The sequence below is a fragment of the Lutra lutra genome, chromosome 1, assembly GCF_902655055.1.
Source record: "Lutra lutra chromosome 1, mLutLut1.2, whole genome shotgun sequence".
NCBI lineage: Eukaryota > Metazoa > Chordata > Mammalia > Carnivora > Mustelidae > Lutra > Lutra lutra.
Window position 1 is genome coordinate 210475250 of NC_062278.1, and position 135650 is coordinate 210610899.

General features: G+C 54.4%; 3 protein-coding genes across 3 annotated transcripts; 1 reads left to right on the forward strand and 2 right to left on the reverse strand.

The window, feature by feature from the left end:
* Nucleotides 1–22039: 22039 nt before the first annotated feature.
* CPAMD8 (C3 and PZP like alpha-2-macroglobulin domain containing 8) lies at nt 22040–93014 on the forward strand. The gene is given in 51 exon segments (XM_047698661.1): nt 22040–22302; nt 26657–26808; nt 28134–28156; nt 30257–30422; nt 30504–30556; nt 30860–30877; nt 31285–31339; nt 33161–33274; nt 34607–34691; nt 35886–35994; nt 38233–38460; nt 41409–41579; nt 44108–44236; nt 47598–47746; nt 47748–47786; nt 48228–48360; nt 48362–48400; nt 48977–49126; nt 49515–49580; nt 49583–49615; nt 49617–49679; nt 51104–51136; nt 51138–51250; nt 55156–55218; nt 60449–60680; nt 61602–61755; nt 62135–62265; nt 63753–63804; nt 69750–69871; nt 69873–70049; nt 70639–70683; nt 70686–70866; nt 72431–72607; nt 76882–76963; nt 79366–79522; nt 79646–79720; nt 82201–82366; nt 83485–83571; nt 83656–83792; nt 84207–84362; nt 84459–84521; nt 85188–85372; nt 87029–87134; nt 88013–88072; nt 88688–88703; nt 88706–88792; nt 88882–88929; nt 88932–88991; nt 89979–90188; nt 90820–90943; nt 92003–93014. Coding segments are annotated over 51 exon segments (5526 nt in total). The 5' UTR covers nt 22040–22072; the 3' UTR covers nt 92025–93014.
* Nucleotides 93015–94117: 1103 nt separating this feature from the next.
* Nucleotides 94118–96180, reverse strand: F2RL3 (F2R like thrombin or trypsin receptor 3). The gene is given in 4 exon segments (XM_047714838.1): nt 94118–95604; nt 95871–96054; nt 96056–96126; nt 96129–96180. Coding segments are annotated over 4 exon segments (1371 nt in total). The 3' UTR covers nt 94118–94540.
* A 4167-nt stretch (nt 96181–100347) lies between these two features.
* SIN3B (SIN3 transcription regulator family member B) lies at nt 100348–135330 on the reverse strand. The gene is made up of 19 exons (XM_047698670.1): nt 135180–135330; nt 134830–134936; nt 133423–133576; nt 126751–126951; nt 124499–124642; nt 118865–118987; nt 117448–117537; nt 116858–116976; nt 112638–112845; nt 111694–111810; nt 110517–110755; nt 109614–109797; nt 107030–107639; nt 106665–106834; nt 104322–104495; nt 104004–104096; nt 102895–102989; nt 102427–102631; nt 100348–102250 (listed from the first exon to the last, which is right to left on the reverse strand). The coding sequence occupies exons 1-19, from the start codon at nt 135309–135311 to the stop codon at nt 102020–102022; spliced, it is 3396 nt and encodes a 1131-aa protein (XP_047554626.1). The 5' UTR covers nt 135312–135330; the 3' UTR covers nt 100348–102019.
* Between the last annotated feature and the right edge of the window lie 320 nt (nt 135331–135650).

Genomic DNA, 135650 nt, shown 5'->3' on the forward strand with positions numbered 1-135650 from the left:
CGGATTCCTCCGTTGCCTCCCATCATGATTACCGGGCTCCAGCTTGGGCTTCCGAGGCACGGACTCAAAGAAAAGGCTGCCGCCTATACCAGAGCCTGGGGGTGTTTCTGGGAGGGGCAGTACGGAGGGGGGCAGTGCTCTGCTCTCTGCACAGCCTCTGTTCATTTCAGGCCGTGGTCCTCAACCAGAATGGTTCTCCACCATAACCCCAGGGGGATATGGGTGGCGTGCAGGGAATTTTGGGTCGTCGTAGCTCTGGGATAGGGGAGGCTGCTGGCACTCAATGGGTCAGCCCAGAGGTACCTCCCAACATCCTGTAATGCACAGGACGGCCCCCAGCCACCACCTGCAAAGAATGATCCCGGATGTCCATAGTACCCAGCTTGGGAACTGCTGATTTAAGCTAATTCTGGCCGAGCGAAGCCCAGTTATTCGTGGGTATCAGGAGTCATGATGAAGGCTGTAATTGGAACCTCTAGTCAGCATAGCGGGGACTGAAGCAGGTGGAGGAGATGAGACCCAAGGGAAGAAGACACAAAGGTGCAGCCTTGAGATCACTTGGGCCTCAGATTGTCCCAGGTACCCAGGCTGGGAGGTGAGACAGAATCTCCGTTCCCTGCAAAGTCCTTCTCGGCTGGGTGACTGGCAGTTAGGAGATGAACAGGGGGCCCAGCGGGAGGGGAGCACAGCACCCCCGAGGGGCCACTGCCCAGCCAAGTCTTCATAGCAATAAAATCAGGGCACTGTACAGAGGGGTCTTCCACAGCCTTGGCCTCTAGCTCCCGGGAGCCTTCCATCATTCGGTCCCATTCTCTGCTGGAGATTCTCCTGGAGGACTCTAGGGGGCAGCAAGTCCCCAGCTTGCAGGCGTCCACGGTTATTGGCCATCTGGCCAGTTCATCACCCATCAATTCAGATGAAATGGTTAGTGTCTTTGCATGCTTTGGGAAAAAAAATCAATGCTTACAGATTATATTAATATGTCTTAGATCTTAGTGGGCTTCTTTGGACAGACCTATTGCAGAAAATTGAGATAATCAAGGGAAGAGTTCTCAGTCATCCAGAACTGTCCCAGTCAGATCGGCACGATGCACATTTTGGAGCATATAATTCCGATTGAATTTCAGACAAAAACAGAGTGGAAGTGGAAATATTTGTACCCGCCTCTCCTCTCAAAAAAAAGACTCCTTTTGTCTGTAATATCATGGGCATCTTTTTGTATCAATACCCTTGAACGACCTCACTCTTAAAGGCATAGTGTGCCTTATTTTGCATTTTGGGGCTGCACGGTGTCGTCCGGGGTAAGATGTGAGCCCCAGCCCTCTCTTGGAGCCCGTCAGCTGAGCGTTCTTGTTGGTCTCCTGGCCCTGCCTGGTCTGTCCAGCTCTGTAATGTGGAACATTCGAGAGCACTGGTTCACTGCAGTGGAGTTCTGATACCGGGGTTGTAAATCTTCATGGAAAACTCCCCATTGTGATACTAGGTCTGTTTGGAGCACCACCAGGAAGGGAGATAAAAACCAAGATTTGTCTAAAGAATGGATAAGGCTCAGGCACCCAGTCTTCAGGAAGAATGTGCTTGGGGCCTATGTGGGGTGAACGGCAGCCCCCCCCCCAAAGTTACATCCACACCCTGACACCTGGAACCTGTGACTGTGACCTGATCTGGAAAAGGGTCTCTGTGGATATAGTTAGGTGAGGGATCTCGAGATGAGATCATCCCGGGTTATCTGCGTGCACCCTAAATCTGATGCCAGGGGTCCCTGAAGGAGAGGCAGAGAGATTTGAGATGGAGAGAAGTCTACATGGAGGCGGAGGTGGAGAACAGGGTGTTAGGGTCCCAAGCCAAGGATGCCGGGAGCCCCTTGAGCTGGGAGAGGCCAGGAAGGACCCTTCCCTAGAGTCTTCCGGGGCAGCATAGCCCTGCTGACACCTTGCTTTCACACTTGTTGATGTCTAGAACTGTGAGAGAGTAAGTTTTATTGTGTTAAGTTGTCAATCTGTGGTTATTTGTTGCAACGGTCCTCAGAATCCACTACAGGATCCAGTTGGAGACACAGAGGGACTTCCGTGGGAAAGGGAGGGTGCCGTGACCTTGGCCATGCTGCTCAGCCACCTCCTAGGGACTCCGCTGACCCCGTTGTGGAGGGGGTCAGATTTGCGGGGAGGGGCGGCAGCGAATCCTCTGGCTTAAGATTGTTCAGTGAATTTGAACAGGAAGCAGTTTTCAACCCCCTCCCCAGGCTGCCTCGATTCAGGGACAGGAGCTGTGGCCATCATTGCGGGCCTTGGGATGAAGCAGGAGCTACGGGGAAGAAATAGACCCCACCTGTAAGAATGCCCCAACCTGACCAGTTGGAGTTGGAGGCAGGTTGTTATCGGGACAGGGTGGAGTGACAGATGTCATTGCTCTCTGGATCTGCCGGTCTCACCTCCCATAACTCAGATTCAGACACTCCTTCCTGAGCACTTGCCTTGGGGTGGGGGAGCAAGGGGGGGTGGAATCGGCTGCAGCAGGCAAATGGCAGGCCCCACTTGACCCCGAGGAAGGGCAGTGGACGTGGCCCGTGGTCAGGGACCGTGGAGCCGACGCTTGGCCGTGACCATGGGATAAATGTTGCCGTCCCCCTGGACCACACATTCGTCCCGGACACACAGGACGTCAAGAAGCCGGCTTCTCTGCACAAGCATCCGGTCTGGTTTTTGTTTTGTTTTCCTTTACTGAATGCAGCGTGATGGACTTTACACATAACATTTTATTTTATTATTATTTGTTTTAAATATTTTATTTATTTACTTGACAGACAGAGATCACAAGCAGGCAGAGAGGCAGGCAGAGAGAGAGAGGAGGAAGCAGGCTCCCCGCTGAGCAGAGAGCCCGATGCGGGGCTCGATCCCAGGACCCTGGGATCATGACCTGAGCCAAAGGCAGAGACTTTAACCCACTGAGCCACCCAGGTACCCCCATTTTATTTATCATTTTTACCGTTTAAGCTCACGGTTAGATGGCATGGATGCATTCGCAAGATTGTGTAACCATCACTACGATCTGCGCCCTCAATTTTTCATCATTCCCGCTATAAACTCCCTGCTCAGTAAACAATAGCCCCCCTTCCCCTCTTCTCCCAAACCCCGGTAGCCTCTCTTCTACCTTCTCTCTGACTCTATGCATCTGCCTGTTCCAGGGAATGTGCATTAAGTAGAATCAGGCAGTGTGGTCCTTCTCTGGTTGACTGAAACGTAGCTTATGAGCGAACAAATGAACCGTAAACGGTGGAGTTGCTAAGTCACATGGGAGCCCCCACTGCCCGCAAGGCCTGGGTTCCCTCCCTTCCTCCCCGTGCCTGTTTCCATGGTGCAGTCCCCTCTGTCCCCCACCCCGCCCCCCACTCCACGGCCCCCAGGCTGGGCCTCATCTCCTGTGAAGAAGCCCTTCCAGCCCTACTGTGTCTCCGGCCCACATTCCTGGCTTCACTGGCTAATTGGAACTGATTGGGTTCCAGAGAGTTCCGGAAGCCCCCCTCAGTGATCGGAGAGACCCCCCAGGGTCCCAAGGATTTGCTCAGTGAACTGCTGACCCTGAACAATTAAGAGCATTTGCTGGGATTGTGAGCAGACGCTGCAGACCAGACCTCAGGCCCGGCACCCTCTCTATGGACCCAGACTGCCTTTGGCTTTGTGAACCCAGCATCCAGCTCATCCCCCTTCCCAAAGGACCCAGGCCCTTGTCTATCTTTTGTTGTTGTTGTTGTTGTTTTGTTTTTTTGGTTTTGTTTTGTTTTTTAAGATTTTTATTTATTTTTGCGAGAGAGTGCATGAGCAAGGGGGAGGGGCACAGAGAGAAGCAGACTCCCTGCTGAGCAAGGAGCCCAATGTGGGACTCGATCCCAGGACCCTGAATCATGACCTGAGCCAAAAGCAGACACTTAACCGACTGAACCCCCGGGGTTGGCCCCCCTGAGCCAACCAGGAACACTTCTGTTCCTGGTTGAACTGTGTTTCCCCTCCATCTTTTGTCTTTCTCTGTGTTTTTTTTCCTCCTCCCTGTCCTGAATCACTAGGTTCCGGTTCACAGCTGCCTGAAAGATCCATTTAATTTTCCTTTCACCATTGAACATTTTAGCAAAATCAGACTTCCCGAGAGTACCGTATTCTCCCAGCCTTGGGTCTCCCTCTAGCTCCTGGGTGCACCCTGCTGCTAAGTACATGGCCAGCTGGGACCCTGGGGAAACTGTGTTTGCAACCGAAGCCTGTTCTGTATCCTGAGTCAGGCAGGTTAACTCACCTGACAGGGGGTGGCTGGGAGGTACAGAAGAGACATCAGCTGGGGCAGGATGAGTGGGTATGGTGGCCTGGCACACACAGTCCTCAGCTGTCCCCACAGGCAGGCCAGCGCCTTTCCTCTCTTGCTGCCCTTTGAGGAGGCCACGCTTCTGTTCCTGGTTGAACTGTGCTTCCCCCCGACACACATACCCCAACCGAAAGACATGTGGGAATTCTAACCCCCAATACCTCCCAGTGCGACCTCATTTGGGAAGAGGGTCTTTCGGATTTCACCAGGTTAAAATGAGGTCATTAGGGTGGGCCTTAATCCAGTATGACCAGTGTCCTTATAAAAAGGGGAGATTTGATGGGATATCTGGGTGGCTCAGTTGGTTAAGCGTCTGCCTTCTGCTGGGATCATGATCCCAGGGTCCTGGGATCAAGCCCTGTTTTCTCTCTCTCTCTCTCTGACAAATCAATAAAATCTTTTAAAGTGGGGGGGAGTATGAACACAGAGATATGCACAGAGGGAAGACAGTGTGAAGGGATGGAGAGAGAAGAAGACGGAGGCAGAGATTGGGGTCATGTGGCACAAGCTGGGGAACGCTGGAGCCCCCAGGAGCTGCAGGAATGCCAGGAAGAACCCTCCCCTAGATCTTTAGAAGGAGCACGGCCCTGCCAACACCTTGATTCTGGACTTCTGGCCTCCAGAACTGCAGGACAATGAATTCTTATTGTTTTATTTATTTATTTTTAAAGATTTAATTTTTTTTTTTTTTAATTTGAGAAAGAAAGAGAGAGAGCATGTATGAGCAGGGGGAGCAGCAGAGGGAGAGGGAGAAACAGGGTCCCCGCTGAGCAGGGAGCCTGCGATGGAGCTCGATGCCAGGACCCCGGGATCATGACCTGATCAGAAGGCAGACGCTTAACCCGTTGAGCCACCCAGGCACACTGAATTCTTACTGTTTTATGCTCCCCAGTGTGTGGTAATTTATGCAGCGGCCCCAGGATGCTCAAAGAATAGGTAAAAGCCAAATGCATCCGAAGTAGCTGACCTGGAATGTCTCACTAAGAAGGTGGTGAGGAGGTTTGCCATGAGGGTATCCAGCTGAAGTGTGTTCCAGGCAGAGGAAACAGCCAGTGCAAAGGCCCTGAGGCAAGAGTGCCTGGGTGGGATGGGGAACTTCCGGGAGTTCTGGAGAAGAGGAGTGAGTTCTCTGTCATCTGTTTGACAGGCCAGGGGCTGGAAGTCCTCTGGGGGCTGTGTCATCTAGGCAGTGATGTTGGGGTTCACCTGAGCAGGACAGCGGAGGTGGAGAGAAATGGGCACATTCTAGAAACTTCTTTTCAGACAGAGGCAGCACGACTACAGCTTTTGTCCAGCTCTTCGGTTTCCATACAAAAATAGAATTATCATCTTCAGATTGTGTGGTGTGACCAGGAGATGGCAAACTATAGCTTCCAGGCTAAATCCCACCTGCAGGCTGTTTGTGTAAAGTTTTATTGGCACACAGCTACACTCATTCACTGATGCACTGCGGCCGCTATCGTTCTCCAGTGGCAGCATTGAGTCGTGAATTTCCTGTGCAGGCAGACCTCATCGTGCTTCACTCATGGAGCTCTGCAGATCTTGTGTTTTTTACAGATTGAAGGTTGGTGGCATCAAGAAAGTCGTCAGAGCTCTTTCTCCAAAAGTATTCACTCATTTTCTATCTGGCTGTCACATTTTGGTAATTCTCACAATATTTCAAACTTTTTCATTATTATTATTATTGGTTGTGGTAATCTGTGATTGGTGATTGCGACTCACTGAGAGCTCAGGTACGGTTAACATTTTTTAGCAGAAAGTGTTTTTAAACTTAGGTATGTGCATTGTTTTTTAGACGTAATGGTGTTACACACTTGACAGATTACAGTATGGCATAAATATAACTTTTATATCCCCCAGGAAACCAAAAAATTAGTTTGCAGGTGGGCACGGAACCCGTAGTATTTCTGAGTGTACCCGTATCTTTCTGTTTAAGGACCTCAAAACCTCTCACCTTGATCCCTGACACACTATACATGATACATAGTACATTTCGATACATTCCATAAAACAAAACAGGATTTCAGTCACCCTAACTGCTGACCATCACCCCCAGCCCATAGTCAAAAGTCTACTGATAAAATTTGTTTTCCCAAAGACTTAACTGCAGGTAGCTTCCTTATGACCAAAAGCCTTACCGATAACATACACAGCCAATTAACTCATATTTTGAATGTTATATGTATCATATTCTGTATTTTTTAAAAGACTTTATTTATTTATTTGACAGAGATCACAAGTAGGCAGAGAGGTGGGCAGAGAGAGAGGGGGAAGCAGGCTCCCTGCTGAGCAGAAAGCCCGATATGGGGCTCGACCCCAGGACCCTAGGATCATGACTTGAGCCTAAGGCAGAGGCTGTAACCCACTGAGCCACCCAGGTGCGCTATACTCTGTATTTTTTTTTAAAGATTTTATTTATTTATTTGACAGAGATCACAAGTAGGCAGAAGGGCAGGCAGAGAGAGAGGAGGAAGCAGGCTCCCTGATGAGCAGAGAACCGGATGCGGGGCTCGATCCCAGGACCCTGAGACCATGACCTGAGCTGAAGGCAGAGGCATTAACCCACTGAGCCACCCAGGTGCCCCCCTACTCTGTATTTTTTAAAAAAAGATTTTATTTATTTATTTTAGAGAGGGAGAGAGAGTGAGAATGCGAGCAGGGGGGTGGTACAGAGGGAGAGGGAGAGAGAGACCCTCAAGCAGACCCCACTCTGAACCACAGAGCCTGACCTGGGGCTTGATCTCACGACCCTGAGATCCAGTGGTCAGATGCTCAACCGACTGAACCACCCAGGCATTCCTGTAGTTATTCTGTATTCTTACAATGAAGTCAGCAACAAAAAAAGAAAATGTTTTTAAGAAAATCATAAAGAGGGGAAAATACATTTACGGGCCTATACTGTATGGGTTGACCCACCCATTTGAAATACACATTGTTCAAGGTCAACCATACAGATTGTTCTGCACGTTGTTCTTTCATTTAACAATCTGTCCGATGTCTTTCCTTGTCAGCATATCTGACCCCCGTTTGTTCTTTTTATCAACTACCTGCTGTCTCATCCTGTGGACATCCTGTGGACCTTGTTGACTTAGTCCTTCTGCCTTCCTGGTGAATATTTAAGGTCCCTCCAAGATTTTGCGGTCGTCCCCATCCCATTGCAGCGTGGTATGCGGGCGTTCATTAAGTGCATTTGGTCTTTTCCCCTTTTTTTGACTGATTAAAAGTGACTCATGTGTGTTCCTGATGAAAAGGGCCCTGGGGCTCATCCGCCCCCCTCCCCCAACGCCTGGCTTTGCTCCCTCCACGACCGGCCTGGGACCCGTTCCCAAACAGCTCACTCAGCAGATGTTTGATGATTTCAGAAAGCGAGAGGGTCGCAGGTCACGTCCGTCAGTTCCGTGCAGAACGCCCCCCAGGACTGCACCCGCCTTGTGGCCTGGCCCAGCTGAGGCGGGAGCCTTGCCAACATCGTGACCACACGGGTATCTATCTTAATTGTCTCTTCAATCACTTCCATAGCGGGTTAGCTCAACTTACAAACTCAATAAATATGTTCCTGTCGGCACCATGCTTTTCCCGGGAGAACTGAAAGCTGCTGGCCGCTGGGTCCGGGGCCTGCCCTGGCTACGGGCCAGCAATCCTGAGGTCACACGGCAGCATCCGATCCACAGCAGCCTCCCTGAGCTCCTGGGAGAAGAGCAGGGACCCCAGGCCTTTGGGATCCACGTCCTAGTCTGTCCCATCTGCAGATAGGGTGTCGGGGCTGAACAGGGAGGGTGGAGATGTGGAGTTCCAAGGGGACCGGAGCAGTGGCCGAGCCAAAGTGCTTTGCCATTACTCTTCAATTATGAAGCGGAATCAGACATTTCTTGGAGAGCTTTGAAGACATTTTAGACAAAAAGGCGTGTGAAATGACACGGTATCCCTTGTATAGAAAGACAGACCTTTCTATGCTCTCCTTTCTAAACGCCCATGACCACCTAGCTGGAGGGAAGACACATGGTGGGGGGAAGATAGGTGGAATGCAGCCTGGTCTCCTGATCGCTTTCCTGTAATTTTCCTTCACCCCCATGAACGTCTCGGCATCTCAGGTCTCCGTGGGTCTCCCTGATAACGAGGCAGGCAGATGAGATGTGAGTGCTGGAGCCTGAAGGCCCTATTTCCAAATAAGGTCACGTTCGCCCGTTCTGGCGCAGAGATTAGGACCTGGACATAGTATTTTTGGAGGGACACCCTTCAACTCACTACAGAGGCCGAGCTCTTTCTTCCCTGATCTTAACAGCGCTCAACTTTTTACTGACAAAACTTACGTAACGGCAAGTGAAACCATTGTGATATTATAAAACAGACCGTTTTTGGATTATTAATGGTAAATGGTTTTTTTCTTGGAGATTTGATTCTTAGAGGAAGTGTCGTAGATTTAAATTGGGAACTCAGGGGTCCCCTGGCTGGCTCCTTCAGATGAGCATGCGACTCTTGATCTCGGGGTTGTGAGTTCAAGCCCCACATCAGGTTCAGAGATGACTGAAAGAAATAAACTTCATAAAAAAATAAATTAGAGGGGCACCTGGGTGGCTCAGCGGGTTAAGCCACTGCCTTCGGCTCAGGTCATGATCTCAGGGTCCTGGGATCGAGCCCCACATCGGGCTCTCTGCTCAGCAGGGAGCCTGCTTCCTCCTCTCTCTCTGCCTGCCTCTCTGCCTACTTGTGATCTCTCTCTGTCAAATAAATAAATAAAATCTTTAAAAAAAAATAAATTAGATTGGGAACCCAGTTATACTCTCCCAGTAAACAATTGGTGGATGACTTAAATTGTTTATGAGATGTAAAATGTAGCCAGAGCGCTAATACCAATAGAGGTTTAACATTTTTTAAAAGAATTTATTTATTTATTTGAGAGAGAGAGAGAAAGAGAGAAAGAGAGGCCACAGAGGAGAGTGAGAGGGAGAAGCAGACTCCCTGCTGAGAAGGGAGCCCTACGTGGGGCTTGATCCCATGACCCTGAGATCATGACCTGAGCTAAACACAGATGCTTAACCGCCCCAATTTTTTTGAGATCCAGGCAACCCCCAATTTTTTTGAGATCCTCATAGATTAGTGCATTAAAAAGCAGCTTTTTTTCTTTTCTTCTTTCTTTCTCTATTCCTTCCTTCCTTTCTTTGTTGAGAAGATTTAAGTTGGGGCCAAGTTCTTTGCCTGGTGCAGTGCCAAGGCTGCCATGTTGGGGAACCCCAGAGGTGCAGGGCAGCTGACAGCCCCCTGTCCCCCTGTCCAGGAGAGAACCAGCCACGCAAAGGCTGCTGGGAGCAGTGTTCCAGGCTGAGAGAGCAAGGCCAGGGCCAGAAGAGCAGAGTGTGGCTGGAGGACGTGGGCAAAGGGGGGGCTGTGGTGGGATCCCGGCTCTGTCCCTGGGCAGCCAGTGTCTCTGGGATGCAGCCTCCTTGGCTGAGGACTGGAGACAACAGCCCTCCTTGCAGAAGGTGGTTCGGAGGGGAAAAAAGGCCATCGTTCACTCCTAGTGAGTGGTGCTCACGAGGCAAAGGCCAGCCACTGTTGTTACTGTGGTTTTATTGTTGGTCTGTTTCATGTCAGGGACTCAGGGACGCTTTCCTGTCCTCAGCAGAGCGACAGGTGGCTCTCTCCACCAGTTTGTCACGCTGCGAAGAGGGCCTCAGGAATGAGCCTTGAAACATCGTGCTGAGTGAGGGAAGCCAGTCCCCAAAGGCCACACAATCAGTGGGATCCCACTGACATGAGACGTCCAGAATAGAACAATCCAGAGAGACAGAAAGCAGATGGGCGGGGAAGGGAGTGGGTGGGAGGAGGTGCTTGCTCACAGGGACAGGGTCTCCTTTCGGAGTGATAGAAATATTCTAGAATTAGCTTACAGCTCTGTAAATACATTAAAGGTGGTTGAATTGTACATTTTAAATGGATAAAATTTACGGGAAGTAAATGATATCTTGATAAACTATAAAAAAAAAAAAGGAAAAAGGAAAGGAAAGAGTGCCACAGGAGAGGTGGAGGGTGGTGAGGCCTGGAGGCTAAAGCCCGTTGGAGACAAGATGATGAGAGATGGGCAGGGGAGGTGGGAATGACAGCCCCGGCTCCCCGGGCAGCAGAGGCTGAGCACCCAGGGTGGGCTGGGACGGAAGCCTGGGGAGCCGGCATGGCAAGGAAGCCTTGGAAGGTTTGCATGGCAACATCTCCTGCAACACCCCCACCCCCTCCTGGGAGCTGGTTCCTCCAGCTCCCAGGCTACCTGGCTCCTGGTGTCACACCTGGGGGGCCTTGTCCCCCCACCTTCCCCCACACTGAATACATCTTGGGTTTAGAGCTGACCTTGCATGTCCAGTTCTAGTCCCCATTGGTCCCCTTGAGGTGAGTTCTGCCATCACAGGTTCTAGAACTCTCCTGTTTACACTGATCTTCCTTAACGTCAGGAGGGCTGGGCCGGTGTGGTCCGTCTCTGAGCACCTGGTTCACTGGCCTAGTGGGTGGTGTCCGAGACAGCTGATGAGAGATGAAGAAGCAGTCACCTCAACTGAGGGCTGTCAGCACCTGCCCACCTGACCCAGGGAACCTTGTCCCTTGTCCACGCCAACTGGGTCAGAACCGCCATTGGCCAGGTGGCTGTCTTTGGGCTCTGTCCCCTGCAGAGGTAGTCTCCTGCGGGGCTGGGTGAGTCCACTTGCAGGGAGTCAAGGATGCCCAGAGCCGCTGGCAGCCTGAGTTTCCTCCTGGCCCAGGGTGTGTCCAGAACATTCCTGGCACTGAGCTGGCACATTTCCCAGGACAGAAGTGGCCAACGGAGCCGAGTCGGGCCAGGGCGTTTACTGTGGACCTTTAATTTCCAGCCTGTTTGCCCAGAAGGCAGAGCCAACCAGGGCGCCCATTTGGGGGTGAATTGTGTGGCCTTCAATTTTCTCCTCCACCCAACCCCAGAACTGACCTCAGTGCCACCAGAGGCTGGTCCCTGCTCTCCTCTCTCCGAAGCCTCAAAGAATGCATGTTCGGCACTCGTGGCAACTTAAGGGACACATGAAGGTGCCCGGAGGTTTCTGACTCCCAGCCGTGCCCTGGTGTTGGTGAGAAGGGCTGCTGCTGGGGACACCTCAGCTCAGGTCATGATGCCGGGGTCCTGGGATTGGGTCCCGCGCTGGGCTCCCTGCTCAGTGGGGAGCCTGCTTCTCCCTCTCCCTCTGCTGCTCTCCCTGCTTGTGCTCTCTCTCTCTCTCTCTCAAATAAATAAAATCTTTTTAAAAATTATGTTCTGTTTTTATAAACAGATTTATTGAGGCTAGCTAGCTTACAATAAATTGCACATATCTGTACCAAGTATTGGATTAGCTAGGTTTTAGCCTATGTTCTTGCCTGTGAAATCATCCCCACAGTGAGACCGTGAACACAGCTGACACCCTCAGAAAGTTTCCTGGGTCCGAAAAGAAAATGTCCGTTTCCCGTATTGCACTTTTTTTTTTTTTTTTTTTTTTAAAGATTTTATTATTCACTTGACAGAGAGAGAGATGACAAGTAGGCAGAGAGGCAGGCAGAGAGAGAGAGGGGGAAGCAGACTCCCCACCAAGCGGAGAGCCGGATGTGGGGCTCGATCCCAGGACCCTGGGATCATGACCTGAGCCGAAGGCAGAGGATTTAACCCACTGAGCCACCCAGGCGCCCCCCGTATTGCACTTTTGACACCAAAAGTGGGTTTTCCACCCCTGAGGAATTCTGACACCACCTGGAATTAGCACAGACCTCACAGGTGAGGGCCTTTGTCCCACGAGACTGCCTCCACTTCTGATGCAAGTCACAAGGCCGGGTCTCCAGGACTTCTGATAGACTGGCTACAAATAGGGGGGGTTCCTATGACGCCACCTTTGGATGCCATAATTTGCTAGAACTGCTCACAGAACTCAGGAAAGTGCTTTACTTCCTGTTACCACTTTGTGATCAAGGATCGCACTCAGGAACAGCCAGAGGAAAAGATGCATGGGGCATGTATGTGGGAAGGGACTTGGATCTCCATGTCCACCCCTCGCCTTCGCCAACCTTGGCATCTCCATGTCTTCAGCAAGCCGGAAGCTCTTTGAGCCCCCTACTTTGTGTTTGTTTTTTTTTTTATTTTTATTTTTATTTTTTTTTTAAAGTTTTTATTTATTTATTTGACAGAGAGAGATCACAAGTAGAAAGAGAGGCAGGCAGAGAGAGAGAGAGAGAGAGGGAGAGGGAAGCAGGCTCCCCGCCGAGCAGAGAGCCCGACGCGGGACTCGATCCCAGGACCCTGAGATCATGACCCGAGCCGAAGGCAGCGGCTTAACCCACTGAGCCACCCAGGCGCCCCCTACTTTGTGTTTTTTACAGAGGCTTCAAGCTGTAGTCACGACTGATGAAATCACTGGTCATCGGTGATTGAGTATCTGTCTTCAGCCCCTCTCCCGACTCTTCGGAATCACATCACATGGTGGCTTCCCCGACAAGCAGCCCCCATCCATAGTCACCCCGTTAACAGAAAGTCAGGTGTGGTTGGAAGGGGCCCGTTATGAATAACAAAAGATGCTCCTATTTCAGAAACCAGGGACAGAAAGTCGATACTACAGACAATGCTCCTATCACTCATCACATAGAAAATGACAAAGGTGTTCGGAGTCTGAGCCAGGAACCCAGAACAAAGACCAAGTATGGTTTCTTGTTATTTTACAATAACAAGAACAATAGCAGGACCCTTTCTCATCCCTTCTGCCTGCTCCTCACTCTCTTTCTCAAGCAGCCACTGATCTGCTTTGGGCCACTCTAGATTAATTTGTATTTTCTAGAATTTTCTGTAAGTGGAACAGTACAGTGAGTACTCTTTTTATCTTCTTTTGCTTCGCTTCATTGTTTTGAGATCCATCCTCGTTTCTGCCCCATCAATATTTCTTTCTTTTTCATTGCTTCGTGGTGGTATTTCATTGGGGGAACGTGATTCCTTTCTAGCAAATGCATTCTGCATATCAGACCCTGTCCCAGCGAGTTTAATCTCCAAAATCAGTTTTAATCCCCAAATTGGTCTGCAAGGAACTGTTGTGATCTCCACTTTGTAATTGGGACAGTGAAACAGCTCAGAGATGTCAAGCAACCTCTCACACGTCATACAGCTCGTAAATGTTAGAGTCAGAATTTGAACTTGCACATGGCTCCAAAATTAAGTTGCCCACTGGACCGCACTGCCCTGTGCAGTGGTCCTTCTGAGATCCGGGCCACTCTGGATGTCCTGGGCTCCTCAGCAGCAAGATGCGTTTTCCTTTCTTCTCTTTTTTTTTTCTTTTATTGAGGTGACATTCACATACCGTAAAGTTAACCATTGTAAAGGGGACAATTCAGTGGCATTTAGTATATTCAAGATGTTGGGCAACTATACCTGCATCTGGTTATGGAACATTTTTACCACCCCTAAAAGAAACCCCACCCCTGAGATGCCTGAGTGGCTCAGGTCATGATCCTGGGGTCCTGGGATTGAGCCCCACCTCAGGCTCCTTGCTCGGTGAGAAGCCTGCCTCTCCTCCCTCTGCCTGCTGCTCCCACTGCTCATTCTCTCTGTCTCTCTCTCTGGCAAATGAGTAAAAAAAAAAAGAAAGAAAAGAAAAAAAAAGATACCCCATACCCGTTAACAGTCACTCCTCATTCCTCCTTGAGTCCTGAAAGTAACCAGCAATTAGATTTCCAGTGTGACCCCCCCCCCCACTCTGATCTGTCCCTGTTGCATAGGCTAAGGGGTGGTGTGCCTGCCAGCCCTTCTCTGGCAGGGCGCCCAGTGTTGGAGGGCAGTGGAAGAAGGTTCTCAGGCTCTGTGCATCAGGTCTCAAAACCCCTGCCCCTCTCATGACGGGAGCTAGAGAGGAAATCCCAGGTCTTACCCTACAATTTCCACTTCCCAATGATTCCCCATGTCCGCAGTGGCACGCTGGCCAGGAGCCACGCTGCTGCTGGGCACACACCAGCACTGTCCCCCACGCCCTGTCCGGGTTCATATGATGCTGAACATCTCAGCGAGATGCTCCCCAAGGGGACAAGCAGAGCCTGTGACTCTGGCATTCAGGGGCCGGTGGGGGCCAGTGCGGGGGAGCAAGAGGCTGGGGATGTATATGGGGGGAGCTGCTCCAAGCACAGGGATCTGGAGCAGGATGGACTTGCCAGCTCCAAACTTCCAAAGCAAATTCAACAGCTCGCACTTGGCCTTCAAGTTGCTGCCCAAGAGGTACGTAGGGCCCGGGTGTGGCCACAGCGCCAGACTCTCCCAGCCAGCCACGCTCCTGCTGAAGAGTGCATGCCCGGGGCTTCTCTCTCTTGAGCAACAGCTTTAATGAGATATACTGCACCTATCCTATGATTCATCCTTTCAAAGGGTCCAATTCACTGGTTTTTTAAGTATATTCACAGAGTTGTGCAACCACCGTGACACCGTGTGTCACCACAGTCCTTTCTAGAACATTTCTATCACCCCCGCAGGAGACCCCGTCCCCATCAGAGTCACTCCTCACCTTCCGGCCCCAGCTCCTGGCAACCACTCATCTTCCTGTCGCTGTGGATGGGCCCTGTTCTTGATCCTTCATGTAAATGGAATCATCCACTGTTTATCTATCTGGATCTGGCTTCTTTCTCACAGCGTGATGATTTCGAGATTCAGGGCTCTGTTCCTCTTATGGCTAATATTACGTGGCACGGATGGACCACATTTTGTTTATTCATTCATGTGCTGATGGACATTTGCATTGCTTCTGCCTTTTGGCGATCGTGGCTAGTGCTGCTGTGAACATGTGTGTACAATCTGTCTGAACACCTGCTTTCAATCCTCTGGGTATAAGCCTAACACTGCAGTTGCTGGGTCTCCCGTGCAAAGTCTGAAGGAACTCGAAGCAACCGCTTTCTCCTTTTCTGAGGTTATTATAAAGGCAATAATGAAGATCTTACTCTCTGTCCAAAGCCAATTAGTGTTGTCACGTAAAGCACAGGGCATCCTGTCAAATGTGAATCCCGCATAAGGAACAAGTACATTTATATTTAGTGTCAGTATATCCCGAATATTGAATGGGATATACTTTTACTAAAAAAAAAAAAAAAAAATTTTTTTTTTTGGCCACTTATGTGAGATTCAAATGTAAGTATATTTTTATTTGCTAACTCTGGCAAACCTACACCTAATTTATGTCTTTTCTCTGCTGAAAACATTGTTATTTAGCCCCATGCTTACCTACCATCTTTCTGTCTTTTGTGTACATACCCCAAAATGGAGTTGCCAGGTCATATGGTAAGTCTAAGTTTAGCTTCTCAAGGAGCCACCAGACTGTTTTCCGTTTATATTTCCACCAATTTACATTTCCACCAGCAGAGCACACATTCTTCCACATTCTCACCAAAACTTGTGGCTGGTTGGTTAATTAGTTAATTAATTAATAGCTGCTTCAAGTTTATTTTCCACTTGGCGTGAGACACACGGTTCCAGGGCGTCAGGAAGGCTTGGGTGGGGCTTGGATAGTAAAATTCTTTTTTGGCGTTTGGCTATTTTGATATAAAAGAGCCCAACCTCTTCTTCGTGCTGCCGCCTGCCTTGTCTGGGGCGGGGGGTCTCTGAAGAGCCCAGTGCCTCCTGAAGCCTGGGGGTGGCCAATCAGGATGGGGGTCCCCGTGTTGGCTTTGCCAGGCTGGCCATCAGGCTGCTTCTTCATAGCTTCTAGAGAGGCAAGGCCCAGGGGATGGTGTTGCTGGAGGCCTGGGAGGATGCCCATCATTCTGGGGACTCTAACACTGCAGCCATGTATGGGAGAGTAGGTTTCCCGAAAAAGAAGCCCACCAGTGACCCGGGTGGGCCTTGGGGAGACCGGGGTGGTGAGGCATGGCTTCCCCAGGGTACTCTGCACTTCCGCTGGAGCTGTTCCTAGAAACAGATAATGGTAATGGCCATGGGTGGTCGTGAGCATGTGGCTGGAGGGGACTGCTGCCATGCCCTTGCTTGTTGGCTGCTGGAAATTTCCACGGCGACCCCTCGTGGGCCTCGGGGCATGATCACAGGTAGCGGGGACGGGATGTGAGGCCATGGGGTCCATTTGCAGGGGAAACCACCAAAGTCTGATCAGCGATGGAAGCAAGCACGGAGTGCTCAGACACGGAGACACCGGCTTGGCTGTTCACGGTCTATTTTAAAAAACAAGAAGAAACTGGTGTAATATGTATGAAGTGATACCTCATTATGGGGTAACGATTAGGGATGAGCATCTTTTGTGCGCTTGCTGGCCATCTGTGTGACTTCTTTGGAGAAACCTCTGTTCAGATCCTTGGCCCATTCTGGAGTTGGGTTGTTTGCTTTTTATTGTTGTTGGGCTCCGGGTACTCTTTACATATCGTGAGTCTCAATCTTTTATCAGATACATGATTTGCACATATGTTCTCCCGTTCTGTGGTTTGTCTATAATTCACCCGTTTATGCTAATTTGTTACAGCAGCCACAGGAAACTCATATGGTGCTCTTCATCCCCTGCCCCTGGCTGGCCCGGAACATACGTGTGATGCATGCATAGGCACACACGTGCACACACCCCACCCCAAGTGTTTTGGTTGTTGCTGGGGAGGGTGAATGCTCGATCTTCTCTGTGGGCAGCAGGGAGACAGCTGGGTGATCTCAGCCCGGATTCTTCCTGATCTGTGAGGGCGCCTTGGAAGGTGCTTTCCTGCTCCACAGACATTCCCAGCAGCCTTGGCACCTTGCTTCTGAGCAGCTTCTCCCACCCGCTCTCTGCGTGCATCTTTTCTAAACACCTGGGAGTCCTAGAGAAGATGCTGAGGTTGGGGCACGCAGCAAGGGGTGTGGGTGAACGCACCTGGGTTTATTGTCTCGACTCCTTCTTTGCTCTAGTGGTTCTGGTCACCCAGATCAAGGCATAGCCTCGTAGCCTCGCTGGAGGCCAGGGCTCCAGGGGATCAGGTGGTGCTGTGGGCAGGCACGCCCCTAGAGGCTGAGGCTCCCCTGGGTCAGTGTGGAGTGGAGGCTGTGACTGGTCTGCACGTAGCTGGCTGCAGGCTTGGAGGTAAAGCCCGTGGTTCCCTGGCCCATGGTGGGGCAGTAAGATGGTAGACTCCCAAGGTGGCCAAAGAGAAAAAGAAGACAGGCCAAGCAAAGAGCTGAAGGCAGAGCAACCAGTCAGTGTCATGACCCCTTTGGCAAGAAGAAGGGCCCCCATGCCAGCTCTTAAGTCTGCTGTAATCCTGACTCTCCCCAGTAAAACCACTTAGTCCAGCCAAAAAAGACGGTATTGAAGTGGGCTCCCTGCACCCCTCCCAGGTTTGGGGAAAACCAAGAAGACTTCCTGGCCATTTTCTTGAGTGAGAGCACGTAAGGCCGGCTGAGGAAGCTCCCCCACGCTTACTCTGAACCCCAAGCCTTGGGAGTGGGCTCACGGGGGCAGCCTGGAGAGACCTCTGGTCCTCTGCAGAGCCCCCAACCCCTGGTCCTCATATCTCCGGGCAGAGAGCACATGAGGTACAGGAATTCTCCCCACCTGGTCTGGAGCCCCCTTCCCCGGGCAGCAGGAAGTGAAAGTGCCCGGGTCTTGTCGAAATGGCCTTCCTGCACCCTTTCCCTGGCTGCGGTGCCCCATTTTCCCTGCTTTGGGGGGAATCGAACACGGCACCTCCTTCCTTCCTCAGTGTGTCCCTCATTCCCTGGATAAACACGGAGGCTGCTTCCTGGTTATTCACCACCCCTAACAAGGCTGCTGTCAAAGTTCTTCACCGGATGCCTTGGCATCTGTGTCCTTCCAGTAGGGTCAGAGATCACACGCAGTATGAGTGTGGGGAGTGTGGCCAGTGGCCCCCAGGTCAGATGTCACTGCGGTGCCCTCCTGGGCGGCCCCACAGGTGCTTCTGCTCACAGGAACACCCTGTTCCTGCTCTGGCTTCGGGGTCCCCGCTGTGCTGGACTGAAACCCTGTACCTTGTGGGTGATGTGTCTGCATGTCTGCCTTCCCGCGCCAAGTCCAGACTCTGACCCCTCAGTAGGTCTAGGAGCTGGCTGGCTCCGCGGGAGAACAAAATGCTTCTCAAGAATAGGACCATCTCCCTTGGCCGCCGACCCAGACCCGGCCGCTATGCAGCTCATCTCCAGCCTAGGAGACGTTTAATGGTCTCCTGGTGGGACACACCCGGCCAGCTCTACCTTAACAGGATGTTCCTAAAAATGACCACACTTGGCAAAGTGGCGCCATCCACAGGGCTTATGGGGAAAATGAGGTCAGGGCACAACTCACAAGCTGTCATTGACACATTAGAAAAAGAGGCACCTACTAAAAATAGAAGGACTGCTTGCTGTACATACGTTAAGTGGCTTCAAAGGACATGACTTCTACAGCAAATAATACAGCACTTGACCTTTGGAAGAGACTTGAGGTCCACAGGTGGACATGGAGTGGGGAGGTTGTAGCCAGGTTTCCAGATGAGGCCCGGCATGGTAGCTCCTAAGAGCTGAGGGAGCCCGGAGATGTTGGGGGTGGGGGGGTATGGTGGGAGGTGGGGGTTTGTGTATTCCCAGGCAACTCGGGTCAGCTGGGCACAGTTTTCTGCATTCATCCAGCATTGCCTCTGGGCAAAACCCTGCATAAGCAACATGACATTCAATCACATCATGCTCAAATCCATCTCAGACGTATCTATCACGTTGGAACAAATTTGCGCTTTCAAAGCAAATGAAAGCAGAATTAATGGGACTCCCCCTCCCACCTCCTGCCAGCTTGAAGCTACCAGCCGGAAGTCACTAAAGGTGATGGTGGGAGGGGTGTGGAGTATTAGAGTCTCTTCACCATCAGAGACGAGAGTCAGTGATATCCCCAGGAGCACAGAGAACAGTAAGACACAAGGAAGTGAGGAAGCAATCACTTTAGAGTACTTACACCTTTTATTTTATTTTTTAATACTTTATTTGTCAGAGAGAGCACAAGCAGGGGAAGAGGTGGGAAGAGGGAGAAGCAGACTCCCCGCTGAGCAGAGATTCCCAATGCGGGACTCGATCCCTGGACTCCAGGATCATGACCTGAGCTGAAGGCAGTCGCTTAACCAACTGAGCCACCCAGGCGTCCTTAATATCCTATACTTAATTGCAAGTTTGTACAACTCAGGGTTTAGCAATGGCCCTATGAGACAAGGGCTCACACGTTTCCTAGATATGGATCAACCATCTCTTCCCCAGTGCCCCAGGGCAGCTGGTATGGAGCACTTACTTAGAGCCAGGGATCTCGTGTCCAGCAGCAAATGGGGCTTACAACCCAAGGGAGACAGATGGGAAGCAAGTGCCCCTGGGATAATACAGCTGTGCCCCTGTGTTGAGCACCAGAGGGTCAGACTGGGTGATGAGGGCATGGCGATGTCTGGCTGCCTCCTACTCACCCCATTCGTGAAGGAGGGATCTCCTGCCCTGAACAGTTTGAGATGGCCGAACATTTGACACCCAACACCGGTCTGGTGAGGCAGACGGCAGCTAGTCCCGTATACTCACAGCCCTGGGCTGGGGGAGGACCCAGCTGGTCACCCAAGGCCACATGGGGGGGTTGCACTTGGGAGGGGAGTGAAACGCGGGAGGCTGTGGGAGGCAGACTTTGTAGTAAGGGGGCGGTGCCCCTGGTTCCCAAGGGAGGATGTGATCAGCTTATTTGAAAGAGAGGAGCTGAGATCTGCTAGGCCCAGGACTGGTGGGGCGTAACAGGTCAGGCCAACAGACTCTTGGTCAGATTCTTCTGCCAAGTGGAGGGCGTAGCTGGCGGGACAGGGGGAGCTCACAGTGAGGCCTCTGGGGACCTGGAAGGGCAGCGTGTCAAATCTGAGGTCTTATGACAGTGGCGGTCAGGGAAGGAAGGGCCGTGGGGCAGCCTTATGACTCCAGGAGGAAGACCATCCCAGGCAGAGGGGAGAGCTGGCATCTCGGTGGTGGTGGTGGAGGGTGGCTGTCTGTGGAGGCCAGCATGGCCAGAGCCCAGAGGAGCAGGGAGCAACTGGCTTCAAGGCTGGAGGACAGGACCCAGTTTATGGAAGGGCAAGGGTGGGGGTGGGGGGTGCTGGAGGCTGGGCAGGACAGACCGGTATTAGGGAGGTTATGCTAGAAGGCCCTGCCTGGTGGGGGAGCGGGCTGAGGTCAGAGGCCTGCACCTCTTCCTGGTCTCAGCACCCTGTTGCGCCTCTGCCCCTCCTTCCACCCAGGCTCCTGCAGGGCCCGGCCCACATCTGCTAGGCAAGCCCTGTCGGCCCTTGGGTCCCCACAGCTGGCCCAGAGCTTGGCCTAAAGCCACGAGAGGGCTGATGGAGAGGCCACCTAAATGACCCAGGGCGCCAGGGAGCAGGGAGGTTCAAAGGAAGCTTCTAGGAGTAGCAGGAATTAGCCAAAGGAAAAGGGCAGAAGAGCAGAGTTTGGCGGGTCAGTGCGCAGCCTTTAAGAAGCTGGGGTGAGACTGAGCCATCATGGCAGCTTCCGGGCAGCCTGGAATTTGGACTTGGTCCCAGTGAATAGGGATCCCCGAAGATTTGGGGCAGGAGGGAAGTGTTAGGAGGGCCCTGGTAGCTGGAATGGTCTTCCTAGAGGGCCCCCCCATGGTGCCAGTGGGGGGTGTGTGATGGTGGAAGGAGGGGGAGGAGAGGTGGATATGATATAGAAAGGAGGTGCACCCCCCTCCCCAGAGGGACCTATGACAAAGGGCCCATTGCTCAGTTGGGGACACTCTGAGAAGCCCAATCCTGCTGTGTGCAGGGGAAAGGGAGGCCTGGAGAGGGAAAGGCCTGGCCGAGGGCGTTTGTGGACAGTGGCAGGGGTGCGGAGAGGGTACTAGTGAGGACTGGCAGCCAGGGGCCCAGGGGCAGCCGTGCATCTGGAAGATTCACCCCTTGACCGGCCCGTCTACCCAGAGGGCTCCCCTCCTGACGCCATGTACACTGCACAGGTCGCCGGGCCCTGGCTGGGGTGGGCGCCCTGCCGGGTTGTGCGGGTAGAGGGGTGAAGGCAGCACAGATGCAGCAGCCACCGGGGCGGCGGGGGCGGGGCGAGTCCTCAGAGGGGGCCTTCCGGGGGCGACTGGGGAGGAGGCTGGAGAGGAGACAGGGGAGGGCCGGTGAGGCGGCAGCCCCGAGAAGAAGTGGGTCCCAGGAGGATGACGACCTGGGCAAAGAGGAGCGCGGAGGCTGGGGGCAGAAGGAAAGGACAGCTAGGGTCCGAGGAACGGGGAGAAACTGGGCCTGGTTTGGGGGTGGGTCCAGGGTGGGGTCAGGCCCGGGAAGGGGGCGGGGTGAGTCCGGAGAGAGTCCTTGGAGGCGCCGAGTCCCGAGAAGGGAACGGGGGTAGGTCGGGGTCCGGAAAGGGGGCGGGGCGGGCGGCCTGGTCCGGAGGATAGGAGGGGAGCAGTGCCGGGAGTGGGCGGGGGGAATAGGGGCCCGGCAGGGTCGGAGGAGCCGGGAGGGCGTGGGCAGGGTCTGGGGGTGATCCGCCCAGGGGTCCGGGAAGGGGGCGGGGCGGGCGGCCCGGCTGGGGTTGGGGGAAAGTGCTTGGAGGGGATGAGTCCGGGGAGAAGCGCGGGGCGGGGCGGGCGGGGCCGGGAGGGGGCAAGCGGGGCGGAGCGGGCCGGGGAGGGGGCGGGGCGGGCCCGAGTACAAGGCGGGTCCGGGGAGGGGGCTGGTCCGGGGCTGCCCCAGCTCGGCCGGCCGCGGAGCGGGGCGCATGGCGCCGAGCGCACGGCGCGGGGGCTGCGAACAAAGGGCCCCCGGCGGCTCAGGGGGCACCGCCGCGCTCGAACCCCGACCCTGGCCCAGCCCCAGCCCGGCTCCCTCCCTGGGCGCGGGGCCCCCGCGGAGCCGAAAAATGTGGGGCGCCCTGCTGGTCCCTCTGCTGTGGCGCCTGCTTCTGCTGCTGTCGCCACGGGACGGCGTGTGCGCTGCGCCTCAGGCCCCGTGAGTTGCTCTGGGCGACGGAGGAGGTTGGCTGTCTTCTCGGGGAGGGGGTCCCGGGGATTCGCGCAGAGAGGTGCAGCGACCTGGCCAAGGCTACACAGCCTCCGCGCCGGGCGGGACCTAGAGTCGTGTCCCCTGATTCCCAGGGGTCGGACCGGGAAGGGGGCACTGCGAGCCTTCAGAGGTGGCCACACGGAGGTACAGGGAGTCCCCACAGCTAAGGCTGCGAGGCCAGCGCCTCCTCCTCATTCACCACCTTGGTGTGACGGGGGGCGGGGGAGCTGTCGTCTTGGATGGCGATTTCAAGTTGTCCGAGGCGTGGAGGCAAGAGGTGCGTGTGTCTTGGCTGGGAAATAGGAGAGACCCACCGTTCCCGTTTTCCTTGGGAGGGCGTGGTGGCGGGGAGGAAGTGTTTGTTTTGCTTCCACATTTTTCTTGAAGTTTGACTACAGAGCTTCTGGTGAGTTGACACAGTGAGGAGGTGAATTAACTAGCTACCAGGGAAAATTTCCCATGAGCTGGCTTCACGGGGAATATTTCCAGACCTGCCAAGTTGGGGTGAGCCCTGCAAGGCTGTTGGATTCGGGGGGGGGGGGCTCCTGGAGCTGCCCAAGCTCAGCGGGGTAGTCCAGCCTTGGCCTTGATGAGTAGGCTTGCTCAGGAGGTCCTTGCTTAGCAGTTTCCAGAAAACATGCCCACCATGGGACCAGGTGGGTGGGGTCGCTTTGGGAATCACAGTTTGAAAAGTAAGACTCTCTGCACTTTGAGCAGTGGGATTTACCTCCCCTGGGCCTTGTGAAATTGGAATCCAGAAAATTTTTGTCCTGATCTTTCCAAGCAGGCATCCTTTAAAATAGAGGTTTTCATCCGGGTTGGGGGCGGTGGGGGCGTTGTTTCCCTGGGCTCATTGGGCAATTCTAGGGGCATTTTTGGTCTAGAACAAGGGGGAGTCAGTGCTGCTGGAATGTACGGAGTGGAGGCCGGGGATGCTGCAAAACATTTGGGCATCTGCAGGTCCACCCCCGCCACAAAGCTTGACTGGGCCCTAAATTACAGACCCACCTTATAAAAACCAAGTTTAGAGTCTCTAGGTTGCAGAGTTTCCAACGGTTCTCAAGAGTGTTTGCCTCTGACTAAAGTCATCCTGGGATATTACCTTCTGCCAAGGGAGATGGAATCCCTGTGTTGGGGGAGACGTGCTGGGAAGGGAAGTTGCAAAATTACTAACCTGGGTTTCTAGATTAGCCTGCCTCTAAGCCAGATGTAGACCACCCACTAGAGGGATTCCAGTTTAGGAATAGCCCCTATTCCTATAGGATACCCACTTCTGTGACCCCTATGATTTAAAAAAAAAGAGAAGATTTTATTTATTTATTTGAGAGAGAGAGAGAGAGAGCACGAGCAGGGGGGAGAGGCAGAGGGAGAGGGAGAAGCAGGCTCCCCAATGAGCCGGAGCCTGACTTGGGGGGCTCCATCTCAGGACCCTGGGATCATGACCTGAGCCAAAGGCAGACGCTTAACTGACTGAGGCACCCAGGAGCCCCGACCCATGTGATTTTTGCATGAGGAATCCCTGACCCCAGAAAGCAACATGAATTTGCACATTATCATAAAATCAGTACTGTCTGGGGCTCCTGGGTGGCATGGTGAGTTGGGCATCTGCCTTTGGCTGAGGTCATGATCCCAGAGTTTGGAATTGGGTCCCACATCGGGCTCCCTGCTGCACGGGGAGTCTGCTTCTCCCTCTGGTTGGTGCCGGGGCCAGCAGACACTACACATCATGGACAAAGCACAGGAATGTGCTTGAGGCAGTATATGTTTCTCCCCACTGTCGCTGAGTGACACCCCATTTGCATGAGAAGCCAAGAGAACGCATAAGACCCAGGATCAGTATATATCCTGGTCAGTGCTGGATCTGGACAGTGCATTCATGTACCCCAGGGTCACTGCGTGCTCCAGATGTTGCTGTCACATGCCCAAGATGAATCCATGCTCTGTGCATGGCCGAGGCCAGGAGCTGTGCACAGAAACTCTGTCATTGCGGGTGGTTGTTGGTGCTGGCGTTGGACGGAACATTGGACCCCTGGGTCATTACTGGTTCCGGTCATTGCAATGATCTGGGCTGCATACCTATAAAACAAGGGTCTTTGCACATTCCCATCGGTGTTGGAGTTACCTAGGAATTACATGGTATGTCCCGAGGTCCTGGCAGGCTCTGGGCAGTCCTGAAGTAGGACAGTCCACGTAGAAAACCAGAGCGCGTGAACTTTGGCCACTGTTCAAGCTGGACAGAGCACAGCGGGCTCCCAGGGTCAGTGCTGCGGCCAGACAGTACCCAACAGGAGCCCAGTGTGTCTTCTGAAATGCCAGATTTTTCATTAGGTTTTTTTTTTTTTAAGATTTTATTTATTTATTTTACAGAGATCACAAGTAGTCAGAGAGGCAGGCAGAGGGGGGGGGGGAAGCAGGCTCCCTGCTGAGCAGAGAGCCCGATGCGGGGCTCGATCCCAGGACCCTGAGATCATGACCTGAGCCGAAGGCAGAGGCTTAACCACTGAGTCACCCAGGTGCCCCTTTTATGAGGTTTTAATGAAGTCCACTTTATCAATGATTTCTTTGATGGGTCGTCCTTTTGCTATCTTACGCATGAAATGTTTGCCTAACCCCAGCTCCCAAAGCCTTTTTCCTGTTTTCTTCCAGGGTTTTTAGAGTTTTACACTTATTAGATCTCTGACCCTGTTTGAGTTCATCTCAGTGCACGGTGTTCAGTCAGGGTCTAAATTCGTCTGTTTGTGTGGGGATGTCCAGGTGTCCTGGAGAGAATTTTTGAGACACGAAAATCTCCCCTACTCTCATTGCCTGGCCTGGTTTCTCTTTCGCCTGTTTCCTTCTGGTGCCTGTAGTTCTCTGCATGGCTGGGTTTTTGCTTCCTTTGCTGTCTGGGCTCTTGGTGCTTTGCTGTTGCACTGTGAGCGGTTTTCGTAGTTAAAGTTGAATGAGATTTTCTGATGATCCATGGAAGGTTGTAGAATACCAGAGGCACAAGCCCAGGTGGAGAGGACCCGTGCCTTAGGTCAGGTGCCCTAAGGGCGCCCCAAAGCTTCCCCCGGTGTGACTGTGGGACCTGTGGCATGTTCCTTCTTCTTCTGGAGTGACACCTTGCCCATCTGGAAAGTAAGAAATTGTTCTCTATCTTCCAGGACAGGCCCGTTTGGGTGCCACAGTTCACAGAGTTTTCTTGTTTCAGGCCATTTCAGGTTCATTTTCAGGGTTTTGTTCTTAAGATTAGTTCTTAAGATTTGTTCTTTTTCTTAGGGACGCCTGGGTGGCTCAGTTGGTTAGGCGGCTGCCTTCGGCTCGGGTCATGATCCCAGTGTCCTGGGATCGAGTCCCACATCGGGCTCCTTGCTCGGCAGGGAACCTGCTTCTCCCTCTGCCTCTGCCTGCCTTTCTGTCTGCCTGTGCTCGCTCGTTCTCTCTCCCTCTGTCCCTGACAAATAAATAAATAAAATCTTAAAAAAAAAAAAAGATTGGTTCTTTTTCTTTTCTTTTCTTTTTTTTTAAGATTTTGTTTATTTATTTCACACACAGAGAGAGAATGAGAGATCACAAGTAGGCAGAGAGGCAGGCAGAGAGAGAGGAGGAAGCAGGCTCCCTGCTGAGCAGAGAGCCCGATGCGATGCGGGGCTGGATCCCAGGACCCTGAGACCGTGACCTGAGACGAAAGCAGAGGCTTAACCTACTGAGCCCCCCAGGCGTCCCTTAAGATTTGTTCTTAAGAATGAATTTAGGTCTTAGATTTGTTCTTAAGAACAAATTTAGTTCTTAGATTTGTTCTTAAGATTAATGCTGCAGGAAGCTCCTTGTTTCTTTCCACTGGGTTTTGGAGTCTGGCTGCCTGGGTTTGAATCCTGGTCTCTTACTGGCTTGGGCACGTGACTTGGCTTTCCAGCGCTTAATCTCTGACTCTGTAAATGGCTTTTTGGCACTTGTCACAGAGTGGCTGTGAGGATGAAGTGGGATCCTGCCAGTTATTCAGGAGAGTGGTTCAGTGTTGGTGTGGCACTCGCAAAGGTCCTGTGGCAGAATGCACTGACTACAAAGGCCAGAGGCCAGAACACGGACGTTGGAAGGGGTGTGGTGCTGGATAGATCCAGAGGGGGCTTCAGAGATGAATGAGCCAGCCCCTGGTCACAGGGAGCTCACAGGTCGGTGGGGGACACACAGACACAAAATGACAGTGTCATCACGGTGTGGGCAGGCGTAGATGGAAGACCATAAAGGGAGCACTGTGACACGGCCAGAGGTGGGTCAGACAGCTTTTGGCCTTCACTGAGGTTTTCCTCTCCTACAGGGCCTACCTGATCGCTGCACCCTCTGTCTTCCGCTCGGGAGTGGAGGAAGTCATCAGTGTGACCATCTTTAATTCCCCCGGGGAAGTCATGGTCCAGGCTCAGCTGGTGGCCCAGGGCGAGGCGGTGGCATGGAGCCAGGGAGCTATCCTGGGTAGGTCCCTGGGGTGCCTGACCAGGGCTTCCTCTCCCTCGGCAAAGTGGTCTTTGGGGCTCAAGCCCCCAGCCAGCTTCTACCCTGCTGTCCTTGGACAGCAGATAACAACAGGGCGGGCCTCCTGGACACAGGTGGTGAGAGCAGAGGGCCGCCTCAGGGCCTGTAGTCCAGCAGGGCAGACACCTGATTCCTCACGCAGAGTGGGATTTGGCCACAGGAGACACAGAGAGAGGAAGTCGGGACTCTAAGACCAGCAAGTCAGCTCCTATCCCCCAGGGAGAAGAGGGAGAGGCTGGCCTTGAGTGGAAACCAGGAGAAGGCTTGGGTAGGCAAGAGTGCAGGCCGTCCTGACTCTGGGGCTATCCCAAAACCCACATCAGGTTGGCTTCAGCAACAGTGTTTATGGGCTGTCATAACTAGGAAAGTCCACTGGCATCACTGGCTGTCGATTCCCAGCGCTACTTCGGAATGGGACTGTGTCTCCCACAAGCTGATAGAGTGACAGGTTCTCCAGACCAATGAGACAAGTCCCAGCATCCTCTGACTGGCCTAACTTGGGTCATGTGCTCAATCCTGACCCAACCCCTCTGACCAGGGGAGAGGCCTATGCTGATTGGCCCACTTTGGGTCATGTGCTCAGATCCGAACCAATCACTTGGGTGGGGGAGGGCCTATGTAGATTTGCATAGAGCAGAAGAGAGATGGGTGGAGCCACACCAAACCTCCCGAAATGGGATCTGGGCAGGTGACTTTCCTGAGGAATTTGGGGTTTTGTCAGTAAAAAATGGGGAACGGATACTGGGAGGCAAAAACAGTAGATGCTAAATCAAGTCTTAGAGGCTGGAAAGCCAGAGAGGTGTTACTATGGTAAATGATTCAGCTTGGGTCAAGAGAGAGGTGATGGGAAAGCAGATAGATTACTGGAGGGAGGTCCACTGGGGACCTCAATCTCCTCTTATTTCTCTTTACCCCCTTCTTGTTCCACTCCCCTGGAATTTTCTCTTTGGTCCCTTCACAGCCTACCTTGGGTTTGGGGCCAGGAATGAAGGGAATTATTAAGTGCGCAGGCTGGCCAACTTTCCCCTGAGTAGCTTGGCTTCGTCTATCCCCTCTGGCCTTTAGGCTCTCACCAGCTTGGAGGAAACCTCTCACTTTTCTCAATTCCAGCCCAGCCCAGGCCAGATCAGCATGACCCAGTATGTGTGTTTGTCCACAGACAATCCCTCTAGGTTGAGAAGGCCCCAGTTATAAGGCTGCAGCTCAGGGAGGCAGGCAAACTCAGCTCCCAATTTAACTGTTTTCATTTAATTTTTATTTTTTAGATAAAGGGACAATCAAACTGAAGGTAAGCTTTCAATTTTTAACATCTTCATGAACCCTACCTTGGCAATAATTGATTTGGAATGGAATAAGAGAAGTTTCATGTGTGGTGAGAAAAATCATTAACAGTGATGTCAACAGTGAATAACGAAGAAAAAATTGAGAAAAGGAGAAGACTTACTTGTAATCCCATCTCCCCATACTTTTCACTCTCTCCTGTTTCCCCATAAATCCTCATCCACGTAGAGACATTTCTTTCAAGTTGCAATTAGATGGTAGACCCCTTCGTGCTTCCTGCCATTTTCTCTTAGCACACTGTGTAAATATACTTCCATGTGTTCAAATCTCTATAATTGTCATTTGCCTTCTATTGTTTTTTTTTTTTAAAGATTTTATTTATTTATTTGTCAGAGAGAGAGAGGGAGAGAGAGCAAGCACAGGCAGACAGAATGGCAGGCAGAGGCAGAGGGAGAAGCAGGCTCCCTGATGAGCAAGGAGCCCGATGTGGGACTCGATCCCAGGACGCTGGGATCATGACCTGAGCCGAAGGCAGCTGCCTAACCAACTGAGCCACCCAGGCGTCCCTTGCCTTCTATTGTTAACCACAGCCCATTATGTCTCTTTTATGAACTAGTTTACTAACCCTTTCCACCTAATACATGCTTAGATTTTTTTAAAGATTGTTTTCAGGGTTTTGATAACATAATCCAAACATCACTAGCATCTCTGTGCATAAAGATGACTTAGCATTCTTTTTTGTTGAAGATTTTATTTATCTATTTGAGAGAGTGAGAGTGCATGCATGCTTGAGTGGGGGTGGGGGGGGAGAGGGAGAGCCTGTTGTGGGGCTCGATCCTGGGACTCCAGGATCATGACCTGAGCCAGAGGCAGACGCTTCACCGACTGAGCCACCCAGGCACCCCAAAGATGTCTTAGCATTCTGAATGCTTGCCTTAGACTGAACACCCCAAAAGAAGATTGACCAGGTTAGGAACCAAGCCTCCTCCTTGGTCCTGCTTTGTCTTTGAAGACACAGCAGTGCCCCTTCACAGCACCACCTGTGACATGGTAGAGACCCAATTTCCCACAGCTTCACCGGCATTGAATATTACTACTTTAAAATTATTTTATGAACCAAACCACATCATAGGCAATTCTCTGATGTGGGTTTTTAAACTGGAGTCCTTGGATTTCCAGGGGCTCACCAGCCCTGAAATTGTGGGCATTTTCTGTTAGCTGTTCCTTAACTTTTCTCAGACACTCCAAGGAGTCCTGGAATGAATGGGCGACACAGAGAGTCATCCTGAATGACAGCATGTCCTCCCCCAGTGATCCGTACAAAGTCCCAGAAGCAGTTCCTCTCCCCTGCAGGGTGTCCCTAGTGCCTGAGAGCTGTGGGACAGAGGTTTTCCTGCCCTACCGATGATGGGAGAACCTTTTCTCTAAGGCAGCAGCTCTCACCTAGTGGGGAGGTTTGCCTTCGCCCCCGACCGCAGCCCTAGGACATCGGGCAGTGTCTGAAGACCTGTTTGGTTGTCACAACTGGGGAGGGCACCTCATGGGTGCTTAGCACCCCACAGTGCTCAGGACAGGCCCCATGACCAGGAGAGAGCCAGCCCCAGCTGTCCGTAGTTGGGAAGCCCTTGGTAAGTCCCCTAGAGCTGCCCTTTGAGCAGGTCGGCTTGCTTGCGAATCAGAAAGCAGGGCTGCGCTGGACAGGGGTTAAGATTACGCCTGATCCCTGGTGGCTGCACATCCGAAGCACTCTTCCTGGGATCATTGCCATGGATTTGCAGACCAGACCCAGGAAGGGCTGTATAATTCTAGGAGAGGGAGCCGGGACTCCAAGAAAAGTCTTGGGATCCTTAACTCTTAGAATATCTCCTGATGAGCAGTTCTCAGCTTGGGTAAGGGGGGATTCTGGCCCCTCCGGAACACTGGCAGTGGCTGGAGACATTGGGGGGGGGGGCTACCGGCATCTGGTGGGCGGAGGCCAGGAATGCCGCTCTGCATAATGCAATGACGGGGAGCCCCCACCACAAAGAATGATCTGGTCCTAAGTGTCCATCAGTGCCAACGTTGAGAAACACTCTGTTGCTCGCAAAGCTCTGTGGTCTGCCTGCAGGTGCCCACGGGCCTCCGGGGCCAAGCCCTCCTGCAGGTGTGGGGCCGCAGCGGGTGGGCGGAGGAGCACCCCCTCTTCCACAACCAGACCTCCGTGACGGTGGACAGCCGGGGCGCCTCCGTGTTCATCCAGACCGACAAGCCGGTGTACAAGCCGCGACACCGAGGTGGGCGGCTCTCGCGGGAGTGGAGGGAGGGGAGGGCCAGCCGTGGCCTGAGCTGCCGCACGTTGTCTCCTTCCCTTCCAGTGCTCATAAGCATCTTCACTGTCACCCCGAACCTGAGGCCTGTCAGCCAGAAGGTGAGATCGGCTTCTCAAACCCTGGGAAACCCTGGGCCTGGAACACACCTGCCCCGGGCCACCTGGCCTGGGGTACTGCCACCAACTGGTCTTAACTCCCCCACCCCGTCTCCTGCTGATTTCATTCCTTCCAGTTTCGACCTCTGGTCTGGGTTTTGGCCTGCGGCTCTGAGTCCCCTGGGGAGCCAGGGGGAGGTCTGTGGGACAGAGGGAGGCTAGAGCACTGGTGGGCGGGTGGCGTGTGCTCGCAGGGCTGGGGACCCACAGGGGGCCGTGCTCACTGCCTGTCTGTCTGTGTTGCAGCTGGAAGCCTACATTCTGGTAAGTGGCCTGCAACCCCCTCTGCTCTGCTCTCAGTCTGCCCCCACCGTCTGCGGCCGAGGTAGCCTGTGCCTGTCCCAGCCCCTCACGAGGCTTGGACTGGGTGCATCCCAGGCCCTGGGACTGGGTGCATTACCCTGGGACAGGCTAAGCGCATGTCTGTCTGTCTCTGTAGATTTGCACACAGCTCCCTAAAAGAGGAGCAGATCTGGCCCCTTTTGTCCCTGTGTCCTCGGACCAGTCCCTTCTGTGCCCCAGCTCTCATTTGCTCCCGTGTATTCATCTGGGGGGGGCATGCCCTTCACGCTTGTCCCACTGTAGAGAGAGGGCTCGGAGCGTGCACACATATGCCGGGCATACACTGGCTGGCCTGGCCTGAGTTAACTATGGGGGTTCGTCCCCCGCAGGACCCCAGGGGTTCGAGGATGATGGAGTGGAGACACCTGGAGCCATTCTGCTGTGGTAAGCCTCTTCCCAGCCCCTCCCCTTTCTCCTTCTGTAGTTCTGGAGGCTGCACCTTTGGGTGGCAGATGCAGTAAAGCTTCCAGGAGACTAGAATGTGCTCCGGATGCACCCCTTCCCTACAGCATCGCACCCCACCCAGGGTTCTCTAGTCCCAGCGTCCGGCTGAGGCTCCTGCGTATAACTGGAGGCCTTTTGGGGAACATCGGGTCTTGTTTGCCGGCACCCCCGTCATCTTCCTCCCACTGAAGATCTACCCCATCACCCCCTTGGGGGTTCCTGGACCCCGAGTGCCTCTGTGAGTTCAGGGCCACTAGGAGGCAGGTGGATCATGCGGGTTTGTGCGATGTCACACTTCCGGGTCCCCTGGCCTGGCCTTGAGCCCTCTTTCTGGATCTGAGATGCTCAGGGAGGGCTGACAAGCAGGGACAGGGCTTGCGTGCGTGACTGTCCTTCCTGGAGTTCTGAGCCCGGGGCTGCAGGGCCTCCGGTGGAGCCAAGGACAGTACTCCGACTCTCTTGGCGATCCATCCCACGTTCTCCCGGGCACTCAGCCTGCTTTCCCCTTCTCCACCCTCCCCATCGGCCCCTTTCCCTCCCTCTCACTAACTCATATCTCCCGGGCACCGAAGTAGATGCTGACAAAGGGGGAACTTTCCGCCCAGTGTGGGAAACAGACTTTAAACCACATGATAACATCGGCTATGATGAGAGCTAGGAAGGAGAAGTACAGACTCAGAGCCGGCAAAATGGAGTTCTTGCCCAGCCTGGGACGGCAGAGGCAATCCTAGAAGGCTGCCTGGAGGAAAAGGCCTTTCCAGCAACGAAGTGGAGAAGGAGCAGACGTTAGCCGGGCCAAGTGAGGGGTCAGAGAACGTGTTCCAGAGAGAGGCCCAGCATGCAGGAGGCCCAGTGGATGGCAGGGAGAGTGAGGCTGGGCTCAGGAAGGAGGCCCGACGTGTCAGGAATGCTGATACGAGAAGCAACAGTGAGACCCGAGGGCCTCTCAGGCTCCAGGGAGGTGTATGGACTTGATCTCCAGAACACAGAGGAAGGGAACGAGCAGCCTCCCATTTAAAAAACTTGGAATATGTGTGGACCAGGGGTTCTCAACTGGTGCGATTTTGCTCCCGGGCTGGGGGTGGGTGGTGTCTGGTAATGTTAGCCATGGGCTAATGAGGTCCCCTAGAAAATGTATGTTGGTGACAGCCCCCCCCCAAACCTCCTCTGACCATCAAAGGCTCCGAATATGGGAGGGAAGAGACGGTTGGCCGGCATGTTTTCCAATTCCTTAGTGACGGAGAGAAGCGGTGGGACTGTTGTAGTCTCTGGGTATTCTCTGGAGTCCTGCTGAGCTGCTTGCACGATGTCCCAGGCACAGCAAGTCCCACTCGGGAGTGACAGATCCCCAACTCTCCTCCCAGAATGAAAACAGCTCCTGCGGGGTTCTGACGAATGGACCCAAAGCCGAGCCTTCCTCCTCTCTCTGCCTGAGACTGGTGGCATTTCCTGGTGCCCAACTGCAGGGAGAGTGGTGTTTTTGTCTTGAAGCCTGTTCAGAATCTGTGCTGGATTTGGGCAGCCGTTACCACCTGGTGGTGGTGGGGGAGGTGGGAAGGGTTCTGCCCCCAGGTCCCAGCATTATATGGGAATATTTGGGGTTGCCATGACTTGGGGGGAGGAGCTAGTGGCATCGAGTGGGTGTGGGCTCAGTGTCCTGGGATGCACAGGGCAGCCCGCAGCCATGGAGTATGATCAGGCCTGGCTGGCTCTCTGCACACGCTCTTGCCCCAGGATGACCAGGCGTCTCTCCGCACACAGGTGTGGCCAACATGACCTTCCCCCTGTCTGACCAGCCGGTGCTGGGAGAATGGTTCATTTTTGTCGAAATGCAAGGCCACGTGTACAACAAGTCCTTTGAAGTTCAGAAGTATGGTAAGCCAGAGACTCTTAGGGGTTCACCTCTGGGCGAGACCACAGACCCGGTGACGACACTGATGATGGGAGAGGACGGCGGCAGCCCCATTCGCTGGGGCTCAGTGCAGAGCGCTGGGCACTTCGTTGTTTCTCTTTTATGAGAATTGTCATAAAACACACATAACAAAATTGGCCGGCTTCGCTATTTGTAAGTCTACAGTTGTGCGGCATTAAGGGCTTTTGGGTTGTTGGGCAGACATCACCATCGTCCACTTCCAGAATTTTTGCATCTTCCTAGACTGAAACTCAGTCCCCACTAAACTCCAACTCTCTGCCCCCTCCCCAGCCCTGGGCCAGCCTGCTGTCCTACTTCCTATTTCTATGACTCTGACTCGGCCAGGTGCTTCGTGGAAGTGGGACTGTACAGTGTTTGTCCTTTTGCGTCTGGTGTATTTCACTCAGGATGATGTCTTCCAGGTTCATCTGGGTCATAGCCTGGGTCAGAATTCCCTTTTTATTATTTTTATTGTTGTTTTTTTTTAAAGATTTTATTTATTTATTTGACAGAGAGTGTGCACAAGGAGGAGAGCAGCAGGGAGAGAGAGAGAGGGAGAAGCAGGCTTCCTGCTGAGCAGGGAGCCCAATGCGGGGCTCGATCCTAGGACCCCAGGATCATGACCTGAGCCGAAGGCAGACACTTAACTGACAGAGCCACCCAGGCGCCACTTCCCTTCCTTTTTAAGTCCATTTCTTTCAACCTCATCCCAACCCTGTGCACAGATGGGGGAGCTGAGAAGTTGAGAGGCATTTAGGAAATAGCTCAAGTAACAGGAGCTGGGGAACAAACACAGACCAGAGGAGGAAAGGCTGTAGAGGACAGGGATGTAGGTTGCAAGCGACAAGCCCAGTGCAAACTCTGAAAGTAAAAGGAAGCGAATTTATGGCATTGCGTTGCAAACTGGAAGGACCAGCTTCTTTGCGTTTCCACCGTGCAGATTCTGGGTGTCGGTGTCCATCCCTCCTCCCCAAGCTGCCCAGCATGATCAAATGGCTGCACGCTCCCAGGGTTGAGCACCTCTGGGCCCGCCTGCACGCAGAGTGCGTGGCCTAAACGTGATGAAATGTGGGCCTCTGGGGAGAAAGAGTGTGCTTCCCCCCAAAATAGGAAATAACAGTGGGCCAGCAAAATCCCCAGAAAGCTGCCAGCGATCAACGAAGGGTGGGGGTGTGGATTCCTGTGGTGTTGCCTGGCTGCGGCTTTGCTGGTACCCCTCCCACAGCGCCAGGACCTTCTGAGGCCACCCCAGCGGTGGAAGTTGCCTCTCCCTTCTCTTCGCTCTCTCCTTCCAGTGCTGCCGAAATTTGAGCTCCTTATTGACCCGCCCCAGTATATCCGGGACCTGGACGCTTGCGAGAAGGGCACTGTGCGGGCCAGGTGAGAAAGAGGTGGTCAGCATGGGCGAGCCCCTCCCCTTGCAGACACGCCCCTCCCTGGGGCATGCCCTCCCCCATGGGCCTGCCCCTCCTCCCTCAGACTCGTCCCCTTGGTGGGGTATCCCCCTCTTCCCACATTGTTTTCTCCCTGGGGGGACACCTGTCTCCCTCCCCTTCCTGTGTCGCCCTCTTCCTTGCAAACAGCACCCACAGGGAATGGGGTGACCCGCAAGGGATTTCTTGAAGGGGTTGCCTGTCTCATGACCAGGCTTATAACCAGCTCCAAAGTGAGGGTTGACCAGAGGGTGTCCAGAGACACTGTCCCTTTCTGGGGTCCCCCAGGGAGAGTGCTCCAAGGCCTGTGTTCCCGCTCAACTCTCTCATCTGGAGCTTGTGGTTGAGGCCATTCGCTTGCCCTCTGCTCCTCCAGCTGTGTGGGTTCTTTTTTATTTGTTTGTTTTTTTCTTCTTTTAAGTAATCTGTATCCCTAACATGGGGCTGAGATCAAGAGTGCCCCACTCTATGACCGAGCTATCCAGGTGCCCCTGCCACGTGTGTTTTAAAATCCAAGGATGTTGTCAACTATACTCAAATTAAAAAAAAAAATTCACACACCTTTTCTATAGTCTAGAAAATACTATCAAAACAGCTGGTGTTATTTTTTTATTCACTGTCATCTGCCGTCTTAGTCCTGGGCCCCTGTAAGCAGGTGTCCCTTCTGCCTAAGGCTTGACAAACACATTTAAGTCTTACTGGCACCTCTGAGGGGATAATTTTATTTCCATTTTCTGGGTGATGAAACCAAGCAGTATGATCCCTGATTCAAAGTTGAATTCACCAGAACACTTAGGCCCAGGCTTCCCTGATGCCCACAGTTGTTCGATCCTCTATTGTCCTGCTTCAACAAGTAGTAGGCCCAGTGGTGGTCTCACATACCCTCCCGCTCTTGGGTTCAGAGTTCCTCTCTGACCCTTGGTCTCTTTTTCTGTCAAATACAAGTCCCGGTGCAGAGAATTGCTGGTCTCTCTGTGCTGACTCTTCGCTGTGGGAAGGGCTATAAGCTCTTCGCTGTAGGATGAGGGAAGCATCCTTGGATCAGCTGGTCACATCCCAAGGGGGCTTGGCCTTCCCGAGACTGGCCCCTCCCCTCCCCTGATGCTTCCCTGTGAAATTAACCCCCTTTGTTTTGTTCTAGGTATACCTTTGGAAAACCTGTCTCGGGGACCTTAACGATCAATATGACTGTAAATGGCGTGGGGTACTACAGCCAGGAGGTGGGGCGCCCCGTCCTCAGAACCACAAAGGTGAGTAACAGGGACTTCCATGCTGCTCTTCCAATGGATCCCTTCTAGGCCTGCTCTTGGGTTCAACTCCGTGATCATTTACTTTATTTTACTTTCTAAAACAGTTTATATGGTGAGGATTTTCCCAGTGATAAAATTCCTACAGGCTGATCATGGAAATTTTAGAAAATATTAAAAAAAAAAAAGAAGAAATAAAGGTGATTTCTTCTCTGATAGACAAAACCACTATTGATAGGTTGATGTATGTCCTCCCCGGATAGTATGTGCAAAGTTTTTTAAAGAAATAGTTTTATTAAGATACAATTCACGGACCATGCAATTCAAATACACACATAGAACGTAGGATTCGGGGGTTTTAGTATGTTCAGGTTATGCCACAGCCATCACAGGCCAGAGTTTGGGTATTTCCACCATCCTCCCCAAATCCCTCACATCCTTTTGTAATCTGTCTATTACCATCCCCAGCCCCGGGCGACCACTGATCGATCTGCTTTCTGTCTCTATGAATGTGCCCGGTTTAGATGTTCTGTATACACGGAATCGTATGCTATACGGTCTTTCGTGTCCGGCTTCTTTCGTCTGGCACGATGTCTCAAAGCTCATCCCCCTCATAGCAGGTGTCCAAGCTTGGTTCCTTTTTAACAGCCAAGTAATAGTGCATTGTATGGACGGACCACATTTGGTTTTTCCGTTTACCCATTGATGGATATTTGGGTTTCTCCCACTTTTTGGGCATTCTAGACACTGCTGCTCTGAATATTTCACGTACAGGTTTGTGTGAGGCCAGACGTGTTCATTTCTCTTGGATGTGGCATTCCTGGGTTGTGTGGTGTGGAATTAAATAGACTGCCCGTATGAGAATGAGCAAAGGGTATTTATTCGGAGCTCGCTGTAGCAAAGGGAGTCAGCCACCATCACCCCCAGTTGGCAGACTCGAAGCTTTATTGTGAGATAGAGGGAAGGCTTCAGGTGTGTCCCTGCTGGAGGCTAGTTGGCACCTAGAAGGGAAGCATTCCGTAAGATTGGTTAGGGATGCATGTTTGGTTTTCTCAGTTGGTTCTAAGGCGTAAGGGCAAAATGGGACACCTGGTTGGCTCAGTAGGTAGAGCGTGCGACTCTTGATCTTGGAGTCATGAGTTTGAGCCCCACCTTGGAAGTAGAGTTTACTTAAAATTTTTTTTCTTAAAAAGGGGTGCCTAGGGGCACCTGGGTGGCACAGTTGGTTGGGCATCTGACTCTTGTGGTCGTGGGATCGAGCCCCGCATCGGGCTCTGCACTCAGCCCAGAGTCTGCTTGAGAGGCTCTCTCTCTCTCCCTCTGCCCTTCCTGCTAGTGTGAGCATGCTCTCTCTCTGTCTTTCTGAAATAAATAAATAAATCTTTAATAGAATAAAATAAAAAGTGGTGCCTGGCTGGCTCAGTCAGTAGAGTAAATGACTCTTGATTTTGGGCTTGTGAGTTTGAACCCCACGTTGGGCATAACGAAGACTTAAATCTTAAAAAGAAAAGAAAAAGAAGTAGGGACGAAAATCAGAGAAACTGTCTGTTATTAATCCAGTTCTAGCCATTTGGGTTTGGTTGTTACCGGGCTGTCTTCCTACTAGCTGCTAGACCTCGGGGTCAGACTTCCTTTGAGGCTCGTTGATCATGGGTTGGCCATTTTTCTATATGGTCCTGCCATGGTCTGTTTAGGGGTAACTGAGTTTAGCCATTTGAGAAATTCCCAGACTGTTTTCCCAAGTGGCTGCATGACTTCACAGTCCCGTGTCTATAGAGCCTGGAGGTCCTCTGCCTCTGTGGCCTCCAGCCCTGGACCCTGTCATCCCTTCCGCTGGGGGTGGCCCTTGCCTTGATTCTCTGGCTTACTGAGTAGTGGTCTCCAAAGCTGTTTCTGGAAGGGGCTTGTTTGCCAGGCCCCCGGCTGGGTCCTGAGATAGGGGTCAAATGGGGGCGTTCTGTGCCCTGGGAGTGGGAGTGGAGTGAGTGTGCCAAAGGGGGGAGGGTGACGGTTCAAATCCATGCCCTGCTGTCTGCTGAGGGCCAACATCTTAGTCCCCAGGACATGCTGCATCTCCAGCAAGGGATGCAGTGACCCATGACACAGGTTGGCCATGTCCCCGCGTGTCCCCCCAGCCCTCCCGCAGCTGGTGCGTCCTGTGCTTCAGATGGGGTTTTGAGACTCGTGCCTCGAAGCTGTTCCCACCCCGAGTGAGCACACTGTGTGCACTTCTGCCTCCAGATCCACGGCTCCCAGGAATTTGACATCTGTGTGAAGGACATGATCCCTGCCGATGTCCCCGAACACTTCCGGGGCACCGTCAGCATCTGGGCCACGGTGACCAGTGTGGACGGGAGCCAGCAGGTGGCGTTTGATGCCTCCACCCCCGTCCAGAGGCAGCTGGTGGACGTCCGCTACTCCAAGGACACCAGGAAGCAGTTTAAGCCGGGCCTGTCCTACGTGGGGAAGGTAAGCACTGGGGACGGCGCCCGGCGGGGGGCCGTCGGAGGGCGCGGGCTCTGCACTGCCTGCCCCCCAGCTCCACTCAAAGACCACCGTGAAGCCTCTGCGGATACACTGTGGGTCCGCAGTGGGGACGCTGCTGAAGATGGGGTCCTTTAATTGCACTGTGTCACCTTGGCTCTTGGTGTCCGAGGGCTGTATTGCAGAGTGTGGCAAGAGCCGGTACCGTAGGGTGAGGGCAGTGGACATTTGAACTAGCGTCCAAAGGAATGCCTCCCGCGCAAAGCAGATCTTCTGCCCCCGAGACGACTGACTCAGATCCCTGGGGGGAAAGTGGGATTTTGAATAGGCTCCCACCTCCTACCCACCCACCATGCCGGTCTTAGACACCGTTAGGTTGTAGGTGACCAGAAACCCAAGATCCTTATCCTAATAGTTGCACTGAGCATTTGTGTCCTGTGGCAGCAAGGCCAGTGGCGCCCAGTGCCACCCCAGAGGGAAGCTGGTGGCACCCCTGACCTCAGCCTTGTCCACCACCTGCATCCCTGACCCCTCTTGCCCTCTGTGGGCCACTCACAGGATCCTGCTGGTGTGTCCTCATGCTGTGTCCTGCTACTCCCGCTCTGTTCTGAGACCTCCTTCCTCTCTGTGCCCGGATCCCAGTCCCGCCTGTCCGCACACAGAGACACCCCTGTGTGCCCCTGGCTTTGAGGGTCCCGGCTTGTAAAGAAGCTAAAGCCCAAAGAGCAGGGTCAGAATGGGCATGAAGAAAGGGCTTGGGCTGTCAGATCAATGAAGGGAGCGTTTCACGTACAGCCGGGAGATCCTCCACCATCGGCATTAAAGACCAGAGCTATAAGTGGGGACCATGCAGGCAGAAGCCCCTGTCACTCTGCCACCAAGTATCTAGACAGGCGAGGGACTAACCTAGGGTCCTTTGGGGCCCACGGACTATATTTCTTTCATACCATTCCTGTCTTTTTTTCTTTAAAGGTTTTATTTATTTGAGAGAGAGAAAGAGCACGCACATGTGCAGAGGGGAGGAGCCGAGGGAGAGGGAAAAGCAGGCTTCCCCCTGAGCGGAGAGCCCGATGCGGGGCTCAATCCCAGAGACCCAGGATCATGACCTGAGCCAAAGGCAGACCCTTAATCCACTGAGCCCCCTAGGAGCCCAATCCACTGAGCCCCCAAGGCGCTCCACCATCCGTCTTTTGAACCCCTTGTTCTGACTCCCTTTTCTGCCTGTCTGAATGAGGTCTGAGCATCACAGGGAACGTTCATAGCATTGCCCATGCTGTTCCTACCCCGGCATGGCCCCAGGCCAATGGCCAGCACGTGGTGATTCCTACGCTGTGATTTGAACATGGAGACCAGTGGGCTAGAATACAGAGCGCAGAAATAAATCCACACCCCGGATGGATACTGAGTCCCCGGATGCTCCCCTCACCGAGTACCTGGGATACCCTGCTTCTAGTTAGCTGTCTATAGCTTCTCCACACCAGTAGCCTCCAACTGGGACACACCTGAAGGCATCCCTCTTTCTTGCTCTAAGGCTTTCCCACTTCACCTGCTTTTCAGCCTCAGCCAAACACAGTGGTGTTGGCTGTGACTCTCTTCCTGGAGCAGGCTCTGAGTAAATAGCCTTTACCCATTCTCTGTCAGGTGGTCTTCATTTAATTCCACACCACGTGGCCCAGGAGGTCGACTTTACCACGCGGACCCGGGCTAGCGGCCAGCATGTGGTGGCTTCTACCTTGTGACTCATTTGCCAAGTCCAAGGTTGTGACGGTCCTCCCACCCCGCCCACCCATCTCTAAGTGTTTCTGAGTTCTAGATCTTAACGTTAGGTCTATGATCTGTTTTTAACTTTTGTAGATGGTGTGAGGTAGGGGTTCACTTTCATTCTTTCACGTGTGGGTTTCCAGTCGTCCTAGCCCTATTTGTTGAGGAAACTGTTTTTTCCCCCATTGGATGGTCTCGCACCCCTGTTGAAAACCAATTTACCATGGATGTGTGGGTTTGTGTCTGGAATCTCGGTTCTGTCCCGTCGATTGCTATGTCTCTTCTATGCCAATACCATGTTGTCTTGATTATTGTAGCTTCCTAGTGAGTTTTGAAAATTGGGACATGGGGGCTCCTGGGTGGCTCAGTTGGTTAAGTGACTGCCTTCAGCTCAGATCATGATCCCAGGGTCCTGGGATCAAGCCCCATATCAGGCTCCCTGCTCGGTGGACAGCTTGCTTCTCTCTCTCTCTCTGCCTGCCACTCTGCCTAGTTGTGATCTATCTCTCTGTCAAATAAATAAATAAAATCTTAAAAAATAAGAAATAGGGACGCCTGGGTGGCTCAGTTGGTTAAGCAGCTGCCTTCGGCTCAGGTCATGATCCCAGCGTCCTGGGATCGAGTCCCACATCAGGCTCCTTGCTTGGCGGGGAGCCTGCTTCTCCCTCTGCCTCTGCCTGCCATTCTGTCTGCCTGTGCTCGCTCTCTCTCCCTCTCTCTCTGACAAATAAATTTAAAAAAAAAAGAAAGAAAGAAAAAACCACAATTATAAAAAAAGGGGGCACCTGGGTGGCTCAGTGGGTAAAGCCTCTGCCTTCGGCTCAGGTCATGGTCTCAGGGTCCTGGGATTGAGCCCTGCATTGGGCTCTCTGCTCAGCAAAGAGCCTGCTTCCCCCTCCCTCTCTGCCTGCTTCTCTGCCTACTTGTGGTCTCTCTCTCAAATAAATAAATAAAGTCTCAGAAAAAAAAAGAAGAAAATTGGGACATGTGAGTTATCCTTTGTTCCTCTTTTTCTTGATTATTTTGGTTATCTGGGGACCCTTGCAATTCCCTGTGACTTTTAGCGTCAGCTTGACTTCTCGGGGGAAGTTGGCTGGGATTCTGATGGGTGTTAGATCAGTTTGGGGAGCGGAGCTGCCCTGACCGTGTTGAATCTTTGGTGACCCTTCCAGGTGGAGCTGTCCTACCCAGATGGCAGCCCAGCCCGGGGGGTGACGGTCCGAATCAGAGCAGAGCTGACACCGAAGGACAACATCTACACCATCGAATCTGTGTCCCGGGGAGGTCTGGTGGGGTTTGAAATCCCCTTCATCCCCATGTCAGCGCAACACGTGTGGCTGGAGGTGGGTGAGTTGCTTGGACCTGTGTCATTCAGCCATGAGACACAGCCTTGGTGGGTTCCCCAGTCCATGCTTGGGCACCAGCTCGGTGGACCTGTGACCTACTGTTGCCCTGAGGGAGTTTACAGCCTTTGATGGGGAGTCTGGAGGATGGATAACCAGCCCATCCCAGGGCAAGATGGGAGGTCAAGGACAGGTGAGTGCTTCTGGCTCTGTCATGCTGAAGGTGGCTGGATCTCATCCTGTGGACTCTTGACCTTGGGGAGGGTCATCCAGGCTGCTCCTGGGAGGGTGGGACAGCATGTAAAAGCCAGAGGCCAGGCTGAGTCCTTTGGGAAGTTTCGGAGGAGGAGGGAGCTGGCAGGGTGCCCCTGACCTCAGCGGGATACTTGGGATTTACTCAGAAGGCAGCATCAGGGGGACAGAGTGATCTGACTTTGGATACTCAGTGGTTGCTCCGGTAACCATCATGAGAGGGTACCCTGGAGAAGCACGGGTGGGCAGACAGGACGCAATGACAGAGAGGCCACCAAGTCTGGAGCTGTGAAGGTAGAATGGGCAGGACAGGAGGTCCCATTGTCAGGGGAGGGAGCAGCAGGAGTGCTAGAAGATGGTGTCCTAGTACCCCCCGCCCTGGCTCTGTGGCGGCCCCACGGGCTCTGGGTGGCAGGGAAGGGGTGGGAGGCAGCCTAGAGTAAATGTGTAGGTGGAAGCCAAGGACACTTGGGGTGACTGTGTCCTCTGTGGGGCGGCATGTCCTTACAGACTTTTAAGCATCCAAGTTGCAAACTCAGGGGTCTCTAGGCTACAGCTCTCCAATGGGCTACAAATTCGTTACTACAATTACAGCTTTTTTTGTTCAATGATCAAAAGACATCCCTTTGTTTGCATTAGTCCCCTAGCAATTAAGTTGCAGCAAAGCCCCGAAATACTACAAATACCAGAATTAGCTGAGTAATTTTCTGTCTCATAGATACAGGTCTAAAAATTAGCTTTTCCCCAAAATGGCACTTTAATAGAAAGGTATTCTGTTAATGTTATTAAATACTGCTTAGGAAAAGGTCTTTAATTCTTTTAAACGGAAAACAAATGGTAAATGTTAATGATTTTTACTTTCTTTGTTTTTTAAAAGATGTATTGATTTATTTTAGAGAGAGAGCATGAGCGGAGGGGAGGGGCAGAGGGAGAGGAACAAGCTGATGCGGGGCTCGATCCCAGGACCTTGAGATCACGACCTGAGCCAAAATCAATTTGGACGCTTAACCGACAGCGCCACCCAGGCACCGCTAATTATTTTTTAACTGAGTGTAACTGACACATTGCCGTATGTTGGTTTCGGGTGGACACCGTGAGTCGGTCCATATTCCCTCCTGTCATGAAACAGTCACCATGGTAGGTGTGCTCAACAGCCCATGTCACACATCGTTATACACTTTCTTTTCTCCTTGTGAAAATTTGGAGATCTACTCTTCGCAACTTTCCAAATATACAGTACAATATTGTTAACTATGGTCACCACGCTGGACATGCGATCCCTGAGGCTTATTTTTTCACTGGAGATTTGTGTCTTTGGCAATCACAGTTTTATTACAGTGAAGTGACAAATTAGGACCAAAGAGAGTGAGGCAAGGGCCCCTGGGTGGCTCAGTGGGTTAAGCGTCTGCCTTTGGCTCAGGTCATGATCCCAGAGTTCTGGGATCAAGCCCTGTGTCAGGCTTCCTGCTCAGTGGGAGCCTGCTTCTCCTTCTCCCTCCACTCCCCCTGCTTCTGCTCTGTCAAATAAATAAGTAAAACCTTTAAGAAAACACAGCTCTCGTCAGTTGGGAGACCCCGGGGCCTTTAAAGTCTACCTCCCGGAAACTGGGGACAAAGTGGGCCAACTTCTTTATTCCTGATCCCACAGAAATCTTCGATCTGTACCTCCGTCCTCTCCCTGTGTTGCCCTCTAGTCTTTCAGCAGCACGTGAAGGGAACAGGCTCAAAGCCCACGGGAACAAGAGCCGTGTAACGGCCCCTCGCAGGGCTTAGCCGGGGGTGGGGGTGGTGTGGTGTGTGGAGGGGAAGGGCTTGAGCTCAGGGAGCGGCAGGGTCCAGAGCCCCGGGGCTGCTGTCCCACACGGCTGCTCCTTCTGTCCACCTTCTCTGTGGTGTCTTCCCAGGCCTGTTATCCCCTCTGAGAAGCCACCAGGCCACCAGCAAGCCAGAGAGGGGGTAGGGGATGGGGAGGGCTTCCTAATATGCCCGTGATAGAACTAGCTCTTGGTGGCCTCACGAGTGACCTGCGTCTGCCTGAGCGCCCTCTCCCCACCCCAACACCCTGGGACCAGTCTTGGTTACTTGCTTCGTGGAGCTGAGAAGTAGCACGTTAAGGCACATTGGACCCCAGTCTCTGAGAACGGGGGAGAGGGGTCCCCAAAGGCAAATGGGAACATGAGAGGGTCTTGCTGCAGGCCAGGGCAGGCAGAGGCATTCCCCAAGACCCCCTTCCTCCACCAAGCCCCCAGGTCTTGACCAAGTACTTGTTTCTTCAGACCAAGGTGACGGCACTCCATGGAAAGCCCGTGGGGGCCCACTACCTGCCCAGCTACCTGTCTCTCAGCAGTTGGTACTCCCCCAGCCAGTGCTACCTTCAGCTGCAGCCGCCTTCGCGCCCCCTGCAGGTAAGGCTTGCAGGTGTGTCCTCCCCCAACCCTGCCCCCCCGCCCCCCCCCCGGCCCCCTCCCCGAGCGGCGGGAAGGTGGGAAGCAGTGAGCGTGATGCTGGGACTGATGCCGCAGCCCTGCCTCCCTCTAGCAAGGGCGGAATTCCTCGGGATGAACGCCCGCCCGTCATTTCATTATGGTGAACACTTAGGCTGTGGCCCGGGGTTTACTGTGATAAACCTGGCCCTTGGGGTGCTGTCCCTGAAGATTAGCAGCTTGCCTTACAGGGTGGCACGCCTGTTACAGTCAATGAGCCAGTGTCCATGCGTCTGCTGTATTCACGGCAGTCTGCAGGGTGCATTAGGGACCTCTCCTGGCATTGCAGGTTCCATGGGTTTGGACAAACGTAGAATGACACGCATCCAGCATTATACTATCATACAGAATGGACTCAGTGCCCTGAAAATCCTCTGGGTTCCCCCCTCCCCCCACCTGTTCATTCATCCCTCCCTCCCCGCCAGTCCCCGGCAACCACCCGTCTTTTCACTCTTTATCTTTCTGCCTTTTCCAGAATGTCATATCATGTTGGGAGAAGTGAAACCCCCTGGGGTTGTATTTGGGTTGGAGGCACAGTTTCGATACACACGCACATAGGAAGTCAGGTCATGAGATTTATATACAGATCGAAGAGTGGGGTGGGTGGGTGTGCAGTGAGCCTGGCGGGTGGGGGAAGGGTAGGCCTTTGCCCCAGGTCTGAAGTGAGCAGGAGACGACAGCAGGGCAGCAAAGCGCCTGTGACTCATAGGTGGCTGAGGAGGAGGTCACTAACATTTTGGGCATCAGTGCTAAGTGGTTATTTGGGGGGAAAATGATGGGGCCAGAATCCCAAGCTCGGGTCCTCATCCGAATGTCCAGACTCAGTGTGTAAGCAGCTGGTCAGGCCATCAGATGCCCAGGCAGCAACTCAGAACAGCTGTTTTTTCCATCCGACGTACACAGTCATCCCCCCTTATCCGTGGGGATACATCCCTACATTCCCAGTGGCTGCCCGATACGGCGAGTAGTACCAAACCCTATGTTCTTTCCTATACATCCGTGCCTACGACACAGATTGACTTACAAATCAGGCACAGTGAGATGATTACCAACAATAATTCATGATAAAACAGAACCACCGTAATAATATACTGTAATAAGAGTCACAGGACTGTGGCTTCTGTCTCCCAAAATACACTGTACTGTGCCCAGCCCGCTTGTGATCCCACCGTGGTGTAAGGTCTACGCCAGGGGATGAAGGAGGGCAAATGACACGGGCGTTGTGATGCGGTGTTCGGCGGCCCCTGACCTTCCCATGACATGTCAGAAGGAGAATCTGCTTCCAGACCCCCGCGGATGGCGGGTAACCGAAACCACGGACAAGGGGGATGGCTGTAGTCGGAACCGTACAGCACGCAGCTTTCTGATGAAAGCATTGCTGTTTTCACTTAACAATTTGCATCGAAGGTTCTGCCCTGTCTGTCCTATGGTATGGACGAACAGTGGTTGGTTTACGCCCTCATCTCTTGAAGGGTAGATGGGTCATAAAGCACCCTATGAGCTCCCTTAGCTGAGAGGCCTCCCAACCTTGCTCCCAGGCCTCCCCAGCCCTGTAGACCTCTGGCGCTCCCTTTCCGAGAGCCGCTGCCCGGAGCCGAGGCAGCTGGGATACAGGTCAGAGGAATCATGGCACCGGAGCTGCCCGTTTTGGGGGCTTAATGGCCCTCTGCAGGGGTTATGAGAATGAGAAACTCGGAGGAGATTATGCCTGGCTGGGCCGGACATGCTGTTCTTGTTGTAACACTATTCAAGCAGCAGTGCGTTGTGGGGGTGCTGACCTTGGCCGCTGTGCTGCGGGGGCGGGGATTAGCCTGTCCCCAGCTGCCGGGACTGCAGTTCCCGCTAGGCAGGGACTTGGCTGGGCCACTCAGACTTTCCTCTCGGAGGGACATCTCCGTCCTTCCTGAGTGGGGTCAGCAGGCTCTGGCCCCCTCACCCCCACGACTGTCACCAAGGGGCCCTGGGCACAACTGCAGAGACACACTCTTGAGACAAGAGCGGCCCTGCTGGGTCCAGCCTGGGCTCTGGTTTCCCCTTCCTTCAGCTTCCTTCATTCTGCATTAGAATCAGGCAGAATTGCTACATCTGTGCTGCTCTCGTGGGGTCCTGGCAAGAAGCACAGATTGAGGACGCACCACCGTTGCTGGAGCTGATTTTACCCCGGGGTCGGGTCTGATTCCTCCCAGCTCTTTCCCCTTGTGAGGGAGGCTGCTGAGTAATCGGGGTGACCTTCTGAGACCCGAGCCACAATGTCCTGACACCCCAGCAAACTCCTTCCCACCCCCCTGCCATGCCTTTAGCGTCACTGACAATCCATTGCTACAATCCATTATTGCCAGAGGCACTGCATGGTGGCGGCTCTGAATTCTGTCATTCCTTCTGCGTTTATTAGCCAGTGTTCCTCTGTACAAAGAAAGAACTTTCTGTCCCTCCTCCCTACGGTTGTTTTTGTTGCTGTGCAGTGGTTCAGGGTATGTTACTGACTTAGGGACTTAAAAAAAAATTGCTCAATAGGTTCTAATTTGTTACCATACTTTATTTTAAATTTTGGAATAATTTAAGATTTTCAGAAGAGTTGCTCAGACAGTGCAGGGAGATCCTGCGTATCCTATTGTCAGCTTCCCCTGCTGATTTTAAGTTTTAGGAAATTGTCTTTTCACTGTTGCATTGTGAGAGTTTTTTATGTGTTCTGGACCCTAGACCCTTAGCAGATCTGTGAGCAGGGATGCTCAGGGTCTGAGGTTTTTATTGGGGGGCGGGGATGGGCAGTTGCAAAGCCCTGGGTGACCACCTGCATAGCCAACCTCAGTCCTAGCCCCTCCAGACGTGACACTGATACAATGTGACGCAGCACCCCTGCCCCAGCTCTCATAAATCATATTACCAGTATCTGGTGTGGCCTGAGGCCTTGGGTAGACAAAGATGCTTATCAGGCAGGGCATTTCAGAGACTTGGAGATCCCCTCTAGGGGGTGAGGGGATGGGTTGGGAGACAAAGGCCAGACCTCTCTTTGGGCCAGGTTCACTTCTTTGCTACATCCCACCCCGTCGAGAGCTTCCACACCAGTAGCACACTCCGTCTGACCACAGTCCTGGTCGCAGAGCCGTGGCTGAGGCTGCCACGGGGGCACGGCCACTGCCCACTGCCACGATGCCCCGGTCTCGGCTCTGAGGCCAGAGCCCCTGCCCAGCTATGTCCTGGTCTCCCCCGTGGCCCCAGAGCAGCCATCTGTCCCAGGCTATGGGGTGCCAGGCAGGGCTCCCATGCTGCGTGTCTCCCCCAGGTCGGAGAGGAAGCCCATTTTCCCGTGAAGTCCACGTGTCCCTGCAACTTCACTCTGTACTACGAGGTGGCTGCGAGGGGCAACATTGTGCTCTCAGGCCAGCAGCCCGCCCCTGTCACCCTGCAGAGAAGCAGGCGCGCGGACCCCAGGGACACCCATTCGCGTAATGCACCTTTCTGAGACAGGTGAGCCCGGCCCCCGGCAGGAGTTCCTCGTTCCTTCTGAACCACTGAGACAGGGGCAGGTCACCCCGGAAAGGAGGGATAAGCAGGGCTCAGCTGGATCACTCTCCTCGTGCTCTGCAGGGGGCTGAGCAGCACCAGGCCCCGCCCACTAGATGCACTCCCAAGTCGTGACAGCCAAAAGTGTCCCCTGGGGCGGCAGCACGGCCCGGCTGAGAACTGCTGACCGGCATGATGCTTTGGGAATCCTATCCTCTCCCATCATTTTGGGTTTCCCTTCTCTTCTAGGTGAAGTAATGGGGTGGTGAGTATCCATGGAGCTCTCGCCCAGGGCCATCCCCTCCCCCTGCGGTGCCCTTGTCCCCTTCATGGCAGCCTGGGGCGTTGGTGGTCCCATCATGGGATGCTGGATTCTCATGCCTCTCCCCACCTTTGACTGGTCCTAGAGGCCTCCTCCTGCCCCAGCAGCCGAGGTCAACGTGTGTGTGACCTCCCTCCGGCTGGCCGTGAGCCCCAGCATGGTCCCCCTGGGCCGCCTGCTCGTCTTCTACGTCAGGAGAATGGAGAAGGGGTTTGCCGACAAGCCTCCAGTTTGCCGTTGAGACCTTCTTTGAAAACCGGGTAGAGCAGGGGGAACTAGCCAGGGAAGCAGGGGGGGTGGGGACAGGGAAGTGCCGTCGGGGGCGTCTGCGCCCAGGTGGGCTGCACATGGCTGCCTTTGGGATCCCAGAAGGTGTCCAGGCGGGATTGGAAGGGGCTGCTCTGCCTTCAGGAGTAATTACGATATAAGTTGCATCTTTACTTCTCGGAAAGTCCCCCAGAGGGGGATTGCATTAAATCCACAAAGGGAAAGCGGTCCCACTGTTCTCTGTCCCCACTGGGTTCCAAACCTAAGGGACACTGCTCCTGTCCCCAGCAGTGGGCTCAGTCTTCTGCCCCACCTCTCTGCAACCCTTGGAAAATGGCTGCCCCAAGCCCTCAGCCAGCACCTGTCTCCCCCACCTCTCCCCTCACTCTTCCATCCTCGGCACAGAATGTTCCAGTTGCACAGGCCTTGTTCCTGTCACTCTGCCTCCTGGCTTTGTCCTTGCCTGGGCAGCAAGGCCATAGTCCCCACTGAGCTGGTGAGGGCCGGCGCTCATTGGCAGGTGGAGAGGGTGGCCAAGCTCCGGATTTCTCTGCTGTATTTGGGTCCAGGTTTCACTGACGTATTCGGCAAACGAGACCCAGCCTGGGGAGGTTGTGGACCTGAGGGTCAGGGCTGCGAGGGGCAGCTGTGTGTGTGTCACTGTGGTGGACAAGAGCGTCTACCTGCTCAGGTCTGGATTCCATCTGACTCCGGCCCAGGTGCGTGGGGGCCCTCGAGCGTGGGTCCAGCACCCCCAGAGCGGGGTGGGGGGGGTTCTTCCTTTCCAGTAAGTGAAGGGCCTCATATGAGTCTAGATTCTTTCTTTCACTAGGGAGCCCAGTCCCTGATGGTTTCTTTGTAAGTGAAAGATCTCGGGGTTAAATTTCATCAGATTCTTGCGATGTAACAGCGTCCAGGCCCTACCTCTCCAGCCCCCTGCCCGTCTATAGAAGGGACCGGTGTGACACCAGTGGCCAACACCTAAGATGGTCTCTGAGTGATATTCGCAAAAGGGAGTTGAGATAGGAGCATGCCAGACCCCCTACACCCGGTTGGGGTTGACAAGAAACCTCCACTCAACCAGGCCCTCTCTCCCTTTGCCTGTAGGTCTTCCGGGACTTGGAAGAGTATGATGTTTCTGATGCCTTCGGGGCATCCCGGGATGATGGGGTCTTTTCTGGTGGGCCGGACTGGCTGCCCGACGCCACCCGGCGCTCCTCCATCTTCCCATGGCCCTGGGGCAGCACCAAGGACTCCGGGTCTGCCTTCGCTGTAAGACAGGTGGTTTAGACCCACCACCCCCTTCCAAGCGCCTCTCACTATGGAACACAGAAGGGACACAGAGATGGTCAGGGGGGATGTTTCCAAATTTTATTGGGGCAGCACTAATGTTTGACTTCCCTAGATGGAGCTCGTAAGTGATCCTCCCAGTTTGCAACAGCAGACAGGTGCAGAAATGGTATGACTGTATGCCAATAACTTTAAACTTGGGAAGGAGCAAAGACGTTAGGGGTGCTTTGCTGGAAGGAAAAACTTCACCCTGGGAGCAGACAGGCACCCATCCCAACATTTGTAGCTCACATCCATCCTCCTCCTCCTGAGCTGTGGGGGCTGGGGACCCCAAGGGTTGCAAGCATCGTTCTCGATCATGCCGGGAGCCCGCTGGCCGTCTCCACTTGAATGCACGGCCACATTGTGCTGCTTTTCATCCCAGTTTTACAATCATTTAAAATGCATCCTTTTTCCTCCTGTTTTTATTATGGAAGATACTCAGACTTAGAGAAAAGTTTGAACAAATTAACAACACCTGTATGCCCACCACCTAGATCCCATGATTAACATTTTGCTACTGTAGCTAGGAAAGTGCATTCCACATCTCTGTCTGTATCTGTATTGACATGCGTGTCAGCCACACATTTGATGAAAGCCTGGCAGCTTTTGGAATGAAGAGGTGATGCCTCGGACTTGACATTCCCTGTTCCCGAAGCAGAGCTGGCCGGCAGTTGAGTTGCTCTCAGTATTTTTTTTTAAAGATTTTATTATTTGAGACAGAGATAAAAAGAGAGAGAGAGAGAGAAAACATGTGTGCAGAAGTGAGGGGAGGGGCAGAGGGAGAGAGCAGGCTCCCTGCTGAGCAGGGAGCCCAGCGCGGGGCTCGATCCCAGAACAGGGCTCGATCCCAGAACCCTGGATTATGACCTAAGCTGAAGGCAGACGCTTAATGACTGAGCCACCCACGTGCCCCCAAATGAACCATTTTAAAGTGGGCAATTGGGTGGCAATTTAGGACACTTACAATGTTGTGCAAGCAGCACCTCTGTCTAATTCCAGAACATTTTCATCCCCTCAAGAGGAAACCCCCTCCCCACGAGCAGTCACTCCCTGCCCCCAGCAACCACGAATCTGCTTTCTGTCTCTATGGATTTGCCTGTTTCTGGATGTCTCCAGAGAACGGAGTCCTACATGTGGCTCTTTGTCTGGGTCGTGGATGTGCTGGCCTCCCTGCTGCTCTGCTCTGCACAGTCACTGGGTCCCATGATCCCCCCAGCCTGGTCACCAAGCCCAGAGCAGAGGCCTGACTCCCCCAGCACCACAACGCAGGCGTTGATGTCGGGCTGGAAGCCCCAAATGGATGGAACCATTCGGCCGTCCTGTCTGCTTGCCCACCTGGGTTCTGGGCATTGTCTGTTGCTTAGGAAACAGGCCTGGTGGTGATGACTGACCTGGTGAGGCCTGAACCACCGACAAGATGGCGGCCTGTACACCGACGAGGCTTGTCCCTGCCTTCCAGCCCCCACACGGGGAGCCTGGGGGCTGCAGGCTCCTCTAGGCAAACCCCCCAGGTAATTGCCGCCTTGTGCAGGGCTGTCTGACCTCGTCCTGTGGACCTCGGGGCTGGATGGTTCTCTGTGGCGGGGCTGTCCACGCACAGTGGGTTCTGAGCAACATCGCCGGCCTCCACCCACCTGATGCCAATAGCACCCCTTCCCCCCCGTTGTTATAACTGAAAATGTCTTCAGAGAATGCTTGCTGTCCTCTGGGGGCAAAGTCACTATTGACCACACCTGGCCACACCTGACTATGTAGGGGGTGGGGGTGCAGAGGGAGGAAGGCACATCAGGAGCAGAGCTCCCTGGGACAGAGGGTTTGGAGTGGAGAGGTAAGGTGGGGTTTGACCCTCCCTCTTCCCAGGATTCTGCTTAGAAAGTTCTTTCTATTTACATCTTTCTCCACCTGGTCCCTCCTCTCCTTTCTCCTCTCTTCCCTTTTTTCCTTCAAGTCTCTGCTTTTTTGAGTTGGACACCAAGTAATGCTTTCAGTGTCTTGTTTAACTCAACACCTTGAAGCCTTTTGAAGGTTATGAATTTCCCTCAGAGTGCCGCTCTAGCAGCACCCAAGTTGTGCTGTGAAGCATTTCCATTCCTGCTTGGTTCCAAAGAGGTGCTAACTTTTTTTTGCACTGGGGCTTATCCAGAAGTGGACCTGTTTTAAACTTTCAGAGTGATATTTAAATTATTTTTAATTTGTTTATAAATTTGTGTCAATCATGCATTATGGCGGCGAACGTGGTCTTTGTTATCCACTGTCTGGTTCTTCCTTTGGAGCCTTTTTGTGTGGCCAGGTTTTGTAAAGGCTTGTGTCTTCTTGAAAAGACGATCCCAGGCCCCATCCACTCTGCACAAGGCTCCCCAGGCATGCTTTAGTCAAGCCTACAGATGGGGAAGCCCAGATCGTTCATGTTCTCGCTCACTTCTCGTTTGTCTGTTTGCTAACTTATTGATGACAGAGAGAGGGGTTCACATCTCCCTTAAGATTTGTGGCTTTGTCCCTGAAGTCCTGGAAAGCTTTGTTTTGCAGGTGGTGGTGTGTTTTCTCCTCTCTCCTGTCTCATCCTTTCTCCCTCCCTTCTCTCCCACCCTCTTCTTCGGCTGCCTCGCTCACTCCCTTCTCAAGCCAGCTGTCAGCAGCGAGCTGGGGAAGGGGGAGTGTTCTGAAGACATTGGCTCCCCACTGTCTCTGGCTTTAGGGACTGGCATGGGGGAGGCAGGGCTTGGCTTTACTCCCTCCTGTCCACTCCTGCAAGAGGGATGCAGAACCAAGGGGCTGGGGCTGGGGTCTGTGTGGTCAGTAGTGCCAAGGACCTGGTATCTCTGGAGACCCTGAGGGTGGGCCCCACACTCCTCAGTCCTTGTTCTGAGCCAGAAGTGGCCTGGGGACCTCCCACCCTGGCAGGCCTGTCACAAAGCCCTCTCCATCTTTTGCAACTTCTCCATCTAGATTGAGGTCCTGGATACTTTGTTCTCCTGGGTTCTTCCTGCCTGGGCTTCACACTTAGCAAGAGTGTGGCAGGCCCACGAGGTCCTAGTTTCTAAACTCCACATCATGGCATGGGGAGACCAGTCTCCCCATTGGGTACTTGGGATACATATAGAGGCATTTCTAGTACGTAGTTGGGTGAGGGCCTCCACCCACAGACACCACCTCAGGGGCCCTGCCCTCTTATGGTTGGCCTAAGAGCTTGGCCTAGAGTGGGTATGAAAGTAATGTTCTGAACCTCAAACCACGAAGGCAATTGTAAATCCCAGGGCAGAAAGGCATAAGACATGCCTTTAAAAGGAAGTGTCCATGCATTTTTGTAATTGGTTTACACATCCTACATCCATATTCTGAGGACAGATATTTTTCTTAACCACGTGCAGTGGTTGAAACTTTTTAAGCATGTGAAAAGTTTACATAATTAATGTAACTCTCTCTCCTGCCATCTAGATCCTCATTCCCTTGTTTAGAGGCACCATGGTCCAATATTTCTAGATTTTCTAGAAATTTCTGTGCATACACAGGGATATTTTAAAGATTTATTTAGTTATTTAGAAAGAGAGAGAGCGAGAGAGAGTGCAGGAGGGGCTAGGGGAGAGAGAATCCCAAGCAGACTCATGCTCAGTGTGGAGCCTGATGCAGGGCTTGATCCCAGGACCCTTAGATCATGACCTGAGCCAAAACCAGAGTCTGATGCTTAACGGTGTCACCCCAGGTGCCCCTATATGAGGATTTTTAAAAAAAAAGTTTTATTATTTATTTGACAAAGGTCACAAGTCGGCAGAAAGGCAGGTGGGGTGAGGGGGAGGCAGGTTTCCTGCTGAGCAGAGATCCCGATGTAGGGTTCTATCCCAGGACCCTGGGATCATGACCTGAGCCGAAGGCAGAGGCTTAACCCACTGAGCCAATGAAACATCCCAGGATTTTTTTTAAGGCAATGAGAGACGGGATGCCTGGATGGTTCAGTTGATTAAATGTCTGCCTTTGGCTTGAGTCATGGTCCCAGGGTCCTGGGCTCAAGCCCCGCACTGGGCTCCCTGCATAGTGGGGAGCCTGCTTCTTCCTCTCCCTCTACCCTCTGCTCCCCCTGCTGTTCTCTCTGTGTGTCAAATAAATAAATAAATAAAGTCTTTAAAAACAAAACAAAAAAAAGCAATGAGAGAATACCATAGGACTGTTCTGAGCCTTCCTTTTCAAAGTCAACGATAAGTCTTGGAGACGGATCCATCTCAGTGCACCTCCGCTGACTTCACTCCCTTAGACTGACATGTAGCATCCCACAGCATGAACTTACTACCAGCCGATTAACCTGGTCACCCTCCCGATGGAGATTTTTGGCTGTTTCCTGCCACAACCAGCCCTTTGTCCTGGTGCCTGTGTCCATGAGTATCTCCAGGGTGCATTCCTTGGAGAGATCCTGCAGGTTGAAAGGATGTGAGCATTTTTAATTTTGAGAAGTTCTGCCAAATTTCAAGTAGGGCTCGGTTTTATTATTATTTTTATTTTAAAGATTTTATTTATTTGCCAGAGAGAGAGCACAAGCAGGGGGAGTGGCAGGCAGAGGGAGAAGGAGAAGCAGGCTCCCATTGATCAGGGAGCCCAATGCAGGACTCAATCCCAGGACCCTGGGATCATCACCTGAGCCGGAGACAGATGCTTAACCAACCGAGACACCTGGGCATCTTATTATTATTTTTTTCTTCTTATTATTATTTTAAAGAACAAGACAGTCCCTAAGGAAGGTGGGCTGTGAGGCTCCTGTGAATGAACCAGAATGGCAGGTGCTCTTTAGGAAACAGGGAGGGGCTGGGGCTCAAAGTGAGATATGTAAAACATGGCAAACCCAGGGGGGAGAATTTAGCAAAGGGGAGGATGTTGGGGGGGTCCCTGTGACCCTTTTTACCTTCTAAACTCAGGATGTGAAGTGCCACTGTTGAGTTAGGGTGATTCTGTCAAATCTTTGATGCACCACTTGTTCAAATCCTTATCAAGTAGAGTGTTAACCCTGCCAGGTAAAAGAATTAGTGGGTTTGGGGCACCTGGGTGGCTCAGTGGGTTAAGCCTCTGCCTTTGGCCCAGGTCATGATCTCAGAGTCCTGGGATTGAGCCCCGCATCGGGCTCTCTGCTCAGCAGGGAGCCTGCTTTCCCCTCTCTCTTTGCCTGCCTTTCTGCCTACTTGTGATCTCTGTCAAATAAATTAACAAAATCTTAAAAAAAAAAAAAAAGAACTAGCGGATTCTGTCCTAATCAACTAGAGTGTTAATTGACAGCCAAGAGAATTAAGCCACGACCCTGTAACCGAGTCCAGTGTTAACCTTTCCAGGTAAGAATTCCTGTGTTATGTTTTACTTGGGTAAAAGTTTACCTGTCAGGTACAGAATTAAGGTAGGTCCCATGACACTTTCTCATTTCTTTTCTAATTTTTCATAGAGCAGAGAAGAGGAAAAGGACTTTCTTCCCCGAAACATGGATTTGGCATTGTCTGAACATCAGGTACAGTGAGCTTTTCTTTTTTCTTACAGTAAGATGCCATTTCTTCGCTGTGTTTGCGGGCTGACTCAGAGGCACTCAGGCAAGTCCAGATCATTCCCAGTGGGTGTTGCTTTCAGATCTGACGTCAGCATCTGAGTCAGACTTTGGGCATCCTTTCCAACACATAAACTCAACGCCATGAATGTCAGCCCCAAATCCCACTGCGGCCTTGGACATCTGCTCAGGAAATATGAAATGCAGGGTCTTTGTGCCTCTTACGACTCCCACTTGGGGTAACTCTATCTGCTCTGTTTGCATAACGAGCTCATTAAAACGATTACAGTTCCCTGGAACATGAACTTGACCCCCCCCCCCAACACCCCACTCACGCCTCAGGGAACTCGGGCTCCTGCCCACTAAACTGGCTGCTTTTCTTAGCATATTTCCTTTCCACTTTTTTCCCCCCATTTCAGTCCTTTCTGAAGACGCCCTGCTGTGCCAAATTCCTGCCAGATGCCGTTGGCTTATTTTTTTCTTTCAATGCTCATGATTCGTGTCAGAACAACCAATGTACCAGTAGAAGGTCATGGTGGCTTGCCCTGGAAACTGGTTAGGCAGGAAGTCAGATGCCCTCCTGGTCCTGGGTGGGCTACTGCTGAGCTGGGCCCCCTTTCTAGACATGAAACACCATGGCATGAGGTCATCACAGAGCTGAGCTCCCGGGGCGGGGGTGGGGAGGGCTCCTGAGTCTGCTTTCACAAAGATGTGTGTGTCGCCATTATGGGAAGACTTCTCATGGTCAGAACAGATCCAGAGGACGGCATTCCATTCTAGGGGGTCTAAATCTAAGATGGGCTGTCCATTACCATTCAGAGGTATCAGATGTATCTACATTTTCCTGGGGGCCGATGTTTTTGGTGCTGGGTGATGTTTTTGGTACCGGGGTTGCACCTGGAACAAGGTGGGACACTCAGGTTGCTTCCACCTTTTGGCTCTGATAAATTAACCCTGCTGTGAACACAGGTGTGCAAGGATCTCTTTGAGACCCCGCTTGCAGTTCTTTGGGGTGGATATGCAGAAGTGAAATTGTTGGCTCATATGGTAATTCTATGTGTAATTGTTTAAGGAACTGCCATCCCGTTATCCACAACGGGTGCACTGTTTTACACTCCCACTAACAGTGCACTAGGGTTCTTCTTTGAATATTTGATAAGTTTTGGGGGCGCCTGGGTAGCTCACTTGGTTAAGTGTCCAACTCTTGGCGCAGGTCATGATCTCAGAGTTGTGGATCAAGTCCCACATTTGGCTCCAAGCTTGGCTTAGAGTCTGCTTGGGACTCTCTCTTTCTCTCTCTCTCTCCCCATCCCCCTCACCACTAAATAAAATAAAGCTTTCGAAAATTTTTTTTAAATGTTTGGTAGAATTCACCAGTGAAGCCATCAGGTGCAGGGCTTTTCTTAGTAAGAGATTTTTGGTTATTGATTCAGTCTCCTCACAGGTCTGTTCAGCTCTAGGTCTGTTCAGATTTGGGTTTCTTTGTAATTTGGCCTTGATTAGTTTTTGTGTTTCTAGGAATTTGCCCATTTCAACTAGTTTATCCAAGTTCTTGGTGTATAGTTGTTCATGTACTTTTTTATAATCTTTTTATTTCTGAGAATGGGTAGTAATGGCTCCACCTTCATATTTTAGTAATTTGAGTCTTCTTTTTATCCTTTGTCTATTAAAAGTTGGTCAGTTCCATTGATCTTTTTCAAGAAACAACTTTTGGTTTTGTGTGATGCTCTATATTTATCTGTTCTTCATTTATCTCTGCTCCAATCTTTGTTACTTCCTTTCTTGTTAGCTTTGGGTTTAGTTTGTTTTTCTTTTTCTAGTTCTCTAAACTGTGAAATTAGGTTGTATATTTGAGATCTTTCTTCTTTTTAATGACCATATAACTATAAATTTCCCACTTTAACATGGCTTTTGCTGCATCCCATAAGTTTTGAGATGTTATGTTTTGTTTTCATTCATCTCTGGGTATTTTACTATTTCTTTGTGATCTTTTCTTGGATCCTTTGGTGAATTAAGAATACATTGTTTAGTTTCCACAAATTTGTAAATTTTCCAGTTTTCCTTTTCTTACTGACTACTGAGACTTCATTTGTGGCCAATACATGGTCTGTCTTGAAGACTGTCCCATGTGCACTTGAGAAGAACATGTGTACTGTTGCGGTAGAATGTTGTGTGAATGGTCTGCTGGATCTAGTTTACTTTATTGTGTTAAGTCTTCTACTTGCTTACTTATCTTCTGTCTGGTTGTTCTGTCTGTTGTTCAGAACGAGATGTTGAAGTCTCCCATTTATTACTGGAGAGCTATTTATTTGTTGTTGAGTTCTGTCCATTTACATATGCTTCATATATCTCAGTGGTCTCTTATCAGGTGCATACATGTTCATAATTCTTATATTTTTTCACTGTACTGAAGCTTTAATCAATTAATATATAATGTTCTTCTTGGACTCTTGTAGCCCTTTTTGACTTAATGTCCATTATGTCTGATATCAGGCTAGCCATACCTGCTCATGTTTGGTTACTATTGACCTGGCATATCTTTTCCATCCTTTCACTTTCAACCTACTTTTGTCTTTACACTTTCAACCTATTTTTGCCTTTGAGCTAAAGTGAGTCTCTTGTGGACAGCAGATAGTCAGGTCATGTTTTTTAACCCACTCTGTTGATCTCTGCTTTTTGATTGGAAAGTTTAATCCATTTACATTTAATGTAATTACTCATAAGGAGGGCCTCACATCTGTCATTGTGCTCTTTGTTTTCTTTGTGATTTATGGCAGTTTTGAGATGACAACACAGTGCAGGGGACCTAGCTCAGTCTACACTGTGGGGATCAGGGATGGCATCCTGGTTCCAGCACCCAGGATGTTCTGTTCGCAGCTGTGCTGCCCACCTCCCCTCTGTGAGTTTTGGGGGTGTCGTAGTGTAGCTCCTTGTAGCTCCCTGTCCATAGCAAGAGCCCAGCCAGGCTGGCAGGCAGCTCCTATTCTTGTGGTTGTTTCTTGGTTATTTCCAGCAGAGGGAATAGCCAGAGCTTGGTGGGCAGAGCCAGGTGTGGTGTGGGTGGGAAAGCAGTGGGTAACACTGAACAGTTGGGCTAGGCTCAAGGGTCAGGATGCATAAAGGTGGGATAGGCTGGAGCTTTCAAGAGCTCCGCTGAGCTGGAGAGAGGGAGAGCTGAGCTGTCAGGTGTCGGAGTGGCCAATTCAAGCAAGACAAGGAGTTGCAGTGAGTGTCATGGTGAAGTCTTTCATGATGGCCGTGAGAGTATAGCCTGACTCCTCCTGTTCTGCTTTCCCTACAGAATGTCACACCTCACAGGTGGGTCAGACATGGGGTTGTCTCGCTGTGGAGGGAGGCTTGGGCAAAAGACTCCAACAGTTTTATGGACCCTGGTGTCAGAGGAATGGAGGGAGGAGGGCGGGCTCAGAGTGGGAAAGTACTGGGTACTGAGCCCAAGTGGCAAGAAAGGCCTTCAAGATTTCCTCCCACCGATAAGGAGACCTTGGCTGTGGTCTTCAGATACCTAATGACCTTGGGGCCTAGGCAGGTCCTTAGTGACACACAGAAGCAGTAGGGCTGGGAGGGCAAAGCGTGGCTGGCAGGTCCCTTTAGAGGCCACAGTTCACTGGCTATGCCACGAGCCTTCGATGGGGAAGGCAGCATCCCCTGGTGGCTGCCAGGGAAAAGCCTTCGTAATGGCCTGTGGTCAGGCCTCAAAGAATCACACACAGTGTTTTTAACTGGGAGTTGAGCTCCATTGGAGTCTGTGGGACGGGGAGGCTGGAACAGGATGAGTGGGTGTCCCCTGGGTGGGGGGTGGGAGGGGGTAGGGTGGTAGCACCCAGTGTCCACGGAGAAGTTGGCTGTGACCATATGAAACTTAAAAACGTCCTTCTGGGGGTCGTCACAGGATGATAGCGGGTGATCCTCATAAAGGGGAGGATGGAGGCCCTAGGCCCTGTGGGGTTGCTGGGTGCCTTGGGCTGGGGGGGGTCCGGCCACCCAATGAGGGCCACCTGGGTCAGGCTCCTGGGAAGCAGACCGAGGCCAGGCAGGTGAGTAAGAGACAGCCGGACCCCTGCTAGGCCGGGAGCTGTCTGGGCTTCACGTCTCCCCCGAGGACTCATACCAAATACTAAGATAAATCTCAAAAGGCCATTCTGGAAATGCAAAGGAGACCACAGAGTTTGTCCTCCTGAGCCATTCTGGAGTGATCAGGGGCGCCCCTGGCCGGGGGCAGGGGGATCCTCAGGCCATGAGTGCTGTCTAAAAAAAAGAGACCACGAAGCCACATACAGAATTTCCGATCCCTAGTGCCCTGTTACAAGGGCAAAAGAACAAGGCAGAGTGCACTCAGATCATGTATGTTACTTAACCCAATAGGTAGCTGCAAATGTTATCGTTTCCACAGGCGATCGATCTAAAAATTCTTGATAATTTTGCCTCTGTTTTGTGTGGCGTGAGTTTCTGATAGCTGCTGTCACTAAGAGCCGCGGACTGGGTGACTCAGAACAGAGACTGATTCTCTCACAGTTCTGGAGGCCAGACGTCTGAGATGCAGGTGTGGGCAGGGCCGCGCACCCTCCGAAAGCTCGAGGGGAGAATCCCTTCGGGCCTCTTCTGGCTTCCGGGGGCTCTGGCATCCCCCCAGCTTGTAGCTGCGTCCCTCCCATCTCCGCCTCCGTCTCCTCCTCTGTTGTGTCTGGATTGCCTTCTGAGAAGGATGCCCGTCATTAGATTGGGGTCCCCCTTCCTCCAGCCTGACCTTACAACTAATTTCCTGTGCAAAGGCCCTGTTTGCAAATAAGGTCATGTTCGCGAGTACTGGCTGTTAGGGCTTGGACTCATCTTTCTAGGAGACACAAGCATGTCTCAAATGACGGGTCCCCTCAATTCAGTCTCTTTTCCCCCCTGAACCGGGTGGGGCGTGCACTACCAGAGTTGCCACAGCTGAACCCCCGTGGCCTGTGGTCTTGTGTCTCCAGCTGTCCTGAGGGCCATTCGTGTTTCTGATTATATGAGTTTGGGCCGATGGGCAGCTTTCTCCTGTCACACGCCATGTGGTGCATAAATGCTTTTTTCCCAGTTCCCCGGCCACCTCCCGCCCCCTCCCCCGGCCTTGCTGTAGACCCCAGCCCCTCCTGGCTGCCTCGGCCTGGCCCTAGAGAAGGGCCCATGGTTGTCCATCCTTCTGCAGTGACCCATCCGGTGAGGAGATGCTCAGCTTGCAGGTCCCAGACTCCATCACCAGCTGGGTGGGTGAGGCCGTGGGTCTGTCTGAGGCCTGGGGTCTGGGGGTTGCCGCGCCTGCCCTGCTGAAGACCTTCAAGCCCTTCTTTGTCGACTTCACACTGCCCCCCAACGTGGTCCGTGGGGAGCAGGCCAAGATCCCACTCAGCGTCTACAACTACATGGGCACCTGTGCCGAGGTACTAAACCCGCCCTTCCCCCCGCCCCCCCCCCCCCGCAGCCTTCCCTGTGCCTGGGAGTCTGGGTGGGGGGCGGGGCACCCATGATGTCAGGAGGCCAGGATCGGGGTGGGGGGTCAGCCTCAGTGGCTTGGAAGGGGACAGAGCATCTCTGTAACTGGGAGGGGCAGCAGCTGTGTTTTCGGGGAGGCAGGGGCCAGAAACCCCAGAGGTCTGCAAAGCAGGCGCTTACCGTCCCCGTTTGCACTTGCACACTTGCCGATACGGCCACGCCGTTCCACCTGTTGGTGTTTTGGTGTCCACAAACATCAGGGACAGTGGAGTCACAGCGGTTACGGGTTGAATGGGTCAGCACATGCCAAGAACAGTGTCCACGGAAGGGCCACTGCCCTTGCTGATGCTGTGGAGGCTGGGGGGACCAAGCTGGGACCCCAGGCTTCTCCCGAAGGAAGTGGAAAAGGCCACTCTCTCCGCCTCTTGTAGCTGCCGTAACAAAGCGGCATGATCTGGGAGGCTGAGAACCATAGAAATGGATTTGCTCACAGGTCTGGAGGCCAGAGTCCAAGGCCTTGGCATGGGCAGGGCGCATTCCTTCCCGCGGCTCTGTGGGAGCTCCCTCCCGGGCCTCCCATGGGCCCTCCCACTGCCCGGCCCCAGTCTGTCTGCGTGTGGCCTTCCCTCACGTGTCTTCCCTCTGTGGACATCTTGTCTGTGGGTCCTCTTCGAAAGATCCCAGTCCTGTTGGAGTAGGTAGAGCCTAACCTCATTGTGCAGAGACCCTGTTTCGAAGTAGGATCACATTGACAGGTGCCCGAAGTTTAGGACTTCAAAATACTTTCTGGGAGCCACCCTCGAACCCATAACAGCTACCCTGAGGGGATGGGCTCAGGGCTGACCTTGAAGAGCTGTACACCCCTGCAGGTATACGTGAAGATCTCGGTTCCCAAGGGCATCCGGTTTGTCGGGCATCCTGGCAAACGCCACCTGACCAAGAAGATGTGTGTGGCCTCCGGGGAGATGGAGCCCACCTGGGTGGTTCTGTCCTTCAGTGACCTGGGATTCAGCAACATCACAGGTGAGGCCCCATGCTGTGTCACGCCTCTCCCGCTCCGGGCCACCAAGGCATCCTCGAGCTGAGCCCAGGCACAGGTGAGGGGTGGGCAGGACAGCAGATGAGCTCAGGAAGGCAGCTGGGGAAGCAGGCTGGGGGGCGGGTACTGGTCAGGACGTTCAGGACACAGGGTGGGGCGGTCCCCTGGGTGGGACCCAAAGCTTCATCTGGGGGGAGCTGAGCTTAGGTGCCACACCAGCCTAGCGCGCATATGCGCACACACACTGTCTGCACACGCAATCACGTGGGCTGAGGGGGAGGGATGGTATGGCTCCCTGGGGCGGGGGGGGGGGGGGTGGGCACCTGTTCTGACAGCACGCCCTGAGCGCTCCGATCTCCACAGCCAAAGCCCTAGCGTGCGGAGAAGCGAGCTGTTGCCGGGATGGGAAGGCCCTCAGACACCTGGAGGAGAGCTTTGGTGACAGGCGGGTCCCTGCTGGGAGGGATCACATCAAGCGCAGTGTGACGGTTGAGGTGAGCCCATGTCCTTGCTGAAGGCCCTTCGCCAGGGCCTGATTCCATCAACCATGGGGTGTCGGCCTCACTGGGGTGTGTGGTCCCCGCCCAGGGCTGGGGCAGCCCCCGTGGGTCCTGCTCTCAGTCTGGGGACGGGTGAGGGGTCTCTGCATCTCCTCGCTGGGGGGCTGCAGCGTCTGGCCCTCCTCCCATGTGGAGTGGGGCTTGGCAGAGCGGCCTGGGACTGGCAAGGGCTTCGGGGAAATGTCCTCTGACCCCCATGTTGACCGTCTTAGAGGGCGGTGTGCCTCGGTCTCCGACTTCCTGTTTGTCGCAGTCAATTATGGGGATCGTGACCTGGTATCTAGAGGGCTGTCATTGGAACGCCCGTGCAGGAAGGACACAGAGTGGAGGGGCCCAGGGATTGGGGTCTTACTGACACCCCCCCACCCCGGCTGGGAATCTAGGATCTGCCACTTAGTGTGGGCTGGGCGCCTGTCTTGATATTCCAGCGCCGCTCCCTAAGTCGGGGGTGCTCACACTCAGCCTGCAGCATGGAGGGGTTGGAGGGGGCGGGGAGAACGCATATGATCCCTCGTGGTCCTGGGTGAGCGGTAGCAGCAATGCGCCGTATTTTGGTGCTGCTTGGACACATCGGGACTCTCTCGCTACACCGAGAGTGCCCAGCAGTGCCGATAAAGCTCCTCGGCATGTCTGCCCCTCCCCCGTGGCCCAGCTGCAAACGGCTGCCCTCCCTTCTGCCTGTGGTCCTGGCGGCATGCAGCACACGCCATTGCAGCACACGTCCTTTCCCTCGGCCCTTCCTCCCATTCACCCCGCTGGGAAGCCTGATTTCTCTGCAGCATCTGCTGGTACAACCTGTGCAGGCTGTTCTGGGCGCAGGAGGTGACATTGAAGCATCAAAAGACCTGAGAGGTCGATGCAAATAACTGAAGCGTGAACCAGAAAAACGGATTTCTGAAGCAGGAGGTGGCCGATGTGTGGCTTGATAAAGCCACAAAAACCCTTCTCCCGCCCTTCCCCCCTTCCCCGCGGGAGAGCTCCGGGTGAATGGGTGGTTTGCTGGATCGGTTATTTGGCGGACCCTCATGCGACGCTGCCTGCCATCTGCCGGGGAGGAAAGTGCAGATGACAGCAGCGTACAGTGGGGGAGCAGGTGACAGTTGGGACCTACGGGATGGAGGAGGAGCCAGGGTCCGCAGTTAGCCCAGGAGATGGGGAGGGCAAGGTCGGAGTGTGCGGCAAGCATGATGAATTAGGAGCAATTGGCGCATTGGTTTGACTGGAGCCTGGAGAAAGAGAATGAGCCTCAGTTTCCCCACCTGAGCTTGGGAGGTAGGCAGCCTGGTACCTGGTACCGTGTACGTGTGACATCGGCATCACCTTGCAGGGTCCAGACTTGGAGCTGCTGGCGTGGGAAGGTGGCCGCTCCCTTGTGCCAACCGCCCCTCCATCACTCAGTTCTTCCCGTCTCTCTGTTTCAGCCAGAAGGAGCCCCCCGTGCGTACACGTACAGTGCTTTCTTCTGTCCCAACGGTGAGTCCCTGCACCCACCCTGCTAAGGACTTTGGCCCTTACCCCCACACTGTTACTGCTCTCCCCCTACTCAGTGGATGCCCGCCCTTCCTGGGCTCAGAAGACACAGCAGTGGAGAACTGAGATGTCTGGGCTGGTGACAAGCACGAGCCAGAGTGAGGGCTGGGCACCCCCCCCCCGCAGAAAGGAAGTGCCCACGAATGTAGACTGGAGGCACCAATGAGAAGAGAGCAGGCAGGAATAAGGCTGTCTGTAGGGCCCTGGGGTGAGGAGCCTAGGATCCAGGGAAGGGAGGTCTTAAAGTCACATCATGGGAGAGCTGTGGGAAGCAAGGCTAACCCAGAATCCTGGGCCTTAGAGAAAATAGGAAATTAAAGCGGGTTCTGGAAGGTGTGGGATTTGGAGTCTGCTTCAGTCCCCTGAAGTCGACATTGTACTTGCACCCGATGCATGAAAAGGAAATGGGGACAGAGTGCCCAGTGCACTCCCCTGCCTTGGTGAAGTCAGGGAAATGCTAAGCAGAACGTGATCCCAGGCTGCCAGTGGGAGGGCCTGCCCTCTCCCTGTCCAGTCCCTCCCAGAGGAACCATTTAGCTTGGAGCTCAGGCTTGGCCTGGCACTGGGCAGTCACCCAGCAGGCTTTGGCAGGGGACAGAGCTGAGGATCTGAGCTGGAGTCTCTGGGGGTCGCATTGCCAAGTTATTTAGCACGACAGGTCCTGCGACCGCCCACTCTGGACACAGACTTCCTCCTTGACCTGTTTCCCTTTTTTTATATTAAATAACAATATGATACATATATGCTCAAATGATTTTTGACGGAGGTGCAAAGGCAATTCAATGAAGGAAGGATAGCCTTTTCCACAAACGGTGCTGGAGTAGTTGGACATCTATTGGCAAAAGCATGAACTTTGACCTCAAGGTCCCACTTTATACAAGAATTAACTCAAATGGATTGTGGACTTAAATGTCAAACTCTACAATTTTGGGGGAAAAAATTGGGAGAAAATCTTTGGGCTCTAAGGTTAGGCAAAGGGTTTTTAGATATGATACCAAAAAGCATGACCCATAAAAGGAAACTGGTGAATGACCCTCATCAGAATGAAAAACTGCTTTGCAAGGGGCACCTGGATGACTCAGTCGGTTAAGCATCTGACTCTTGATCTCAGCTCAGGTCTTGATCTCAGGGTCATGAGTCCAAGCCCTCTGGTGGGCTCCATGCTGGGTGTGGAGCCCACTTAAAAGAAAAAAACGACTTAGCGAAAGATGCTGTTAAGAGGAAGAAGATACAAGCTACAGACTTGTAGGAGAAAATCTTTCCAAACCCAGATCTGACAAAGAACTAGTATTTCGAATATATAAAGAACTCAAAATTCAACAATAAAGAACACAATCCAATCCCAGAAAGTGGGAGTTGGCTCAGTCAGTGGGGCATGCGACTCTTAATCTCAGGGTTGTCAGTTTGAGCCTCGTGTTGGGTGTAGAGATGATTTAAGAATAAAATCTTAAAAAAAGAAAGGGGGGAAGAAGAAATAAACAGTTCGCCCAAGAAGATATATTGGTGGCAAATAAGCACATGAAAAGGTGTTCAAATCGTTAACCATTAGCAAAATGCAAACTAAAGCACCATGAGTTATCAATGCACACTTACCAGAATGACTTAAAATTTTAAAAGGTGACCACAATAAAAGATGGCTGGGATGTGGAGAAAAGGGACCATTCATACATTGCTGGTGGGAATTGTAAAATGGTATGTCTACTGCCAGTAGTTTCTTAAAAGCTACACATGCTCCAAGTGTTGCACCCAGACATTGCACTACTAGGCATTTTTCCCAGAGAAGTGAAGATTTCTGTTCACATAAAACCCATACACAGACATTCATGTCAGCTTTATTTGTAATAGCCCCAAACTGGAAATAGCCTAGGTGTCCTTCAGCGGATGAATGGTTATACAATTATGGTCATTCATACCTTGGAGTGCTAGTCACTGGTAAAAAGAAATAAACTAATGATTTATGCAGCAACTTGGATGAAGGGGATTGAGGGGGAAAAAACCTCAATCCCCAAAGAGTCCATAAGTGATTCCATTTATGATATTTTTGAAATGACAACATTTTAGAAATGGAGGTCATATTGGTCCTTGCTGAGATGGGGAGGAAGGTTGGGGATATGGTGGTCAAGGGCAATAGGAGGGATTCTGTACAAATAAAATTGGGGAAATCTGAAGAAGATTGGATGATGGATTGTATCAAGGTCAATATCCCAGTTGTGATACTGTGGTAGAATTTTGTGAGATACCACTGAGGGAAACTGGCTCCGGAGGACACATATCTTTCCATATTATTTCTTTTTTTTCCATATTATTTCTTACAATTGTCTGTGAATCTATAATTATCTCAGTAAAATTTAAACTAAAAACATTTTTTTTAAAAGATTTTGTTTATTTGACAGAGATCACAAGTAGGCAGAGAGGCAGGCAGAGAGAGAGAGGAGGAAGCAGGCTCCCTGCTGAGCTGAGAGCCCAATGCGGGGCTCGATCCCAGGACCCTGAGATTGTGACCTGAGCCAAAGGCAGCGGCTTAACCCACTGAGCCACCCAGGCACCCCTAAACTAAAAACATTTTTTTTAAAGATTTTATTTATTTATTTGAGAGAGAGACAGTGAGAGAGAGCATGAGCGAGGAGAAGGTCAGAGAGAGAAGCAGACTCCCCATGGAGCTGGGAGCCCGATGCGGGACCCGATCCCGGGACTCCCAGGATCATGACCTGAGCTGAAGGCAGTCGTCCAACCAACTGAGCCACCCAGGCATCCCCTAAAAACATTTTTTAAAGTGATAACTGGTGTGGGGCACCTGGGTGACTCAGTCTGTTAATCATCCAGTTCTTGATTTTGGCTCAGGTCATGATCTCAGGGTCGTGAGATTGAGCCCCAAATCAGGATTCTCTCTCCCCATATGCCCCTTCCCACATCCCTCTCTAAAACAACAACAACAACAATGACAAAAAGTGATACATGTGTACAAATACTTTATGATTGCACTCTTATGAGGTTTTTAGAGAAGTCAAAATCATAGAGACAGAAAATGGAATGGTGGGAGCTGGGGGCTGTGGGGAGGGGTTGGCAACTTAGTGTTTAATGGGGACAGAGTTTCGTTTTGCAAGATGGAAAGAGTTCTGGAGGTGGACAGTGCTGACATTTGCACAACATGACTGTAATTGATATCACTGAATTGTACACTTAAAAATGGTTAAGATGACAACTTTACATTATGTATATTTTACCACAATTTTAAAAATTGGGAAAAGACAAAGCAATACCTTTGTAATACAGGGAACTTAGAAAGAAGGAAAAAATATTTCTTCTTGTGACATTTTGTTGTATTTGGTTTTGTAGGATTGATTGTTGTTTGTTGTAACATAGTTGTAATTCATGAGCTATATAATTCTGTGTTCTGCCTTGCTCATTTAACACATCCCAAGCCCTTTCCCTTGTTATTATAGAGTCTTCATAAACAGCATTTCAAACAGTTTCAGTATGTTCTATCAAACAATTGCTCCCAGGGCGCCTGGGTGACCCAGTCAGTTAATTGTCTGCCTTCGACTCAGGTCATGATCCCAGGGTCCTGGGATCGAGTCCCGCATCGGGCTCCTTGCTCAGTGGGGATCCTGCTTCTCCCTCTGTGTTCTGCTCCCCCTGCTTGTGCACTCTTTCTCTGTCAAGTAAATATATAAAAATCTTAAAACAAAGCAACAACAACAAAAAAGACTGCTCCATAATTTGATCATTATGGAACGTTTGAAATGTTGTTGGACACTTATATATATGGTTCCTATTTCACATCATAATTTATGCTAGGCTGAGTACGTATTTGTATTTGAAGTAAAGTTGGCAATATTTTTAACATGTTTATGGAGGTATAATTGACTACAATAACTCACACATATTTTAAGTGTACAATTGGTAAGTGTTAGCATGTGTGTACATCTGGGAAACCATCACAACTAAGATAATGAGGATTTCCATTAAACCCCAAAGTCATGCTCCCTTGTCATCACTCACCCCTGTCTACGCTTGTCACTAGGCAACTACTGACCTGCCTTCTGTCTCTATAGGTTACTTTGCTCTTTCCAGACTTTTATATAAATGGAATCATATAAAATGTACTCTTTTTATCTGATTTCTTTCACTGAGCATAAAAATTTTAGAGGCAACCATGTTGTGTGTATCAATAATTCAGTCATTTTAAGGCTGAGTGGGACTCCGTTGAATGGATGCTTCACACTTTGTTTATTCATTGACCTGGTGGTGGACATTTGAGCTATTTCCAGTTTGGGGCTATTTCCAATAAAGCTGCTATGAATATTCATGGACAAGTTTTTGTATGAGTAATATGTTTTTCTTTCTCTTAAATCAGTATCTGTGAGTGGAATAGTGAAATCATACAGTAGGTGTGCATTCAACCTTTTAAGAAACTGTTGCACAGTTTTCCAAAGTGGTAGTACCATTTAGCATTCTCACCAGCAGTGGGTGAGAATCACTTCCTCATTCTCCTCACCCACACTTAGGGTTGTCCCTCTGATTAATTTTAGCTCTTCTAATAGGTGTCTGATGGTATCTCGTTGGTTTTAATGTGCATTTCCATCATTCAAGCATCTTTTCATATGCCTGTTTACTATTGGTGTATAGATATATTTTTTCGGTATAGTGCCTGTTCAGATCTTTTAACATTTATTTCAATGAGTCTTGGAAAGTTTTTAAAAAATATATTCTGGATACAAGTCCTTTCCCAGATAAATGCTTCACAAAGACATTTCTCCCACTGTGTGGCTGTCTTTTCTTTTGCTACTAGTGTTCTTCAAAGAGCAGAAGTTTCTCATGTCAATGTGGTCCAGTGATCAATCTGTCTTTTGATGGATTATGCTTTTGTTGTATCTAAGAAATCTCCAAGTCCTACATTCTCTCCTCAGAGTTTATAGTATTAGGTTGTATGCTTATAAAATGGCTCTGATCCATTTCGAGTTGATATTTGGGGACCCATGCAAGGTATGGATTGGAGTTCCCTTTTCTGCTTCTGGGTAACTAGCTGTTCCAGCACCATTTGATGGAAAGATTTTTTTTTTTTAAAGATTTTATTTATTTATTTGACAGAGAGAGATCACAAGGCAGGCAGAGAGGCAGGCAGAGAGAGGAAGCAGGCTCCCCTGCGAGCAGAGAGCCCGATGCGGGGCTCGATCCCAGGACCCTGAGATCATGACCTGAGCCGAAGGCAGCGGCTTAACCCACTGAGCCACCCAGGCGCCCTGATGGAAAGATTTTTTGCTATTGAATTGCCTTCATGCCTTTGTGCGGATCAGTTGTTCATGCACATGGGGTTCATTCTGGACTCCCTATTCTGTCCTGTTGAGCACCTGCTGTGTTGACACCAGTACCACACTGTAGTGATTCCTGCAGCTTTCCATCAAGTCTCAATGTCAGAGGTGTGAGTCCTTCGACTGGTTCTTTATCAGAGTTGTTTTGACTCTTCTAGATTCTTGAAGTTTTCATATAAATGTGGAATCAGCTTTGTGATTTCCCCCAAAAGACCCCTGCTGTGTTTGATTGGGATTGCAGCGAATCTGAACATTAGTTTGGCGAGTAATGAATGTATTTGCCGTGTCTTCTGACCCATGGACGTGGTCTAGCTCTCCACTGATTTAGGTCTTCATTCAGTTTCAAGAGTCCTTTGCAGTCTCCTCCTGCATAAAGTCTTTGCACATCTTTTGTAGGATTTAACCCTGTGAGCATTTCATCTTTTGCATGCTGTTGGCAGAGCTGTCATTAAGCTAACTCTGTTTGCTGTTCCTCAGGCCCCCTGTGGTCCTGATTCTAAGCTCTGGGCACAGACAGGGAGAGGCAGGATGCCTCCAGGGGCGCCCTCAAACCCCTCTCTCCTTCCCTCCATCCAGAGAGAGTCCACATCTCCACACCCAACAAGTACGAGTTCCAGTACGTGCAGCGGCCATTGTGTCTCACCCATTTTGATGTGGCTGTGCGAGCCCACAATGATGCCCGCGTGGCCTTGTCTGCTGGGCCCCCAGGACACAGCAGGCATGATAGAGATTGTCCTGGGGGGGCACCAGAACACCAGGTCCTGGATCTCCACCAGCAAGATGGGCGATCCTGTGGCCAGCACACACACGGCAAAGATCCTCTCCTGGGATGAATTCAGAACATTCTGGATCAGCTGGCATGGCGGGTTCATCCAGGCACGGCCGGGCTGATGGGGGTGGACGTGGGAACCTCATGCTTCTGGGCATTTGCTGCCTCCTGCTCTGTGTCCAGCTGTGACAGGGGGTGGCGAGGAAGCAGGGTAAACACAGGGCAGCACTTCAGGCTGCTCACAGTCTGCCTGGAGTCACTTATAGGGGTGTAGGAATCTGGGATCTGAGGGATGGTGGGTGGTCATGGAGAAGGAAAGTGGATATAAGCAGGTGAAATGGGGGCTGGTGTATTTTAGGGGCCAAGCAAAGGGGACATAGAAAAGGAGCAGCTAACACAGCTTCCTAGAGGAGGGACATAGTCAGACGGGGTTTTGAACCATGAATCGGAGTTCACCAGGCAAATTGGGGATTGGAGGATGTTCCAGTCAGAGGGAATAGCATGTACTAAGGCCAGAGATTCCTGGGAGCCCGATGACTTTGGAACCTGTAGATGCCATAGTTGTGTCTCTGTTGGTCATTAAATGTGTGAGGTGACCTTCAGTTTGTCTGTGACCCCTGTAGCCATTGTCCCTGATGCCTGAGCACCACTGTGTGCTTCCTTCCAGCATCCAGCAGCCTTGGCCTCTTTTTCCAGGTTGGCCATGGTCCAGAGCCTTCCAATGAGTCTGTCATCATGGCCTTGGACCCCTCCCCAGGCCACCAGAGGTCCGATTCATCGGCTTTTCCACTGGCTGGGGCTCCGTGGGTGAGTTCCGCATCTGGAAGAAGGTGGAGGTGGACGAGAGCTACAGTGAGGCCTTTACCCTGGGAGTCCCGCACAGCGCCATCCCTGGGTCTGAGCGGGCAGTGGCCTCCGTCATAGGTGCGTCTGCCCTGTAGCCTGGCTGGGGGAGAATGGGGGCAAGGGCTCAGGCCATGGGGCAAGGTGTCCACTCCAAACTTGGCTTCACGTCAGCCTCTACAGGGGATCTGCTTCCAACCCCATATCCACTCACCCGATAAGCAGCTTCTGGTGCTTTCTCCATGCTGGGGCAGATGCAGAGATGACGCCAACCCTGTCTTTGAGGCCTTTTCAGTCTGCTTGAGGTTGGTCCAGACCCAGCCTGTCCAAGCTGTGTGTGAGGCAACCCCAAGGGGTGGGTAGTGGATTCTGTGATGGCAGTGAGTGTGGGTGATGTGCGAGAAGGCAGAAAGTCTGGGTGAAGTCAGTGAGGTGCAGGGTGGAAGATGGGGGGTCCTGGTGAAAGGGGCAGACATCCAGAATGTATGCTGAGCAGGAGTAAGTGGCTATGACTGGGAGTCTGTAGGGTGTGGGTTGTCTCCTGTACCCCAGGAATGGAAAGTGGGGACTGTGTGGTCAAAACAGTGCTGGGTGTTGGAAGGGTGGAGAGAGGGCAAGAGGCAGGGAGGGGCACACATACCCGAATGCGGGGGTCTTGGGTCTCTCTGAGATCAGAGGACAGAAGCCCTGGGGCTCAGACAGGTTGGTGATTGTAGCCAGATTAGAGGCTGTGGGAGTTTGCGATTTCTGAGGCAGGAGATCAAGTAAGAGATGGCTTCAGGGGTCAGTGGCCTGGGTAGTGGCAGAGGGGAGCAAGCAGATGGGCAGGGATGGAGATCGGGCAAAGGCCAGGACCCCTGTGCTAGTGCCTTCAGCACAGTGGGATGGAAGGTGGAAAATAAGCTGAGAAGCCCAGAGGAGAGTGATGAGAAGGTAGGCAGGCTCTGCCATGGATGGAGGCTGCAGGAGGTGGGGCAGGAGGAAAAGCCAAGGAAGGAAGGGAGGTGTGATCAGGGAACAGCAGGAGTTCTGGAGGGCTCGTCAGCCATGTGTGGTGCAGAGAAGCCAAGAAGAGGAACACAGAGTGCTGAAGGGAGGAAAGCACAGGAGAAATCACAAAGAAAAAAGGAACTAAAAAATATACCAACAATGTCATGTGTATGGAAACTTAAAAAAAAAATCTAAATACTCATGGTTGAAGAGAAAAATCACATTTCCTATTGGAAATTAGATAAAAAAATATTTAAAATGGAACCATAATGGCTGGATTGATCTATCAATATTTGTGGGATGCAACCAAAGTTGTACTTAGAGGAGAATGTATAGCTTTAAATGCACCTGTTTTAAAAGCTACAAAGAAATGAGCGTTCAGCATAATGAAGCGGTACAGAAAGAACACCGAGTTGAGACTAAAGAACAGAGAGGGAGGTGTGTAGGAGAGTTCCAGGGGATGGCCGCCAAAGCCAGGGTCCCCCGTGGGCTTAGTGGGCATGGGGCGCGGCCTGGTCCAGAAGGCAGCACCCGCGGACAGAGAGTGGGTGGCCAGTGTTAGGCATTAGGCTGCCCTGGGGAAAGCTGTCACTAGGGCAGCCAGGGCCCCAGTTGAGGCCGGCCCACAGTCCAGCCCTTGTTTCTTCCCCTCCAGGAGATGTCATGGGGCCAACCCTGAACCACCTCAGCAACCTCCTGCGGCTGCCCTTTGGCTGCGGAGAGCAAAACATGATCCACTTTGCACCCAACATCTTTGTCCTAAAGTATCTGCAGAAAACCCGGCAGCTCAGCCCCGAGGTGGAGCGAGAGACCACGGACTACCTGGTACAAGGTACCGGGGTTGGGTGGGGGTGCTGCGGGGGGGCGGGGAGGGCATGGGGAAGGCATGGGGAGGGCATGGGGAGGGAGGCAGCCCACGTGCCCAGCACAGCAGATGTAGAAGGGACCCAAGTGGGTGAAAGACGCCACTCCGGGTGGCCCTGTCTGGTCACTGTCAGCAGGAGCCCAGTGTTTGCCCCAGTTGGGACAAGGCTCTGAATGCCAGGAGTCAGCAATGGGGAGAGAAATGGCGTCTATTAGAAATGCAGATTTTTTTTTTTTTTAACAAGAAGAACAGCATAGGATGCCTCAGTGGCTCGGTTGGTGAAGGGGGTGCCTTTGGCTCAGGTCATGATCCTGGGATCCTGGGATCAAGCCCCATGTCGGGCTCCCTGCTCAGCGGTGAGCTTGCTTCTCCCTCTCCCTCTGCTGCTCCCCCTGCCTGTGCTCTCTCTCTTTCTCTGTGTGTGTCAAAGAAATAAATTTAAATATCTTTAAAAAAAAAAGAGCAATAAAAGCATTATAATAAACATTTAGAAAAGAAAAATAGTTCCCTATAATCGCGTCCTGTGCCCGTGCCTGGTGAAAGCATCTGAATTTCTGTGGCGTGGGTGTCCAGAGGTGAAATCACTGGGTCAGGATGTGCTCACAGTCATTTTCCAAGCTACACTCTTTGTCCATCACTTACATTTACGGAAAACTTTTCTCTTGAACGTGGAGCGGGTATTTCTAATTTTTCTCCTCTACAAAATGCACCATTGAAAATCTTCAGAGATCAACAATACAGCACTGAACCTCTTCAGAAATAAATAAGACAGCACGGAACGTCCTCAGAAATCATGCAGCACCAAATATCTTCCATCACCAGGAATCAGAGCCTTAGGATGGGGTACAGCCACAGGTGTGTGGGGTAAGACCTCTTGAGTGCCCTGACCCGCCCCCTCTGCCATGTCTTGGGCCCATAGGAGGGGCACACGGGAGGCTGTGGCCTCACCTCTGTCATGGACACCTGTTGTATGTCCTCAGGTAAAGCCTGTTTTCAGGGCCTCAGTTTCCTATCTGTGTAGCAAGGGAGTTCATCAGTTCATGCCAAGGTCCTGGGGCCTCCAGAGGTTTGCTTCTGGCCTTGGGCAGGAGTGGAGCAAAGGGGAGGAAGGCGAGGGTTTGACCCAGCTGTGAAGCTGCTGGTCACAGCAGGCACGTGCATCTCCACCGTGCGGCCCCAAGTCGCCCTCCCAACAACCCCCAGGCTAATGGTCCTCTTTTCCCACAGGAGCCAAGTGAGGCTCCTGGAAGCAGTCAGCCTGAGGCCCTGCAGGTGCGAGTGGTGGGGTCTTCTGGGACCCCAGGCTTGCCTGGGTGGGATTGGCTGGCCAGGGCACTAGGTCCCAGCCAGAGTGAGAGGAGAGCCTACAGGCACCACCTTGGAAATTTTTGCCTTCCAAGAAGGACCAGAGTGTGCCCTGCTCAGAGGATGTCAGGTCCCTCCCCGATGGGGAAACTGAGGCAAGTGAGAGCCTTGATTCCTGAGGCGAGTCTGGAGTTCCCGCCTCCTGGCCTGTCAAGATTCCCTGTAGAAGATTTCCAAAAGCAGTCCTGATGATCCAGAACCATCCGTTCTCAACGGGGAAAGGAAAGCACAAGAGCTCATGGTGAACGTGGAAACGCTTGGATGGAAAGGCAAAGGCAGGGGTTGCCACGGGCCCAAAATCTGGCTTGATAAAGGCTGACCAGAGACTGCTAGGAACCCCAAGAAGCTCACTTGGTCTGTGGCTGGGGACACTCAGGTTGCTGAACCCATCTGGGCTCCGGCCTTGAATGCCGCCCCCAGTCTGATGACTCCCTAGTCGTCCATGGCAAGCCAGACGCTCCCTAAACAGCCAGATGCTGTGCCCTTTAGCCAGTGGGCATTTCAGATTCTGCAAGCTTCCCATCAAGCCCCCTTCCCCAGTTTTCTGCCAGGCTTGCAGGTGTTCATTTCCTGGGGCCGCGGTAACAAACACAGGCATGGCTTCCTGGAGTGCGCTTCGCAGATGGGGCATTTTTTTTTTTTTTTTTTTTTTTCAAATTCGAGGTCTCTGGCAACCCTGCATGCAAGCCTATCAGCTTCATGTTCCGAACAGCATTTGCTCACTTTCTGTTTCTATGTCACATTTTGGTAATTTCCTCAATATTCCAAGCTTTGAAATTCTTTTTTTTTAAAGGTTTTACATTTTATTTATTTATTTGACAGAGAGAGATCACAAGTAGGCAGAGAGGCAGGCACAAAGAGAGGGAGAAGCAGGCTTCCTGCTGAGCAGAGAGCCTGACGCAGGGCTCGATTCTAGGACCCTGAGATCAGGACCTGAGCCGAAAGCAGAGGCTTAACCCACTGAGCCACCCAGGCGCCCCCAAGGTTTGAAATTCTTACTTTATTTGAATTGCTGCGATCTTATGCTGGAACTTGAACAAAGGGGCCATTGCTTCTTATGCATGGACAAAAAAATGTGGTTTCTTGAGCTGGAATCTACTCCCGGTGAAGATGCTGTGAAGATTGTTGAAATGACCACCAAGGGTTTAGAATATTCCAGAAATGGAGCTGATGAGTCAGCCTCAGGGTTTGAGAGGCCTGAGTCTTATTTTAAGAAACTGCCACAGCAGCCACCCCCCTAGTGGGTCAGCAGACAGCATGTGGAGGCAGAACCCTCCACCAGTTTAAAAAAAAAAAATCAACGATTCAGGGAGCCTTGGTGGCTCAGTGGGTTAAGCCTCTGCCTTCGGCTCAGGTCATGATCTCAGGGTCCTGGGATTGAGCCCCGCATCAGGGTTTCTGCTCAGCGAGGAGCCTGCTTCCTCCTCTCTACCTGCCTCTCTGCCTACTTGTGATCTCTCTCTCTGTCAAATAAATAAATAAACAAATAAATAATACTTAAAAAAATAATAAAGATCAGGACTCACTGAAAGCTGCTATGATGATTAGCAATTTTTAGCCATAATATTTTTAAGTGAATTAAGGAGCCTAGATTTAAGGTGCCTAGATTGTTATTTTAGATGTGATGCTTTTGCAAACGTAATAGACCACAGTATAGCATGAGCGTAAATTTACACATACTAGAAAACCCAGACGTTTGTTTGGCACAATTTATCGCAAGTTGACCTGGACCCAAACCCACAGCATTTCCCATGTTACACCAGTACCACAAACTGCATGGCTTAGAACAATGGGACTATATCTGCTCATAGCTCTGGAGGCCAGAAGTCCAAAATCAAGGCTCCAGGGTTGGTTCCATCTGGAGGCTCTGAGGGACACGGTCCTGGGCCTTTCTCTCTCCTGAATTCTGGGGCTCCAGGCATTCCTAGGCTTGGAGATGCGTCCCTCCCACCCTTCCCTGCCTCCACCTTCATGGGACTTCCTCCCGCATCCTGCGGTCTCTTCTCTTCTAAGGACCCTGGTCATTGGATTTAGGCCCCACCTTATTTCAGGATGAGCTCATCTGGAAGTCTTCAGCGTGATCACAAGTGCAAAGACCCTTATTCCCATAAAGTCCCATTTTGAGGTTCCAGGTGGACATGAACTTGGGGGGGGGCGGTCACAGTCCACCTACTCAGAGCTCCTTCAGCTGCTTTTGCCATCTCGGGGGGCAGAGCACCATCCTTCCAGCAGGTAAGGTGCAAACCTTGGTGCCTTCTGGATCTTTCTTTCCTCCTAGACCTGGCCCAGCTAAGCAGCTCTGCCCATACTGCAGAAACCCTCCCTACCCATTACCACTCCGCCGTACAGAACCATCGTCATTGCTTGCCTGGACGGGGCCCACCTCCGTTTACCCTGCTCCTCCCGGACCCCTACAGACCACCCACTACATATGTCCCCTCACAGCCCTCCCCAACTTACACAGCCCGTTGCTCCCTGCTGGCCCACCAATAAGGCTGAACACCCAGTGTGGCCTGGGTGGGCGCCTCACCTCCCTCCCCTGCCCCCTGGTTCTTCTGCTCTGGCCCTTCTAGTGCCCTCTGTTCTCAGAGCACACCAGGCTCTCGTGGAGTAGTCCCACCTCGTGGGGACCGAGGGTGCTGCCTCGAGATGGTGCAGGTCACTGATGCCCATGACTGAGGGCCTGTGTGTGACCAGGAGTTACAGAGAGGCCAGGTCAGGAAACGAGAGGAACAAAGTAGAGGTTTCATCCACACCCTTGGTGGAGCGCACTTTCCAGACTCCAGATGTGGGCCACCCGGGATATGAGTATTGCATCACGGCGTGGGGGTTGCAGGGATGGCCCCAGGTCACTGATCCCTCTGACTCCCCTGCAGGCTACCAGCGGCAGCTGACCTACAGGCACCCGGATGGCTCCTACAGCGCATTCGGGGAGCGGGACGCTTCGGGGAGCATGTGGTGAGTCCCCAATCCAGGGGCACGGCCACTGTGGCTCTCCAACCCGAAGCCACAGCCTCCCATGATGCACCACATGGCCAAGAAGCTCGGGACCAGATCCCTAGGGTGACGAAGAGACTGCCACAGTCCTGGCCCCCCAGAATTCAGAGGGTGGATGTGGGCATGCTCCGCTGGGCTCTGAGGGCGGCAATGGGGGGAAGTAGGGGTGGCAGGGACAGTGACGTTCTCATAGTTGTCTTTCTGGTGCTGTTGCTACACTGCCCCAAATGGGAGCCTTGCTCTCCAGCCTCTTGGGAGCCGGTCCTGGGTGCCTTGGGGCCTCTCAAAGCTCAATGGATCCAGAAACAGGGGTGACGCAAGTAGGAGGGGAGGGAAAGGCCGTACCACTGCCCGGAGGCTGAGGTCTGGGGAGCGTGTGGGCAGAGCAGCCTGGAGTCTGGTATCTCTTGCAAGTGGCTCCTTTGGCTTTTGGGGTTGACCAGTGCATGGAGAGCCCGGTTTGTGGGGCTGCGTGCCTCTGGGTCTTGTTCCATGGGATCCTCAGAGGCGGGCAGTTCGCGTGATAGTGGATTTGCCATATCCACGTTGGATTTGCCATATCCTGCAGATACTGTGGGGGCGCCCCAACTCCTGTCCCCAGATGGGGTTTTTCTTCCCTTGTGCCATCCCGGGAGCCCCTGCGGGGGCTGTGGGCCTGAAACTGCCCTCCCCATCCTGAAGCTGACGCAGTGTCCACCGCACAGCAGCAACGACACAGCTGGCTGAGCCCCGCCGGGTGCAGTGATGCTCACCAGGCTCTAGAAAGCCGACCTGCCCAGAGACAGCATAGACACAGCGTGGGGATTCCATGGTCCCCGCGCTCCGTCGTGGCCCCCCGCGCTCCGTCGTGGCCCCCGCGCTCCGTCGTGGCCCCCGCGCTCCGTCGTGGCCCCCGCGCTCCGTCGTGGCCCCCGCGCTCCGTCGTGGCCCCCGCGCTCCGTCGTGGCCCCCGCGCTCCGTCGTGGCCCCCGCGCTCCGTCGTGGCCCCCGCGCTCCGTCGTGGCCCCCGCGCTCCGTCGTGGCCCCCGCGCTCCGCGTCTGGGCTGACCCGCGCATAGCGCACGGTGTTTGGCCCCGCCCTCTGGCTGAGGGGCAGGGCGTGCTCGGAAGATGGGAGCCAGAGCGTGCACTGGCAGATGCAGGTACCCCAGGGGCAAGAGAAAGATGGGTTTGGGGATCCGGGAGGGAGAGTGGCCGGGATGAGCACTCTTGGAATAGGTGCATGCAGCCTTGGGGTTATGGGCTGTTTCACATTTTGGCAATCCACTGAAACAGAGCCTTGATTTTCATTCTCTTAACTTCTTTGTTGTTTTGGTTTTTTTGTTGTTGGTGTTGAAGTAAGTAATATAAGGTTTATCATTTTCCCACTTTTTAAAGTTTTTTTTAAATCTATTTATGAGAGAGAGGAAGCACAAGCAGGGGGAGGAGCAGAGGGAGAGGGAGAAGGAGGATCCCTGGTGAGCTCAATCCCAGGACCCTGGGATCATGACCTGAGCATAAGGCAGACGCTTAACTGACAGAGCCACCCAAGTGTCCATTTTCAAGTGTCCCTTCGGTGGCATTCAGTACATTCACGCTGTTGGGCAACTGTCATCACTGTATGTCCCCAGAACTCTTTTTAATGTCATAAATCTGAAACTCTGTCTATTACACGCATGGACTCCCCACCTCTAGCTCCACCCCATGGGCGGAGTTCTAGTTTCTGTCCCTTTGAATTCACGTGAGTGCAATCCTAGCATTCTTTCCTGCCCAGCGTGCTTCTTGGCTGACAGTGCACTCAAGGTTCATGCCTGCCGGAGCAGGGGTCAGCGTTTCTCCCCCTTAAGGCTGAATGACATCCTAGTGTGTGGAGGCACCCCATCTTGTGAAGCTCTTCATCCTAGACACTCGGGTCGGCTCACTCTGTCCAGCTAGGGCCACGGAAGGGTCCAAGGATCTAAGACATCTGGCTGCAGGGTCCCAGGAAAGACTGGAGATCTGCAAGGCAGAGGATCCCTTGAGGGACTGGCAGTGGAGAGGCGAAAAGGAACGTCTTCTGCACGAGGCAGGGGAGGCAGAGCTGGACCAGCTCCCAGGAAGGACTTGAGCTCCAGACTGGGGCCCTGCCAGGGGACGGGGAGGGTCCGGGCAGGGAGGCTGGTCTCTGCCATTGGGTCCTGCTGGGTGCCCAGACACTTCCCTGGAGCACTCACAGCAGCCCTGGGAGGACACACTGGCCCCTCCAGTGTCGCAGGTGAGGAGGCGGAGACCCGGGGCCCTGCAGGGAGCTGGAACAGCTCCTCAGGGGGCAGGCGGGAGGTGACCTTCTCCGCACAACCTCTCCAGCCCCTGGCCCGCCCAGCCCCTGCCTCGTCCCATTTCAGGCTCACAGCCTTTGTCCTGAAGTCCTTTGCGCAGGCGCGCAGCTTCATCTTCATCGACCCGCAGGAGCTGGCGGCCACCAAGGGCTGGATCGTCAGGCAGCAGCAGGTGGACGGCTCCTTCCCGGCCGTGGGCAGGATCCTGAACAAGGACATCCAGGTGAGTGGCTCCTCGGCCCTGCTTCTGGCACCTTAGCCCTGCTCCCCGCTGCTGCCTGGGGCCCGTGGGGGGCCGGGGGCCGTCCCCTCTGGCTCAGGGTGAGGCTCAAGCATCCTCTCGCAGGGTGGGGTTCACGGCACCGTCCCGCTGACTGCCTACGTGGTGGCTGCGCTCCTGGAGACCAGCCAGGCCTCGGAGGTGAGCACGCGGCGGCCAGGGAGCGGTGGGCGGCTTTCCCCTGCAGGCTGGGCTTTATTTCTTCCTTGATGCCCTCCTGCTACTCCTTCTCTTGCTTTTCCGTGGTTCCTGGATGTCTCCCTTCCTGCAGCCCGAGCACTGAGAGATTCCTGTGGTAATTGTGGGGGGTTTCGGGGAGCTGTACCCTGAGATCTCCCAGGACGATCTGATGCCTCCATCCCTGTTTGGGCAGTCATCTGGGGCTCGAGCAGGGTCCTGGCTGGTCAGGGAGTCCTATATAAAAACTTGGGAAAGTTTTTGGGAGAAGGGTTCTAGAACCTTCATTTTCAGTTGGTACTGGAGCCAGTCAAGGTTTAGGTGTCCTGGGGGACTCAGGAGCCATTGTTGCTTCTGTGAAGCAGGGGTATGGGAAGCATGTTCCCCCTACTGTGGGGGTGTCCATCGTGGCCTTCAGCCCTGGGGGTAGGGACCCCAGCATTCCTAACATCAGTGTCAGTTCTGCATCCTCCGATGATGAATTATGAGTAATAATGTTTCTCAGCCATTCTTGACCTCCCAATCCAGATTTAACCCCTGGGTCTGGGGTTTGCCAAGGATCCTAAGATCCTCCATGTTCCATGCACTTTGCCTAGAGGGCCCCTTGCCCTGTGGTTAAAGGACTCAATTGTGTCTTCCTATCCTATTCTATCCTATCCTATCCTAACCCTATCCCTATCCTATCCTCAAATTCTAATCCCTATCTTAGCTCAGATCAGCTTGGGCCACCATAATGAAACATCACAGTCTGGGTGGCTTACACATCAGACATTTAATTCTCATGGTTCTAGAAACTGGGAAATCCAAGTCCACATTCTGTTTGATTCAGTTCTTGGGGAGGACTCTCTTCCTGGCTTGGAGACAGCCACCTTCCTGCTGTGTCCACACATGGCCTTTTCCTTGGTACATACATGTGGAGAGAGAGCAAGTTCTGGTGTGTCTCTTCTTCAAACAAGGACCATAATCCCATGTGGGGACTTCACCTCACCTAAACCTGATCACGTCCCCAAGGCCCCACCTCCTAATGTCATCACACTGGGGTTAGGGCTTCAACATACTGTGGTGGGGGGTGCTGGCATTCAGTCCATAGGACCCCAGTACCTTGGAATGTGATCATATATGGAGATAGAACCTTTAAAGAAATAATCAAGTTAAAATGAGGCTGTTAGGATGGGTCCTAATCCAGTATGACTAGTGTCCTTATAAAAAGGGGCAGTTGGACATAGGTACACATAGAGGGAAGACAGCCAGCCACAAGCCCAGAGGAAAGGCCTGGAAAAGACCCTTCCCTCAGGGCCCTTGGAAGGAGCCAATGCTGCCCACACCTTGATATCGGATTTCCATAAGACAATATGTTTCTACTTTTTAAGCCTCCCTCTTTGTGGAACTTTGTTACACAGCCTGAGCAAACGCATATACCCTGCCTCTGAGATGACCAGCTGTCCTGGTTGACCGGGTCAGAGGGGGTCCCAGGATGTGGGGCCAGTGGGGTCCTGCCCTCTGAGCCTCAGGGACCTGGGTCCCTCAACATTCCTGAGGCGGGCCTCTCCTCCATGCTCTGGTAGTGGTTTTTATTTCAATGATATGGACATTCTGGTCATTCTGACCCTGTCACATGTTTAGAGCTGGGCCATGCCTGTCTTCGTTCACTCAAGAATTTGAAGGCTCCTGGATTCGGGTCCGGGGCTGCTGTCACCACAGCCACAAACAATGGCTTACGACCACGGTTTATTCTGTCCCAGTCTGAGAGGCCAGGGGTCTGAAGTCAAGGTGCCAGCAAGGCTTAGAGCTCTCAAGGCTCGAAGGGAAAATCCTTCTAGGCCTCTTCAGTTCCTGGGGTGCTCCAGGCGTTTCTCATCTCCTGGCCGTGTTGCTCCAGCCTCTCCACGGCCTCGTGCCTGCGTCTCTGTGTTCACTCTTCTTAGGGGGACCTCAGTCCTCACTGTGACGGTGTGGCCCTGCGCTGGGGCTGGGCTTGTGTGGGCCCGGCCAGGGATCTGCTGGACCTGCTCTGTCATGTCTGGTTTCTGTCCTCCAGTGGGTCACAGTGGGTTGGGGGAAAGTGTGGTCAGAGTTGGTGGACTTCCTGGAGGTGGTGACCATCGAGGTGAGGCCTAGAGGGTGAGGTGGGAATGGGCAGGGGGTCTCAGAAGCCACCCTGGAGTAGATGGGACAGGGTGGTCAGGGCTCTGCCGACTTCCCCCAGAACTCCTCCGAGCTGATCTGCTGTGCTCAGACCCCATTTGGAAAAAGTTGGCTCCAACATGAAGGGGATGGTGTTTTGAAAGCCAGGTCTAAGGCCGTGGGAGCCCCAGAGGGAGGCAAAATGAGAGTCTGTGAGCCATGCAGCCTCTCCCTTGGTGTGCCCTGGGAATCTGTGGGTGGGCAGGTAGGTGGGGGAACAGAGCAGCCTCCCAGGGCTCCACTACCCCCCCCATCCGCAGGAGGAGAGGAGCGCCATTGCCAGAGCGCGGCATTTCCTGGAGTCCAGTGCGCCCCTGGCCACGGACCCCTACAGCAGCGCCCTCACCACCTACGCACTGACCCTGCTCCGCAGCCCAGCAGCCCCTGCGGCCCTGCGGAAGCTCCGCAGCCTGGCCATCACGCAGGGTAGGGCCCCCCACCACCACCCCGGAGGCCACTGTGGGGCCGGCCCATGGTGCACCCAGGAGGCAGCTCACAGACACATGCTTGGTTCTAAGGAGGCACACTTTGCTCACTCTGTTCGGTTTGTTACTTGTCACATCTCCTTAGTGGCTCCATTTGATGAAGTGACTTGAGCCCGAATGTCATTTTTCTCCCTTGTAAAATAAGGGGTGGCAACCCCCGCCCCAGGGAGGGCCCCCGCCCTCCATCGCTGGGTGAGCCTTGAGAAGCCTTTTCCATCTTCAGGATGTCGGTCTCCCCATTGACCAAATGACTACCCACTATGTTTGGGGAGCCCCGGGTCGCAGAGACTTCTCAGACGGAGCCCCTCCCCTCCCACCTCCGGCCCTCATCGCACTCCCCACCTTCCCCAGCAGCTTCTTGGCTTATGACGTCACCTGAAGAATGTTTGCATTGCCAGGAAGAAAAAAAAATTAAGCAAAATTCTAAAACCACCCAATTGGATGACAGTGCCTGGGAGTCCCTGCTTGGCCAGGGGAGCACTGATCTCTCTGTGGTCTCAGGGCCTTCTACACTCACATGAGCTCAGAATCGTTGGAGCCTTTGCAAGTAGCAAGTGGCTTCCTCGGTCCTGAGTAGGGACAGCTGGAGCCCCATCAGGGCCCCGTCAGGAGAGAGGCCGCTAATGTCTGCCAGGGATGCAGGAGGGATGGGGTCTGTCATGGAATTGCAGATGGGAGACAGCCCTAAGGCCCTTCTCTAATTTCATTTATTTATTTGACAGAGAGAGCGAGAGAGGGAACACAAATGGAGGGAGTGGGAGAGGGAGAAACAGGCTTCCCGCTGAGCAGGGAGCCAGACGCGGGGCTTGATCCCAGGACTCTGGGATCATGACCTGAGCTGAAGGCAGACACTTAATGACTGAGCCACCCAGGCGCCCCAACCCTAAGGCCCTTCTTGCCCCAGCCCTCTGCCCCTGGCACCCTCCTCCCCTGGTGTCCATCCCCACCCCCCGCCCCCGTTGTTTCTTCTTGAGGCCATATGCACTGACCCTCCCCAAGGGATGCCAGGCCGCACACTGAACTGGGTCGTGGCCCCTGACCAGTCCTGGCCCCCTGCAGATGGGGTCACCCACTGGAGCCTGACGGGTTCTCGGGACACGGACAAGGATGCATTCCTGAGCTTCAGCGATGGGGTCTCTCGGTCAGGTACTGACCTGCTGCTTTGGGTGCTGGGTGCTGGGTCCCGGGTCCCAGCACTGAGAGGGTCCCAGGCAGCCTCGTCTGTTGCAGTGGTCTCGGCTGAGGTGGAAATGACGGCTTATGCGCTGCTGACCTACACCCTCCTGGGTGATGTGGCCACCGCCCTGCCCGTGGTGAAGTGGCTGTCCCAGCAGCGGAACGCGCTCGGGGGCTTCTCCTCCACTCAGGTAAGTTGAGCAGGGCCCGAGGTTGGGGCTCAGCTCCCAGCAGGGTCACTGAGGTCCAGGCTCGAGGCTCAGAGCTCACCAGGAAGCCACTGCCTGCTTCAAGTCCCAGGGTGACTCCTGGGGGACATGGAGTCCAGGGGAAGGCAGGGGGTGGAGCCTGAGGGTCTGATGCACTGGCGTTGGGACTGGGACCCAGCTTCTGCCTCTGTGGAGATGCCCACCCATTGTTAGGACCCCCAGTCCACGGATGTCTGCACCAGACTCACCCTCCATTCCAGCCACATGGGTCTCTGGCCGCCAGAGAGGGTCCACGCCTGGTGCCTCCAGTTTGGGCCAGATGTCCCGGGATGGGGGCAGGGGGCCTGCGGGCTGACCTGTCCTCGGGGCTGTCAGCACCTCCTCATCTACCCCCAGGACACCTGCGTGGCTCTGCAGGCCCTGGCGGAGTATGCCATCTTGTCCCATGCTGCCAGTGTCAACCTCACCATCTCCCTGGCCTCCACCAACCTGGACTACCAGGAGACCTTCGAGCTGCATAGGGCCAACCAGAAGGTTCTGCAGACGGCTGCGGTGTGTATTCCCGGACCGGATGTTGGGGGCCCCTCCCCGCTGCCTGCCCATTCCGGTGTGTCTGCGGAGGGCATCACGGTGTCCTCGCTCTTACAGATCCCCAGCCTCCCCACGGGGCTGTTCGTGAGCGCCAGGGGTGAAGGCTGCTGCCTGATGCAGGTGAGGCTGTGGGGACACCGGGTGCTCGTGGGGGCATCTGGAACCTGGGGGCTCCAGGCTCAGACTATGCCCCCCGCAATGCAGCTGTGGCTGTACCTCCTCTTGGGTGTGCCCCCCCCCCAAAAATCCACCTGACCGGCACTTGATCCAGGGGTCTCCAACCATAAGCAGATACCCTCCCCCACCCCCGGAATTGGCCCATGTTTACTCTCCCTGCTGCTGCCCAGACCAGGACGCCTCCCCCAGGCACCCTCCCTCGGTCCCTGGTCCAGGATGCCTGAGCCTCGCCCTCCCTGCAGCCACCCAGTCGCCAGGCCCTGGGACTTAAGCTGCATTCTGGTCTTGTGGGCTCTGGCTAGAGGGCAGAGGGCAAGTCGGCTTGGAGACCCTGGAAGCCTCAGCTTCCCCATCTCGAAAACGGGAGCCAAGATAACAGGTGGCTAGGTGGGAGAGGCCTGGAGGCTGTGGGACCTGGGCTTGACAAGCATGCAAAGGGGATGGCAGTCGGACCTACACTTGCTTGGACAGTTGTAGGGCAAAATGAAGTGAACAGTAGTCCCCACGTCTGTCACGGATACCACTTCCATCTTTATTCTGGCCGTGCTGCTGCCTCTCCCCTCCCCCCACCCCGGGTTCCCCAAGCCTCGGTCCTCGCACACTCCCCAGATTGATGTCACCTACCACGTGCCAGACCCGGTGGCCAAGCCAGCCTTCCAGCTGTTCGTGAGCCTGCAGGAGCCCGAGGCTGAACCGCGGCGGACCCCCGCTCCCGCCTCCTCCACTGATGACGACGACCCGGCGGCCGACCAGCATCAGCAGGAGTACCAGGTGACCCTGGAGGTGTGCACCAGGTAAGGCCACCTCCCCACTGGTCGACACCGCTGCCTGGGCCTCCGAGGAGGGTCATGTTTGAGGAGCACGGCCTCCAGGGACCAAGGCGCTGAGCAGATGCTCAGTCTGAGCCTGTGGATTGTGATGCTGTCAGCTGGAATGTCTGCGGCATGTCTCTGGCCCCTGCTGCATTTTCCACTGTGGTGGCTGGACCAGCCCTGAGGGTTCCTGTGGCAAGATATGTCAGCAAGAATCATCAGGGAACCTTGAGGGATGGGGTTCCATACCCACTGCTCCTGGAGGTTACCGGGCACACCCGGGGCTACACAGCGAGGTCACAGGCAGAAAGTCTGGACCTGGGTGGGGCTTTGCCTTTTATTGGGGCAGAGGGTGGGGGCCTAGGGTTTCACCAGTCCCCTCTTATTGGCAAATTTTAAGGAGATATACACATGAATGAGGGAGCGGGAAGGGAAAAGCAGGTCAGTTATCTCGGGACCCAGGGTTTTCTAAAAGGGGAACTTCATTGGGGGGGGCACCTGGCTCCCTTGTCTAGGTGCTTATCTGTAGCTGGGTCCCACAGCTGGCAATATGTTGATCCAAGATGGATGTGTTTGGGATGGATGCTTTTGCAATCAAATGCTTACTGTCAGGCACTTAGACCGCAGATGGGTTTTGAAATGAGGAGGGAGACGGAAACTTCCAGATTGATGCAGCAGACCCCAGTGACAGGTGAGGCAGGTGGCCCAGGCAGGGACCGCTGTTTGTGGCCTCTGCCTGATGTGCCAGACCGAGGCTCCTGGGTTCCCTGACGGTGACCCAGGGACCAAGCCACAGAGGGTCTTCGGCGAGGGCACGGGCAGCTGCCCTTAGAGGATGCTCGTTACCTTGGTGACGATTTGGGAGCCCAGAGGTGGATGGTTGTCATGGCATCCAAAGCCCATTGGAGATGCCAAGGCTGCCCTCCTTTGCCATGACCTTCAACCTGCCATCAGCTGGGGTAGGGGGAGCAGGAAGCAGCCGGGCTGGCCCCAGCTCTCTGGCCCCATCAGGCCTGCTGGGGATGTCTTTATTCCTCTCGCAGATGTTTCAGAGAGAACCCCTATGTGCCATCCAGTTGTGGGCTTGCTCCGGCCACACCCCCATAGGAAGCCTCCCCAGGGGCTGTGGCTGCCATGGTGCTTGGGCCCACAGTCTGGAAGTCCCTCTGTGAAGGTCAGCCACCCTCCTTGTCACCAGCACCTGGCACCAGGAGGGCCTGGCCTGGAGCAAGCCGCAGAGGCCAGTTATGCACACCCCATGTCACAGAAGGGGACATGGAGGGCTGGCCCTGGGCAGTGACTGGGGATCCCTGGTCACCGTGGCTCCCGTGGCCCCATGGAGCCGCTTCCTGTGCTAGGGACATAGCGTAGGGTTCGGGGCAAGCACGGCCCAGAATCAGCAGGCCTCGGTCAGGCCCAGAGTCCTCCGCAAAGCCCTCTCCTTACGGTCTTAGGGTCTTGGGTGTGAAATGGGCTGACCGGTCGCCCAGCCAGCTGTGTTTGTACCGAAGGGCCACTCGGCCAGGCCCAGGGTGGGCTCCCTAGAACTTCAGCTGTGGGGATTATGGGTGTTAGAGGGAACTGTGAGTTCCGTCTTGGGGCTTGAGCTCCAGGGCCTGTCTCTCCTCTCATTGGAAGGTGGCTGCATGCGGGGTCCTCCAATATGGCCGTCCTGGAGGTGCCCCTACTCTCGGGCTTCCGGGTGGACCGCGAGAGCCTGGAGCAGGTGAGGTGGCGCCGGTAGGTGGGAGCCTGGCAATCTCTAGCTGACTGCCCTGTCCAGGTTGCAAATTCCCAGCCCTTCATAATTAATTTTCTTTTTTTTTTTTTTTTTTTTTTTTTTTTGCCTTTCTGGGCAGAGTTGGTTCTTTGGGGCTAGTCACCCCTGAGGGTAGGTGGGGAGGGATGGGATCCAGGTGGGTGGAGGGGGATTCAGCAAACTGGGTGAGCTGTAGGGACAACTCCCTGGTTCTCCAGAAACCGCCACTGCCCTCAAATTCCCGGAGGACCAGTCCCATGTACCCTTTTGTGTGTGGGAGTCACAAAGAGGGCGGTGCTGTCTTGCCCAAGGCCGGAGGAGGTCTGCAGTGTGGGGAGGATGGAGAAGAAAGGCAGGGCCGCTCCTGGGGGGTGGGGTGATCAGGGAGGCTGGGAAGAGCACCAGGGTAAAGAGAAGGGCCCGTACAGAGGCCTTGGGTTTTTATATCAAAAAATGGGGATGTCCCAGGCTGGATGGTGGCTGAGTGTTGCGGTTGAGGTCAAAGTAGGTGGCCTGGCTCAGCCGGGGCACTAGGGCTGGGGCTGGATACAGGGAGGCTGCAGGAAGGGAAGGGGAGGGAAGGGAAGGCAGGAACTCGGGGAGAGGTAACCAGCCTCACATCCCTCTCCCCGGCGCTGGGTGGTTTTCAAGGTCTGGGGAGCTTTGACTGCCATCCCTTGGCCCCAGCCCAGACCCATGGGGACTTGCTGGATGACCACAGGCAAGTCGCCAGCCTCTGGGGCCTTGGCCCACCTCCCACTGACCAGTGCAGGCCCCGCAGAGACGGGGGAGGAAGCAGGCGCTGGGGAGAGGGACTGGGTGCACCCTGACCTCTGGTTTCCTTGCCAGCTGCTCTTTGACAGCATTTCACGCTGAAAAGGTACGAGGTGGCCGGACGCAGAGTGCTCTTCTACTTTGATGAGGTACTGTTCTGGGGTGGGGGTGCGCGCAGGGGTGGAGGCTTCTACAGTACCCACGTGGGTGAGGGTAGAGAGCTGTCAGGGCGGTTCCGGCAACCATCTCATAGCATGAAAAAGAAATGGGGACAATCCATCCAGGTAGAGATGGTGCAGCTGGTGGCTTAGTGCCCCAGCCAGCTCAGCTGGGTGGAAAAAGTTGGGGAGGGGATGGGATATTGTTCAGACACAAAGAAGGAATGCAGAGCAATGCATGTAGACGAACCTGAAATCACACGGAGTGGCAGAAGCCACGACGCAAAAGGCTTCGTAGTGCGTAGCACCGTGTATATGAAATGTCCAGAACAGGTAAATCCATAGAGACACACAGCAAATTGGTGGGGGTGAGGGGGCCAGAGTGGGAGAGTCAAAGACCAGCAGGAGATGTTTTCCCAGGTAGGATGGAAGGACCCATGGGATTGAGTGGAATCAGGTTTCTGTGTTTCACGCCTCCTGGGTACCCTGAATTCGGCCAGTTCTGGGGGCCCATGCTTTGATGCATAGCAGAGCATAGGGGCTGTAGCTTATCCCTGAACCCAGTGGCCCCAGTCCAGGGTCCAAGCCGGTCTGCTAACCCCGCAGATCCCCAGCCGGTGCCTGACTGCGTGCGGTTCCGGGCGCTGCGTGAACATGTGGTGGGCAGGACATCCGCGCTGCCCGTCTCTGTGTACGACTACTATGAGCCTGGTAGGCCCCGCGCTCACCCGCACTCCCAGCTCGGTATCTTCATCTTGTCACCCCATCACTCGGTCACTCTTCCCCTGCCTCGTCCGCAGCCTTCGAAGCCACGCGCTTCTACAACGTCAGTGCCCGAAGTCCGCTTGCCAGGAGCTGTGCGCGGGACCGGCGTGCAACGAGGTGGAGCGCGCTCCGGCCCAGGGCCCGGGTGAGTGCGAGGGCCACTGCCTCCCCTACCACCAGCCACCCGACCGTCCTCTTGGAGCTCAGATCAGAGTGGGGAAGCGGGGTCCCCAAGCCGTGGGGACAGCTTGGTAAAGGCAGGGCGGAACGGACCTCCGGTCAAGGGCACCACACTTTGGGGGCAGGGCCGAGGGGGGTGTGGGCGGGCGGCGGGCGGGCGGGCAGGGGCGGGGCCGAGCGGGGGCGGGGCCGGGAGGTGAACAGGGGCGGGCCGGAGGGCTGTTGGGCAGGCGATGGGAAGGGGCGGGCCGAGCGGGGCTGTGGGCGGACAGTGGGAGGGGCGGGGCCGGGAGGGGGCAGGGGCGGGCCGAGAGGGCTGTTGGGCGGGCGATGGGAAGGGGCGGGGCCGAGCGGGCCGTGGGCGGACAGTGGGAGGGGGCGGGGCCGGGAGGGGGCAGGGGCGGGCCGAACGGACTGTGGGAGAACAGCAGGAAGGGGTGGGGCCGAGCAGGGTGTGGGCGGGCAGTGGGAAGGGGCGTGGTCGAGCAGGCTGTGGGCGGGCGGTGAGGAGGGACAAGGCCGAGCTGGGGGGCACCTGAGACTGGGAGAGGGGGGGGGCCGATTGGGGTGGGAGGGCTCCCAGAGCAGAACCCGTGGTGCCCCTTCCACAAACCAGAGGTGTAGGAGCTGCAGGTCCCTGGCCATGAAGTGAGCGAGGGGCCACAGCAAAGGTCTGGGCGGGGCTGGGGCCCTATTCTTTATTTTTAAAACATTTTGAAATAAGTTTATACTGCCTTCGTTGATAACTTTTATTTGTTTTCGCAAATAGTAGGCAAATACTTGCATGAAATTACACCAGGTCAGGGCTCAGGGACTCCAGTAACTGTCGCGCCCCAGTCCCCACCCTATGAAAGGTGGTAATCCCTGCCCCCAGGGATTTTTCCCCCACTCCAGCGCCGACCAGCTGGGGGTTGGGGTCCCGAAGACCCTGCCGACTTCGCTTCGCCCCCAGGCTGGTCCCCGGTGGAGCGGGGTCCTGTGGCCTCCCCAGAGGAGGGGGCGAAGATTACGCGCTGTGGCTGCGCCCGCGACTGTAGCGCCGGTGGGGACCCGGTGTGCGGCTCCAACGGAGTCGTCTACACCAGCGCCTGCCACCTGCAGGAGGCTGCCTGCCTAGGCCGTGCCAGATTGGAGCCTGTGTCCCCTAGCCACTGTGCCCTCGGTGAGGACCCCCTTGGGTCTGGCCTCTGGGACCCCAGCTCCCCCTGGACATAGTGCATTGCCCTATCTTCTTCATCATCTCTCCCTCCTGCCTATCGCCTCCTCCCCATCACCTCCTCCTCCTCTTCTCTAACACCTTCTCCCCTTCCTCTCCATCACCTCCTCCTCCTCCCCATCACCTTCTCCCTCTTGTCTAGCATCACTCACTTCTTCCTCTCCTCTCCCCTTACCCCCACCCCTCCCTCTCTCACAGCCCTTGATTCCCTGTCTCTCCCTGATCCTCCCAGCTTTCCCCACAACGGTGGCCCCTGCATCTCTCCTCTAGTCTCTGTCTTTCTGTCTCTGTTCCTTAGGCTTTGTGTCCTCCCCCATCTCTGGTTCCTTGCCTCTGAGTTTCTGTGGCTCTTCAGTCTTGCTGAGTCTCTCCCCACCCCCACCCCAAGTTTGTGCCTTTCTGCATCTACTCATCTCTGAGCTCTGTGTCCCCTTCCCTCACCCTTGTGACCTCCCACTTCCTGCCTGTTGCTCTGGGACACGTTATCTCCTTTTCACGGTCTCTCCCCGGGCTGTCTGCAATCCAGATCCTCTCCCTCCAGTGCTCTCCTACCGACCTAGCCCCATCTTCCTTCCAGAGCAGCTTACACCGGCCTCTGCCTCCTACAGCTATGACTATGACCCAGCTCCCCCAGACACTGGGCACCTGGCAGCTGGCCATGGCCATGAGGTGATCGACTTGGAAGGGGAGGCAGAGGACAGGTGAGAACTAAGCCCCCCCCCCCCCGTCTCCTTCCCCCTACCTGCCCTGGACCTGACAGGGAGTGACAGTGACCATTAGACAGGTCAGCCTGCAGGTTTCCAGGAACAAAATGGGGGATCCATTCTCTCTTCTCCCCACAGTCCAACACACATCAGAGAACAGCCTGTATGAGCATGGTGAGGCTGAGTCCTCCCGAGGACACAACCCCAGGACACACCTGCCCCATGGGGCACCCTGGGACCCTGTTAGAGAAAGAAAATTATTCACGACGCTTGTTAAGATGGCAGGGAAGACTGTTCAAGGGAGGGGACTGGAGATAGGAAGCAGGATCCTGCGGTGGGGTCTAGCAATAGAGAGGAAGATAGGACCCAGCTCTGAATACTGCAAGAAAACGTGGGGGTTTATAGCCAAGCGCCAGGGGAGGGGGGTCAGTGGACACCGACACTTGGTCCGTCTGTACTTAAAATAATTACGGGTAGAGCTGGGCTGATGGCTATTGTTTCAGTATTTGTTCCATTTTTTCTTTCACGTGCCCCTTTTGCACTTATGGAATACTTTGGTAGCATTCCGTTTTGATTCAGTTCCAGGGATTAGAATATACACCCTTAAACTTTGCAGTTTACTTGTTCATTTCCCTGCGTCACAACTGAGTCTGCAGTTTTCCCCCATGGCGAGCTTTGGGTCATCACCACCATAGGCAAGATACGCAACAGCTGCCCTTTTAGAGCCGCGCCCCCCCCTCCCCCAACCCCACCGGAGAGTCTGCCATTCTGGGAATGCTGTGTAAACGGAATCCTCTTGAGATTGGCTTTTCTCACTTAGCGTTCCCATGCCATCCACCCACTTTGTGCGGGTCAGAAGTGAACAAGCTGTCCCATCACTGTGACCTGGTAGGGGTGGGCAGGGTCCTGAGTGTCCTCTCCAGGGGGGATGCACCTGTTCCAATGGGCAGAGGCAGCCAGGCTGGGCCACTGACATGGAGGCGGGTTTAGCAAAGGGTATGCCGGTGCCCCGCAGGCCTGGCGGCCCACGCTGTCTTTCTCTTTTCCTCTCTCCAGTCAGAGCGGCTTCTCTTCCTAACGCTCTGAGCAGGGGACTTGACCTGGCTGCATCCTGTCCCTGTCGGCACCCCCAGAAGGGGGCCACTGATGGGAGAGCTCCCTTGACTCCGCCCCTGGTGACCCTGGCTTCCAGATGAACCTGATGCCCGGAACGCAAAGACCTTCCTCGATGGATGACGGGTCTCCTCCCAGCCCTCTGTCAACAGGAGGGTCGGCCTTGATTCCCCCGCCTCCCCAGCTGCACTTGGGGCTGGGCAACCCCCTCCTCAGGCCAGAGCAGCTCCCGCTCCAGGAGACGGGATGTTCCTGAGAAGGACCTGTGTGTGGCCAAAGGCCTCTGATGGAAGAGACACGGTGACATTTAACCAAATCAGGGACATAGATGGCATCCATCCCCTCATCACCAACTTCGAAGTGAAACAGGCCGCCTTTCTCCAAAATGCAAAGCTTAGGCTCCCTTTGGGGCACCTGGGCTGATGAGCCCCTGGATCTAGACCTCAAATTGTCCCCTAAGGATCACAGTCCCCACACCCCTCCATCTTATCCCAGGGGTCCCCGAATGTTTGGTGCTGACAGCACCAGGCTCTCAGGGAAAGCCTCAGGGCCTCACCCCCTGAACCCCTGACTTCCCGGCATCCCACATGGGGACTGCTCTCTCCCAGCATCCTGGAGGGGGAGCCAGCTCTGCAACCAGACCTGCCTTCCGCCGGGGGTGGGCAGGGGGGTTGTGCCTCTCAGCTGTGGTCACATTCCTCTTTGTGATCCTCAGGGGACGACTGTTTCTGGTCCCGCACCGGCATGGCCTGTCTTTTCCCCTGTGCGGTGGTATTTATTGCTGCCAACGCTGCTCATCTCTGACCGCCAGCAGGGACAGCACAGAAACCCGGAGGGCACTGCCCAGCCAGTAGGTCCCTCATGTGCCACCCCAGCCACTTCCCACTTCCCTCACCCCCACCAGCACCCCCGCTCCCTGTGGAGGCCACTCCCGTAATAAAAGCTCACTTCCAGAGTCACAGACAGGCTTTGGCCTGGGGGAGGGGGCAGCCCGGACGGTGGGAGCCCCAGCTCCCAATCAGGCCCCCCAGCACCTCTGTTCTCCAGTCTCTAGCTCAGACTTTTGGAGCCGGTGGGGAGGAGTGTTTCGAATACCTGCACCCCAACATAATCGTAGGCTCCTGTGCATTTGTAAGAAATTATGCCAGTACAGAGAGGTCCTGGGTACCATTCACCCAGCCCCCCCCCCACCCACGGTGACATCTTGGAAAACTCCTACTTGGTCAACCACGCTGTTGACATGGATACACTGCGCTGATCTTACACTTCCCCGCCGGCATGTGCATGTGTCCTGGGGCTCCCTGCCCACTGGCTCATTTTTCCCTAAGCCAGATACATATGGGCCCTGATGGGGAGCCCAAGAATGGCCCCCACGCCCCTCTGTCTTGGGGGAGCCTGCTTACTCCCACAGTTGATGCCTCCATGACTCTGGACACAGTGCTCAATGCTGCTCTCCAGGGTGGGGTCAGTGGCTCCCCTTCCCCACGTGGTAGGTACCCTTCCCCTGCATTCAGAATAGCTCAGACCCAGGGTGAACAGCTCAGGGTGGGGGTCGCGGGGCTGTAGCCCTCCCCCCCACCAGGCCCACCTGTCCACTCTCCAGTTGCCCACCCACCTAGTCCTGGGGTGGTGGGGGACATTAACATCAAGAAGAGTCAGACGTTGGGTTAAGAGGAAGAGGTACTGTCCTGCCGCCAGGGTGAGAGTCCTGTGTGTCCCAATGACAGGCCACACCAGGCCTTGGGGAGCAGAATGAGGGCTTCCACAGTGATTGTTCAGGAGATGCCCCAAGCCCTGAAGCCCATCCCAGAGCTAGACCCTGGGCTATGGGGAAGGAAGACTGCCAACCAGCCTCCTGGTCACCTGGGTCATGAGGGAGTGGAGGCCCGAACCTTCTCCTGGGAGGGGTCCTGCACCTGGTGCACACGAGCATCAGCCTTGCCTCCACCAAGCCTCGGACGCGAGGGAACAGGCTGGGCCTGGGAATATGCATTTAACCCTCATATTAATTTTTTTTGCACTGCTCTAACCAAAAAACACAAAACAGGTGACTTAAAACAAATTTATTCTCTGACAGTTCTGGAGGCCATAAGCTTGAGATCAAGGTGTGGGCAAGGTTCGCTTCTTTGGGGGGACTCCGAGGGAGGGTGTCTCAGGCTGCCCACCTGGCTTCTGGTGGCTGCTAGCAGTCGTCCTGTTCCCTGGCTGCGGCTGCGTCACCCCCATGTCTGCCTTCGGGTTCAGATGACCTCCTTCCCTGTGTGTATGTGTGGCCTCTCCTTATAAGGACACTGGTCACAAGGGATTTAGGGTCTCCCCCTACGCCAGTGTGACCAAATTTTAATAACACCTGCAAAGGGACCCTATTTCCAGATAAGCTCCCATTCGAGGGTTCCCCATAGACGTGAATTGGGAGGGAGAGCCCCCGCTCGACCCCCTGCAACCCCCCTCTCCATTTGCCCCGCCTTCTGGGGGCGGGCGTCACACGAGCGAGGTGGACCGTGTGCCCTGAGTGCCCCCCTCCCTGGAGGCTGTGGAGGCACCCCGAGCCCCGCAGAGCAGCCCCTCCCGCACCTTGTCCCTGAACTCCACAGACACGTAGTAGTAGATGAAGGGGTCCACGCAGCTGTTGAGGGTGCTGAGAGCCAGGCTGGGCACGTAGGCGGCGTACAGGTTGCCCCAGGCGTCGGGGCGCGGGTCGGAGTAGTGCAGCAGCAGCAGGACGTTGCTGGGCACGAAGAAGGCCACGGCCGAGGCCAGCACGAGCGCGGTGAGCATCCGCGCGTGCCCGTAGCGCGGGCCCCCGGTAGCCAGCGCGCACAGGGTGGCCCCGTAGCTCAGCAGCATGACCAGCAGCGGCAGGAAGCAGCCGAGCACCGCCAGGCAGAGGAAGGCGGGTCGCCAGTAGGAGGCCTGAGCGCCCACGGGCAGCGCGTCGTGGCACAGTACGTGGTCCGAGTGCGACAAGTGGAAGGTCTGCTGCTGCAGCGCCAGGGGCAGCGCCAGGGCGACAGCCGCCAGCCAGGCCGCGGCGCAGAGCCCGGCGGCCAGGCGCCAGCCTCTCAGGGTGAGGGCGCGGAAGGGGTGCACCACGCCGAGGTAGCGGTCCAGGCTGACAGCCACCAGCAGCAGCACCGAGCCGTACATGTGGCCGTAAAGCGCGGCGGTGGTCGCGCGGCAGGCGGCCTCGCCGAACGGCCAGTGCTGGTTCTGCAGGTGGTAGGCGACTCGAAGCGGCAGCGTCAAAGCCAGCAGGAGGTCAGCGGCCGCCAGGTTCATCAGCAGCACCGTGGAGGGCAGCCGCGGCACCCGGGTGGCCAGCACCCACAGCGCCAGACCATTGGCGGGCAGCCCCACCAGCAGGGTCAGCCCGTAGAGCGCGGGCACCAGCCTCGTGGACACCCAACCCAGCAGCAGTGCCCGAGAGCTGTCTGGGAGCTCCAGAATGTTGCTGTTGTTGGCCCAGAGCTGACCCGGGAAGCTGCGCAGGTGGGGGGAGTGAGGGGTCTCCTCCTGGGGCCCGGTGAAGGGCCCCAGTGTGACATCTGGGGGAAAGGGGATACAGGTGTTGAGAGTCTGGGTGTTTCCTCCACCTACACTGCCCCCCAACCCCGTGATGCTTCCTTGGGCGGGGGGCTACAGTCCAGGTCCCAACTCTCAGGAGCCCTTAGTTTGGTGGGTTAGAGCTGGACACAGACACCCCCAGCCCTGTGCGCTCAGGACTGGGCTGGAGGACCCCCCAATTTCCTGTCTCCCACTCCTCAACTCTAGGCCTCCCTCCAGTTCCAAGACAGGGCCCAAGGTCACTCACCATTATCTTCTCCCGCGCTCCCCATCTCATCGTAGGTGAGGGTGTTCTGGCTGTCATCTTCCAGGCTGAACCCCAGCACCACAGGCCACAGCAGCGCAAGTGCCCACATGCTGTCAAAGCTCGGCACAGCCAGCTGCTCTGGGCTGTGGCCGCTGACCTCAGGCTTCCTGCCCGGCTGACCCCCCACCCCCAGCTTCCTGACTGCCAATGGAGGAGTGGACAGGGCCCAGGGAGATAAACCAGCCCCTGCCCCCACAAGCCTGTGGCAGGCCCACGGTGTGGGCTGAGGAGGCCTGGTGGCTAGAGTCATACACAACTCGAGGTCCGGGTGCCGGGCCGGCGAGATGGGGGAGGAAGTTCCAGGCTGCAGTCCCCTCCCTCAGCCCTTGTCCAGCCCAGAAAGCCTCTATGGGCCAAGTGGCTACTTCCTGCTGCCCAGTCATGTCTGCAGCCCCTGTTCCCATGACAGCGGGCCAGGTCACGTACTCAGGGGTTCTTGGCCCTTCCTGAAACCTCTCCCCATCTCCTGCCTGTGCCTGGCTGGATCACAGCCCTGCCTCCCAGGTCATAGATCAGAGCACGTGACTGATCTCTCCCTGTCCGAGCACCCCAGGTCCCCTCTGGGGGCCGCCTGCCTTATTGTGGCCTCCCTCATTCCCCAGCACGCTCCCCTGGGCGGGCAGGCCCAAAGTGTGGTGCAGAGAGGGGAGGCACTTTGTGAGGCTGGAGTCTGCTGAAGGTATCTGAGGAGGTCTTGGTCCTCGGCCCGGACCCTGATGCTGACCCATGCTACCCTGGGAGTGGAGAGGAGCCCCCTTCAGCCCTCTTCGGTCCTGGCTCCATCCTCAGCCCGGGGGCTGCTGGGAATGGTCATGACCATACCTCAGCCTGAGAGTGGTCAGGTCAGCCCAGGACAGAGGGCACAGAGGGCCGCTGAGCCACCACCCTCCTCTGGGCCCTCCACATCCCTGCACTCAGATGGGGCTCGCTGTGCAGCTGAAAAAAAGCCGAGGGCCTCAGTGGGGAGAGTACTCCTTCTGTCTTCTGCACACAATCCCCTCTGAGGTCCCTCTGGGGAGAGGCCTTGAGTATCTTGCCCTGGAGGTTCTCAACCAGTGTGGTCAGGGTTGGGTCCCGGTGGCGGTGGGGGAGGGGGACCGTCTGAGAGCAGGAGGACCCTGAGGGGGGCGGTGGGGGGTCAAGGAAGGAGAAATGAAGTAGGGGTGGTAGAAGGGGAGTGATGTGGCCATGTCCTGGTTCTGGGAGCCTTAATCTAGCCACACACTCAAGGTCACAGGGACCAGCCAGGAAGTGACGGAGCAGTCCTGGACAGAGTCAATGCAGCTGAGGGTGAGACACCGAGGTCCCTGCCCCCAGCCCAGGGTGGGGGACCAAGGCCTAGAGTTCCGGCTGGGACGGGGTCCTAGCCAGGAGCCTCCCACGTTTCTGGACTGTTTCCACCAGCACTCGCGACAAATTCAGCCACACCTATGTCTTTTGGCAGCTTGTGGCCAAGGTCACTCTCAGCACACAGGAGAACCCAGATGAGGACCCCCTGCTGCTGTCCAGGAGTGGAACAGGGAACCTGTGCAGGGAAGGCTGGGGGGGCTGGCAGCTGGGCAACTCTGGGGCAGGGTGGACAGGAGCCCCCCAGGGAGGATGGTTTGACTGAGGAGTCCCGCGTCTGGGAATTGCCAGCAGGTACATGTGCACAGGAAATCACCCATACAGAGGTATTCCCCTTGCACAGAGGCAGGGATGCCTGTCAACCGCCCCATCACAGAAACCACCCTGTGCCAGCCGGTGGGGGGTACCCCAACCCAGGAGGTGCGGGGCGACCTGCCATGGCGAGGCAGTTTCTGCAGGATGCTGGGGGCAGCTGCCTTTGGGGAGAGGTACTTGAGTGCCTACTTCTCTCCATGTGGTTTTTTGTGTTGTTGGTTTTTTTTTTTTGTACTATTGGGATTTTCTATATCATCCGTTACTTTAATAAAAACTCACATTTTATTTACTTATTTAGCTCCATGCCCAACATGGAACCCAACGTGGGGCTTGAACTCACCACCCTGACATCAAGACCTGAGCTGAGATCAAGAGCCAGACACTCAACCAACCAAGCCACCCAGGTGTCCCAAAAAACTCACATTAAGAAAAAAAAAAAAAAAAAGGCAGAATAATAGCTTTAAAAAGGAGGGAAAACCTGATACAAACTCATCCATGTTAGGATATCATAATAGGAGTGAGATAAGCCAGTCACTAAGCTATGAAGCCCCTTGAAGGGTCATGTGCTCAGGGACAGGAAGGAGACGGGGAGGGTGTGGGAGGGGGCGCCAGGGGCTGGGGGCGGGGGTGCGGAGTCCGTGTTTCATAGGGACAGAGTTGCAGTTTGGAAGATACAGAATCCTGGAGATGAACGGTGGGGACGGGAGATGAAGAACCTTCACCAACCGTGTGAAGGTACTTAAAGCCACCGAACTGGCTGCTTAGAATGACTAAATTTATTTGTATTTTAACACCATTAAAAACTTATTTAAAAGGGTGGGGGAAAAGGGCAATCAGATCTGAGTCAGCAGCTAATGCTGGGTTCCCTCGGCTTGCAGCCTCACCTGAACCACCCCCCACCCAAGTCCCCAGAGTCCATCCTGGCCCACCTCACTGTCTCCAGTGTTAGATGGAGGTTGGAGCACCGGGTAGAGCCTCCTCAAGTCCTTCCAGTGTCCCATCTTCGTGGAGATTATGATTTCCTTCTGTTGTCCTCTGAAGGCACCACCATGCCTCCACCTCCCCTGTACCAGGCTGGGCCCCAGCCTGCGGGCAGGGACATGAACCCACTTCCGGCCGAGTGGAGGGTGCTCTGACCCTGTCCGGGTTTGAGGTCCAGCTCTCCCAACTCCAGATGGCCCGTACCTCCTCCCTCGGACCTCGGTCCAAGCTGCTGCACCGGGCCATGTGCGGGAGCTCGGGGACACTGGGCGGTGAGACAAGGCGCTGGAGACTCTCGGGCGAGCTGCCAGCGGTTCGACGGTTCAGGTCTCACTCCACACCCAGGGCCCTTGGCCTCCTACTGAGAGGTCCTAGTCCCCCCAGTCCCCACCCCACGCCCTTCTGCGACTGCCTTGAGGTCAACTGGCTGTTCAGAACAGGTGGCCTCCTTCCCAGCCAGAACGTCAAGGGTAAGGTGCGGTTATACTTTGCAAAAGGTGTAACAGGATAACAAAAGAGAGAAGTAATACAATAGTAACATAATAACGGAATGAATATGCACCAGGCCCCCCTGGAGGCCCCCACCCCCTCACCTCCCCAGGCACCACAGGCAGGCTGCCTCCACCACCCTGGGGAGGGGAGGGCCGCCTGCCTGGTCCTGTGGCTGGGCCCCTCCCCAGACTTGGAGGAGGGAGGAAGGGAGGTGCATGGCGGGGAGGAGGGAGGACTGTTGTGTTCATCAGGGCCGTTCTTCATTGTGTGGCGATCAACTGCGGCAGACGGTGGCTTGGCACTATAGGCCCTTAGGATCCGGGACTTCCGTGGGTAAGTCCAGGCCCAGCAGGCTGGTCCCCTGCTCAGCGCCTCGCCAGGCTGCAGGCCTGGTGTCCGCAGGGCCAGGTCATGCCCCCTTCCCAACAGGGCCAGCAGGTGACCCCCCTTCCCATTTCTCATCACAGCCACAGGCCCCGCCCACTCTGCACACCAATGCCCTTCCCTTTCAGGAGGCTGCCTGGCCAGGGCCGGCACCCCGGGACACCCCTCTCAGTGCTTCCAAGCAGGCCAGTCTGTGAGGACACAGGGCCCTGGGACCCATTCTCGATGTGGGCTCGAGGCAAGGAGGAATCTGGGACAGTACTGAGCCTCATTCACCAAACTCTGTGGGGGGCCCAGACTCTCTGGAGGGGGAAGTGTGCACAACCGGGGGGCACTGTGTGTGTGGGGGGTGCCCATGGATGACAGGGTCCCTGGAAGGCAGCAGGGGCCACTTGGGGGAGATTGAGGACCACAGGCCCAGTGGGCAGAAAGGCCAGCCAGGAGCCTCAAGGGGTATCTGCTAAGGGGACCCTAAGAAGAGCTGTGGTCTCCTACTTCCCTGGAGGTGGGGCCCGAGTGAGTTCAGAGGGGTGATGACGAAGTCACAGGAGGTGTGTTGAGAAAAAGGGGCGTCCAGCTGGGAGCAGGGGTCAGGGAGCATGGAGGGAGGGTGGCTTTATGGGCTGTGGGAGGGAAAGACCCGTGTTGGGCAGGCGGAGAAAGCTCGGTGCCAACCCCAGTCTTTAAATTGGGTTTCCCACGGGCAACATCTCTCCTTCCTACTGAAAATAAAAGCTGAGTTGGGAATGAACATTCCAGAAAACTGTGGGTGGGGACAGGACCCTCCTGCAGAGGCGCGGGGTGGCCACAGGGGGGCGGCACTTGGGGGTCTGGGAATCACGGGGGTGCAGGTGCATATGGGGATTCAGAGACAAGCAACGACCAAGAGACCTCACGGAGTTAGGTCAATATTTAATTTTTAACTTTAATGTGCAAATAAATAGAAAAGGAAAACTACATTCAAAACAGCTGCAAAGGAAGTACAAGCCCCAGGACAGAAATTCTTCAAAAACAGAAGAGAGGCTCCCTAGAAGCATGCAGGGTGGGGCTCGGCGGGGTGTGGCCCGCACCCCAGGCCCACACGGAGGCACGGCAGGGGCCACGGGCTCCCAAGGATGGCGCCGGGAGGGTCTGGTTCAGGAATTCCGGTAAGTTCCCTTCTTACAAAACAAGGATGTAGACAAAGTGCCTGGTAGACTTGAGCAAACACGGGCTAGGAGACCCTGGGCAGGGCACACTGGCCCTATAATCACCCAGACCCCAAGTCAAAGGCTTTGCAAATCTTGAGTTCCACAGGTAGCTTCTAGAAACATATCTCCACTTCCCAGAACCGTGAATTTGGCACAGCTCAGTTTTTGGGAGGGTGAGGGCTGTCACTGGGTGGGCGGGAGGAAGGCTGAACACAAGGATGGTTCTGGGCCCCCCGTTGGTCAATCCCCTTTTGAGGATGCCAGGAGCCCAGCTAGGGCCTCTCAGGGTGCAAGAATTCTAAAGAGCTGGTCCCTGGCCCAAACCGCTTGGCATTCTTGGCATAGAAAGCCTTGCACACCTCTGTATGACAGTTACCTCTGCCCCTCACGCCCATACCCAGTCCAGGCACTGGCTGTAGGAACAACAATGTCAAGGACAGATCTGCAGAGTCCCATGAAGGCTCTCACTGCCCAAGGAACCAAGGGACTTGGCTGTTACAGAAGTTACAACCACTAAGAGAGCTTATGAATAAATATGTGTGCATATATATATTTCTAGAATGTCCTTCTTAGGTACAGGGCACCCCTGGGCCCTCTCAGTGTGGGCCGTTTGAGCTCACTGGGAGTTTCAGGCTGAGCCCCCTCCCCTTGAGAGGCCAGGAAAATACAGGTTTGGAGTCTCATTTTTTCCAGAGTGGGGTCTTCTCAACAGTTCTGGTGCTGCCTGCCCACTCCACATCTTGACAACAGAGCAGAATCTCAACAGTTTGGCTGAAAGGGCCCCTCCTGCTTTCAAAGTGACCAAGGACCCCAAGCATCAGCTGAACCTAGCCCATGCCCCAACGATCAGATGCAGGCAGGGCCCAGCTCGGGAAGTTTCCAGAAACTTTCAGAACCGTTCAGGAAGGACGTGCTTTTCAAGCAGATCCACCCCGGCCCAACTCCTTCAATGTTGGGGTCTCCTGAACGCCGACCCCCAACCAAGCACATGGTTCAGCACAGACTTTTCCAGACACTGTATGCACAAAGGGACCAATGGTGCCCCCGTCTTGGGATTTGGCACGTGTGACGAAAGCGGCCCAGCAGGTGCATAAAGGCGGTTGCTTGCTCCCAGGCCAGTGTGTGGCTCCTCCTCCTTCCAGCAGGGAGTGAGCCCCCAGAGGTCAAGGGCAGGAGGGGCCCAGGTTTGGCACAAGACAGGCCCAAAGGAAGCAGGGAAGCCGAAAGGGATGGCGGCACAGGGCCACAAGCCAACACGACCCCATGGCGCTCCGGCGCTCGCAGCCTGTGGCAGCAAGGCTGGGGGACACACTGCTCCCCTCGGGTTGTTCGTGAAAAGGCCCCGGGGCTGCTCCGGGCCGAGGCGGCAGCCACGTGGGGTTAGGGTGAGGCTGGGCGGCGGCCGTACTGCACACGGTAGCGGGTCACGGGCAGCCCGTGCACGCGCGCGGTCTCACAGAGCGTCTTGCAGGGTACCATGTCCTCGTCCTCCTCGCCCATCAGCCAGTCCTGCACCAGGCCGGCCGCCTCCACTGTCACATTGTCCTCCAGCCAGCGGCCGTGCCACTCCTCGAAGTGCTGGTGGTGGCGCAGCAGGACCAGGGGCTGCACCTGAGGGGGACGGGCGTGGAGTCAGGGCAGCCCCAGATGGCTGGGGGTGGGGGGTCAGTGGGCACCCAGGAGCGCACCCCTCCTAGATGGCCGGGGGTGGGAACCCGGGGACACACTCCCTCCCTGAGGCCCATGGCCAGACCCCAGGCTTCAGGGCCGCGGAGCCAGGCGGGCACCTGCTTGGCCCGGCAGAGTGTCCCGCGGCGGTACATGTAGTCCTCGGAGTTGACGATGAACAGCATCTTGTGGGTGCTGAGCTTGAAGCGGCAGTCCACGTTGCAGGCGCTCTCCACCCCGACCAGCCGCTTCCAGGAGCTCTTGGCCTCGCCGCGCAGAGCGCGCACCTGCTCACACTGCCACCTGCGGAACTTCTTGAGGTTCCTGGGGGGAGAGGAGGAGCTGCAGACTGGGAAATCCTCATGGCCTGTAAGCATCGGAAAGGCGTCCCACTTCCCCGGGGTCGGAGAAAGGCAAGCAGAAGCAGTGGAAATCTCCACCCAAACCCCTCCACCGGCGCCACGGGAAACCCAGTCAGACCCCCAATCAGACCCCCAGTCAGACCCCTAGTCAGACCCCGCGCTGCCGGCGGCGGGAGGGGCCTCCCTGGGCCTGTGGGGAGGAACCGCGTCTGCGGGTCCTCTTACCTCTGCAGGAACACGGGCTTCAGGAGGAAGCCCTCGGTGGGCGAGCTGGACGCTCCCTCGGTCCCCACGTACTGCTCCACGTAGCGAGCCAGGTGCTGTGGGGCCGGAGGGAGACAGGCCTGTGTTTTCATCCCTGCTCCCCAAAGCTCCAGGAGGATGGCAGCCAGGGAGGAGTGGATGCGAAACCGAAACCACCAGACGGCAGCTCCGGACTGACCGCCGGTCCACAGCCCGGAGTTCGACAGCTGTGGCACTTGGCGCTCCCGTGGTAAATCCCTCCCTCGTACCACCCTCACGTGACAAGCACCCATGGGGAACAGGGCTCCCACATAGAGAGCCGGGTCAGAGAGCAGGAACGACACCAGGGCCCATGCAGCAGGGCAAGGCCAGGGAGGGGATGGAGGTGAGCAGAAGGCGTGGCTGGCAGGGGCTGCCCAGGGCTGGGGTGGGTACAGCCTGCAGCGTCCGGGGGACGCTTCACCTGCTTGCCACCCTCCGAAAGCCAGAGGCTCCTCCAGACTCACGCCTAACCAAACCACATTTGCTGGAAACTTCTGGAAGGGGCAGGATGTACAGAACCCACCCACACTCGTCTTGGAAAGCACTTCATGTGTGGGGAGCCTTGAAGCACGCAGGGAAGGATGCGGTGGGGGGGCCCCCACTGGCTGGGGGCTGAAGACCCAGGACCCCAGGTGGACTGTGTGTCTCGGAGTGCGGGCCGGGGGAGTTCTCCAACTCAAGAGAGTTAGAGAACTCTTCCAGGCCAATGTGACCGGAAGCCAGGGCTCTGAGCTTTGCGCCCGGGGAGTGCGGGGTCATCATAGTGTTGGCAGCAGGAACAGGGCTGTGTGGGGAGGGTGGCCTGGCTCTCACATGGCCTCCTGCCGCGGGACACCCCCAGTGGGTCCTGGGGGCTCCTGCACATGCAGCTGCCATCCCCCGTCAGGCTTCCACAGACAGCGCTGGGGCTGCCAAGTGAGGCTGCTCCGGGTGGGACATTCTGTAGCCTGTGCCGTGTGCCCAGGGCTTGTGGCGGGTGGGGAGCCCCCCAAGGGCTGCCTGACCCCCACAGTGTGTTCAAGGTGCAGAATCCGGACGGGGGTTCTCACCTGGACCTCCACAGGGTCCTCAGTCTGGGCCTCCTCGGTGTCCAGAAGCTCGATGGTCATGATCACCTGCCCCTTGCGCTGGAGGAACATGACCTGGGGAAGGGAGGGATGAGCAGCTGAAGCTGCGGGGGAGCCGGGTGGAGGCTGACGGGTCATCTACGACGGCCTCCCCCAGCCTGCAGGGGCCCAGTAAGAGGAGTGGGGGTACCACATCGAGTGAGGCTTCCTTAGCCCGAGCCAAGCTGCCGGTCCTCCCGTCGCGGGTGCCCTCCTCACAGCCCCAGCCTCGTGGCGGCACAGAGAGCAGCACCCCCTCACCTTGAAGCAGTTCTCGTCTGCCATGCAGCGCTCGGCCTTCCACTGGTAGCTGGTCTCCCTGGCGGCGCGGACGCAGCGGGAGGACAGGCTCCCCCCGGCGGCCCCCCGCTTCTTCTCGTTCAGGTAGAGCTCCACCACCTTCAGACAGACGTCGTCACTCACGAGGTGGTGCAGCTGTGGGGAGGGAGAGCCAGTGGGTGCCCTGCGTGCGCGCCCCCTGGGAGGGGTGAGGCGCAGCTGCTGTCCACCGCTCGCCGGAGGCCGCACCACGCCCGGAGAGGAGGTCAGCCAAGACCTCGAGGGGAGGTCGGTCTGCGGGGCTGTGCTGGGCAGCCGCCACGCTGGGGGCTGAGGGCACCAGACCAGATCAGAAAGCAGCGCAGACCACAGCAGACCGGACTGGACGAGCAGGCCCTGCCTGGGCGTGAGGAACGCACAGAGAAAGTCCTAGAGCACAAGTGCCAGAACAGGGACAATTCTTGTAATCGCTACAAACACAGGCGCAGGAAGACAGCAGTGAGGGAGCCGGGCAGCGGGGTCAGGCCGAGCAGACGGGAGTCGACACCCCTGGGCACCGGCCATGGCCCCAGACCGGCTCCTGCAGACCCAGGGCCTTCCCTGCGGCTGCTCTGCTGAATAAACACAACATGTGGCCACTCGGCGAGATCCCAGTGAGCACTGGCTGCTGTCACCAAAAAGAAGAAATGCTCAACAAACAGGCTGAAAGAGGCAGAGTGCGACAGCTCGGCCCTGCAGGCTGCCGACGGCGCCATGGACGGGGCCCCGCAAGTGTCCGGCCTGCTGGAAAGCGGGGAGCTAAGGGCAGGGCATCCTGGCCCAACCAGGGCTTCAGCTAAATAGCTCCATTTTTCTTAAAAAAAAAAAAAAAAAAAAAAAAAGACTTCTAGGGGCGTCTGGGTGGCCCAGTCAGTTGTGTCTGCCTTCGGCTCACGTCATGATCTCAGGGTCCTGGGATCGAGTCCCATATCAGGCTCTTTGCTCAGAAGGGAATTTGCTTCTCTCTCTGCTCTCCCTCTGTCTCTTGCAAATAAATAAAAATCAAATCAAATATAAAAAATGAGTTCTACAGGAGATATTTGTGGAAAAGGTAATTAAAAAGAAAAAACAACGTTTATCAGAGTGTCCGATCTGGTCCAGCTGTCTGGGTGCTACAGATGAAGCTGCCATCCCCAGAACGGGGGCCCCACTGGGGGCACACTGGACGCCCAGCCCCGTGACAGCCGGTGCACAGGGGAGTGTCCCCGTGCCAGAGACCAGGCTGCAGGTGCCTGCCGGTGGGGAGGGCTGGAAGGAGGCAGAGCTGGGGCTGTCTGGGAAGACCCACCGAGCTGCATGCTCCTGTGTGTTTCTGCCTTGATGAGAAGTCTGTAAACCTGAAAGGAAATGCCATTCCTAGCAACCGTGTCCGGGTGGGAGAGTCAGGACACTACTCTTTCCTCGGCTTTTTTGCTTTACGGTGAATAACCTTCCTGGGTAAACAGGAAACCAAGTCAGGCTGAACAGTAACAACTCTGGTGACCGAGCAGGACTCACATCCCCAGACCACGTCTGCCTCATCGGAGGCTTTGCTGTTTATAATAACGCAACCGAGTCACGTGCCTGATTTCCTCCGGTGGACACTCAATTGCGGTATCTTTGCTCAGCAATGCGGGCAACCGGCCAACAGTCTCCCTCCAGGAGGAGCGGGCTACGGTTCCTTACATGTTGCTACTCTCGAGAAAGGTGTGTCGACAAGGAGCCACATGAACCCTTGTATGGTCGCCAAAAGATGGCAACAACCACGTGCCTGTGCGCAGGTGAGTGGATGAGCCAATGGGGTCCATCCACATGATGGCGTGGGAGTTGGCCACCGAAGACCATGAACTTCTGACAAGGCTAGATGTGGGTGGACCTTGGAAAGAGCATACTGAGCTGGAGAGGAGCCAAACTGGAAAGGTCACAAGCTGCTGGGACTCCATTTATGTGAAATGTCCAGAACAGGCAAATCCGTAAGACAAAAGACAGACTGGTGGCTACCAGGGGCTGGGGGAGGAGAATGAGGGCGGGGTGACGGCGCATGGGGACAGGGTCTCCTCTGGGGCGACGGAAATGTTCTGGAACTAGATACAGGCATGACAATGTCACTGCACTGCTGTTCACTTGAAAACGGTGAATTCTGTGTTACATGAATTCTACTTCAATTAAAAGAACGAAAAAAACATGGGGGCCCTGGGGCCCTCCGCACAGCACGGGCTGCGGGCAGGACCAGGGCAGGCAGGGTCTCTCCCGGAGGGGCTCGAGGCCTCCCGCCGCCCCCGATCACCGCCTGGCTGGCGCGCTCACCTGCCTGGCGATGCTCTGCACCAGCTTGTCCATGGTGAAGCCCACGTACGCGTGGATGGTGAACATCTCGCGCAGCGTGTCTTCGTACTGCGTGGGGTCGATGCTGCCCTCCAGCAGGCTGCGCACCATGTCCAGGAAGGCCGGGTAGTACTCCTCCAGCTCCACCTCACCTGAGGGGCGGGCACAGCCGTCACCCAGGGCCAGAGACACGCGTGGCCCTCCCCGGGATGAATCCGAATCTCCGTGGCACACTGCCTCCCGCAACAGATGTCCTCGTTCTCGGCCCGAGGTTCAGGCACCCGCGTCCCCGCCCGGCCGGTGGAGGGGAGCCCCCGTGTGTCACCCCGGGGGGCCCGAGGCCTTACTTGGCTGCTTCAGCCGCAGCTCCATGGCGGGGTCGTTGCCCTTCTCCCGGCGGCCCTCGCAGAGCAGTTTCTCCCTCTCCTTCTCGGTCCGGTACTCGAGCAGCTGCTTCTGCGCCTGGCGGTAGATCTTCAGCAGCCTGGAGCACAGGGTCTGGTGGAGGCGCAGGAAGAAGTACCAGTTGTTGTTGGCGAAGAAGAGGCTGTACACGTCGTCCAGGGGCTTGTGCGGCGGCGGTGGTGGCGGCTGCTCTGCGGCCGGTGTCTCGCCCACGGCCCCCTTCTCCTCCGGGGGGCTGCTCTGCGGCCCCGGTGCCGGCTTCTTTCGGTCGCCGGCGTCAGTGCCCTGCCCCTGGGGGCTCCCCCGGCCCTCGTCGGCAGAGTCCTCAGACGCCCCCAGGTCCAACTGCTGGGAGAAGAAGAGGCTAGGCACGAACTGGTGCACCAGCTGGTGGATGGTGCCCTGGTCCTCCTTCTGGATGGCTGGCTGCCGCTTCACGTAGTAGCTGATGAGGGCGGCCGCGTCCTCCAGGATCTGTCTGTCCTCGTACACGAAGATGAGGTGTGGCTCGCTGGAGGGGGCGCTCCGGCCCTCAGAGTGCTGCTCCTGGTGCTGGGGTGGGGGTGGGGGACAGGCAGCCATTAGGCACAAGTGACCAGCTGGGAGAAGTCCAAGAGATGGGGGCCCCAAGGCCACAGGGCTCTAAAAGCATCACACTCTTGGTCCTGGGTGCAGCCCAGTGCCTCCCACCTGGTCCCATTCCCGGGCCCACTCCAACCACTATCCTCTCTGGGTCTAGAGTGATTTGACCTAAAGGAGCATGGTTACCCCTACTGCAGCCGGCTAGACCTTCCTGCACTGCTCAAGATAGGACCCCAGTCCCTGGCATGTCATCCTACAGCCCCTACACCTGGCTTCTTTCAATGCTTTAGGGCTGCTGAGCTCCCTCCTGCTGCGTGCAGGACCTTTGCACGTGTCCCTCTGCTCTTTGGCCCTGGAAAACTCTGCTCAGAGACTCTGCTCAGTCTCTGTCCAGCTCATGACTTTGCTTCCTGCGAACCTGTAGATGATCATACTCCCTCCAGACTACCCTGAACTGCCTGCTGAGTCAGGCCGGATGACGCTCTCTCCTGGGTGGCACCGATCACCAGCACCAGGCACCAAGGCTACACACACCCACTTTGGAAAAAGTGAGCGTGGATGCCATCCCCGTGGGTAGGGAGCTCACAGGGGGCAGGGCCAGGTCTCCATCACCCCTCAGTGACCAGCCCAGGGCACAGCACTGTGGGGACTCCTCCAATAGCCAAGAAAAGGAGTGACCGACAGAAAACAGGTGCAAGGCCAGGGCCTCAGCTTTCTGGGGTGAGCGACTCTCTTTCTACCAGAGATCGTGCTCCCTCAGCGACGCTGAATTCTGCTGTAGCCCGAGACCTCCTTCCCCTGCAGGCGGGGAGTCCTGAGAGCTGGCATGTCTGGCTCCTGGCTCTGGTGTGACCTCCTCTTTCCTACTGCTTTCTGAGTTCCGATCTCATTTGTGCCACAAATGCCCTCAAAAACTTTTTTAAGTCCTTTCCTCAGAGCAAGTTCTGGGGCACGGAATCCAGAGCTGTGCACTGCTAACAGCCAACGGCGAGGGGCTGACATCCCTATGCACAAAGGACTTGCACGTGCAGGGCTCGCCAGGCTGATGGGCTAACCTCTGGCCCCAAACAGTGCTGTGACCCTTTCCTCTTGGCTCCCACGGAAAAGGAACTCCGTGGTGACCATGGAGGGTCTCATGGGTCACGTCACCGACTCTCATTCTGATCATATCCCATGGACCCTATCTGGGGGAGTGGCGGTGGCGCTCTCAGGGCTGGGCCACCGACTCGAGGATTCAAGTGAAGAAACCAATTAGTGGCAGGTGGGCCCTGCAGAGCTGAGGGTGGCCGGCAGCAGGGAGGCGGGAGGGAAGGGGCTTCCTATCACAGGCTCTCGCAAGTAGCTCACTCCCTGCACACATTTTTCAAAGCCTAAATCCTCACAGCCTGGCCCCAGCCCTGCCTCAGTTCTGTGGTTCAGGCCCCAAGAGCCTGACTGTGCCAAAGCTGACAAGAAGATGCAGGGCGCGGCTAGAGGCAGAGCCCTAGGGCCCGGAGCCCCGGTCTCCTGTGACTGGCCTTGGCAAGTGGCCACCTCCTGGATCTGTTTCATCGCTGCTAAACCCAGGACGCTGGTACCGCATAACAAGGTCTTGTGAGTATGGGTCAGATGGAACGTTCCTTCTCAGGGTCTACCTGTGCCGGGCACACAGCTGGCAGCAAAGAAATGAAAGCTGAAGTCACTGGAAGGAAGGTCCCTCAAGACCCTGGGGGTAAGCAGGGAGGGGAGAGCCCCCCACCAGCCACAGGGGGACCGCTACAATCCTCCCCCTGGACCCGCTCAAGGCTGAGTGCCACAGAAACATCCTCTCGACCCCTATATAGCCCTGCAAGAAGGATGCTGGGGAAACAGAGGCACAGGCAGCCAGCAGCCTGCCTGACACTGGGAGAGCCAGAGGCGGAGCCAGGATCCTTGGTCCGCTCTGTCCTGGGTAGAGAGCCTCACCTCGTCGTAGACGCTCTCGATCTCGTTGAGTAAGCTCTTGGAGCGAAGGGCCTTGGTGTCGTTCTGTTTGAAGTTTACGGCCTGATGGTCGAGGGACTTGAGATAGGCCTTCTCATACTGCTCCCGCCAAATCTTGTTGAAGCCCTGCTGGGCCTCCCGCCACTCCTCCTCCTTAGCCTTCAGCCTGCAGGGTCAGAGGGGATCAGCATGGGAACAACCCCAGGCCCCCACCCATCATCCCTGCACGGGTAGCCTGTCGTCCACCCACAGGCCCTGCCAAGTGCGTTCCAAACTCGGGACAGCCAGTGCCCAGCCTGGCCCATGGGTTTGTGCTGAAGAAAAGAGGGAGGGAGGGAGCAGTGGCTCTGTAGAACCAATGTGGCTGGTTTTAGTTTCTCAAATATCGTTGCCCTCCTCCCTGGCCTGGCCCACTCTGGGTAGGTGCTGGATCCATCACTAGGCTTAATCGCTTGACTGTAAGCCCCACAAAAAGGGACTATGTCAGCCTGACTCAGCTCTGCAACCCCAGGGCTGAGGACAGCGCATGGTCAAAGGCAGCCATTTAATTAATAATTAATACCTGCTCACTAGCACAAAAGGTTCCCACAATGTGTCACTAAGTAAAAGGCAAGCTAGGACAATCCTATTTGTGCTTTAAAATAGTTACTTTTCATGTTCAGATATGATTATGTGCATGGTGGAAAGTTCTAGAAGGACACAGACAGTTGCTCAGTTGTGCTTTTCTTTTGGGAGTAGAATGGGGCAATGACGAAAGACTGGAAACCACACTAAGCCAGCCTGAGGTCCTGAGGACCCCCTCCCAATCACACTGTGACAAAGAGCACTAATGAGCTCCACGGGGCTTGCCCATGGCAGGTGGGGCAGCAGGAGTCTGGAGGACACCTTTTCAAGACGACAGGGACGGCAGTGACTGGGTTCTTCTTGAGGCTCTCGATAATCTCTGGTGCCTTGTCACCGTAAATGCGGTGGATGGCGCGGCGCTGGATCACCTCCGACGTGCCCCCCAAACAGTCGTCCAGCCGGAACTTCTCCTGGTCTTCAGGCGCCATCCGCGAGAGCTTCTTCTGCACACTTTCCAACACGCGGATCGTGGCCAGGTTGGTCTCCAGGACGACATCTAACTATGGAAAGGAAGGCAGGGGCCAGCTGTCGGGGGGCAGTGGTGCCCTGGGGACCAGCCTGAGTTGGCAGAAGAGATGTGTGGACAGAACTGATTAACTTCTGTGTCCCTGAGGGGATGATGGTAGATGCCAGGCCGTGGCGGCCCTGATGCGGTGGCTCCGGGGGCCCCAAGCTGGGCTGATGGGGAGCTGGTCCCCAAAGGTAACACACTGGAATTCCACTTATGACAAAGTGACAAAGTGACAAAGTGACAGAGATGGAGGACAGGTGGTTTCCAGGGGTCAGCAGGGAGGCAGGGAGGGCCATCAAGGGCAGCAGTAGGGATCCCAAGGGTCGGGGGAGCAGTGCGGTATCTTGGTGGTGGAGACCACCACACACACGCGGACACATGCGTACACACACAAATATAAGTTCAACTGTGAAGATGAGAATAAGATCTCAGGGTGTGTCACTGTGCCCGTGATTTTACAAGCTGTGACCATTGGGAAGAAGGCTCCCCGGGATCACTTGCTGCGTGTAAATATACAAGGACCTCAATAAGCATTCCGATGGAAAAATAAATATGTCTATTTAAAACGGAAACAAATAGTACCACTGCCTAGCCAGCCTGAAGGCTGGCAAGTCAGAAAAGGGACACTTTTGGTCACTGAAAAAATATTAAATAAAAAAAAGAAATGTTTGGTAGAATTTGCCTACCAAAAAAAAAAAAAAAAAAAAGAAAAAGAAAAAAAAAAAAGGGACACTTTTGGGTGCTGCCCCCTGCTGGAAAGTGCTGGAATCCCAGATACTCGAAAAGAGTCTGGAGAGGGCGGGTGGGTGGGTGGGGAGGAGGATGGGGGTACATCCAGGGGTGGAGAGAGAGAGAGAGTAAAGTGGAGAAGAGGGGACAGGTTCCGACCCCACGCCTCCCTCATCCCAGCAACTCCAGCACACACACCTCAAAACGCTCGTCCTCACAGCGGTGCAGCTGCTCTTCGTAGGGCGTCTTCTTGGAGCTGACGAAAGTGGAGTCCTCTGACCACGAGGGGAAGGAGACCCAGGTGTCATTCAGAACCTGCACCAAGAGGAAATGCTATGACCAGAGCAGTAGGCTTCAGTGGCCAGAACCATTTACTATGCCGTCCAGCATAAAAGATATGGAGCCAAGTCATATAATCCGGATTTTACAGGAAATTAGCTTCTCAAACCAAGAGCAACCTTAGTTTTAAAGTGGTTTAAGGAGAAAACAGGACTTTGGTCAAGTAAACGAATTGTACTATCTCCCGGGTTGGCCAACTTTCTCTGTAAAGGGCTAGATAATAAGTATTTTAGGTTTTGTGGGCCAACTCCCTGTTGACAGACTATTCATCTCTGCCTTTGTCCTGGCAAAGCAGCCACAGGCACTATGCAAATGAATGAGCATAGGTATGTGCCAATAAAACTTTATTTACAAACACAGGCATAGGGCTGGATTTGAGTTTGCTGACCCCTGGACTATGTATCCTGAAATCCAGCAAGAACTCTCAAATTCTGGAAACAGAGTAGCCGCCTATTAACCCTGAAAAGGTATTCAAATGGTCAAGCTAAACGGAGACATATCAAGAGCACCAAATCGGGGACAGAGCAGGCTCCTAGCAGAAGTACATGTACACCTGGAGGGAGGGTATGCCAAAGCCAAGGCTCTGTGGTTTGCCAAAGCTACCAGCAGGGTAAGAAACCATCGTCTCGGCTCGGCATTTTGTCTGCTACCACATCCCGGCACCTAGTACTCGGGATTTGGGGGGCGGGGTGGGGGCGGGGTGGGGTCGAGGCTCAGTTCATGTGAAACGTGGGCGTGACGGGGTTTTGAGGCGTGGGGGGTGATGCACACGTAAGCTGGCAGGAGCCACCGGGGAGCACTACCTCCTTGCAGATGGCCGTCCGCCCACTGCACTTGGGCTGCTGGTAGGTTTTGGGGAGCGCCCGGTAGCTGGATCCAATGCGCTTGCAAGACGCGTAGTCAATTTCCCGGCTTATTCCATCCCCGGATCTGTCGCTCATGGGCGGGGCGAATGACAGCTCCTTCACCCCCAGGAAGGACTTGAACTGTGCAAAGAGTTCTGGAAATTTCCTTCAGAAACAAAGACAAACAGTAAGTTGGCTTCCCTGGGGCTTTCTGGGAGGGACCTAGCGATCTGAGAACGGCTTCCTGCAGACGCCTGCCAACGGTGGTCAGCGAGGAGGGGCGAGGGGGAACCAAGCATCGGGTGTGTGTCATACGCTCAAATGTGTGAGTAAATTTGCTTCCCACCCCTCTGTCACCTGCCAAGTGCCAACACTAACGGGCGAGCCTTGAAATGTGCTGGAATAGACAACTCAGACTGGCAGAAGCTGGGATTAGCGAGGTTTTTTCACTGAAAAAGGCCAGGCACCAGGCTGGGGGTCGGTAAGCTACTACCAAGCTGCCCATGTGTGTCCTTGCAAATAAAGTTTTATTGGTACACCACTGTGTCCATGTGCTTCGTATTGCCTGTGGCTGCTTTTGCACAACAAGGCCAGGGTTCAGTAGTACTGCCCCTTGGCCCTTGACAGATAAAGTCCACCGACTCTTGCTCCAGAGTCTTCCTCCCTGAGGGAGATCCCTCCCAGGAAAACCCCCTGCAGACGCGATCTCACAAGCCACAATGTAATGGCCATGCAATGGGAAGGTCTTCATACAACTGTTCCCCAATGTCACCTGGATTTGTGATTAAAGGAGTATCAAATTCTACTGAGGGGCGCCTGGCTGGCTCCATCGATGGAGCATGTGGCTCTTGATTGGGGTTTGTGAGTTCGAGCCCCACACTGGGTATAGAGATTACTTAAAACAATCTCAAAAAAATAAAAAAATCCCACTGCAAGGATGCATTACTTTGACAGGGGGCACAGCGATCCTGCCACCCGCAGCTCCCTTCCTTCATGAACTATAAGGCCCCCTCCTGAGATGGCTGTCCACTGTGCCCTGGCTGTATGGACTCCATGCCAACTTCACTCATGAGGAAAACCCACGAGCAAACAGAAACGCAGGGTGGAAAGACATCAACAAACCCATGCAGACGACACCTGACATTGCAGCTGTGATAAACGCCAACCGTGAACGCTCCAAGGGGGAACGGTCCCTCCGACACAGCCCACTCCAGTCCTGACCCTGGCTGTGCCATCGGCAGGTGGCCGATCTCTAGACCCCCTTCCCTAGCTGCCCTTGGGCGTGCAGACCCAGATGGAGGCTCACACTGCGAGAACAGGCCTTGTCAGGGTGATTGCTAGCCCAGCCAGATGTCACAGCTAGGCAGTGAGAAGAGGCCCGCAGTCGTTCTTTGCTGCACACCCCTGGGGCCCTCCCTCAACACTGCTTTCAGCATGTGGAAATGGCAATCGCGGACCCCAACCCAACACTGCCCCCCTGCTCAGCACCTGAAATTTCGAGCTCCTTCATTCTTCTCCCTTAATCATCACCCCTGCCCCCGCCACCTGCAGGAGATAGGTCTGGCCATTCTGCAAACAAAGCAACTCTGATGTGCTAGTAGGAAGCAGGGTCCCAATCCAGACTTGGGGCTGGAGATGCACCCAACTGGGCACGCCCGCCCCGCAAAGGCGTCCCCAGGCCCCTCGCCCGCCACAGCATGTCCTCTTTCCAGCAACAGCGCCCACTCCTCGGCCAGGACCCATACCCAGGGTTCTGATTCTGAGCTCACACACACACTGCTGTGGGAACGAGCACATAATCCAAGTCCACACAAAAAGCCAGCCACGGTACAGCAGAGGGTGAGTAACGCTGCTGTGCTGCTAGGGCTGTTTTTCAGAGTGTCAGATCCTCACTAGCCTGGGAGAGTGAACCCAAGGGAAAGGGACACCCTGACGTGTGTACCCTCTCCGGATCTCAGGAAGCACGGCCTGACGACCCTAACTTGACCTCTTAATATCCCAACCTATGGAGCATGACCGTAGGTAGCACTGACTTAGAAACTGGGGACAAACGTCCTTCATTACAGACCCTGCTGAGAAAACCTCGATTCGTACAAGCAAGGGAATAGCATGCAGTCGCTACAAATCACATAGGCTCACGGCTGACACCAAAAGATATCCGAGAAAGACATCCAAGAAATACCGAATTAAAAAAGAAAAAAAAAAGGCTGCTGCAGCCCAGCCTGACAGCATCTCGTCCTGAGCTCAGAGGATGGGCAGAGCGCCGGCTTCTGGGCTGGGCCACCCTAGATTCACCCATCACCATGGCAAAGCTCTTTCTGAAGAGCGGTCTCTCAGGAAAGTGAGAATTATTCAACTCTGGGCCTTAGCCTCCTCATCCTTAAAATATACTAAAAAACAGGGGCGCCTGGGTGGTGCAGTTGGTCAGGCATTCAACTCGACTCTTGGTTTTGGCTTAGGTTGTCATCTCGGGGTCCTGGGATCTCTGCCCCTCCCACTCGTGCTCTAAAAAAAAAAAAAAAATCTTAAAAAAAATTAAAAAATATATCAAAACACATCAAATGTGTCCATGAGCCCACATGATGCTTTAAGAAAAAAAAGAATCGACCCTAATAGGACATTATAATAAAGGGAGAAATCAAACATCTACTCTGGGCCCCCAGAAGGTGAAAAATGCTGTTGAGGTTCTCTCTTTTGCAACCCGCAGAGAACATATAAATACATGAACGAACCACAAAAAGAATGTGGACACCACTGCCCCCTGACAGAGGGACATGGAGGACAGGACTGCAGGGGTGGGGAGTGCCAGCACAGAGACAGCAGGCAATAAAGTGAGAGGGAGAGACTCAGAGACATGTTCTAAAACCAAACCAAACCCAGACAAGGCGGCCAGAGTGAGCACTGTGCTGGACAGCACCTGAGCCATCCTCAGTGGGGGGAGGTGCTCACTTCCAAGGGATCCTTGTGATGGGGGAGGGAGCGTGATGTGACGGCACAGGAAGGGGCTCCCGGGGGGTGGCGAAGGTCCGTGTGGGACTTGAGTGGTGGGCACAAGGGGCTCTGCCTAAAAATGATTGAAGTCATCCATCATTCGGATTCCTGGGCCTGTGCTTTATTTTATATTTAAAAAGAAAACTTAAAAAACTTTTCTTAATTAACAGTAAAGGGCTCAGGAAGCACCCGTCCCTGGGGATGACTTTAGGGCTGAATAAAGGTCCTACGCGGTCATTACATACCGTGCACGCACCACGTTCCAGATGCTGTTTTAAAGGTCTTACGTGCAGGGCCCACTTGCAGCACTCTGAAGCTGTGTGTGGTAGCTCTAGAAATCCCCATTTCATGACAGGAAAACTAAGACTGTCTAAGAAACTCGTCCAACATGTGAGAGCTGAGGAGCTGGAGGCGGTGCTGGGGCCTCTCCGTTCTTAGAGCGCACGGTGCCCATGCATCCGCCTCCCAGAAAACCTCTGTGCCCCCAGCAGCCGCCCCAGCCCCCGGGGTCTGTCCACCTGCTCACACCCCACGGCACAGGCTGCTGACTGGGTGACCATGGCTTTTCTCTGGCCCGCAGGGGTGCCAAGTGGCCGCTTCCTTCTTCCTGGCAGTTTCTGATTGGCAGAATTTTTAAAAGCACGTATCAAGGGGAATTTCTAGAGGATTATGCTGGGTGAAGAAAACCCAGTCTGCAACGGTTATGTACGGTGTGATTCCTCCCACAGAACACTTCCGTTGTGTAAGTTTCAGAGCTGGAGCGCAGATCAGGGGTTTGCCAGGGGTGTGGGACCCAGATCCGGGTGGCGTGCAGGACGGACGTGGGTGTGGCTATTACCGGTCAACACAAGCATCCCTGTGCTGCTGAAGCCGTATCTTGACCACTGGGGTGGACACGACACAGGAACTTTGCAGGGGATGGAGCTGCACGCAAGGGGAAAACCTGACAAGACGGACGGACTCTGCAAGCGTCAGCATCTGGGCCGCCACAGTGGGAGAACAGGGCCCAGGACCTGTCTGTTCTTTCTCTACTGCGGCTCAATCTAGAATGACCTCTACCACCACAGCAATTTACAAACAGAAATCAAAGAAAGCATTTACCATTTTCCACAAGCCACAAGCAACAGAAGGGTAGACAGAGCTTATGGACACACACCTGCGTGGAAGCCCCGGGAAGGGTCACTCACCCCAGAAACGGGCTGACGAGCTGGAGGAGCTCGGAGCCGGACACGAGCTCCTGATTGAAGAGCGCGATGCAGCGCAGGAAGTTCTCGTAGACCTCCTGGCTCTTCAGCACCCTGCGAACCTGCGGGGAGAGCGGATGAGGGGGCCCTAGAGGGCCGGCCCCACCCACACTCCCCACCCCCTGCCCTCACTTGGCTCAGGCCCCATTAAGTGAACACGGAGTCACCGAGGCACGTGCTCTCAAGTGATGGGCTGCGGTCAGCAGGGCAATGGTCTCCAGACAACCAACTCACAGCCTGGAGGGAATGTGCGTGAGACCAGCTCGTGAGACCTGCCATTGACCCTGGGTGGGAGCCCCACAACCACCCGGCCTTTAGAAAAGCCGCACAGCTTCAGGGAGACCAATGTGTGCCTTCAGATCTGCGTGGGCCCCAAGCTCTGCTGCCTCCTGCCAGCACCGCCTCCCACTGTGCGAGGTGGTGCCAGCCCCTTGTCCCCAGCCTGCCCCAGCCACTGCCCAGCCTACCAGGTCCCTCCCCAGGGGCTCCCGTCCTGCACACCCGAGCTGTTGAGGCCAGCCTCGACGGCTCACCTTGTCGAAGAAGGAGAACTCCTGCAAGGTGCCGTACTTCCCCACAGCAGCAATGGACAGGTCTTTGGTACCTCGGAGTTTCATTTTCTTCTGTGGAGAGAAACTTTGTGCCGTGAAGGCCCCGGGCATCTTTGTCAAGAGTTACAGCGTCACTGACACTGAGCTCTCCTGACAGCAACCATCATGAGGGACTGGCTGGGGTCTGCCCGGGACCCCTGTGGAGGAAATCTAGGGACCACCCCCTCAGGCTCCATGTCACCCACTACCCGGGCTCTAAGTTTCGGCAGTTTAGGGCTTTGGTATTAGGCAGGAGCCTCACAAAGTTGGGAGGGGAAGGCAGCGGTATCCCTTGAAGCAGGATCAGAAACCTCTCCTCCTGCCTGTTTTGTCCGGTGGGCTGTGACGGTGGTGGCAAGGGCAAGAACAGGATGAGAACAAGATGAGCCCAGAGAAACCTTGGTTTTAAATCTCTGTGAAGAGTTTTGTCTCTAAGTTGGACTCAGACCAGAACCTGGCTGCTTGCTTGAGGCACTGAAGACCCTACAAAACCATCTCCCAATGCAGGGCATATGTCTAGAGGACGCAGAAGCCAGCTCAAAGGGGTTCCACTGGCCAAATCTGAGCCAGTTTAGATGCCAATATGAACAACAAGTCATGGATTACAACCCAGAGTAGGTCACCCAATAAAAGGAGATGAAGAAAAAGCTCTTCCTCAGAGTAGAAAGCCAACTAGTAAATGCAAAAAAAAAAAAAAAGATGGAATTAGAAAAACCACCGTTGGGGCGCCTGGGTGGGTGTCAAGAGGCCTCTGCATTCGTCTCGGGTCATGATCCCAGGGTCCTGGGATCGAGCCCCACATCGCGCTCTCTGCTCAGTGGGGAGCCTGCTTCTCCCTCTCTCTCTGCCTGCCTCTCTGCCTACTTGTGATCTCCGTCTGTCAAATAAATAAATAAAATCTTAAAAAAAAAAAAAAAGAAAGAAAAGAAAAGAAAAAAGAAAAACCACCGTCATGGGTGATGCATGCAACAGGAGATGGACCTCAGCCCCTTTCACCCTTCAACAGGTCTCCTTGTGCAGTGACCAACCTACACAACTGCACATGGCCGCCTGCCCATGAAAGAATCACCATGGCGAAAAGAAACAGACTTAGCAGTACATCCTATTTCCACAGGAAAACATGTTGCTCCTCCTAACAACCCTGTGAGCCACGTGTAATGGTTAATAGCCACCTTAGAGGTGAGCTGACCTCCTAAATTCCAGGGCTGGTACATTTCAATGAGACCAGGGTCCAGACTCAGCCCATGCCTTGGACCTGCTACTTAGAGCTCCTGCACACTGCTCCCTAGGTCATCTACAGAGAGGGGAGGCTGCTGGGGGTCCACAGAGGGGAACATCTATGCACAGAGCTGACAGTTACCTTGGCTGGTGCAGAAACCGGACGGAGGAGTGAGGGCCGAGAGCGCTTTTTGCTGTGTTCCAGGTTCTTCTCATGCTCACTCTTATGGACACTGTTCATTTCGCATGGCCCATTTCCTGTGAACTAAGAACACAAACACGGGGGTGATTAGTGCTGGAGAGATACTGGGCCCCTCAGTACTGGCTCTTGGTGCGTATGGGTGTGTGAAACCACCTCGGGCTCAGCCCATGGCCCCAGTGAATGCTGCCTGCCACAGGCTGGGACCCTGTCTGCATGTGAGGCGACTCTGGCTCTTGAGATGTCCATGTTGATTAAGGGAGAGACCCGGATACCCAGATTATCAGTTTCCCTGTCACTTCTGACAGTTCTTACTTTTTACGATTTCATGTCCCCATTTGTAAACGTGTGAGCTAGATGGACCCTCAAAGACCCTTTGGGCAGGGGCTGACATATTCACCATGCCAGGTGAATAAAGTTTTATCGTAAATAAAGTTTTATTGGCACACAGCCATGCCCACAAGCCAAAGGGGCTTTCCCACCATAACCGTGCAGCCAGGTCTTTGTAACAGAGATCCAACGGCCTGCAAAGCCTAAGACACTTACCATCAGGCCCTCTACAAAACAAAAAAGTTTGTCAACTCCGACTTAGGCCAAGTGGTCATGTTTAATTAGGACAGTATCAAATTTCATCTTTGGTTTCTTTTTCCTACCTTTTTTTTTTTTTTAAGATTTTATTTACTTGCCAGAGAGAGAAAAGGCGAGCACAAGCAGGGGGAGCTGCAGACAGAGGAGAAGCAGGGTCTCTGCTGAGCAGGGAGCCCGATGCAGGGCTCGATCCCAGGACCCCAGGATCATGACCTGAGCCAAAGACAGATGCTTAACCAACTGAGCCCCCCAACGTCCCTTTTTCCTGCTGTTTTAATAGAACTTCAAATTTTAATATATATGTCAGTGAAGATAAAGCTCAAATTATACAAGATTCTATGTCGGTGTTTTTAGTAATTTTTAAAAAATTGATTCAATCGCTTAAAACGTCCAAGACGCTCCAGTCAATGCATCCTGCTGAACTGGTAACAGGCGCTACTGTGAGAAACTGAGCGGTGGGAGCTTTTCCGAGGGAGACACCTGTTCTTCCGGGGAGGGTTCTGTCGGGGTCCAGCCTCGCAAGTGCTGGGTGTCCAGCAGGGGGCGCAGCCACCACAGAAATCAGAGGATAGGCGGCCCCAGCTGCCCCCCTGCGGCACCCTGGCCACCACTGATAGGAATAACTCCAGAGGGAATTAAGGAAGGCTGCCCTCGTAGCAGGCCCCGCAGAGCTCCTCAGCCTGAGTGTCTGCTGTGCACAGCCCCCCACAGCTGTGGTGGAAGGTGCTCCGCTCTCCGCCCGCCTTACCCAGGCCAACCACTGCTGAGGAACCTTCCAGCAGGCTTAGGGGGAGACAGCGTCATGGCCGCTTCCAAGAGGAGGAACTGAGGCTCGGGGAGGTGACCTGCTAGGGCCCCTCAACCATGCACCCTTGCTCCAACGGCTGCCCACCCCACCTCCTGTCCAGGCAGGGCTGCGCTCTCCAGCCTCCTTGGGGTGTGGAGAAAGGACACGCTGCTGGCCCCCGATCTCTGCCAGAGAGGGGAAAGCTGGCCTGGAACTTGGCCGGGCTTTTCCTTCCCTGGGGGCTGCCCATCTCCCATGCTGCCCCCAGCGAGGGCTGGGCTCAGGAAAAGAGCCACCACCAGAGGCTGCAGCTGGGTTGTAAGAAGTGGATCCAAGGGGACGACGGTCAGACAAGCACCTAACATGCCATGTGACAGGGCAAGTTGGCCAGGCGGCATGCGGCGCCATGCAGCTCCAGCTCCTGGGGGACGTGGAGGCCTGAGGGCGCGCAACCCACACAAGGGTGTGTTGCAGGCAGGAGGCAGTGAGAGTCCTCCACTCCTCGTCTTTGTGCCCCTGGAGCCTGCGAGGAGGCTCTCTGGCAAGCAGAAAAAGAAATGGGAGTGATGCCAGGACGGCACAGGACATTGTTTGGGGAAAGGGGGCCAAGCCCAAGGAGGGACACTGTGCTTCGGGGCTGAGAGTGGACGTGAGGGTGGGGACACGAGGAGTTAGGCTCAGCTGGAAGTGCAGCCACCTCTGGTGGTGAGCTCCCTGCCCCCCTGGGGAGGGGGTCGGGGAAATCCACAACAGGGCTTTGCTCAGCCCTCCCCATGTACTCCCCAGGGGCCTCCTGCAGGCTGGCTGGTCCTGGGGAAGCAGAGGGAGGCCCTGCCGCTTGGGTGGACACTCGGGGAGGGCAAGGGGGCGGGGGACAGACAACACTGGCACTGGGAAGGGATGGGGACAATCCATCTGGATCCTCCGCCTGCTTTTCCTGAACATTCCCAGCTGTTCTTTCTGGAGCACTGCACACGTGCTGGGCTGCACGCAAAAGCACTTAGAGGATGATGGCTTGCCGAGTCAGAGCAGGAAGGTCTTCATCCCCATGTGAAAGAGAAGGAAACCAGGCCTGGGACGTGAGTGAGGGCATTGGCTCAAACCCTCCTGAGCGCCTGCGGACACGGAGTGAGCGTCTCAGCCTGGGCTGTGTGCTCCTGGGGGCCCTGCCTAGCCCTCCAGCCCCTGAAGACATTCAAAACTCCAGGCAGGGTGAAGGGACAGGCGACAGCTCCAGGACGAGACGTCAACCCTATGGAGAGGCACAGAGCTTCTCTGACTTTGAGTCAGGAAGTATTTCCAGGGGGCATCCTGACTTTGAGGTGGCATTCATGGGCACTGGAAGGCCAAGTGATTCTTGGTGATCCAAACCCAGACCCCTGTACGCACCCACCAAGCCTCTCCTGCTGCTCCCCAGCCCTGCCCCCCCACCGCATCTTCCTTTAGAAGCAGAACCAGAAGAGGTGGTAGAGATGCACTTGGGCCGGGATTAGTGGGGGAGAACCGCTCGTGTGCGCAGGACCCAAGCCACCATCCAAAGCAGAGAAGAACAAAAAGAGGAAAAGGAGTAGCCAATAAACTCGAATAGAAGCGTGTTTCTTCCATCTGACAAAGGGGTGTTTACGAAAAGCCCACAGCTCCCAGAACACTCAGGTGGAAGATGGAAAGCTTTTCCCTTAAGATCAGGAACAAGACAAGAATGCCTCCTCTCACCACTTCTATTCAGCTCAGTAATAAAGGCTCCACTGCAGCGATTAGGCCAAGACAAGGAACGAAAAGGCATTCATAATGGAAAAGAAAGAAAACCATCTCTATTAGCAGATGGCATGGTAACACGCATATAAAAAAATCCTCGTGAATATACAAAGGCTATTAAAGCTGATAAACAGACTCAGCAAAGTCGCAGGAAGCAAAACACACAAAAATCAGTGGCATTTGTATACACTCATGATGCACAATCCAAAAATGAAATTAAGAAAAAAAAAGAGTAAGATATTTGGGATAAATTTAACCTAAGAGGTGCAAGACAAGTACATCAAAAACCACAAAATGTTGTTGAAAGAAATTAAAGATTTAAACAAATGCAAAGAAACCTCATGTTCACGGATCAGAAGACTTAACATTATCAAGATGGCAATATTCCCCAAAACAATCTAAAGATTCAAGGCAATCCCTATCAAAATCCCAATGGCTTTTTCCCTTTTTTTTCTGCAGAAATGGTAAAGCTGATCTTCAAGTTTATATGGAATTCCGAGGGGCCCTGACTAGCTAACATAATCTTGAAAAAGAACACAACTCAAATCGCTTCTTCATTCTGAACTTAGGACAAAATTATAGTAATCCAGACAGTGTGGTGCTGCCCTCAGAAGAGACATGCGGGGGGTGGTCGATGGGTTGGAACTGAACAGTTCAGAAATAAATCCATACAACGGTGCTCAACTGGTTTTCAACAACGGTGCGAGGACCATTCAACGGGAACAGAAAAGTTGCTTCAATAAACCGTGCTGGGAAGACTGGCTCTCCCCTCAGGAAAGAATGGAGTTGGATCCCTACCTCACACCACACACACACACACACACACACACACACACACACACACAAAAATTAAATCAAAATGCACCAATGACCTAACTATGAAAGCTAAAATTATAGAAACTTTTAGAGAAAAATACAGGAGGAAACCTTCCTGTCTTCAGATCTGGCAGAGATTGAGACACTAAAAGCATGAGCAACAAAAGAAAAAACAGGTAACTGGATTTGATCAGAACTAAAAGCCTGTGTACATTAAAGGACACTGGAAGTGAAAAGACAACCTACAAAAAGGAGAAAAATGTTTAATAAGAGCCTGGTATCCAGAATATATATATATATATATATATATATCTACATACAGAACGCTTACAGCTTAATAATAAAAAGATAAACTAAAAACGGGCAAAGGACAGACATTTCTCCAAAGAAGATACACAAAAGGCCAAAAGGCCTACAAGATGCTCAGTACCCTTAGTTGTCAGGGAAACGGAAATCCAAACCACAATGAGATACAACTTCGCAACGACACAGCCATAACTGAAAAACAGACCCAAACACCCCGTGTCGGCGACACTGCGGAGCACCCTGCTGGTGAGAACAGAAGATGGCGCAGCTGCTGTGAAACAGGCCGGCACTTCCTCAACACGTGAAACACAGTCACCGGTTGACTCGGCAATTCCGCTCCTAGGTACAGACTCCAAAGACCTGAAAACGCGGACTTCAGTACACCCTCCCGCACGAACATTCACAGCAGCCTCACCCACAATCACCAAGAAGAAACCACCCAAATGTCCGCCAACGGATGGCGGGATATGCAAATTGTGGTCCATCTGCACAACGGAGGAGGACTCGGCAGTGAAAAGGAACGTGATACCGAAGCACGTGTGCCACAGGTGAACCCTCCAACAGCCCGCTGAGCGAATGCCAGATGCTAAGGCCACATGGTGTAGGATCCCCCGTGTCTGACCTGTGCAGAACAGGTGCAGACTCGTGGCTGCCAGGGGCTAGGGGAGGAGGAATGGGGAGTGACTGCTCCCAGGGACAGGGTCTCCTTTGCGGTGATGAAAATGGTCTGGAACTAGACAGAAGTGCTGGCTGCACAACACTGAATGTACCAAATGCCACTTAACTGTATCCTTTCATGGCATGTTTCATGTTATGTGAATTTCGCTTCAATTTCTAAGAAAGCCTTATGGAGAAAATACAATGGAAAGGATATGAAAAGCACAACCCAGCAGGCCTCAGGTCATGATGGTGGGGGGGCACGAGGCTGATGATGCAGCCTGCACCCTCGACCCCCCTAGCCCAGACCCCTCCTCACCCTCTCTGCCCTCCACCCCCAACCCTGTGGTCACTGGCAAGCCTCACACTGCCCGACAGGCACGTTCCCACAGGGCACTGGTTACAGACAGGTCTCCTCCCAGCTGGCCCTCACCCCCCCCGGACACCACCTGAAAGAGGAGCCCCCCCCTCAGGATCTGCTCCAACAGGACGTGGAGGTGAGCCTACACGGGGGCCTAGGGGTGTCTGCATGCTGTGTGGCTTCTGGGGGAAGCCAGCATATCCTGGGCACAAATAAGCCCAGCCTGGTCTTCGGGGCCGCACTGAGAAACAGGGTCCCAGCTGAGAGGAAGGTGGCCCTCGGGCCAGGGTGGGCCCTCTGTACTTACCAGGGACCGCTTGGCTTCAGGCAGGAACTGTCCAAACTCGGACAGCAGGTCCTCCTGGCCCCGGAAGAGGTTGGCTACCTCGGTAAACACTTCCTCTTCGGACATACCTCGGAAAGGCCGCCCCTTCGTGCTCAGCTGCTCCTTCTGCCAATTCAGGAAAGGGAAAATGAGTAGTTAGCCACAAGGATGGAGGCACCCCAGGCTGTTGACATTCAGGCATCCCACTGTGGAGGAGACCGAGGGACGACTCATGAAACAAAGAACGGGCTGGCAGAGCCCATGCCTGCTATCACTAGGAGAAAGGAACCCAGTCCACCATCCTGCTAACAGCTTGGGGTGCCCTGCATGCTTCTGTCCTCGTCCCAACCCACAACATAGCCTGAGCCCTGGCCAGGGATGGGGCTTACAAGGGAGTACAGAAGGGATGATGGCAGGGGCATAGTCATGGAATGGTCTGGCCTCAGTCCTTGCATGTCCTCAAACAGAGGCTGGGGAAGTACAAGGTCAGTACAAGGGCAAAGAAGGCCCTTTTTTGCGGACAGGGCGCAGGGAGTGTGGAGCTGGTGGTGGGCCTTGAAAGAAACAGGGTGACGGGGGAAGGAAAGGGAGTACTGGGAAAAGGGACCTGTCCACCCAGAGTCAGAAAGACCTCGAAAGTTGAAGGAAGATGGCCTAATCCAGAGCTTAAAGCACCAAGATGAGGACCAAAGGGGACCCGGGTCAGGAGGGCAGGAAAACTCAGGATGGAAGTCCCTGTCAGCTTCACACCCAAGAATGCGACAGAACACGAGGTGGTGGAGCTGGGGCTCGAGCACACAGCTCGGGCTTCCCACTCCATGGCTGTAAAGGGAATGAGACGACCCATCAAGGGCCCTTAATATTGCCCTCCCCTTCCTCAGGTCCCCTGAAGCTGGCTGTCTACTCTGACCCCCGGGACTTTGCACAGGATGTTCCCAGCACTAAGAAAGTCCACCCTTTGTCTATACTCATCTGCCTGATGGCTCTGCCTGATTTCTTGGGACTTAAGCCAAAGCTGCCCTTCCTGACACCCTGCAGTCCCCAGTCAGGGTTGGCAATCTGGACAGACTTCTACACGCTTCCCTTTTCTCCCACCCCATCCATCTCTAAGTCTCTTCCACTTCCAGACTGAACGAAGCAGCAACCATTCATCTTTGCTGCCCCACTGCCTGGTAAGGATCCCACTTGTAATCCACTTGTAATCAGCATCAACAGAGGGCTGCTGTGTTGTCAAAACACTGGCGAAGCCATCTTACAGAGAAGACCATCTTCTCAGGTTCTTTTTAAATCCCTGTACCCTGCGTTTCCTAGTACTTCCTGGGATGTAGGGGTGCCTCACGGAGCAAATTAAAATCCTGACAAAACTGGGTGCCTGGGTGGCTCAGTGGGTTAAGCCGCTGCCTTCGGCTCAGGTCATGATCTCAGGGTCCTGGGATCGAGTCCCGCATCGGGCTCTCTGCTCAGCAGGGAGCCTGCTTCCCTCTCTCTCTCTCTCTCTGCCTGCCTCTCCGTCTACTTGTGATCTCTCTCTATCAAATAAATAAATAAAATCTTTAAAAAAAAATAAAATAAAAATAAAATAAAATCCTGACAAAACCGAACTCCAACAGATATCTGGATGCCCGTGTTCACAGCAGCATTATTTCCAAGAGCCAAAATCACGGGAGCAACCCTGGTGCCCACCCGTGGAGGAACAGATAAAACACACGTGGTACATCCATGCCACAGAATGTTCTCCAGCCTTAAAAAGGACGGACATTCTGGCCCAGGATACAGCATGGATGAACCCTGAGGACATCACAGCGAATGAAAGAATCCAGACACAAAGAGACAAGTACTGTATGATTCCACTTATAGGAGGTCCCTCGAGTTGTCAAATTCAGAGAGACGGGAAGTGGGATGGTGGGTGCCAGGGGCTGGGGGAGCTACTGTCTCATGGGGGGGAGTCTTGGTTTTGCACGATGAACAAGTTTTGGGGGTGGATGGTGGGGAAGGCTGCACAACGTGAAAGTACTTAATGCCACGGAATGGGACACTTAAAGAGGGTTAAAATGTAAGTTTTAGGTCATGTACAATTTATCACAGTAAAGAAAAAACAAACAGACTAAATAAAAAATGCATCGGAATTGTACAGGATTTCATGAATTCAGACCAGGATATGTGAATGCCCCTGACGCACCCTGAAAGTGGGCTGGTGCCACTGGCACCTGGCCAGGGTCACATGGGCCTCTTACCTGGTAAGTGTGCAGTATCTCCAGGAATGACCTATAGATCTCTGGGTGGTCTAGAAAACGGGTCTTAATCTTGTTCACGTAGCTGATGGCGTTGTTGAACTCCACGGAATCCGACTCCAAGGGCACCTGGGGCTTGTCCTCCTTATATAGCATCTGCGGCTTGAAGTTCTCCGCACAGTCATTGTGGTTGTGCGAATTCTCCTGACAACAGCACGACAGTGAGTTACTGGCAGTCCTGACCCCGAGAACAGATGTGAGAAACGCTGGACAGAGCCCTGGTCCGTCTGGGAGCAAGCGGCACCCAGCAGAGAGCCAAGGTTTTTAATGAGATACAGGAGAACATTTCTTGTGGGGGCCTGGAGAGAGGGAAGTTGGGGGAGGTGGTCACACACACACACACGGGCAGATAACGCCTCCCTCACCACACTGTGCGTCTGCACTGTCCTGGGTGAGTCTCACCAGCCCACCTCCATCTGATCCAAGACCATTTAGTTCAAATGACACCCAACACCTTGAAAAATGAGCATGTGATAGAAATACACGGCAAGTGGATTGTTTAATCCCCCTGGAGTGGAGTTTGGGGCTGCAGATAAAAGCAGCTTTCCACACATCCTGCTGTCAGCAGTGCTGGGCAAGTGGGGACCCTGGAGGTGAGTGGGGCCACCACCGCCCAGTTTGTCTAGGACCATGGGAATCGCAGTGCTAAATCAGGGGTAGTCACCTGAGAGAAGAGACAGGCCCTGACTGGTCATCGTGCTTGCCCTCCCTCGGCAGTCTTTTCTAGCCACACAAAGAGAAAACAGACACACAGGTCTCTCTCCTAGACACCCCGAACTCTGATCTGGCGTGGGACAGACCCCACCCTCCCTGAAGGAGGGGGTGTTTCTAAACTACAACTTCATGTGTGGTTCTAATGACTCCCTGCAAACCACAACTAGGCTGTCACGGGTGCCCCCCCCCCAGTATCCTGCGGGTCCCACACACACAGGGGCTGGTTCTGGAGCAGGCCAGGGAACCTCCAGCACAGATCCAGGGGTCTGTCAGAGGGCACCTTCTCAGCAAGTCTTCCAGAACGATCTGTGCCAAACCAAAATGGCCTCCATCTCCCAGCACGCCGAGCCCCTTTCTTACTCCATCTTCCTCTGTGGCACGTGTCACCTTCTCACACACATATTTTATTTGTTTTCGTCTTGTCTACCCCTGACCAGACGGCAAATATCCACACTGTTCACTGCCATAGCCCAAGTGCCCAGAACAGTGTTTGGAACACAGTGGGCCCCAGCCACTGCTGGGAATCATCAGACGCACGGATGAAGGAACAAACAGCCTGGTGCTTCCATCCGTGCTCGGAAGGCACAGGGCACCAAGTTCGGACCCGAGGGCTCCAGCAGGATGGGGAAGGGCGGGCACAAAGCAGCAGGGCCGTCATCAGGACAGACGCACTCGCTGGGCACACTTGCTCTCGTCGGGGTGGGTGTGTACTACTGTGCTCAGGCTGCCGTAAGGAAACACCACGGACTGGGCAGCTTACACAACAGAAATGTATTTCCTCACAGTCCTGGAGGCTGAAGTCCAAGATCAAGGTTCAGCAGAGTGGGTTGTGCGCAGCCATCTTCTGTGTCCTCACACGGTTGTCCCTCTGTTGGAGGGTTGGGTCGGTCCATGTGTCCAAATGTCCTCTTCTTATAAGGACACCAGACAGACTGGATCAGGGGACACCCTAAGGGGCTCATTTTACCTTAATGACCTCTGTGAAGGTCTCCAAAAACAATCACATTCTGAGTACTGAAGGTTAGGACTTCAACATATGAATTGGGATTGGGGGTGGTGGTTCGTGAGAGGACACAATTCAGCCTGAACTGTGGGTACTGAGACGTTCTAGAAAAATCTGAGGCAAGACAAGCAGAGACACACAAGACCCACACCAGCTACAACTCTAAACAGCACATCTCCCTGGCAGTGGGATACATCCTAAGGCCCTCTGGGGACTGTCTTGCTGATTACCACATTCCTTCCAGGTGTGCTGGCCTGGCAGCAGGAGCTAGAAGGAGCCAGGGAGAGGTGGGAGAGGGAGAAGCCCTGGGGGTGGAGATTTGCTTCAGAGGAGGCTGAGAGCTCGTTGGAGCTCCCCACCCCTCCTCGGGGAGCATTTTCAAGCTCCGCGTACCCCTTTCCCACACCCTAGACCAAGGCGCGGGGACAAGATGGAGAGGCCTCCGCACAGCCAGGGCTTGGCAACAAGGACCCGACGGTAATGGGGCAGCTGCTCTGGCCAGCAGCCTGGCGGTTCTTCCGTAAGTTAAACATAGTTACCACGTGACCCGGCAACTCCGCTTTCAGGTATGAACCCAAGAATCGCAAAGAGCCGTGCAAACAACTCAAACGGCTACCGGGAACGGATAAACCCATGTGCAGCATCGCTACGATGGAAAATTCTTCAACTACAGAAAGGAACGTAGCTCGGACACAGGCTACAGTGAGGGTGAACCTTGACACCGTGATGCTGAGCGGAGGAACCCAGACACAAGAAGTTACATACAATTCCACTGAAACGAAATGTCCAGAACAGGCAAGTCTGCAGAGACAAAGTGGATTAGTGGTTGCCAGGGGCTGGTGGGAGAGGAGAACTGTGAGATACAGTTTCTTTCCGGGGTGATAAAAATGTTCCGGGATTGAGGGGGGGATGGTTGTAAGATAACCTAAGTATGCGCAAACCCGCCGAATTATATACTTCAGTTACAAAAAATGAATTTATGTTACCATGAATCTTATCACAATTTAAAAACATTTTTAATATAATCTCTGGAATATGTAAAAACCCCTCTCCATACAAATATAAGCTGGCTTTGGCTCCTGGGCCAAACACTGCTGTAAACCTTCCAGAATAATCCAGATTTTTCTCACCTGTGCCTGCCGGGAGTGGCTTCATTCGGGCATAGTCTGGTGTAGTCCTACTAGACACCAGGGAGCAACCCTGCACAGACCACCCTCTGAGTGGCCGCAGCCCCACCTGGATGCATGTGAGACCCCTCATCAGAGAGCACATTCCAAACGCAGAGCAGCTTCCCTGCCGCCCCCCACTGCTCCCAGGCCTCCCTCACCCCAGCAGGTGCTGCCACTTTCACCCAGAGGCTGAGGCATCCTGGAATCTCCCTGGACTTCCCACTCTCACGGACTCCCCGTCCCCGGGGCCACATTGCTGCCCACTGCCTGGATCACAGGGACACCTCCCTGGCCCCCAGATCCTCTCTTGCCCCCCAGTCCACTTCTGGCACCCCAGCCAGAGTAGCCTTTCTGGAACTCTCCACGGGCTCCCCTTGCTCCTGACTCTCCCCCCTACACTCACCCCTGCACACACCACCACCCCCCCCCCCCCCCCCCGCAACCTCACAGGCTCCCTGGCTGTTTCTCAAGCACTCACTCATCACCTCAGGCCTTCAGACCCGGCCTGGGAAACCCCTGCCCCAAGACACAGGCAGGGTTCCGATCTTTCCCGCGGCCTCCGCCCTCAGCCCCTCAAGCCCTGCCCCCCTTCACTCACTAAAGTCCCTTATGTATCTCTCGTCTGTCTACCTGTATTTTTTTTTTTTTGACAGACAGAGATCACAAGTAGGCAGAGAGGCAGGCAGAGAGAGAGAGGAAGCAGGCTCCCTGCTGAGCAGAGAGCCTGATGTGGGGCTTGATCCCAGGACCCTGGGATCATGACCCGACCTGAAGGCAGAGGCTTTAACCCACTGAGCCACCCAGGCACCCCACGTCTACCTGTATCTTGAGGGTCCCTGCTTTGATGTGCGCATGCCCAAGAGCAGGGACTCTGGATAAACCCCGCCTGAAGCAGAAGAGGTGGTTGACACCTGCTCCGTGAGGGACTAAGACACAAATACAAGAGGCGACCCAACAGGGACTCACTAAACTTCCAGATGACCCTCCCCATGGCAGCCCAGCCTCTGAATGTAAAGGGGTCACTTATCGGATGAGCTAAGGGTTTAACCTTTACCTGTGTTCAAGCTGGCTGCTGCTGCAGCCGACCCTGAGGGGGCGGGCTCCCAGGAGGCAGGGTGGCTCTGAACAGAACCCCGGAGCTGAGAGTCGTCACCTTCCCACCGACATGCTGTGTCTTGCTTCTCCAACGCTTGCCCCACACCGCCCCGGAAGAGGAACACGGCTGTGAAGCAGCCAGACAAGGGTCCTGCCTGATCTGGACTCAGTCTGCCAGGCAAGCCAGATCAAGACACAGCAGGTTTTGAATTTCAAACCCTAGCTTTGCCATTTTACAATATACAAAACTGGGTGATACGAGAACGGCCGGGGGTGGGAGCAGAGGGGTCTCTGGGGAGTGACGTTACAACTGAGGCCTGCTGACCAGCTCTGAGAAGATGCTGACTCAGCAGGCTGTAGCCCCAGCAAGGGGATATTCTTCCCACCATGCAGCCCTGGCCTTCCTGGGGTCACACGCCCCACATCATGGCACATGTCTGTCTGCCTTCCTCTTAGACTTGTGTTCTCAGTGAGACTGATTCTGTCCCGCAGTGGGCACTTAGCGTTGTGTGGAGACACTTCTAGGTTGACACACGGTGGAGGGCAGAGGCTGGGGTTGCTGCTCAGCCCCATACAGGGCACAGGACAGCCTGCTCCAGAAAAGAACAATCTGGTCCCAAGGGCAACAGGGGCAACGCTGAGAAACCTGCACCAAGGGCTCCCCATAGCCGGGGACTCCCCTGACTTCTCTTCCTCTGCACCTCAGAGCTACTCCCTCCTTGCCCGGAGTTGATAGGACTCACGAGGACATGAGAAATGAAAAAAAAAAAAATTGAAGGTGTACATCGAAACACAGAAGCTAGAAAAACCAGTAAAACAAAACAAAACGAAAGTCACTGGGGCGTGGCACGTAGGGAGCCCTGAGAAGTTCTCGGGCTACTGTGGCCTCTCCAAGGATTCCAGGCCATCTCATCTATGCCTGGCAGGAAGGAGTGCTGAAAGCAGGGCAGGAAAACCAGCAGGTCAACTCATGTGGGCAGAAATGGAGTGGGCAGCAGGAAACAGGGGCCCTAGACGTCGTGGCTTCAGGGCTTTGGCAAGACCACATGGCTGTGTGGTGAAGTCAGGGGGAGACAGGGCTGGTCCCGTCTCACTGTGTCCATAGCATGTCTCCACGGAGTGAGCACAACAGCAGGGGCCTTGTGGCTACTGACCGGAAAATGAGACCTCGGAGCAGTTTACGTTGAGATCCAGCCCCGCAAGCTGAGTTATTCCAACAGCTGGGGACCGAGCAAGGCAATTTCCACAAGTGAGGTCTCCGACTTCAGCTCTTTCTTAGGGAGCGATGGTCATGACCCACCCATGTACAGACTCAACTCGTCCAAGCGCGGCCCTGCACACCGCTGCCAAGGAGCCTGCTCTTCTTCCCAGTTGCCCTGGTTCCGCCGGTGAACCCCGCTAAGGCTGCTGATCTTCTGGAGCAATGAGCCCTACATCTGGATCATGGCGCTCCACTTGTAAATGCGAAATGGAAGCAGCTCTTTGGAGGTCAGCAGCCACGAGCTTCTGATTTCCTTTTCAAAACCGTGATGCTCTCCTTGGCTTTAATGAGGCAACATGCTGGTGGCGGAGCTTGCCTTGCATAGAGAGAAGGCAGAATTTACATGTAGAGAGGGGGCGGTCACGGTCACACTGCCTCTGGCCATTCTCCTTCCAAGTTTGACTCCTGCATTGATAGGAAACTGCTATCTCCTTCATCAGAGGCCAAATGGACAGAACGCTTCCTGGGGTAGGCTTTTTTAACATTCCCTGTTAATACCCAAAGCCCTGGAGTAGAGACAGAAGAGGCTGGAAAAGCTGGTTCACGGAGACCAGGGGCTCTCGATGGGGGCGATGTGGTTCCCAGGAGTCATCTGGCAATGCCTGGGGATGCATCCGGCTGTCATCGCAGGGCCAGGGCCTTGTGGGTGGAGTCAGGGATGCTGTACACATCTCCAGGCGCACTGGATAGCCGCCCCACCTCCAACAGCATTACGGCAATGGGGCCAAGGGAGAGGAAAGGCAGTGGCTACTTTGTAAGAGTAAAGCTCACACAGACTTCTGTGTTCTCAGGGGGTCTGGTGGGCTTGGGCAAGAAGGGACTGCAGGGACAGAGGAAGCAGCAAGCTGCCACCTGAGACAGAAGGAACCAAAGCCACAAGCCGAAGCTGAGCCAAAGACCCTGCTGGCAACGAAATGCAGCCCAGCAACGACAAAATGGCTATTCTCACATGCGTCTCAACTGCTTTATTGTGTGGCTGGTACCTGGGATGATCAGAGAGACCCCACGCCCGAGTCCAAGTGCGGCTTGCCTGGCGCGCTCACAGGGAGAGCATCTGGGTAAGAGCCTGGTGACGGTGGGTAGTTATTTTGACAGGACATAGAACTGTTAGGACAATGCCCCCCAGACACAAACAACCACATCCACTCTTGATCTGAATCCTCCAAAGGGACTGGTGTGGGGTAAACAGGTGGCTGGGTAGGGACTCTGATCTATTTTGATCTGCATTAGAAGCGAGCACTGTGTCTAGACAAAGATTGGATCTTTGCTGCCTTTCCGGCAGTAAGACACAAGATGGGCTGCCTAAGCTAGGTAACTGAGTACCAGGGCTGAAGTGTCAGGACCACATCCCTCAGACCACCACAGCGGCATACCTGGCTAGACAGAGGCGACTGTATGTTTAACTTGCCGTTCTTGGGAATGTCTATTCTGTACCCGAGGGGAAGGAAAGCGTTGAATCCAACAATGAGGTCAGGGTGTTCGTGGAAGAGCTGCGACACACGTCGGATGACTCCAGGTGTATCGATGCTGGAAGAAAAAAGAGGGAGAGTGGGCAGAAGTGTCCTGGGGAGCACATGGAAAGCCAAATCTACTCCCAACTCGCTTGACAGTGCCACCTAATGAGCTTCTTGAAGGACAACAAAGCACCCTGCAACGTGACCAGTGTGATTCAGCCAGTGTGTCATTTACTTCCACAGCTGCCAAGCTCGGGCTCCCTGTGCCTTCCTAACGAGAACCACAGGACATTTGCATGACACATCTCCCCCAAACACTCCAAGCACACACACACTCAGTTCTGAAAATGCCAAGAGACCAAGGGAAAGTCCAAGACTCCAAGTAGTGGCAGGAGGCCCTCTAAGCAAGGTGATGAACTATGACACAGGCGTTAATCCCAGCAAGTGACAGCAAGGCATAAATACCAAAGGCCCTGCAAGCAGGGGTTGCACAACAATGCCAGTGGTCTCTCTTATGGCTGTAGGGGGGACACCTCTCAAGGCTTTAGTTTGTCTCTCCTGGAAGGAAAGCAGGCCAGCCCTGCCACGTTTCCTCAGAGCGGGGGTAGCAGCCTGGTTGGGGATGTGACCACTGAGAATCTAAGAGTCAGAGTGCCCATGTTCTAGTCCTGACTGCCCCTAAGATTGGTCTGGGCAAGCAGCTGGCCCACTCTAAGCCTAAGTAAGCCTCCTGTCAGAGGATGGCATGATCTCCTGGTCCCCCACCTAGTTCTAACCCTCCTGTGTGCCTACAAAATCAGCCAATGTGTTTTAAACCCCTTCTATGTGCCAGGCCCCTTACAGAGCATTTTATGCGCATTACCGTCCAACAGGCCGGGCACTAGGGTGCCACTGGGTGAGGCACTCACCTTGCTGACAAGATTTAAGGGGGAGAGAGCGCCAAAACACTCAAGACTCAAGACAAATAACATTGTGGTGTAGTGCTTAAAAAAATTAAAATTAATTTTAGAAGATCCTTGGTGAACAAAATTCCTTTAAAATCATTTTGAGTAAAGACAGAACCAGACTCTCTTGCTTGCAGACTTCTCTCTTGCTCTCTCCTCACCCCATCCCTGCTCTCCTTCCAGGAATCCCCACAACAGCTCCACAGGGGGGTACTCTCCACTCCCGTTTTTCAGAAAGAACTGAGGCTCTGAGAGGTTCCATGACCTGCGCAAGGTCACCCGACTGGGGCGGAGAAGCAGCCGGGATGGTGGGTTCCCACTCCGCTCTGCCGGATCGCGGCCCAGGGCGGCCCCCTGGGGTGAGGAGGGGTCCCGCGGGTACCTCTGGCTTTTGAACTCCTTCATGATCTCCAGGAAGCCGTTGTAGGTGGCAGGGTCGCTGCCGAAGCGGATCTTCACCTGGTCCAGGTAGGTGAGGGCGTCCTCCACCTGCGGGGAGGGGGAGGGTCCTGATGGGCGGGGGTCGGCGGAGGAGGGGACGGAGGACAAGAGTCCCTGGCGGGGAGGGGAACGGGCCGAGCCTCTGAGGAGCTGAGGTAAGGTGTCAGGGGTCTGGGGTCCGGGACCGTGCGGAGTGGAGGCCGAGGCGGGGCCGGGCGGGGCCCGGGCGAGGGGCATCGGCCCCGGGGCCAGACGACAGGGTTCCCGAGGGAGAGTGGGGGCAGCACTCACGTGCACCGGCAGTTTCTCGTGGCCCGCGGAGCCCGAGCGACCCCAGCGGGCGCCGCTCAACCCCCGGCCCGCGGGGCCACCGCCGCTGCCACCGCCGCCGCCACCGCCGCTGCCGCCGCCAGCGTGCGCCATGTTGGAAGTCGGAGCCGCGGCCCGCCCCGCCCCCGCTCGAGGGCCGGCGGCGCACGCGCAGGCTCCGCCCCAGAGGGGGCGGGGCTTGATGATGCCTCGAGGGGCGTGGCTCCTTGAAGGACTTGCTCTGGGATCTTACTCCCAAAATTGAAATGCTAACCAATTCCTTATATAGTGCAACTGGGCAAACCGAGACCTGCCCTTTGCTTTTGCCCAGCTCCACTAGCGAACTCATAACAGTCTTCACATTTTTAAAAGATAGAAAAAGTTCAAAAGAGAAGACTATTTCGTGACACGTGAAATCTCTGAAATTCAAATTTCGGTGTCTGTAAAATAATA

Bases quoted from the DNA above. Each gene is read 5' to 3' on its own strand.
- SIN3B (XM_047698670.1), bottom strand. From the start codon at position 135,311: ATGGCGCACGCTGGCGGCGGCAGCGGCGGTGGCGGCGGCGGTGGCAGC. The intron at 126,952-133,422 runs GTATGCCGCTGT...TGCTGTTGTCAG, and splicing joins AGTCGCCTCTGTCTAGCCAG to GAGAATTCGCACAACCACAA. The intron at 110,756-111,693 runs GTGTGTGTGCTG...TCCTTTCCATAG, and splicing joins GTGAGGACGAGCGTTTTGAG to TTAGATGTCGTCCTGGAGAC.